The following is a 144179-nucleotide window of genomic DNA, read 5'->3' on the forward strand; positions in this document are numbered from 1 at the left end:
CCTTCAGAGTAGATGGGACTACAGGCTCATGCTATACCACACCTGGCTATCGTAAAAACAAAACAAAACAAAACAACACTTTTTTAGAGACGTTGTCATGTCATGTGGCTCAGGCTTGTCTCAAACTTCTGGACTCAAACAATCCTGCTGCCTTGACCTCCCAAGGTGCTGCTATTATAGGCCCCAGCCGCTGTGCCAGGTTTTATGGTATTTCTTTCTTACACATCAGCAGATTTTTCTACCCCTTCAAAACACAGCAACTAAATGTCTACAATTACTCAACAAATCAGTTACTACAAATTACTAAATTCTACAGTAAAACATGTATGTTTCAGGATCTGGTTCAATCTACTCTCCTGACTTTAGATGATCTATTCTGATTATTTTATTTTAGTAATCCAGATGCCCAGATTACGAATGCTTGTGTGGGTTTAGTAGTTCAATTGCAAAAGACCACCATTTGTCCATTTGTTACTCTCTTATTGGTTTTTGTTTTGTATCATTCTATAGAAGGAATTTGGCTTTCTTAAAATGTGTAGGAAATAAAATCAGACCCAATGTTCTGTGAGCCCCTCTGCTGTGTTTGAGTTGTGCAACCCTTTGCTGTTGGTTTCAGAGCTCCAGACTTTGCTGCGGGTGCCCCTGTAACATGGGCTAGAAGCAATGAGGCTTCTGGTGAACATGTCTGTTCGGGTTCTCTCTCTCAATTTCAGCCAACCCTTCTGGCCTCTAATCTGGGAATGATGTCCAATTTTCAGGATGGGGTTCTCTATAGGCCAGAAAATATTTTCTGTATGAGAAGGATAAGGGTATTGCATAATTCAAAAACATAGCTTGGAAATGAAAAACTTGTTTATTCTCTTAGTTATCCATATTCGGTTCAGATTAAGTTAATCAAGCAAAGCATCACTTGGTGCTAAGTCATCTCTCCTTCCTTTAGCTCCTGCCATATGCAGATTCCACTTTCCTCCATTTCTTCCCAAGCAGCCCTCATATTCCGTGATTTTCTGTTCCCTGCTTTCTCTAAGTCCTGTTCCCTCGGGTCAGCTAAACCAAACTTGACATAAATAAAGCAAAATTGCCCACTAGTAACTATGTCTCTTTTAAAATTACACTTTAGTTATGGATTAGCTGTCTCTTACACTTGATTATGAGCAACTCAGAGACAAGGGCTGTGTCTTACTCATCGCAGCATTCAGTACTTAGAGGACACTCCACTGTTAGCCAAGATGGGGTGAGGGTAAAGGCATCAGTTGCAAAGATAAGAACCTTTTCGTATGTCAGTATCCCCTATTGTCACTACTTAGCTGTTCCTGCTTGCTTTCCCACAGCTCCTGAAATGATATAATTAAAATAGGCAGGTATAGGCAGGTCATGATGCTTCATACCTGTAATCCCAGCACTTTGGGGGGCCAAGGTGGGTGGATCACTTGAGCTCAGGAATTCGAGACTACCCTGGGCAACATGGTGAAAACCCTGTCTCTATAAAAACAAACAAACAAACAAACAAACAAAATATGGCATGTATAATGGCTGAAATGGATTCTGTAGATGAATAGGTCTTCTAGGATCTGTTCAGATATCTCTGTTCTAACAGAAATACAAGTTGTCTTTGCATATTCTCGTCTGCCACATCTTCAGCTTTTCCTCCCTTCTTTTCTTGTTGGGAATTTAAATGGTATAAAATTTCCTATAAAAGTTTCTCTTAACTTTTATAATAGTCTTCCACAGAACATTATAAAATCACTCAATTTTACGGTGAAACCCCGTCTCTACTAAAAAATACCAAAAACTAGCCGGGCGAGGTGGCGGGCGCCTGTAGTCCCAGCTAGTCGGAGGCTGAGGCAGGAGAATGGCGTGAACCCGGGAGGCGGAGCTTGCAGTGAGCTGAGATCAGGCCACCGCACTCCAGCCTGGGCGACAGAGCGAGACTCCGTCTCAAAAAAAAAAAAAAAAAAAAAAGACTCAATTTTCTTTTTATAGGTTGAAAATCTAAAGATTTAATAAGTTGTATCAGATATTGAGGAGAGGCTCTAAAACTGATATGTGATCAATTACAAAAGAAACTGAAGGAGGAACTAAAGTCCACAGCAGCAGGAAATGACCACGAATATAGTCCATGAATACAGGGGAAGCATATTGTTCAAATGCATATACTGTTATGGGCAGGTGGTAGACTCGTTGATGGCCTCCACTGAATCATGGCTCCCAACATATATGACCTTTTGTGGTTCCCTCCCACATTGGCTCTGGGCTTGGCCATGTGATGCTTGGTCTAGCAGGGCATTAGCAAGTATGACACATGTATTTGGGGTTTGCTTGCTTGGAAGCAAGAGAGTGCAGGCTCCTGTTGCCTTGGGGGTGAGGTTCACAATGCTGATAGTAAAACTCTTAGAAGCATTTACATTGTTTTTGACTTTCATTAAATTCCTTTTTATACAATGAAATGAATCTCTCATTTCCTGTAGTATAGTGATGACAAAAAAAATAAAAAAAGATGCCTCAGGAATCAGCAGAAGACAAACTGGGGGGACTGCTTAAGGTAACGAAAAATAGAGATTTCTTTAATAGAAGTGTTACAATTTTGAAACTCAAACTGGGCAGAAAAGGAAAAATGAGGTTTTGAAAGCCACACTCAACATACAAAAAGGAAAATAGGATAAATTAGACGTGACTGCTCTTTGAGATTGAACTACATAAAAGGGAAATCACGGAGAGTGACTAGAATCTGAAGAAATCTCAGAGAGGAAACCAGAGTGATGTTCCCAGAGGGAGCCTGAATCCAGGAGATACCTGAGCTCATTCCCATGGGCAATGGGAATTACGAGGTTTGGGCTGTGCTCCAAGGTTTTATGGCATTCTGTTTAAAAACATGGACTTAAAGGCCAAGGTGTTCAAATCACAGATGTACCTCTTGCTATTTCTATGGCTTGAGGCAAGTTACGGAATCTCACTCTGTTGCAATTTCTCCAGCTATCAAACGGAGAAGAGAATACGTAGCTCATCAAGGTTATCAAGACCAGGTTATTTAAAATGTGAAGTTATTAAAAACATGTGAAATTAAATAAGGGCTATGTGTTTTTTAGGTGTCATTGTTTGAAATATTTTCAACATTAAGATTAAGGTGGGTTTTTTGTTTGTTTTATACCTTTATCAAGGTAAGGAAAATTTGCTACAATTTTTTTCTTTTAATCATGAATGAGTTAAATTTTATCAGACATCTGTGTGATACATTGGGAAGATAATATGATTTCCTCTCTCAATCTATGTATTTGGCAAATGGTGTTATTATGTTTTCTAACCTCGAAAGATGCTAGAAAACCCAGTATGTGAAAATACAATGTGGATTCAATTTACTAATAGTTCATATAGCATTTCTGCATCCCTGTTTATCGGTGAGATTGGCCTATAATTTTTTTTATTATTTAATGTGGGTAAGTAACAATGTTATTAAAAAGTTGGGTCACTTCTCCTTTTCTTTATTTTCCACAAGAGTTTTTATAAGATAAGGATAACCTGTTACTTGAAAGATTGCTTAATCTGTTCTGTGAAATTGTCAGGGTCTAGTGCCTTTAAGGAATGCAATTTTTTCAAATGCTCTAAAACCTGTCACTGTAAGGAATGGGAAATTTTAACAACCAATTCAATTTCTTTGATAGTATGGGGCAAGTCAGGTTTTTTATTTCTTTGTCAGCCAACTTTGGTAATTTATATTTTTCTAAAAATGCATTTATGTCATTTGTTTTCAAATTCATTAACATATTTTATTAAGATTAAAAATATGTTCTTTATCTGTACTTTGAGACCCTTTTTCTATTCTTAGTATGAATTTGTGTCTACTGTCTTCTTTCTCCAAGAAAGCTTTTGAAGCTTTTTATACTTACTACTTTTTTAAGAGAACCAGGTTTTAATTTTATAGTTTCACTCTATTTTAAAATTCTTTGATCTTTCTGTTTCTACTTTGCCTTTATTTTCTTCCTCCAATTTTTTGTGTTCTTTTTCTAACTTCTTATATCATCTGCTTTTTGTTTTATAATAAATGCATTTAAAACTGTAAATTTTCACTTATGTACCAGACGAACTTCATTCTACATGTTTTGATGTGTAGTGTCCTAAGGATGTTTCCAAAATTTAATAATTTTATTAGATGTTTCTTCTTTAATCCATGAGTTATTTTAAAGTAGAATGATTTCTAAAACTATTGAATTTTCTTGGTTATATTTTATTTATAATTTTATTATATTATTGTCAAAAATGGCTTATATGATGTCAGTTCTCTAGAATTTATGGAGGTGTATTTTCTGGTCTATAGATGTAAATCTCTATATGTGCTTGAAAATAATAATGATTCCTTTTGGTATAAGATTCATTTTTTTCCATAAATATGCTACACATTTCTATATATTTTATCTGCTTTTCCTACCAATTGCTGAGCAAGAGAGATGCAAAGTCCTTCCCTATAATTGTGAATTTGTTAATTTATCCGTGTAATACTATTTGTTTCGTTTATATTCCAGGTTATTTTGTTTATGATCTTCTTGGAAATTTCTCCTTTTATCAATATCACGTCTTTCTTTACCTCATTAAATGTTTGATTCTTTAAAATATCACTATGTTAGCATCATTTATTACTTTCTGGTATATCTTTTTCCAAGTCTTTATTTTTAAGCTTTTAATATTGTTTTATTTTGGGTATGTCTGTTAAAAACAACATATAGTAGGATTTTAAAAAAGAAAGAGACTTATCTTAGAGTTTGTCTCTTAATGGATGTTTTAAACCCATTTGAATTTTTTGAGACAGGGTTTCACTCTATCACTCAGACTGGAATGCAGTGGTGCTATTGTAGCTTACTGCAGCCTCGATCTCCCAGGCTCAGGTGATCCTCCCATCTGAGCCTCCCGAGTAGCTGGAACTACAGGTTTCTGCCACCACTCCAGGCTAATTCCTTTTTAATTTTTTTCTATTTTTTTGTAGAGGCATGGTCTCACTGTGTTGCCTTGGTTTGTGTTGAACTCTTGGGCTCCAGTGATTTCCCCCCGTCTCAGCTTCCAAAGTGCTGGGATTATAGGCATGAGCCACCATGCCTAACCTATAATTTATTTTTGGGTTTATTTCTGTTACCCTGTTTTGTATTGTCTACCATGCTTTTATCCTCACCTACTTTTAAAATTTTTATTCTTTGCTCTTTTTGTTAGATATTCTTTGCTCCTTTTGTTGGATAATTCTGTTATCTTCTAAAAAGAAGAAAAATATTTATAATATTTTATTCTTTGCTGAAACACACAACTTTTGGTTACTATTGTTTAGAATTTTAATTCCATTTTGATTTTTAAAAACATACATGAACATTATTGCGGTTATTTTTTTCACAGTTAATAATTCAGTTCAGCAATATGCTTTCAAATTGATTTGCTCACCATTGCATTTCCCTCCCTCCTCCTTGAATCAGTTTTGTGGCTGGTGCCTAGTCTTCTGTAGTTTCTTTGCAAATGTCATTGAGGCATAAAGTGTTGTTTAATATCTGGATATTCGTTTAATGATCTTCCTCCTTCAATGATAGTTTATTATATGTAGAAGTTTAGTTTCAGAGTTCTTTAGGTACATTGAAGATATTTCTCCATGATCTTTTAGCATTCATTTTTGCTTATTTTTTTGTATGTGCTTTACTACCCATGTGATGGCCATTTCTTTATAGTTAATCTGCCATTTTAATATTTTAATATATATTTTTTTGAGACAGAGTCTCTGTCATCCAGGCTGGAGTACAGTGGCATGATCTCAGCTTACTGCAACCTCTACCTCCCAGGTTCAAGCAATTCTCCTGCCTCAGCTTCCTGAGTAGCTGGGCTTACAAGCCCCATATGCTACCATGCCTGGCTAATTTTTGTATTTTTTTTTTTTTGAGACGGAGTCTCGCTCTGTCACCCAGGCTGGAGTGCAGTGGCCAGATCTCAGCTCACTGCGAGCTCCGCCTCCCGGGTTCACGCCATTCTCCTGCCTCAGCCTCCCGAGTAGCTGGAACTACAGGCGCCGCCACCTTGCCCGGCTATTTTTTTGTTTTTTTAGTAGAGACGGGGTTTCACCGTGTTAGCCAGGATGGTCTCGATCTCCTGACCTTGTGATCCACCTGTCTCGGCCTTCCAAAGTGCTGGAATTACAGGCTTGAGCCACCGCGCCCGGCCTACTTTTTGTATTTTTAATAGAGATGGGGTTTCATCAGGCTGGCTAGACTGGTCCTGAACCCCTGACCTCAGGTAATCCGCCTGCCTCGGTCTCCCAAAGTGCTGAAATTATAAGTGTGAGCCACCGCAGCCAGCCTTAATATTTTCATTTTTAATTTTTGTGGATACATAGTAGGTGTACATATTTATGGACTACATGAGATATCTTTATATAGGCATACAATGTGCAATAGTCATATTAGGGTAAATGGGGTATCCATCACCTCAAGCATTTATCCTTTCTTTGTGTTACAGACAATCCAGTTATACTCTTTTAGTTATTTTTAAATGTACAATAAATTATTGTTGACTGTGGGCACCCTGCTTTGCTGCCAAATACTAGATTTTATTTATTCTACCTAACTATATTTTTGTACCCACTAGCCATCCCCACTCCCACCCTGCCTCACTACTGTTTCTAGCCTCAGGTAATTACCATTTTGCCCTCTATCTCCATGAATTCAATTGTTTTAACTTTGAACTCTCACAAACAGGTGAGAATATGTGAAGTTTGTCTTTCTGTGCCTGGCTTATTTCATTTAATATCATGTCCTCCAGTTCCATCCATGTTGTTGTAAAATGGTAGGATCTTATTCTTTTTTATGGCTGAATAGTACTTCATTTTGTATATGTACCATGTTTTCTTTGTTCATTCATCTGTTGATGGACACAGGCTAATTCCAAATCTTGGCTATTGTGAATAGTGCTTCAATAAACATCAGAGTGCAGCTATCTCCTTACTGATTTCCTTTCTTTTGGGTATATACCCAGCAGTGGGATTAATCATATGGTAACTCTATTTTTAGTTTTTGGAGGAACCTCTAACTGTTTTGCATCGTGGTTGCACTAATTTACATTCCTGCCGACAGTGTACATGTGTTCCCCTTTCTCCACATCCTTCCCGCATTTGTTATTGCCTGCCTTTGAATATAAGTCATTTCATTTTATATTTATTTATTTATTTATTTATTTATTTTTTTGAGGCGGAGTCTCGCTCTGTCGCCCAGACTGGAGTGCAGTGGCGCAATCTCGGCTCACTGCAAGCTCCGCCTCCCGGGTTCACGCCATTCTCCTGCCTCAGCCTCCCGAGTAGCTGGGACTACAGGCGCCCGCCACCTCGCCCGGCTAGTTTTTTGTATTTTTAGTAGAGACGGGGTTTCACCATGTTAGCCAGGATGGTCTCGATCTCCTGACCTCGTGATCCGCCCGTCTCGGCCTCCCAAAGTGCTGGGATTACAGGCTTGAGCCACCACGCCCGGCCTATTTATTTATTTTTTTAAGATGAAGTCTCGTGGTGTTGCCCAGGCTGGAGTGCAGTGGTGTGACCTTGGCTCACTGCAACCTCTGCCTCCCAGATTCAAGCAATTCTCCTCCTCCAGTCTCCTGAGTAGCTGGGACCACAGGCACACACCACCATGCCCACCTAATTTTTTTTTTTTTGTATTTTTAGTAGAGACAGGGTTTTGCCATGTTGGCCAGGCTGGTCTCGAGCTCCTGACTTCAAGTGATCTGACCACCTCAGTCTCCCAAAGTGCTGGGATTACAGGCATGAGGCACCACATCCAGCTTTGGATATGAGCCATTTTAACTGAGGTGGGATGATAGATATCTCATTGTAGTTTTAATTTGCATTTCTGTAATGATCAATGATACTGAGCATCTTTTCATCTACTTGTTTGCCATTTGAATATCTTCTTTTAAGAAATGTCTATTGAGATCTTTTGCCCATTTTCTAATCAGATTATTAGATTTTTTCCTATTGAGTTGATTGATACATTCTTGTTATATATATTCTTATGTATATTCCTATATATTCTTGTTATTAATCCCTTGTCAGATGAATAGTTTGCAAATATTTTCTCCCATTTTTTTTGGGTTGTCTCTTCACATCACTGATTGTTTCCTTTGCTGTGCAGAAGCTTCTTAACTTGATGTGATCTCATTTGTCAAATTTTTGCTTTGGTTGCTTGTGACTGGGGGTATTCCTAGGAAATCTTTGCTGAGTCCAGCGTCCTGGAGAGTTTCTTGAAAGTTTCTTTTTAGTGTTTTTATAGTTTGAGGTCTTAGTTTTATGTCTTTAATCCATTTTGATTTGGGTTTTGTATATGGCAAGAGATAGGGTTCTATTTTCCTTCTTTTGCCTATGGATATCCAGTTTTCCCAGCACCATTTATTGAAGGGACTGTCCCTTCCCTAGTGTATGTTCTTGGCACCTTTGTCAAAAATGCATTCATTGTAGATGTGTGGGTTTGTTTCTGGGTTCTCTATTCTGTTCCATTGGTTTTTGTGCCAGTACTATGCTGTTTCAGCTACTAGAGCTCTGTAATACAATTTGATGTCAGGTAATATGATTCTACCAGTTTCATTTTGTTTTTTTCCTTCAGAATAGCTTTGGCTATTGTGAGTCTTTTGTGGTTCCATATAAGTTTTAGGATTGTTTTTTCTATTTCTGTGAAGAATGTCATTGATGTTTTAGGATTGCATTGTATATGTAGATTGACTGATGTAGATTGTAGGATGTCATTGATGTCAAGGCATTGCATTGTATCTGTAGATTGCTTTGGGTAATATGGACATTTTAACAATATTGATTCTTTCAGTCAATGAACATAGACTATCTTTCCATTTTTTGTGTCCTCTTCAATTTTTCTCATTAATGTTTTATAGTTTTCACTGTAGAGATCTTTCACTTTTTTGGTTAATTCGTGGCATTTTATTTTATCTATTATAAATAAGATTACTTAAAACACTGTTTTTCAGATTGTTGTTTGGCTGGGCATGGTGGCTCTTGCCTGTAATCCCAGCACTTTGGGAGTCTGAAGCAGGTGGATCACCTGAGGTCAGGAGTTGGAGAACAGCCTGGCCAACGTGGTGAAACCCCCTCTCTACTAAAAATACAAAAATTAGCTGGGCGTTGTGGCAGGCACGTGTAATCCCAGCTACTCGGGAGGCTGAGGCAGGAGAATCACTTGAGCCTTGGAGGTGGAGGTTGCAGTGAGCTGAGATCGTGCCATTGCACTCCAGCCTGGGTGACAAGAGCAACAGTCCATCTCAAAGAAAAAAAAAGCCATTAATTTTTGTATGTTGATTTTGTATCCTGCAACTTTACTGAATTTATTTATCAGTTCTAACAGTTTTTTTGGTAGAGTCTTTAGGTTTTTCCAAATATAAGATAATATCATCTGCAAACAAAGATAATTTGACTTCCTTCTTTCCAATTTGGATGCCCTTTCTTTCTCTTATTGCTCTACCTAGGACTCCTGGTAATCCATCATTTTAAGAATGAGGGCTTTTAAAATTCTTCTCTGTTCTGAATACTCTGATGTTTCACTGTGATTTTTTCATTTTTAATTTTTAACTAATGTATTAAGTTGAGCCTATGAGTTTGAGGCTGCAGTGGGCTATGATTGTGCTACTGCACCCCAGTCTGGGCAACAGAACAAGACTATGTCTCTTAAAAAAAAAAAGAACATGTATAGTCTTTGCCCATGGTTCCCTGAAAAGAGCTTCAAAACCCTTGGAATTTTCTGAGTGATGGAGTGGTGTTTTTATACTAATTAGATGACTCATGGTGGGCCCTTAGATAGCTTCAGGATGGGAACTGGCCTCCAAAAAGACCAGGAATATGATTAGAGGGCTCAAACTTTGAGCCACCTTACCTCTAGGGAGGGGAAGGAGTTTGGAGATTGAGTTCAGTTAAGTGATTAATGGTTTAATCAATTATGCCTAAGTAATGAAACTCCAATAAAAACTCTGGTCACTGAGGCTTGGGGGAGCTTCCTGGTTGTTGAACACATCAGTGTGCTGGGAGGGTGACATAGCCTGACTCTATGGGGATAGGGCATGGAAGCTCATGTCCTGGACTCTCCCAGACCTTGCCCTATGTGTATCCTTTAAAATAAAACTGTAATAATAAGTATAGCACTTTCTTGAGTTCTTTGAGTCATTCCAGTAAGTTGTCAAACCTGAGAAGGTTGTGAAAACTCAATTTGTAGCCAGTTGGTCAGAAATGTGAGTGACTGCAGACCCCACTTGTGACTGAATTTTAAAACCTGTTGAGTTTTATGCTAACTCTGGATTGTTTGTGTCAGAATGGAATTGTAATTTACTCCCGTCTTAACTCATTTTGTGATGTTATAGCAGAATACCACAGACAGGGTAATTATAATCAACAGCAATGTGTTGGTTCATGGGTCTGGAGGCTGGGAAGTCCAAGATTAAGGGGCCATCATCTTGCAAGGGCCTTCTTTCTGCACGCATGGTGGAAAGGCAATGAAAAAGTAAGAGAAAGAGAGGCAAAAGGGGGCTGACTTCATCCTTTTATAAATAACTCAGTCCCACCGTAATGGCATTAATTTGTGCTTGAGGGCATTGCCCTCATGGCCTAATCACCTCTTAACGTTCCCACCTCTTAATAGTGCTATAATGGCTATTGAATTTCAACAGGAGTTTGGGAGGGGACAAAAAGTCAAACCATAGCAGCTCCAATTGGGAGTGAAATAGAACATCTATGGTAAAGGGGTGCATTGTTACCAGTTGTTGACATTTCTTCATTCCCTTTACGCAGTGGCAAGAGCATGGAGATGGGAAAAACAATCCACTGAAAAGTTTTCAGTCTCCAAAGGCAAAAGAATGATTGGGTGCAAGCAAATTAGTATGAAGGAAGCATGGAGGTCTTTCTTAGAGTATGGAAAAATGAAGATGGTTTCTTTAGTCATCTCTAGACTCCTGGTATTAACCCCAAACAATACGCACTGAACTGTATTTCAGTAGGTAACACATGAAAAAAAAGTTGTTAAAAATGGCTAGTTTCAACCAGCCTAGTTATGTGAAAGACTAATTATTCTTTCTGTTGGGTAGGGGAGATTTATTCATTGGAAGGGCTAAAGATATTAAATTTGATGGTATTCATCAAACACATGAAAAAATACACAATATCACTGATCATCAAAGAGATGCAAATCAAAACCACAATGAGATACCATCTCACACGCTTCAGAATGGCCATTAGTAAAAAGTCAAAAGATAACAGATGTTAGTGAGGATGCAGAGAAAAGGGAATACTTACACGCTGTTGGTTGAAATGCAAATTAGTTAAACACCTGTGGAAAGCAGTTTGGAGATTTCTCAAAAAACTAAAAATAGAACTACCATTCAATGCTACAATCACATTACTGGGTATACACCCAAAGGAAAATAAATGATTTTGTAAAAAATACACATGCACTCATATGCTAATTGCAGCACTATTCACAGTAGCAAAGACACAGAATCAACCTAGGTGCCCATCAACAGTGGATTGGATAAAGAAAATGTGGTACATATCCACCATGGAGTACTACGCAGCCATAAAAAGAATGAAATCATGTCCTTTGCAGCAACGTGGATGCAGCTGGAGGCCATTATCCTAGGCTAATTAATGTGGAAACAAAGCCAAATATCACTAATTCTCACTTATAAGTGGGAACTGAGCTGAATCTTGGGTCCAAACAGACATAAAGATGGGAACAGTAGACACTGGGGACTCCAAAAGGAGAGAGGGAGGTGGCAAGGGCTAAAAAACTTCCTATTGGGTACTATGTGTACTCTCTAGGTGATGGGATCAATAGAAGCCTAAACCTCAGCATTGTGTGATATACCCTTGTAACAAACCAGCTCATGTACCTTCTGAGTCTAAAATGAAAACAAAAATTTAAAAAAGAGAAATAGGCCGGGTGTGGTGGCTCATGCCTGTAATCCCAGCACTATGGGAGGCTGAGGCGGGCGGATCACCTGAGGTCAGGTGTTTAAGACCAGCCTGGCCAACATGGTGAAACCCCATCTCTACTAAAAATGCAAACATTAGCCACACATAGTGGCAGGTGCCTGTAATCCCAGCTACTCAGGAAGCTGAGGCAAGAGAATCGCATGAACCTGGGAGGCAGAGATAGGAGAGAGCCAGGATCATGCCTTTGCACTCCAGCCTGGGTGACAGAGTGAGACTCTGTCTCAAAAAAAATTAATAAATATGAAAGAGAAATAAATGGAGCTCTGAATGAGCTCTAATTTGATGTTTCTATCTATGCCCTGATTAATTTCTACTGTTTTTCTTAGCCCCCTCCTGCCTTGCTTTTGTTTTACAGTCTAAGCAGAGAGAGTACACTTGAAGAAGCTTTTGGATGAAACCTGGTAAGAAACCAGTTGAAGTATATTGTCCGAATCCCAGAACACCCATATAAATCTAGAATGTAACCTTTGGAAAACCCTGACCTTGTAAATTAACCAGAAACATCAAAGGAGATTATACTGTGTACATTCAGAATGCAAAAGATAGAGCCATCTTCAGTTGTGAAACAATGACCTTTGTTCTGCATCTGTGTTATGGTGAATTCTCGAGTCTGATGAGGTGAGACTCTGTAGTTCTGAGTACAGCATGTTGGATCCTAATGAGCTGGATTTCTCATATTGTTTAATTCACTTTGTCTATAGCTAGGTGCTTAGGGAGGCCACTCGAAGTCTATTAGATTGGAATGCTAAAAAACAGGTCCCCTGTGACCTAAGAGAGATAATATATCTCACTCATTAGAGGTACGACTAGGTTCCTGGCTTACTGGAAAAAAAAAAAGATTCTTATTATTTATATATTTTTATTTAATTTTTAAACTGAACTTTAGGTGTCTTTATTAACACTGAAAAGAATATCTATATAAATAAAATGACAGCTCTGTAAAAAAAAATCAGTTGGCATTGAAATTGGTGGATTATATTCATTCTTTACCTACAGACATATTACTAATGTTTTTACATCATTGTAGATGACTTATAGGCTTGTTACTAATGTTTTTAATCTCATTATAAACCACTTGTTGGCAAGAGGTAGACATACATTTTTATAGATGCTAAAAATATAGTCTTGGGCACAGTGGCTTATGCCTATAATCCAAGTATTTTGGGAAGTCGAGGCTGGAGGATCACCTGAGGCCAGCAGTTACAGACTAGCCTGGGCAACATAGCAAGACCCTGTCTCTGTTAAAAAAAAATTAAAAGGTTTAACTGGGTATGGTGGTGTATGTCTGTAGTCCTAGGTACTTGGGAGGCTGAGGCTGGAGGATTGCCTGAGCCCAGGAGTTAGAGGCTGCAGTAAGCTATGATTGTGACACTGTAGTCCAACCTGGGTGAGATCCTGTCTCTTAAAAAAATACACATACACACACATACACACACAAACGCACAATTCATTATATGATCTAGTGGTAAAAAGGTTTAAAAATTGGAACTATAAAGAGCAGAAAATGAGTCTCCTCTTTGCCCTAGACCACTTCTCTTTTCCATTTTCACAGTGTTCCTGAACTTTCCTTTCCAGTTTTCACTCTGTTCCTGAACAGTAACCATTGTTAGCTATTTCATGTGAATCTTTCCCAAACTCTGTCTACACACACAGACACACACACAGACACTGCATCTGGATCATGATGCATATATATACATATGATTGTGATTGTCAGTTTTATGTGTCTACTTGGCTAAGGTACAGTTTCCACTTATTCAATCAACACTAACCTAGGTGTGTTGCTGTGAAGGCATTTTTGTAGATGTGATTAAAATCCATATTCTGTTGATTCTGAGTAAGGGAGATTGTCCTAGATAATCTGGATGGGCCTGTTTCAGTCATTTGAAAGTTCTTAAGAGCAGAGCTAAGTCTTCCCTGAAGAAAAAGGAATTCTTCCTGGGGATAGCAGTATCAGTTTGTGCCTGACAGTTCCAGACTTCTCTCCCTGATGGCCTGCCCTGTGGGTCTCAGACTGCCTAGCCAGCCTGACAACTGCATACACATATTCCTTGCAATAAATCTCTTAATATGTATTTCCTACTGATTTTGTTTCTTTAGTTGAACCATGACTGATATATATAAATATTTCTATAGCTTGTTTTTTCACTAACAATGTATCTTAGAGATGACTTGAACCATGTCTGGCATATTATATTTCTGAAGCTTGCTTTTTCACTAACAGTGTATTTCAGAGATGTCATATTTAACTGCTGCATAATGTCACAAAAAATGTGCCACAGTGAGGATATAGCATAGCTCATCTAATCATTCTGTTATGGTGGATATTTTAGTTGTTCACATTCAAATTTAAATTAGACTTAAATTTATTTTCACTTGCTACTTTGAAAATTTGCTCTAATATCTTTTTGCATCCAGCATTGTGATGGTAAAATCTAATATCAATCTGATTCCTCCTCTTTTGCAGATAATTATTTTCCTTCTTTGAAGGCTTTGAAGATATTGTTTTTACGCTTTCATATTTCACAAGAACATATCTATGGTTGTTTTCATCTGCATCAATTTTTAGTAGTCTTTACAGAAGGAGCAGGGTTGAAAAAAAACAATTCAGTATCCCTTTCAATCTGAAGACTCATGTCTTTTGATATTCTTGGGAATATTCTTCTATCATTACTTTTATTATTTTTTTCAATACTTTCTGTTCTCTCCTGGAACTCTAGTTAGATGGATGCAAGACGTTCTGGAACTTCCCTGAAGTCTTAGTTTTTATTTTGTGTTTACCACCCATTCTTTCCGTTGCACTGCATTTAGGGCAAGGTAATCAGTTCGATCTTTCAGCTTTGTGAACATGCTCTTCAGTCATGTCTATTCTATCATTCAACCCAGGTATTGAGTTTCACTTTAATAGTGAATGGTATTTTTATATTTCTAGGATCTCAAATTGTTTTGTAGTTGTATTTTTATAGTTATGATATCCTCCTGAGGATATTAATTTTACTTTTATTAAAGGCTCATTTTGTTTGCTCTATTAACCTTTTCCCCTAGGGAGTAACTTCTGTTGATTAAGTTGAGTATGTCTCTTTTATGACATTGGCTTTCCTCATCTGTGTGGTAATGATTGCCTTGGGTCTTGTATTTGTGTGAGGTCTGTCTCCGAGGATGTGGAGGAGGAACCAGATGTTTTACTGGATGAGGAATGCCAGGTTTGCATCCTTAGGGGTCGCTCCTTGGACTGCTTCGACAATGCCATTCACAAAGGCCCTGCCCTGCCTCTCCAGCTTAAAAATCCACACTTTTCTCCAACCTGAAGCAGCTGCCTCAGCTACCTGCTACTGACAAAATGGGGAGGTCTGTGGGGCAGGAGGAAGGGGATCAATCCATCTAGCTAATCGTTATAGATAACAATTTTGTGCCAGGGCTCCTCTTTTCTTTCTAATTTTTTTCCCAATTAAAAAATGGTGGTAAAATACACATACAATTTACAATCCTAATCATCTCTAAATGTACTGTCCAGTGGTGTAAGGTTGTGCAACCATCACCACCATCCATCTCCAGACCACTCATCTTGCAAAACGGAAACTCTGTATCTCTTAAGCCACTCTCTATTCCTTCCTGTCCCCAGCCCCAATCTAAGCATCGTTCTCCTGTCTATGATTTTGACTACTCTAAATAAATACCTCAGACAAGTGGAATAATACAGTATTTGTCTTTCTGTGATTGGCTTATTTCAGTTACCATGATATCCTCAAGTTTCATCCGTGTGTTAGCCTATGTGAGAATTTCCTTCTTATAAAGGCTGAATGATATTCTATTGTGTGTATATACCACATTTTGCATACCCCTCAAACATTGACAGACACTTGAGTTGCTTCCATGTTTTAGCTGTTGCAACTAAAGCTGTTATAAACATGAGCATACAAAACTCATGGCTCTTGAGCCCCTGTTTCCCATCCTTGACTTGAGGGTTTGGTCAGGGGAGAGCGGAGCAGATTCTTTGATGACTGTTTTGCTGATACTGTAAAAGGGAGAGCTATATGACATAAGCCCTATTTTTTCTTAAAATTTTCATTGTGTGGTATTTGCATGTAAAATAAGAATTGGAGGGTGTGTAAACTTTAATAGAACTAAAAGAATCTCAGGCCAAAAAGGCTGCTTAGTTACATCCTGATAATGTAGCCTAGGACAAGAACACAGGAAGTTAGGTTTGTATCGTTTGTACCAATAAATCAAGCCCTTTACTTTCGATCATTTCAGGAGTAGCATTGTGCACTGTCAGGGGCACAGGCTGTATAGTCAGGTATCTGTGTTCACATCCCGGGTTGACAGTGCGTTAGGTGTGTAACCTTGGACAAGTTAAATGGGATAGTAGAGTACTTGCCTCTGAGGAGCTTAGGTAGTGCTGGTACTTTGCAAGGAGTCAATAAATTATAAGTATTGTTTTCTAAACAGCAAAATAACTATATTCATATTTATAATATTTAGGACAATTGTTTTAGTTATAGGAAGGCTTTCTGATCTTTACTTTTATGCCAGGCCAGTGAAATGGATTCATCTAGAAAGAGTTTCTGAGGTTTTTGTGCTTTGTCCTGGCTGAGCTCTCTCCTCCCAGCACAATCCCTGGGAAGACTGGAATGGGGTGGGGCAGATGGCTTACGCTATGGCAGCCTCCTAGAATATGGACAATCTGCAGTGCTTTCCGAGCTTGAAGATTCGAGTTGTGAAGCATTCTGCATTTCCTTTCAGCAGTGTGTAGTCTGAATTTGAGGTCTTTAGATATATTTCTCCGTTTTGACTCTTTAGCACACATGTCTACCAAAGCAACAAAATACCTTGCCACGGCACCACTAGAGCTAATAAAAGAGACTTCAGAACTCTAAATTTAATTTCAAAAATTAGATATCTAGAAAAGTTTATTAGGCAAGGCAGTAGTTTTATTTTTTCCCTAGTGACAGTACATTGCACACAAATACATTGAAATAATTACAATTTTTAAAACTCTCCAGAGTGAAGCTCTGAAAGTGACAACATTCAGGCACTAACTTGGATAATGGGCAATTTAAACAACATATGGGAACATTTACAAAAATCTATAAGTCAGTGATCAAAATTAATTCATTAGACGTTTAGATTTCTGTCACGTACTTGCATAGGTATTGCCTTATTCTGTGGGGCCAGTGGTTCTTTTGGTGACATACCATGTAGCAGCTGGAAAACATTACTATTTTCTGTACTTGTCAAAAATGTTTTGTAATCATTACCCTAATTTTATATATGTGTGTGTGTGTGTATATATATATATATATATAGTACTGAATCACAGTCAAGAAAATATTCATAATAAAGTGAATTATTGGTGTGAAATGAACTGCATTTTAAAACAAAAATAAATATGAGTTGGATCTTGAGCTGAGTAGCAATTTTAAATTAAAAGCCATACAGAAATAAACGACAGCAATTTGATTTTGCTGTCTTGAATCGTCACATAACAGTTTTGTATATTTTTAGTATCTAAAAAGCATAGGCTATATCTTAGACTTCACAGTTCACTTCTAAGAGCTGGTAATAATTTATCATCAACACAAACTAATTAACCAATAAAAGTATTCTGAAGTGTTTAGTCTAATTATATTGTTGCAGCTAAGTCAGTTGTAAGATCTCCATTTTTGGCAATTGTGTTTAGTATGAAAATAATCTTTGTCATACTTTCAGGACTTTAAAAATTTTGTGAATAACTGTTGACATTTTTTAACATCAGAGCTAAAGAATTTTACAGATAGTAGGGAGCTAGTCAGTTATCTGGGCTACCTCTTTTATTTTACATAAAACTTTGGAGGTTACAGAAAAGAGCTTAAATGGTTTATTCTTGGTGATGGGGATCTGTTATTCCTACTTTACTTCTCTATATTTTTCCCTCTTTATTTTTAGCAAAGAAAATTCTGCAACACTGGTGGCTTTATTTTTGTCTATTTTTATGCCATGACTAATAGAGTATGCCTCTTGGTTTGCTAAATGTACTTTGTTTTGGCTGTTCAGTAGAAATACTTGTCTTGAGTCTATAACTTGTTGATGGAAAGCAACCTCAAACTCTGTAGAGTATTTTAAAGAGGTTTATTCCAAGCCAATATGAGTGGCCGTGGCCCAGGGAGCAGTCTTGAGAGCGTCTGAGAGAGAGTGCCCTAGGCAATTGGGTTATAGTTTGGTTTTAGACATTTTAGGGAGATGGGAATTGCAGGTAAAATACTAAATTAATACATGGAGGGTAAACATTTGCTCAGCCCAAAGAGGGGGGATATCCTGAAGAGGGCAGTGAGATGAGGGGTGGGGGTGGGGAAGATTACAGGTCATAGGTGGATTCAGAGATTTTTCTGGTTGGCAATTGGTTGAAAGAGTTAAGCATTGTCTAAAGACTTGAAATCAGTAGGAAAAAAATGTTTTGAGTTAAGATAAGGAGGCTTATGGAAACCAAAGTTCTTGTTAAGTAGATGAAGTCTCACAGGTAGCAGGCTTCAGAGAGAATAGATGGTTATCGTCTCTTTTCATATCTTTAGAGGTACCACATGCTTGGTTAATCTCTCCTAGATCCAGGAAAGGCCTGGAAAGGGAAGGCCTGTCTGCATTAATGGAGATTCTCTACAGATGCAAATTTCCCCCACAAAAGACAGCTTTGTGGGGCAATTTCATAATATGTCAAATAAATATATTTTGGGTTAAAATATTTTGATTTCTCTCAGGATCTGCTATGTGTCCTGCAATCGTATACCAGAGTCGGGTTGGAATTTGGTAGCTTATTGCTACAAAGAGTCTGTTTTTTCAGTCTTGTGATCTCTATTTGAATTTTATTTAATTTTACATTTATTTTAATTAATTAAATTTTATTTTATTAATTTAATTTTATTATTTTTATTAAAAGTTATCACTTTTATTTTGTTAATTTATTTTAAAATTTATTGTATGTTGGTCAGTTGTGTCTAAACTCCAAAAGGGAGGGGGTATAATAAGGTGTGTCCAACCTCCTTTCATGTCATGAACTCAGGTTTTCAGGTTTCTCTGGGGTCCCCTTGGCCAAGAAAGGATCCATTTAGTCAGTTGGGGGCATAGGAATTTATTTTGTTTACAAATGTATTAAATTTTCAATGGCTTTCAGAGAAATAGTCCTTATCCTGATGGCTGTCTTCTTATGTTTACAGTACCACCAGCTGATTAATTTACTTAATTAGAATTCTCTTGGGTAAAGTGAAGGAAAGTCTTTTTTTTAAATAAAATCACTTTAAAAAGTAGTTCTGGGAGGCTGAGGCGGGCAGATTATGAGGTCAGGAGATCCAGACCATCCTGGCTAAGACGGTGAAACCCTGTCTCTACTAAAAAATACAAAAAATTAGACGGGCGTGGTAGCAGGCGCCTGTGGGAGGCTGAGGCAGGAGAATGGCATGAACCCGGGAGGCGGAGCTTGCAGTGAGTCGAGATCACACCACTGCACTCCAGCCTGGGTGACAGAGTGAGACTCTGTCTCAAAAAAAAAAAAATAGTAATAATAATAATTCTATTAGTCCGTTCTCATGCTGCTGTAAAGAACTGCCCAAGACTGGGTAATTTATAAAGGAAAGCATTTTAGTTGACTCACAGTTCCTCATTGCTGGGGAGGCCTCAGCAAACTTACAATCATGGCAGAAGGCAAAGGAGAAGCAGGCATCACCTTTGCAGGGTGGCGGGACTGAGTGAGTGCAAGCAGGGGAAATGCTAGAAGATTATAAAACCATCAGATCTCATGAGACTCACCCATTATCATGAGAGCAGCATGGGGGAAATCACCCCCATGATCCAATTACCTCTACCTGGTGCTGCCCTTGACACTTGGGGATTATGGAGATTACAATTCAAGGTGAGATTTGGATGGGGACACAGAGCCAAACCATATCAGTAATTTGTTAAATATATACTGTGGACTCTTATAAAACAACTTAGCTTCTGGAAGATGTGGGGGATAGCTGTGCCTCAAGGACACCTGGAACCAAGCCTTATTTGTCCACAAGATTCTTATGGTTTATCTGTGTGTTTTTTTTTTTTGCCTGTCTTGGCTTCCTTCTTTTTGAAAACAGGTGAATTTTTCTCCAAAAGTCTGCTAGTAGACCCAAGTTTGAATCTTAAGAGTTTCACAAGTTCAGTTCTAAAATTCTAGGGAAAGGACACTGATTGGCTTAGCATGGGCCATGTGCCTGCTTATAGACCAGTCAACTGGTGCAAGGAAATGAATTACTACAGTAACAACATCTTGGCTCAGGGGACCACTCTTGGAGGTCAGTCAGTTGTATCCAGGAAGTGAGATCATAGTAGCTTCCATCGTAACCATGTGTGAGATTAGCCAAATTACTTCAAAATTTCTGTGCCCCCATTCCTTCATCTGTCAAATGGGATTGAATTGTTCCCCTCATAGAGTTCTTTCAGCAGTCTTTGTAATAGTGCAAGCCTGGAACCTGGAAACTATGTAATATAGACATTCATTACTGTATTAGGCTGGTTTGTGCATTGCTATAAAAAAATACCTGAGACTGGATAATTGATAAAGAAAAGTTTAATTGGCTTATGGTTCCACAGGCTGTACAGGAAGCATAACACAGCATGTGCTTCTGGGGTGTCCTCATAAAGCTTACAATTGTGGTAGAAGGTGAAGGGGGAGCAGGCATCTCACATGGTGGGAACAGGTGCGGGGGGGGTGCCATCCTTTTAAACAGTCAGATCTTGCAAGAAGTCACTCACTGTGGCAAGGCAGCACCAAGAGGATGATGCCAAGCCATTGACGAGAAATTCACCCCCCATGATCCCATCATCTCCCACCAGGCCCCACCTTCAATACTGGGGATTACAGTTCAACACAGGATTTGGACAGGGACACACATCCAGACCATATCAATTACCAAGGGACAAGTTAAAGAAGTTGGTAGACTAAAGCAGTTAACCGCTATGCAGCCAAAATATATGTTTCCAACAGAAAATGAGCTTCCTCCTACAACACATGTGACCATTTTTCTTGGTCCCTCTGGTTTGCAAAGGTGAGGGCAGAGCTCAACCTGGAGTGTAGAGCCTGAGACAGAGGGACCATGCTCCCTGTGTCCTAATGGGAAAGGGCTCTTCTTAAAGTTGGTTACTGAGTTTTGCTTTTTCCTATAGAGGAAAGATGAGCAAAAACAGGGAGATGGGGACCTGGAGAAGAGGGTACAGAAGTGGCCAGGTGGGGACAACTGTCATGGTAGTGGGGGGATTTGTTGGTGAACTACAGCCTAAGGGCTAAATCCAGCCCACTGCCTGGTTTTGCACAGCCTAGGAGTGAAGAATGGTTTTTACATGAAATGGTTGAGAAATTTTTGAAAAAGAATATTTCATGACTTGTGAACATTATACGAAATTCAAATGTTAGTGTCCATAAATAAAGCTTTATTGAAACATGCCAGACCCATGCACTTACATATTGTCTAGGGCTATTTTCCCCTGAGCAGAGTTGAAGAGTTTAACAGAGACCATATGGCTCCGAAAGCCTAAAATATTAACTGTGACCCTTTACTGAAAATGTTTGCTGACGCCAGCCTTATAGTATAATGCATGAATTTTTGGAAGAGTAAAACAAATTTAACATTTGCCAAGCACGCATTCCTGCCCAGCATGGCTATAAGCTCTTCTCATGTATGTAATAGAATTCTGTGAACAACCCTGTACAGCAGGTACTATTATTATCTTCATTTCACAAATAAGAAAATTGAGATACCTCGGTAATTTTCTCAAAGACAGGCCATTAGTGAGTAGAAAAGCTAGGATACAAACCTAGGCTGTCCAGTTCCAGAGCAATAATCTAGTTTCACTTTCTGGCCTGTTATGTGATGTAATTCCTGTCAGTTATCCCTCAAAAATGTCAGTATTACTATGCAAACCATCACTTACTTGATCACTCCTGCTGTGGAGAAAGGGATTGGGTTGTGCCTACAATTGGGGCACAATGCGAGAGGACGCAATGGGAGGGGACAGTAGCCTTGAGGAGTGGCACCAATTCACTCCTGGGCTTTACATTTGATGGCATCACAGAGTGGAGGAAATCATTTGGCGTGTGTGTGTGTGTGTGTGTGTGTGTGTGCCTGCACGTATACATAGAAACATGTCTAGAAGTTTTCACCCCAAATTGCAAATAGTATTTGCCCTTGAGGAGTGAAATGGATAATGTAGAATTAGGAGATGTCTACATTTTAATCCTACACTATTTGAAATTTAAAGTGAGGTTGTAGTCTTTGTAATGCTATTTTCAGAAACTTGTACAATGTGTTGAAAAGAACTCTCTGGCCTGGTTTTCCCTTTTGTGAGGTAAATTGACTTAACTCTCCTTTAAGTGTCTTAGGTATTGAGAAGAGATAGATTATTTAATAATCCATTTCCCCAGGATGGCACCTAGAGAAAAAGAAGATTATCCAGTCACCAAGAAATGCCCGGCTCCTCTATTTCAGATGAACCTGACTTAATCAGGAGTAGAAGACACCTTTCTTCTTTTCAGAGTTACACAGGGGCCCTGGGTTTCCTGTTGACATGAAGATATTCACACCCTTCACAAACAGCTTGTCATCTGTTCCACTTTCTGCTCTTAGAGGTGAAATAGGAAGTTTCTTTGTTCAAAAGGTTAAGGAAACCACTGTTTCCCTTTTGAGATGAGGAAAGATGTGCTATCCTGACATCTTCATGTCCTCAGAAGGATTATATCCATTTTCTCTTGTCTTCTCCTCAAGAAATTATGAAATTAATTTCATTAGAGGAAGGACATAATAAACATGAAATTTGCAAGAATGGTTTTAAGTCCTAAGGAGTTGACAGCGAACAAAACACAGAACATCTCTAAACATTTGGACCAAATTCTTTTTTCTTCCTCCAGAATAAAATGTAGCTTTATTATGACATGGGAAAACCTACAAGCCATTAGGGGAGGAGGAGGAGTCAAATACCTCCTCAAAACGACAGGGAAAAGGCAGATATTAACACCTTGGTAATGAAATCTTCAACCAGAACACAGTCATTGGAATTTTTTCTTACATTTTTGTTTTCAAAGCTACAGTAAGTGAAACAGTTACTTGAATTATCAAAAGAACAGAAATTTTACTCAATGAAAAGCATACACACCAAGCCAAAAATACAATAGTGCTTAGGCGTATAGTCCAGGGACCCTTCTAGTGCCGGATGGGGGAGCCCAGGCCCTCGGCGAGGGGTTGGTGGGGTTGAGGCTGGAGGGAGGCTGCTTATGTTCCCAGCATATGACTTAGCTCAAAGCCCAAGAGCAAATTCTAGAATACAGAAAAAGGCAGATATATAATGCCGTGCCAATAGTAGTAAGTGCTATGAAGAGACATGAAGCAGAACCAGGAGCTCAAGCAGTGGTACTCAACTGGGGCCCAACACTGTAAACACCTGAGAGCTTTAAAACATCCTGTTCTACTTGGAGGGATTCTATTCCAGTTGGTTTGGAGAACAGCTTGGGAATGTGGATTTTTAAGCACTTTGGGTGGTTCTAATGTATAGCCAGCATTGAGAACCACTAGGTTGGAGAGTGACAAAACACACTATTTTAGGTGGGAAGGTAGACTGACTGGGTAACATGAGGAGAGGTATGAATGAAGAGAGAGAATGAGCTAAGAGCATATCTCAAGTGCATTCAGCTAGGTGGACCACACAGACAAGTCCTAGAGTGACTGGATGCTTGGATTGCCCTGGGAAGAGGAGGGAGGTAAGTTTGGGTAGTGCAGAATGAGTGAGGGAAAGAATAATATAGCATTAGATTGGAGAGGTAGACAAGGGCCAGGTCATTTAGAACCCTGGAAGGCATGGAAATAACTCAGGTTTATTCTAATGTGAAAGAAGATATAGGGGGATTTTGAGCTGGGTGGTGAAATAATCTAATCTACATTTTGAAAAATTACTCTGACAGATGTATGGAATATAGACTAAATATCAGGTGCAAGAGCAGAAGTAGGGGATCAGTTAGGAACCTACTGCTGTAAATCAGACTAGAAAGATCAGTGGTTTAGACTACAAGTGTTAGCAGATCAAGGTGTGAAGTGGTTGGATTGGAGAGAATTGGAGGAGGCAGAGCTAAAGGCAGATAAATTGGATGTTGGATATGGGAGAAATAAAGGAGAGGGCTGACTTCTAAGGCTTTGTCTTGAGCAAATATTTTTTGGTAAATGGTGGGTGCCATTTATTAAGTTGGATGACATCAGTGAAAAGGTTTGTGTTGGCAGGAGGGGATCAAGGATTTAGTGTTTCTATGTGTTGATGTTTGAGGTGAAATGATACTCGGTAGTAAATTGTAGATTTTTGTTGTTGTTTTAAATATCCTCAATTAACAAACAGTTGGTAAGGTTGGTCTCTTAATTTTAAAAGTTTTAGTGTTCTGTAAATATTTTAAGACAGTAGCTTTGTGCTGTAGAGCATAATCAGGAAATGTATTCATGTTTATAGAAATCTCCTGGTAAAACTTTTCTAAAATACGTTGGAGCATTTCCAGCTTTAAGAAATTAATGATCTTTCTTTGACTACACAATTGAGGTCAAGTGTTCTTGGTTTCATTATTTCCCTGAAGTATCTACATTACAGCAAAATCAAAACACTAATATTAGATTTGGGGGATTTACGTAGAAATAAATTCATTAGCGTGGCTGGACCATTAGAGTGACTGGACCTTTTAGTTTCACGCCATTGTCTGTGTGTAAAATTAAGGTAACTATGACATTATGAGATAGCTGTGTCCAACGTAAGGTCTCAGAAGATGAAAATCAAGAATTTATGTAAACTAGGAAAAAAAAACCCTTCTCTTTCAGCACCGTGGGTGATACCAGAATATAATGAGCTATAAATACTCAAAGATGTTGTTAATATTTAGTAAAGTCATATTGAATGTCTGAAATTTCTCCTATTATTTGGCCAAAGGAAGAATAAAATAATTGCCTATGATGTCAGCGGGCATATTGTGAATTTGAAAGCTTGTGAGCTGGGTTCCCCTGTGGCTCTGAATGTCTGCACAAGGATCAGAATCCAAACTATGCATTACATCATCTTCCAAATGGCAGTGAAATGAAGACTCTTTTCATGTTTCTCTGGAGATAGAAGCAAGAAACTAATTACATTCTTCTTACAGAAGAAAAGAAAGCAGAAAAAGTAAAAATTAAAATTTCCAAGAATCTGGATCTCCTTCATTGAAGCTAATTTCTTAATATCCAATTATCTAGTTTACTGTCACTGGGTATACAGGTCTCTATCTTGAAAATGTACTTGGCAAAATTGTGAAAGCAATAAAAACCACCATTTGGGGACAGAAACCACATTTTGTAATTTCATTTATTGCTAATTTATTTGAAATGAAATTGTAGCTCGGTGTCATATGGACACCAATGAGATTAAAAGCATGCTCAAGTTGTGCCTATTTGAGTCAACATTTTGGGTTATTTCAAGGATCTCTTCATAAATATAAATACTGTGTAAGTAGACATGCATTAGTGAAGTCTCTATAATATTTTTTACATCCATAATTTGGTTTTTGATGGATTTCTTTTTGTGGATTTATGACATGTGTTCTCAAAGCAAAGCTCTGTATATTTGTTGAGGAACGTTAGAAAAACACAGAAAGCCTGCTCCAAAGAGGCCTCCCAAAGGTGCCTGGTCTGATAAAATCACCTTGAGTGGTGATAGGATCTGAAAAAGACATTGGGAGTGACAATTCCCAGGGATTTCGTTCTTCCTCTGCTGCTTTTTTTTTTTTTTTTTTTTGAGATGAAGTCTTGCTCTGTCACCCAAGCTAGAGTACAGTGATATGTTCTTGGCTCACTGCAACCCCTGCCTCCCGGGTTCAAGCAATTCTCCTGCAGCCTCCTGAGTAACTGGTACTACAGGTGTCCGCCACCATGCCCGGCTACTTTTTGTATTTTTAGTAGAGACGGAGTTTCACCATGTTGCCCAGGCTGGTCTCCAACTCCTGACTTCAAGTGATCTGCCTGCCTTGGCCTCCCACAGTGCTGGGATTACAAACGTGAGCCACTGTGCCTGGCCAGTTCGCTGCTTCTTTTTTTGTGATCTTTTCACAATCATGAGAGAAGTTTAAAAACATGATTTTCCTGACTCAAGCTGGCAATGAAATCCTGCTGGCAAAAGAAAAATAGGTCTTAATGGAGTTACATGAGTCATATACAGACACACAGACGTGCGCACACACGTCTGATAAAAATGGCTGACATATGTTTAGCATTTACTTTGCTCCCTTTATTTTTAGCATTTAATCCTAAAAATGGCTCTATGATATAGGCATTACTATTAGCCCCATTTTGCAGATGAGGAAATGGGCCTTAGAGATTAAGTAACTTGTCCCAATCTATCCAGCCACTAAGTGGGGCAGGTGGAAACTCTGTCATAGTTCTCCCAATAGTCACATCTATAAAACCTCCCAAGAGCAGCCAACATAGTCTCCCATGCTTCTGGGTTCATGAGTCAACCCAGAAAGGTGTACAACACCAACACGTCCTCTTCATCAACTTTAGGAGACCTACCACAGTGCTAGGCCCTTGGGTAGAGAATAATTAATATCTGTTCTTAATAAGCAGTATCCCAGAGGCTTGAGAGTTAAAGATAATTAAAGCTAGAAAGACTCAGCCAACTAACACCATTTACTTACTTGGCAAAATCTGGTCGATGGGAAAAAGGAAAGAACAATAATTGTCTAATAAAACTACTCTTCCTTTTACTGAAAATTAATTTGAAAAATGATTGAACCTACATTTGAAAGGGCTCTCTAGAATCAACAACAGATCAATTCTGGTTTCTTTTTGTTTTAAGTACATTCTTGAACCCGAGTCTATGTTTTAACATTTTACATATTGTCAAGTTTCATCATAGCAAAATCTGGCTTGCTTTCAGGTCTTAAGCTTCTCCAGTAGGAAAAGTGTTGTCTTGAAAGCATTTCTAGCTAAAAGACTTCAGCAAGCTTTGGCAACAGTTTGGAATCATGAGCAACCTTGTTCTTTCTCAAACTGTTCCAATCAAAAGTCATTTCTGCTCCTCCTTGCCAAATGGCTGGGCTACTCTAAACGCTGCTGCCTCCCAGAATTCATCTCCAGTCAAATTTGCCTTGTCACCTCTCCCGATTAATCTCGGTTCTCTACACCTGAGAAGGGGACAGATCCAGAGGCTGGTAATATGCTTAGGCAGTATTTTCCCTTTGGACTGCCAGCCTGAGGCAGGCCCAGGTGGGTGGTGATTCAAGTTGAAACTCACTTTGGCTTGGTCCAAGCTTTTGGTTTTGATTTGTAGGAAAACTTCTTTGTAATGCGTGCCAGGGAAATGCAATTAAAAAATAATAATAATAACAATATGCGGGGAATTGTCGTATAGAAGTAAGATTGCTTTGTGGTCCTTTGGCTGGGATGTTTCAAACGCTATTATAAGATAAATAATGTAAAGTTTAGGAACATTACATCCAAGGTTTTGCTAACACATACCCTTCTTAAGAAGGCCGGGAATTAAGCAGGCCTTTTAAAGAACTTTGAGGCCATCCTTGGGCTTCGCAAGAAGTAAGTCCATTTGCTGCTGCTACTGTTGTTTTCTCTCAGGTCATGAAAGGACTGGAAAATGACGAATCACAAACCAAGAAGAATCTTCTGATTGTTGTCTTCATCATCTGCCATGAGACTATGTGACTATATAGTATCCTTAAAAATTATCAGCCGGGTGCGGTGGTTCATGCCTATAATCCTAGCACTTTGGGAGGCCAAGACGGGTGGATTGCCTGAGCTCAGGAGTTTGAGACCAGCCTGGGCAACACGGTGAAACCCCATATCTACTAAAATTAAAAAAAAAAAAAATTAGCCAGGCATGGTGGTGTGCACCTATAATCCCAGTTACTTGGGAGGCTGAGACAGGAAAATCACTTGAACCTGGAAGGCAGAGGTTGCAGTGAGCCGAGATTGTGCCATTGCACTCCAGCCTGGGCAACAGGGTGAGACTCTGTCTGTAAAAAAAAAAAAAAAAAAATCTACAAAAGAAGATTCCGTGAATTTCAAGATTGATTTATATTTTACCTTTTTTTTTTCTTTTTTTTGTGATGGGGTCTTGCTCTGTCACCCAGGCTGGAGTGCAGTGGCATGATCACAGCTCATTGCAGCCTCGACCTCCTGGGATCAATCAATCCTTCCACCTCAGCCTCCTGAGAAGCTGGGATCACAGGTGCATGCCACCACGCCTGACTAATTTTTGTATTTTTTTTAGATACAAGGTTTCGCCATGTTGCCCAGGCTGGGCTGGTCTCAAACTCTTGGGCTCAAGCAGTCCTCTTGCCTTGGCCTCCCAAAGTGCTGGGATTACAGGTGTGAGCCACTAGAGCTGGTTGATTTTTAGGTGAATTTTTACATGAAACAATATGTGCCCAAATTGATATTGGAATCACTTTATTTCTCTTTTCAACTCTTATGACCAGTTTTTATCTATGGAACGAGGTGGGTAGTTGTAAAAAATTATTAAACTAACCATCACAAAAATTTTTTAAACAGAAGTTATTAAAATGATTGCTTCAACTCTCTACTTATTAATATAATGCAGACATACCATTTGTAGCGCAATGACATATACTCCAGTTCTTGTTTCTCTAGTTAATTTTTATAATTAATATTTTAAAGCCTATCTAAGGCTTATAAGTCCTGAGAATGTGCATGATGAGAATCTGCTTGAATTAAACTAAAATTTATTATAAAGCAGGTATACAAGTTAAAATTTATTGTTAATAAGTTAAAATAATACTTTAGGTAGAATTATTTGGTGGGTATATGGATGTTCCCTGTAAAATTCTTCCCACTTCCCTGTCTACATGAAAATTTAAATAATAAAAAGTTGTGAAGAAAACCAGGCTAGATGTGCCTGATGGGACCTCTCCAACTTTTGCATTAGCTTACCCAAGAAGATACACAAAAGGGCAAAAACTGGAAACTAAGGGAGAGAAAATTCTGCAAAATTGAAGAGAGTTCCCACATTTTCCACTATGCTATAATTGGAAGGGGGGAAAGGGACATGTTCTGGGACTATATGTGCTGTGAACTGTAAACTAGAGCAGCAGGAATAACAGGGATAAAGAAAGAAAAAGGCCTTGACTCACCTCAGCTGGCTGCACAGAACAAGGAGCTCTCTTGACCTATAGCCTCAAAGAGGCATTTGGCCATCTCCTTGCCATATATGGCTCTGTTATAAGCTGGCCAGAGTCATGCCGCCTCTCCACTGATCCAACCCTGGCCTTTCCATAACTGCTCTTCTCTGTGTCTATTCCAATTCTAAAACTCCTGATATGCCCAGGTGCCTGTAATCCCAGCACTTTGGGAGGCTGAAGGGGGCAGATAACTTGAGGTCAGGAGTTCAAGAACAGCCTGGCCATGTGTGAAACCCCATCTCTACTAAAAGTACAAGAATTAGCTGGACGTCGTGGCACATGCTTATAATCTCAGCTACTTGGGAGGCTGAGGCAGGAGAATTGCTTGAAACCAGGAGACAGAGGTTGCAGTGAGCTGAGATCACATCACTGCACTCCAGCCTGGGTGACAGAGTGAGACTCTGTCTCAAAAAAAAAAAAAGAAAAAAGAAAAAGAAAGAAATTTCTCAACCATTATTTCTTCCAATTTTTCCCATGTTCCACTCTCTCTCTTTTCCTCCTGGAACTCTAATGACATGTACAATGTTAGGCCACTATTGTTATTGTCCCACAGAACTCAGACTGTTTTTTTAAACCTTCTTTCCCCACCTCCACTCCTGTTTAGGTTAATCTGGATAATTTCAATTGACTTGTCTGCAAGCTCACCAACTTTTTTTTCTTCTGTTATGTCCAGTCTGCTAAGACCACTGAATGATTCGCATGTCTGTTGTTGTACTTATTATCTCTACATTTTAACTTTTTTTTTATCATTTCCAGCTCTCTTTGGATATTACTCACCTGTTTTATGTCTGTTGTCCATTTTTACTAACTAGATACTTTAATATATTTATTATAGTTATTTTAAAGTCCCTGTCTGATAAACTCAGTATCTGAGCCATCTCTAGGTTTGCTTTTATAGACTGTTTCTGTTCAACCATAGGCCACATTTCATTACTTTTTACCTTGCAATTAATAATTTCTAAATACATCATAAAATAAGTGAAAACATAGACTAAGTATTGGAGAAGACATCTTCAACTGTATAACCAACAGAGGAGTGGTATTCAGAACATTTAGAGAACATCTATGATAGAAAAAACATAGAGAATGCTAAAAATGGGCAAAAGACCCTGAACAGGCACTTGTCCCAAAAGGGGAAATCTAAATGACCACTAGACATGAAAGGGACTCATTAGCGATCTCATCAGTGATCAGAGAAATGCAAATTAAAATCACTATGAGATACTCCTACAACATCATCATATAGGTGACTTTTGAATTTCACTGCTTATTAGTTTGGCATCTTTTAAATATCTAGACATTTGGTATGTGGAGCTCCACTTGTTGAAAATGGTAGCAGAGATTGACCATCAAAGAGATTTTGATAAATAATTTTGTATTGACAGAAAAGTTGTAAGAATGCTACCTTTCTTTAAACTATTTGATTACAAAAAATTTAATATCTCACCATATCAAGAGTTGGCCAGAATGTGGAACTGCAAGAACTCACATGTAAAATGGATAAGAGTTTAAATTGGTACAATTACTTTGGGAGATGGTTTAACACTGTATGGTAATGTTCAAGATATGCATACCCTATGACTCAGAAGCTTCACTCCAAGGTGTACCCTAGATACATGTACAAGCATGTTCACAGTAGTGTTGATAAAATTGTCCCAAACTGGAAACAACCCACATGGTATATCAGCAGAAAGGACAACTTGTGGTATCTTTATAAAGTAGAATCTAATACAGCAGTGAACTTGGATGAATTAAATTTGCACACAATATGGATGCATCTTATTAAAAATTTTAGAAAACAGCTGGGTGTGGTGGCTCACACCTGTAATCCCAGCACTTTGGGAGGCCAAGGTGGGCAGATCATGAGGTCAGGAGATCGAGACCAGCTTGACCAATGTGGTGAAACCCCGCCTCTACTAAAAATACAAAAATTAGCTGGGTGTGGTGGTGCACACCTGTACTTCCAGCTACTCAGGAGGTTAAGGCAGGAGAATCGCTTGAACCCAGGAGGCGGAGGTTGCAGTGAGCCAAGATCGTGCCACTGCACTGCAGTGTGGTGACAGAGTGAGACTCTATCTCAAAAAAAAATTTTTAGAAAACAAAGTACATATGGTAAAACTATACTTTTAAAAATAGAAGCAGGAAATGATTAGTATAAGTTGGGATAGCAGTGATCTTGAATGGGTAGATGAGTTGGGAGTAGGAAGGATTGCACTGATCAGTTGCTGCAGTGCTGGAAAATTTCCAGTTTGTGACCTACATGGTGGTTGCACCAGTGTATGTTTCTTCAACTAATTGTTGAACTATACACATACCTTTTATATGTGAATAGTATTTGACAATAAAAAATGTATGTTTGTGCGTGATTGAGAGAGACTGATTTTTGGTTTGGCATATGTGGTCTCAGTAAATTTGTTCACTGAAGCAGGAATTGCTAACAACAATAAAGTTTTTACTGCTTAAAGAAAAGGAAGTAGGACTACAGGCACACACCACCACGACCAGCTAATTTTTTATATTTTTAATAGAGATGGGGTTTCACCATGTTGGCCAGGATGGTCTCGATTTATCGACCTCATGATCCACCCGCCTTAGCCTCCCAAAGTGCTGGGATTACAGCTTGGGAGGCTGAGGCAGGAGAATCGCTTGAACCCAGAAGGCGAAGGTTGCAGTGAGCCAAGATCACGCCACTGCACCACAGCCTGGGCGACAGAGTGAGACTCCGCCTCAAAAAAAAAGAAAAAAATTGAAGATGAGAAACTCAACATTCAGTTACAAGAAGAGAAGTCATGATGGTATAGTTCAAAGGTAGACAAGGATTGGCATAGCAAAGGGCTGGTGAGCTCAAGCACTGTCTGTCTCCTCCAGTGACATCCTCACCCTTCTTTATCTGTGCTGAATTTTCCTACGTTCATAGTGACTTCAAAATATAATTAAAAAGTTTTCTCCTAGAGGTAGAAGATACCAGAACAGAATATTTCTGTTTTCACAGCTGAAGCCTCCCTCGTTATGGAGAAGTGAATGAATCACATCTGTTCACTCATAGTTTTACTCTGCCTTTGAAGTTATGAATTTTCACAGTACAGTAGCAAAAAGGAATAACAGTATAATTTTGGATTATGTTTACAGAAGTTAGAAGGTATGTATTCTGAATTCAGGGCCCACACACTGCTAGAGGAATACTACATTCTTGGTTTTGTTCTTCACAGTTCTAGAGACAAGCTACAGTTTTGTAGCTATATATAAAAATTTCTAAGTTTTAATAATATTAAGAGCTGGTTGTGAAATTTTTAACTCCTCCAAGAATAAAAAGTAATAATAAAATTATCTCCCTACATACACACACCTAAAACCCTCATTAAAACTTCCTATAACTGGAACAGGGTGGCTGTACCTTCTCAGAAAGGAAAAAAAAACATCCTTATGTTCTGTATGAAAACAATTACAGTGAGTATTCAAATAAGAGGAAGTTGAGGGAACTGAAAGATCCTTTCAAGGAAGAATGAATAGCTAAGAGAGTTAATGAAGGGAATAAGTACATTCATTCAGGTCGTGACATTGCTAATTTGGAACAAGCTGTCTTCAAATGTTTTAAGTAATAATCCTGAAGAAAAGCACAGTAAGTCACAGTAATATGGTTTAAATTACAGTAACAGGTGAAATTAGGCAAGAACAAATAATGGCTAATTTTGAAAAATCTGTCCAGGATGATTAATTACGTTATGAAAATGAGTTTTTAGGAAATGAATGATTTCCCATAGGCATTTTTGCAGGGCAGATACTTTCTGATTTGGAGAATACCACCAGGCTAAGTCAAGGATTTCTGCACCTTTTCTGGAGTCTGCAGGCCAGGTTACAACGGGTCAGTGTCTCCGGTTTTCTTTTGCACTCCTACAACAGAGAAAAGGGAAGTAAATGCAGACAACTGGAAGGAAAGGAGCACAGACTTTATTTTTGTGTACTCTAAGTGTAAAGAACTCTTAGGAGTTGGATGGTGTATTAGTCAGGGTTCTCTAAGGGGACAGAACTAATAGGATATATGTATGTATGAAAGGGAGTTTATTCAGGAGAGTTGACTCACGTGATCACAAGGTAAAGTCCCACTATAGGCCGTCTGTAAGTTGAAGAGCAAGGAAGCCAGTGGTGTATCAGTCCACGTCCCAAAACCTCAAAAGTAGAGAAGCAGACAGTGCAGCCTTCAGTCTGTGGCCAAAACCCCGAGAGCCCCTGGCAAACCACTGGTGTAAGTCCAAGAGTCCGAAAGCTGAAGAACTTGGAGTCTGGTGTTTGAGGGCAGGAAGCATCCAGCATAGGAGAAAGATGAAGGCCAGAAGGCTCAGCAAGAAGTCTGCTCTTCCATCTTCTGTCTGCCTACTTTATTCTAGCCATGCTGGCAGCTGATTAGATGGTGCCCACCCAGATTGAGGGTAGGTTTGCCTCTCCTAGTCCTCTGACTCAAATGTTAGTCTCCTTTGGCAACACCCTCACAGATACACTGAGGAACAATACTTGGTATCATTCGTTCCAAACAAGTTGACACTCAATATTAACCATCGCAGAAGGCTTGGATCCTAGATGCTTTTTTTTTTTTTTGAGACAGAGTCTTGTTCTGTTGCCCAAGCTGGAGAGCAGTGGTGCAATTGTATAGCTCATGGCAGCCTCGAACTCCAGGGCTCAAGCCACATTTCCATCTCAGCCTCTGAGTAGCTGGAACCAGCTAATTAAATTTTTTTTTTTTTTTTTTTTTTTGTAAAGACAGGGTGTTGCTATGTTGCTCAGGCTGGTCTTGAACTCCTGGGCTCAAGTGATCCTCCCACCTCGGCCTCCCAAATTGCTGAGATTACAGGTATGAGCCACTATACATGGCTCTCTAGATACTTAATAGTTGCAGGATTTAAGATAAAACATTTAACCTTTATAGGGTTTTTTTTTCTTTTAATCTGTAAAGTAGGGTTAAAGATATTTATTTTATTTACATCATTGGGTTGTTGGAAAGATCAAATAAGTTATATTTTGGGCTGGATGCGTTGTCTCATGTCTATAATCCCAGCACTTTTGGAGGCCGAGGCAGGGGGATCACCTGAGGTCAGGCGTTCAAGAGCGATCAGCCTGGGCAACATGGTGAAACCCCGCCTCTACTAAAAATAGAAAAATTAGCCGTTTTGGTGGTGCATGCCTGTAGTCCCAGCTACTAGGGAGGCTGAGGCAGGAGAATTGCTGGAACACGGGAGGCAGAGGTTGCACTGAGCCTAGAACATGTCATTACACTCCAGTCTGGGCCACGGAGTGAGACTCTGTCTCAAAAACAAAAACAAACAAACAAAAAAAGTAATGTGTTGTGAAAATACAAAGTAAATTATAGAATAATTATTACTGCATTCTAGAACAACTCCACTGCATGTTGCACACAGCTTTCCCAGCATCCTTTGCCCCTGACCCAGCTCTGACTTCGTTGTAGGACCTCTGGCTGCTCTCATGGAGCCAGGGATAAGACATCAGCAGTAGTAGCAGGGAAGGTGGGAGAGGAAGAAGCTGAATAGCACAATATCATATAGCTCCATTGCCCCAGGTTACTAGCTCCACCCTCTGTTAGATTCATAGCCGGGAAGAACATTTACTTAGCAATAACAGAAGTGTTTCTGAACAATCTTTTCACTAGCTGTGAATTATCTCATTCTGATTTCTAAGATTAAGATTCAGGATTGCTATGAAGTCAGGTTCTTACTCTGAAGCAATCATCTTCGCTACCGGAAAGAGCTCCATCCTCATTGTTGAATCATGAAATGAGCTGAGTACCATGGAATTTGATTTACTAAGTATTGCTTGAGACAGGCAGGACTGTACAGGTTTTTTAAAGTGGTGACACTGTACAAAATATAATGCACCTTTTAATGGGATGTGGAGGAGAGTGTCTACTGAGAGAGTTCTCTAGACTTTTCTGGGGCAGAACACAAGCTTTGCATTGATATTACAGGCTCATGGTTTATATGCCTGAACGTCTAAGAACAGGATCACCTTAGAAGTGAATTTTCTCATTCCTTTTGAGGGTTCACAGGCCAAGAAGGGGATACTTTAAGGTTAAAAGATGTTGATGTGTGTGTGGGCACTCAATACAATTGACATGAAGACAAACCGGACTAACTTGCTTTACCACCAAAACTGTTTTTCAACAGTGGAGACATTCACATTTTGAGCTGGATAATTCTTTGTTGTGGGAGCCTGTCCTATGCATTGTAAGATATTTAACAGCGTCTCTGGCCTGTCCTCCTTAGATACCAGTAGCATTCCCCAAGCTGTGATGATCGAAAATGTCCTCAGACATTGCCAAATGATCCTCGGGAGACCAAATTGCTCCCAGTTGAAAATCACTGTATTAAAATCATTCATTGAATTTATGGTATGAAAATACTCTACTTCTTAAAATTAATTGTTAGGAAGGAATATCTTTGCAAATAATCAGTCAACAAATTTGAGTTATCACTAATGTTTTAAACAATTATTGTATGGCACTTTGTAATTTATAAAATATTTCTATATACCATATTATGGATGAGCAAAAAGGAAAGGAGTTAATATTTATTGAGTATTTACTATATGCTATCTGGTAAGGGATTTGCTTCAAATATATCCTTTCATTTAGGTCTCACAGAATCTCTGCGTGAGTTATTTTCTCCCATTTTATACAAGAGAAAACAAGCTTAGAAATGTTAAGCAACTGGCTGAGCACGGTGGCTCACGCCTGTCATCCCAACACATTGGGAGGCCGAGGTGGACTGATCACTTGAGGTCAGGAGTTCAAGACTAGCCTGGTCAACATGGCGAAACCCTGTCTCTACTAAAAATATTTTAAAAATTAGCCAGATATGGTGGTGAGTACCTGTAATCCCAGCTACTCGGGAGGTTGAGGCAGGAGAATCGCTTTGACCTGGGAGGCAGAGGTTTCAATGAGCCAAGGTTGAGCCACTGCACTCCAGTCTGGGCAAGAAAGCGAGACTCCATCTCAAATAATAATAATAATATAATAATAATAATAATAATAATAAAAATAAAGAAATGTTAAGTAGCTTTCTCAAAGAATACAACTTATCATCTGACTTCAAGTTTTACCACTCTTTAACCGATATCGCAGCTGGGGCAAGTAGCAATTATCATCTGTGTATCAGAATTAGCTATATCAGAAGGGCCGAGGTCCTTTTTTCATGGGGGTGTCACATATTTTCATTTTACAATTTAAAGGTCTGGCCCCAAATCAGTAAGTTTCAGGCATGTATCATCGTTAAAAGAAAATTGAGCTAAAATAACCAAATTAACTCAGTCTCTTTGGCTCACTAAGCTACAGTATCCTTCCATCTGCCTGGTTTGTACCTAGGAATATTATAAAGCATGTGGGGGCTGGGCACAGTGGCTCATGCTTGTAATCCCAGCACTTTGGGAGGCTGAGCGGATCACCTGAGGCAGGAGTTCGAGACCTGCCTAGGCAACACAGTGAAACCCTGTCTGTACTAAAAATGCAAAAATTAGCCTGGCGTGGTGATGTCCTCCTATAATCCCAGCTACTCGGGGGGCTGAGGCAGGAGTATCGCTTGAACCCAGGAGGCAGAGGCTTCAGTGAGCCAAGATCACACCACTGCACTCCAGCCTAGGAGACAGAGTGAGATCCTGTCTCTAAATAAACAAATAAATAAAACAAAACAGGTGGGTAGCAGGATGGCTAAGGTAGCAGATGTTACCAAGGGTCTGAATCAATGGATGGGGTTTTCATTGCAGCCACATAAACAAATTTGAAATTAAATAATAGATTTCTCTTTTCTTAAGAGTCCTTTAACCATTGCATCTTCAGAATGCATTCCCAGTCTGTATGGGCATCTTTTCCCAAGCTGCAATCTGCCATCACACAGCCTAAGCAATCCTGTCTCTCAGGTATCCCCTCTTATTCCCTGATTCCCCAGGTCCCTTCACCTTTAGCTCTCCCCTAAATTAGAATCTATTTAATAACAGGACAGAGCAATGGGCTCTCTGCTTCTTCCTCATGTTGAGGTCTGTTCACCTTCTGCATGTTTGAAAACACATTCATCACTTTGCTAAACAAAAGACCACCTGTTCACCCCTGGGTAGCACTGAAGAACCGGCAAACACTTTGCAATTTCCGTCTTTCTTCTGTAACCCTTTCCCTGTGTAACTCCTCCCAAGCTCTGTAAGTGGAAGAATTCAGTGTGGACATTTTTTTCCCCATTGATAAGAATTATCTAGCATACTCCATATGCATGCTGAAAGGAAGCAGTGGTTAGTCAGTTTTTAATATTTGCTATACACTGTACTGAAGTGTAAAATACACATTGAAAAGTACACAGTTCATAAGTGTACATACCTATTTTTATAAACTGAACATACCCGTGTCACCAGCATCCAGAACAAGAAACAGAACAGTACAAGCATTCCAGAACCCTCTGTTCCCTCTACCCATCAGTATAATATTTTCTAATGAAAAAGAGTTTGTATATGCCAGCCTTTGCTCTCTAAACAAGAGCTTCACAATGAGTGACTGGTTTTATTACTGTGTTGTATCCAATCAGAAGTGCCTACGTGAGGCACAGTTGCTTATATTAGTTTGTATACAAGTCATTGAAAATGCAACGATTGTGCTAATCTTGTGGTTTAAGTTTCACAAGGGAAAGAGAGAAACTTCGTAGGTCCTTGTCCTGGGGTTCCTCAGAGTCCATCAGTCATTCTTAGGTAGGGTTCTCTCCTTATCACCTGAGAACTCCTGATTTTCCTTGGGTTCCATGGATATGATTTATTCTAGTAAGTGATGACAGCTCTGCCAGCAGAGCTCACACTAACTGCATGTGATACTTATTGCTCCCAGAATCACCAACACCACCATTTTATACTGTAGTTGTTCCTGTACATATGGGACCCAAAGTCGTGGAATTCTCTACCCAATGGATCTCATCTCTGGCAGCATGTTGGAATTATCTAAATAATTTTTTTAAAGCTGATGCCACACCCTAACCTAAGGCATGCGACTTTCTTGAGGGATGGCATCCAACATCAATAGCTTTAACTTCCAGGTGTTTCTAAAGTGTGACTCAGGTTGAAAGGCAGTGCAACTTCTCACCCTCTCCGAGAAGCTGCCTTCTATCTCAATGTTAGACATATCAGCAACTCTGAGAGAACTACATTCTCAAGATCATCAAATTTAGCTCAAGCTTGATTCTCTACCTCTTAAACATTGGATAGGGCACCATTTTATTTTTTTCACATTAAGAGACTATCCTTAAGTTGTTAGAAACTGGCAGAACCCTTCTATTATATTCCAATTTACTTCTGTTGAGCACTGGGCAGGAATGATCAGGTCACCTTGGATGGAGATCTGATCATTAGAATCCACTCCCAGTCTTCTCCAGCACTAAATTGTGCCTTCTTTGGGTCACCTTTGGTAGAAGAAAAACTATATTTTCTGATCAATCTCTTACCTTTAAGCCCTGGCTTTGAACCCAGGTTCTCAAGTCAGCCCTTCATAGTACAACCCCTGGGGGAAATCACTGTCATTGATGTAACTATTATCGATGGGACTGGCTAAATTAATGATAATGATAATAACCATTATCTATTGAAGATGTGCTAGTTTCCAGACATTATGTATTCACTGTGTTAAATAATGCAATCAACCCTTAAAGGTAGGTATAATTCATTCCATTTTACACGTGAAGAAATCGAGGCTCAAAAACTGGAATGACTTGCCTCAAGATCATACAGACAGCAAATGACTGAATGAAGCTTTGAAATTAAGTCTGTCCGATTAGATGCTGCTACCTTTAATAAACAAAGCTGATATTTCATGTCTCGCCTCTAAGGCAAAACCATTAACTCTTCTTAAGCGTTTGGTGCTCTTATCTCAACCCTGGATTCCCCAAGTCTTCCCCAGTTACAACAAAGTTCAGGGCTGTCCTCCTCCTTCAAAGTCTGGTATGAAAGTAGCAGTGGCTCACGACTGTAATCCCAGCACTTTGGGAGGCTGAGGCAGGCGGATCACGAGGTCAGGAGTTTGAGACAAGCCTGATCAACATGGCGAAACATCGTCTCTACTAAAAATACAAAAATTAGCCAGATGTGGTGGCACGTGCCTGTAATCCCAACTACTCAGGAGGCTGAGGCAGGAGAATCGCTTGAACCTGGGAGGTGGAGGTTGCAGTGAGCCAAGATCGTGCCACTGCACTCCAGCCTGGGTGACAGAGTGAGACTCTGTCTCCAAAAAAAAAAAAAAAAGTAGTTATTTATTGTTCTTCACCCAGGGCCCTGTCTTCTTTTAGGAGATAGCTGCCTGGCTCCTAAATAGCAACAGTTCTATGCTCTGTGCAAAATTTGATGAGTTCATCTTTGGTTCTTCCTGGATCATACCTTCACCCTATGAGAGTTTTCCAAATACAGTGCCTCAGCCAGGATTGACTCTAATGTCAAGGATTTTAGGCTCCTTGAAGGGAGAGTAATATTGGGAGTTTTTAGGGATTTTCTGAATGGGCCCGGTCAGCACTCTTTGGTTGGCAAGTAAGGGGAACCCAAATGTAATCTGGCTTAAAAGATAAGAGAGTATACTGTCAAAACATTGGAAATGTAGGGGAGGAAGAAAACCTTAATTTTCTTTATCTTCCTACATTCTCTAACTGGGGACCTGTGAATTAGACTGATGAAAGACAGATGACCAAGAGGAAAACATAGTTTATTACCATATGCAGCATGCAAACATGCAAGAGAAACCCAGTGATAAGTAATTCAAAGGGGTGGTTAGAATCTGGGGTTATATAACATCTTAACAAAGGGCAATAAATTTATGGAGATAACAAACGAAGAGGCTTTAGGCTTTCAAGGTCTGAAAATTATGGAAAGGTAAATATATGGGGGAAGCAAATGGAACAGGATTTGTTTGTGAAGGTCCGTCTTGACACCCACTTTTGATCTTCTTCATGGCGATAAAACTTCTCCAGAAAAGGCAATCTTCATTTCTGAAAAGCTTCTGCTTTTAGCTCTGGGAAGGATTCTTTCTGCATCTGTTGCATCTCAAATACTTTCAGCTCAAAATAATCCATATGCCAAAGTGATATATTTTGGGGTTGCATATTTTGATCACCTACAGAAACACCAGAGAGTGAAAGAACTGATGAATACATAGCTTTATGGAATATAGAATACAGCACTTTATTTTTATTATTTTTATTTTTGTATTTTTAAATTTCCCATAGGTTATTGGGGAACAAGTGGTGTTTGGTTACATGAGTAAGTTCTTTAGTGGTGATTTGTGAGATTTTGGTGCGCTCATCACCTGAGCAGTATACGTTGCACCCTACTTGTAGTCTTTTATTCCTCAACCCCTTCCCACTCTTTCCCCCGAGTCCCCAAAGTCATTCTTAAGGCTTTACACCCTCATAGCTTAGCTCCCACTTATGAGTGAGAACATACGATGTTTGATTTTCCATTCCTGAGTTACTCCACTTGGAATAATGGTTTCCAATCTTATCCAGGTCACTGTGAATGCCATTAATTCATTCATTTTTATGACTGAGTAGTATTCCATAATATATATATATATATGCCACAGTTTTCTTATCCACTAGTTGATTGATGGGCACTTGGGTTGGTTCCACATTTTTGCAATTGCAAATTGTCCTGCTATAAACATGTGTGTGCAAGTATCTTTTTTGTATAATTTCTTTTCCTCTAGGTGGATACCCAGTAGTGAGATTGCTGGATCAAATGGTAGTTCTACTTTTAGTTCTTTAAGGAATCTCCACACTGATTTCCGTAGTGGTTGTACTAGTTTACATTCCCACCAGCAGTGTAGAAGTGTTCCCTGTTCACTGCATCCATGCCAACATCTACTATTTTTTTTAATTTTTTTTATTACGGCCATAGAATACAGCACTTTAAATGAACTACAGCTACATCTCTCAACATAGTTAAACCCCCAAAACATAGTTAAACCCCTGGATGAAAAAGACAAATTGCAGAAGTATTTGTATAATTTGATAAAACAATAAAATATTAAATTCTGTTAAGTTTGAGGATGCATAAATAAGTAGGTAAAAAATAACATCATGTATAGGCATGACAAACACTGAATTTATGACAATAATTATTGTATTAGTCCGTTTTCACGCTGAAGACATACCCAGGACTGAGAAGAAAAAGAGGTTTAATTGGACTTACAGCTCCACATGGCTGGGGAGACCTCAGAATCATGGCGAGAGGCTGCCATCGTGACAGCAAGAGAAAATGAGGGAGAAGCAAAAGTGGAAACCCCTGATAAACCCATCAGATCTTGTGAGACTTATTCACTGTCATGAGAATAACATGGGAAAGACTTGACCCCATGATTCAATTACCTCCCCCTGGGTCCCTCCCATGACACTTTGGAATTCTGGGAGATACAATTCAAGTTGAGATTTGAATGGGGACACAGCCAAACCATATCAATTTTCATATCATATCATATTTTCCTCTGGGTGAGAGGAAAATAATAGATTGTATCAGGGAGGAGCACACAAGGGGGGTCTTGAAATTGTCTTTAATGTTTAGTGCTTCATGTTGATGATACATAATGTTTGATGCTTAATACATTTGGTAAAACTGGTTATTCATATTATTCTCTATAGACATATATGTTTAAAATATTTCATAATTTTCTTTAAAAAGGGAATCCATTGGCTCCTGTCACAGAAAGATCTATGAGTATCTGGCTGTGAGTCTGACTCAATCCAGAGCATCCAGTGGTGGTACCAGGAGCTGTCTCCAGCTTTTGGAGTTACTTTCTTTTCTCTGGGTGCTATTCTTTTTTAGGTTTTTCATTCTCAGTAGCTAGAGGGCTCCTAATACCTCTGGGCCCTATCTTAACCTGTTGGCATCTCTTGCAAAATGGACTTCTCTTTTCTCAAAGTTTCTGCAAGAGTCCTAGAATTTCACCCCATTGAGTAATGTACCCATCCTTGAATTACATCATTTTCATGCGTGGACTGAGCTGATAAGCTGGACCTTTTTAATGGGCAGCCTCTGGAATTGGTGAGATAGGAGATCAGCTTCTTTCAAAGGACATTAAGTGAGAGGTTTCTCAAGGAAAATACGAGTGTGTTAACTGAACCAGGAGAAGCAGATCTGGGGTAATAAGAAACAGTAGATATCTAGTCTTCCATAAAGAATTGCATGTACACTATATCAATGATTATCTTAGAACAGTGCCTGCTGTGCTCTCCCATATCTAAGTGACAGTAAGTTAAAGGGAAACATGAACTGTTGTTACTTGGGAATATGCCTACATATGCAAACTCATAAATGAAATGTCAGAAAATGTAATTGAACAGTATATAAAGGAATAACTTACCAAGATGAATCAAGATGAATCTTAGGATAAAATAGTACAACAAAATCCATTACAAGATCCAACATAATACATTGCATTAATAAGTTATGAGAAATGACAAACCATAGGTGAAGCTCTACAGATATTCCCATTAAAATGAGAAATAAGAAAAAAAGTGATGCATGTTATTGTCACTATTATTTTATTTTTTCTAAAATGGTAGTCAATGCATTAAAATAAAAAGCAGATATAAAAAGTATAGTAAATAGAAAGTGGGAGAATTGTCCTATCAACAAAAGATCAAAACTAACAGACATGGACAGATTCAGTTCACTTTATCAGCAAGGAGAACCTACTCTAAAAGACAAACACACAAGCATGCTTTGGAACAGTAGCAGTGGGAGTATTAGACACAGAGCCAGGTTGTTCTAAGAATTATCCCAAAACTAGAGAAAAAGAACAGGACACAGCCCCCAGGCAATGGGGCTGGCAGGAATGAGGCCGGAAGCAGATTCTAGCCAGCTGGCCTGATTCATAGATCAGATTCCAGCCAGCTGGCACTGTCAGTAGAGAAGCTCTGACTCTCCAAGTGCTGTAGGTAGGAGAGTTAGGTAGGGGCCTAGACTTCCCATGGTGTGTATTTGCCAACACCTACTGGTGCACTGGAGCTATAGGCATACTTGCCATGAGTACTCTCACATGAGAACAGCAGGGCAAGAGATTTTGATATGGTGCTGGGCTGGCTCATTGTTCGTTTGGTGGAGGGAGAGGCAGTCTATTTCTAAATGGATACTCCTTTGACAATATAATTGGGTTGATGGCAGAGGGCAGAAGGCCACAGTATTACAGCCTTCTCTGTACCTGTATTTATTGGGTACTGAGTGCTTGTCCCATGTCCAAGAAGAATGAGGCTACTTGGACAATCAAAGGTGAGGAGGGTGGAGAAGAATTTTATTGAGCAATGAAACAGCTCTCAGCAGATGGGGGATGTGAGGGTGATCCTTCACCTGAAGTTTGGCAGTCTCTCAGTGTGACTGGATCTGGGGCTTTTATGGGCTCAGAATGGGGAATGCGTGCTGATTGGTTTGTGAGTATGCAAAAAATAAGGCTAAAACAAAGGCACCACTCAAAGGTGGGCACAACAGTTCAGAAAACCAATTAGGAAAGGGTTGGTATATGTAAAATAGGTGAAGGGTGGGAATCAATCAGAGGAAAGCATGCCAAATGGGAAGAGAGGTTCTCAATCTGGTGCAAGGATTTACACAGGACTGTCTTTGACTTGAAGGTAGAGTTTCACTGGGACCCGCCTCTGTCTGCCATGGATTTGTCTTCCTCCTGCCTCTATCATGACCATGGACATGGGCTCAGTTATGAACATTCATGGCATGGCAAGGGTAACTATCCTGGACTAATTACCAAGATCACAAAATTGGGTCTGATCCTATTCAGCATACCAAAGATGACTGCTCTTATGCCAAATTGGCCATTGGGTAGTGCATACATTGAACAGATCCAATAGCCGTGCAAAATTGTTGGAAATTGAAGAAGGTAGGTTGAAATTTGTTTCCTGAACCCAATCAGGTAGGCTCCTTGCTTAAACAAAATGTAAACATTCTACATAGGATTTAAATAAGATTCAAAGTTTCATAATATAACATGTAAACTGTTCAGAATATAATCCAAAATTATTCAGTTTACAAAGAATCAGGGACAACTCAAAAAGACAATAAGCAGATTCCAGTACTGAGATGATGCAGATTTTGAAATATCAAAGAACAAAAGTAGGACAAGTTTAAATATTTCAATTAGCTTCATTGCAATTATAGAATAGGGCAAAACTTCATTCCATAAAACAGAATAAATGCTCTGATGAGCTGAGCAGAAGAGGTTGACTTTATAGACAGAGAAGAGCTGCAGAAAGCAGAAACAAAGAACACAAAGCGTATTAGTCATTTCAAAGCTATATTTTTCTTGTAAGGCTGGGACAGGGAGAAAGAACAATAGAAAAATAACTGATTAGTTAATATCAGTTTACTTCAGGCTACTTTGTGTGCTTTAATTTTTTTATTGATATATAATATTCACATGTATTTATTGGGTATATGTAATATTTTGTTACATGCATAGAATGTGTGATAATCGAATCAGGATATTTCAGGTGTCCATCACTTTGAATAATTATCATTTCTATATTTTGAGAACATTTCAAATTGTCTCTTCTAGCTATTTTGAAATATATCATACGTTGTTAACTATACTCACCCTACTCCACTATCAATCATTAGACCTTATTCCTTCTATTTAAATGTATGTTTGTTCCACTAACCAATCTGTGTTCATTCCCTTACTCCCAGCACATAGCCTTCCCTGCCTCTGGTATCTATCATTCTACTCTCCCTCCTTGGGATCAACTTTTTTAGCTCCCACATATGGGTGAGAACATTTGATATTTGTCTTTCTGTGCCTGGTGTATTTCACTTAACATGATGACCTCCAGTTCCATCCATGCTGCTGAAAATGACAGGATTTCATTCTTTTTTATAGCTGGTAGTATTCTATTGTGTACATGTCCATGTTTCTTTATTCATTTATCTGTCAATGGACATTTAATTTGATTCTGTATCTTTGCTATTGTGAATAGTGCTGCAGTAAATACAAGAGTGAAAGCATCCCTTTGATATACTGATTTCTTTTCCTTTGAATAAATACCCAGTAGTGGGATTGCAGGAGCATAAAGAAGTTCGATTTTTAGTTTTTCCACTCAAAACTCTGATATCTGACAAAAAAAAATTCACTAAAGGTACAGGTTAAAAAATCAACATATACAAATCAGTAGCATTTCTACATACCAATTATGAACTAAGAAAGCAATCAAGAAAACAATCTCATTTCCAATAGCTACAGAATAAAATAAAACAAAATAAAACAAAATACTTAGGAATAAATTTAACCAAGGAAGTGAAAGAGCTCTAAAGACAAACTGCAAAACACTGATGACGGAAATTTGAGAGGACACAGACAAGACATCCCATGCTCATGGGATCCGTCTTGAGTTGATTTTTGTATATGGTGAGAGATGGGTCCAGTTTCATTCCTCTGCATATGGATATACAATTTTCCTAGCACCATTTACTGAAGAGGATGTCTTTTCCATAATGTATGTTTATTTTATTTTATTTTATTTTATTCTGTAGCAATCTACAGATTCAATGCATTCCCTATCAAAATACCAATATCATTTTTCACAGAAATAAAAAAAATCTTAAAGTTCATGTCAAGCCAAAAAAGAGCCTGAATAATCAAAACTTTCTTGAGCAAAAAGAACAAAGCTAAAAGCACACTACCTGACTTCAAAATATATTATAAGGTTATAGTAACCAAAACAGCATGGTATTGGTATAAAAACAGACAGACCAGTGGAACAAAATGGAGAACCCAGAAATAAATCCATGTATTTACAGCCAAACTGAATTTTAACATAAGTGCCAAGAACATACATTTATTGAAAAGACAACATTTTCAATAAATAGTGTTAGGAAAATTGTATATCCATAGCAGAGGAATGAAACTGGACCCATCTCTCACTATATACATAAATCAACTCAAGATGAATTAAAGACTAATGCAAGACCCAAAACTATGAAGCTACTAGAAGAAAACATGGGAGAAATAATGCAGGACACTGGTGTAGGGAAAGATATTATGGCTAAGACCTCAAAAGCACAGGCAAAAAACCAAAAATAAACAAATAGGATGATATTAAACTAAAAAGTTTCTGCACAGCAAAGGAAACAATCAACAGAGTGAAGAGACAACCTGTTGAATGAAAGAAAATATTCACAAACTACTCATCCCATGAGGGACTAATACCCAGAATGTACAAGGAACTCAGATAACTCAATAGTAAAAAATCAAATAAGCAAGTGAGAAAAAGACATGAATGGTATTTCTCAAAAGCAGGCATACAAATGACCAACAGGTACATGAAAAAATGCTCAACATCACAAATCATTAGGGAAATGTAAGTCAAAACCACAATGAGATATTATCTTACCCCAGTTAAATGGCTATTATTAAGACACACACACACACACAAAACAAAACAAAACAAACAAACAAATAAAAAACCAGCGACAACAAAACCCAGAGATACTGGCAAGGATGTGGAGGAAAGAGAAACTAGCAAGGATGTGGTGAAGAAAAGGGAACTCTTATTGTTGGTGGGAACATAAATTAGCACAGCCACTTTATGGACACAGATATTGTCCATGAAAACACTATCGAGATTTCTTAGGCTACTTCTTTTGTGTAAGGATTTAAGCAGAGGAAACTTCATTATCATATGGATTGAAGGTTGGACTGAAGGTTGCTGTTATGTCTCTCGCGATTTCTCTGAAGGTCAGGTAACAACTTAGTTTAGGTTTGGTGACATGAAACTGTAGCATGGATGACTCCATTTTGATTTTTAGTCTGGTCTTTTGGGGCCTAGAGCAAGAGCTTAGTTCAAAAAAGTGACCTCCTACAGTTTTTATTTAACAGAAATTATTGCTAGGCGTGGTGGCAGATGCCTGTAGTCTCAGCTACCCTGGAGGCTGAGGCAGGAGGATTGCTTGGACCCAGGAGTTTGAGGCTGTAGTGTGCGGTAATCATGCCTGTGAATAGCTACTGCATTCCAGCCATAAAAACTGAATAGAAATTTAGAACTGAAAAACACAGTAATTGAAACTAAAAAAACCAAAACCAAAAACAAAAACAACTCACTGTATGGGCTTAATGGCAAAATAGAGATGTCAGAGGAAAGACCCAGTATATGTGAACAAAGTTCAATAGAAATGACCTAATCTGAGTAACAGAGAAAAAGATATGAAAACACCCACATGGACTCAGGGACCTGTGGGACAATAACAAAAGACTTAACCTTTATGTCACCGGAAAGAGAGAAGAAAAAGTGGTGCCAAAAAAACTATTTAAAAAATTGGCTAAAAATCCTGAAATCTGGCAGACAACATAAACCTATGGATTTAAGAAAATCAGCAAACCTTGAGTAGGATAAAACCAAGGAAACCCATTCCAAGACACATATAACCATGAACTAAAGACAAATAAAAAGTCTTGAAAGCCATCAGACACAAATAGCTCATTACTTATATAGAGAGAATGATGCAAATGACTGTGGAGTTCTCCTCAGAAACCACAGGGGCCAGAAAAAAGTGAGACAGTTTTCAAGTGATGAAAGAAAATAACTGTTAATTCGTAATTGTATGTCTGGTAAAAAATAATATGTTTCAGGAATAAAAGTGGAAGACATTCTTAGATTAAGTATACTTGGAAAACTATTAATTAAGGACAACCAACAGAAATGATAGGTATATAGGCATATATAATGGGCTATTATTTTTTCTTTAGTCCTTTAGTTTGAAAGCAAAAATTTTAATAATGTTGAAACTGCCTTTGCAAAATTATGACTGAGACAGTGAAACAGAGCTAATCTAACCTACTCTATCTTGGTTCTAACCTTTAAACTGTCCTTGTTACTTTCTGGGCATAGGCTGAACTAACTTTGGGGGAACTTAGTTTACAGTTTATAGTTTAAAACAAAGTCGATAACAGCCCTTTCCCAAAACAAACCTTCTTCTTGCCTAGGGACTACACTGCCTTTGTAGGACTAACCAATTAACCACAAGATTAGAAATTATGGTTTAGGAGTCATGCAGCTGGAGGCTGCAAGACTCTGACCCTCCCTAAACTGCTCCTAAGATCAGTGCTTGAGATATTTTGCAGACCCTGCACTTGTTGGATCAGCTGGTACCACCCAGATTGATACACCAATCGGCACTCCTGGCTCACTGGCTTCCCCCCACCCACTAAGTTGTCCTTAAAAACTCTGATCCCTGAGTGCTGCTTGGGAAGACTGATTTGATTAATAATAAAACTCTGGTCTCCTGCACAGCTGGCTCTGTGTGAATTACTCTTTCTCTCTTGCAATTCCCCTGTCTTGATAAATTGGATCTGTCTAGGCAGCAGGCAAGGTGAACCCACTGGGTGGTTACAATGTCTGGTGAGGATTTCAATGAATGTAGATGTAATGTACAAGACAGCCATAACAGAAGAGGGGGAAGTTACAGGAATCTATGAAATAAATGAAAATATATCATATTTAAATTTGTAGGATGCAGCTAAATCTGTGCTTAGTGGAAATTTTCTGCCATTAATACTTTGTTAGAAGAAGGATCTCAAATCAATAACCAAACTTCCTTATATAAAACTGGAGAAACAAGAACAAAAATCAAGCAGTAAGAAGGAAATAAGAAAGATAAGAATATCAATGAAATTGAAAACAGAAAAATGAGAAAAGTCAATAAAACTAAAAGTTGGTTCTTTGAAAAGATCAATAAATTGGATAAATCTCTAGCAAGAGTGACACACAGAAAAAGTGTAAAGTCCAAATTACCAATATCAGGAAAGAAATAGGGGAAATCACTACATACCCTGCATACTTTAAAAAGATAATAAACAACTTCCCTCACATAAATTTGACAGCTTAGTTGAACCGGAGTAATTTCTAAAAAACACAAACTCCCCAAACTGACCAAAATAAAATAGATAATTTAATAGTCCTGTGACTATCGTAAATCATTAATTCTCCGTTGAAAATTTTCTGAAAAAGAAATCTCCAGGCTCAAATAGTTTTGCTGGTAAATTCTACCAAACATATAAAGAAGGAATAAAACCAATTCCATGCAACTTCTAAAGAAATTAAATCAATAACAAATAACCTTCCAAAAAATAAAGCACCAGACCCAGATGCTTTCACTGGTAAATTTTACAAACACTTAAGGAAGAGTTAAGTTTGAATTTAGGTCAATTTTCCAAAATCTCTTTTAGAAAATAGTGAAGAAAAGACTTCCCAACCAATTTTATGAGGTCAGCATAAAATACCAAAATTAGACAATAGACAGTAGGCCCGGAGCAGTGACTCACCTCTGTAATCCCAGCACTTTGGGAGGCTGAGGTAAGTGGACCACAAGGTCAGGAGATCGAGACCATCCTGGCTAACACGATGAAACCCCGTCTCTACTAAAAATACAAAAAAAAAAAAAAAATTAGCCAGGCGTGGTGGCGGGTACCTGCAGTCCCAGCTACTCAGGAAGCTGAGGTGGGAGAATGGCGTGAACCCAGGAGTCAGAGCTTGCAGTGAGCCGAGATGGTGCCACTGCACTCCAGCTTGGGCAATAGAGCGAGACTCTGTCTCAAAAAAAAAAAAAAAAAAAAATCCTTCCCGATCAGAGTGTTATATTTGTTATAATTTATGGAGCTACACTGACACATCATTATCACCCAAAGACCACAGTATATATTAGGGCTTACTCTTGCTGTTGTACATTTTATGGGTTGGAATAAATGTATATGGTATGTATCCACTATTATAGTATTATGGAAAGTAGTTTCACCGACCTAAAAAAATCCTTTATTCTACGCCTATTCATCCCTTCCTCCCTACTAACTTCTACCAACCACTGATCTTTTTACTGTGTCTATAGCTGTATCTTTTCCAGAATGTAATATAGTTGGGATTATATAATACGCAGACTTTTCAGATTGGCTTCTTTCACTGAGTAACATGTATTTAAGTTTCCTCCATGTCTTTTCATGACTTGTTAGTTCATTTCTTTTCCATGCTGAATAATATTCCATTCTCTGGCTCAAACACAGTTAATGTATCCATTTTCCTACTGAAGGATATCTTGGTTGCTTCCAAGTTTTGGCAATTGTGAATAAAACTGTTACAAACATATGAGGGCAGGTTTTTGTGTGGACATAAATTTTTAACTTCTTTGGGTAAATACCAAGGAGCACATTTGCTGAATTGCATGGTAAGAGTCTGTATATGTAGTAGTATAAGGAACCATCAAACTGACTTCCAAAGTTGCTGTGCCATTTTGCATTTCCACCAGCAATGAATCAGAGTTCCTGTTGCTCCATATCCTACTCAGCATGTGGCGTTGTTAGTGTTCTGGATGTTGGCCATCCTAATAGGTGTGTAGTGGTATCTCATTGTTTTCCTAATTTTTATTTCCCTGATGACATATGATTTAGAGCATCTTTTCATAAACGTATTTGCCATCTGTGCATCTTTTTTGGTGAGGTATCTCGTAAGGTCTTTGGTACAGTTTTTGGTTAGATTGTTAGTTTTCATATTATTGAGTTTTAAGGTTTCTTTGTACTTTTTGGATAGCAGTCTTTTGGCAGAGGCATCTTTTACAAATATTTTCTCCCAGTGTGTAGCTTGTCTTCTGATTCTTTTAACATTGTCTTTCTCAGAGAAAATTTTTAAAGTTTTAATTATGTCCAGCTTATCAGTTTCTTTCACGGATCATGAAACGTCTACAGTGTTGTATCTAAAAAGTCATTGCCATACTCAAGGTTATCTAGATATTCTCCTATGATATCTTCTAGGAGCTTTATAGTTCTGTGTCACACATTAGGTCCGTAATCCATTTTGAGTTAGTTTTTGTGAAAAGTGTAAGGTCTGTTTCTAGATGCATTTTTTCACATGTGACTCTCCAGTTTTTCCAGCACCATTTGTTGAGAAGATTATTTCCTATCCATTGTATCGCCTTTGCCCCCTTGTCAAAGATCAGTTAACTATTTATGTGGATCCCAGGCTTTTATCATATCGACTCTGCCATCTTTTCCTCCTGCTCATGCTATCATGGGTTGATGTCTCTTGCCCACAAAGCCTTTTAAAGTTGCATAATCATAGCTGGGCATGGTGGCATGCACCTACAGTCCCAGCTCCTGGGGAGGCTAAGGCGGGAGGATCCTTTGTGCCTAGGAATTCGAGGCTGCAGTGCTTTATGATCATACCTGTGAAGAGCCACTGCACCCCAGCCTGGGAACATAGCGAGAAACTGCCTCTTCAAAACGTTTCATCAGCCAGGCACAGTGGCTCATGCCTGTAATCCCAGCACTTTGGGAGGATGAGGTGGGCAGATCATGAGGTCAGGAGATCGAGACCATCCTGGCTAACGTGATGAAACCCCGTCTCTACTAAAAATACAAAAAATTAGCCGGGCGTGGTAGTGGATGCCCTTAGTCCCAGCTACTCGGGAGGCTGAGGCAGGGGAATGGCGTGAACCTGGGAGGCGGAGCTTGCAGTAAGCTGAGATCGCGCCACTGCACTCCAGCCTGGGCGACAGAGCGAGACTGTCTCAAAAAAAAAAAAAAGTTTCATCATCATTGTTGATGGTAACTTTCCTGAAAACACTGTTTGTGCCGAAGATACTGTCTCTTAATTCTTCCAAGGAAGTGAGCTTTGGGTGCTTAGGTCAATGAGTAAATGAATGAGAATGGTTAGTCAGGGTCCCAGCATGAAACAAAATCTAACTCAGATGTCTCAAGAGAGTATAGAGTAAAACCAAAAGACTGTTTACAGCAGCATGGTCAGGTTAGGGCCACCAGGAAGAGAGGAACCCAGAGATTAACTTCGGTAGGTAGCCTTTTCCACCCTAGATCTGAGGAAGCAAAGGCAGAAAATAGTGTTACCATAGCCCACTGAGTGCTGGGGTCAGGGTGGGGAGTAACATAAGAGGAACATGTAATATAGACCCAGGAGGTCAGAAACTCCTCATCGACTCTCAATTTTATTAGGAAAACAGCATCATTTGTAGGTTGCAAGTTTAAAGTTTTTACTACATCCTATAGAGCAGCAGTGTTACCTGACAGAATATTATCTCCCTGCTGGCACCTTAAGTGAGTGGGCATTGGACCATCCCATTGTCTATCATAGTAGCTGCTTCCTGAGGTGGGGTCTGGTGATAACACCAGTGAAATCCAAGGGCATGCCTGAACCCACAGCCATACTTCTGCTATAAAATAAGTTCCTTGGTAGAAGGTGATATTATACAGATTGTAACAGAGAAGGTTGGAAAAGGGTCTGGGGTCAAATGGAAAAAACAGTGCAATGACCTTCTTCTCAGCCCCAGCTATCCTATCCCATGGACCCTCAGACAGCACTGCTTGTGTCAGCCTGCAAGCCTAAAGCAGCTACTCCAGCTTTTGACCCTGACCCTTCTAATCATAGGGCTAAAACCCCACCCAAGTGGTCAAAATGACATTTCAGCTGCCTCTTCCACAGACTTTACTTCTAACCCCTCTCTCTAATCCCCAAGTCTTCACCCAAATAATTAAACAATGAAATGAACTCCTCTTTAAACCAGGTGTAGTGGAATGTGCCTGAAGTCCCAACCACTTGGGTGGCTAAGAAAAGAGGATCTTCTGAGCCCAGGAGTTTAGAGTCCAGCCTGGGAAACATAGTGAGACCCTATCTCTAACAACAACAACAACAACAAAAGGTAAACTCTTCCATGACTGCATACCAAAGCTCCTGTGCATACCAACCGAGGCAAGGAGAAGCAGTACCTGGAGAGGGTGAGGGTAGTTTTGGAACCTCAGCTCAGCCAGGGACAATGGAGCTGGGGGCGGAGGTGGCAATGCTGTATGACTTCTCTCACTAAACTCCTAAACTGCAGCCACAGACGCCTGTTACACTTGGACCCAAGCAGTCCTACATAAGCCATGAGTCACAGTGCTCACGTTGGTACCTGTTCACAGAATGTGAGTTCTCCAAGCAGCATTTCTCTTCTCTTCATTACTGATGCAATTACTGACTAAGGGTGGAGAAAAGTCAATGGCCTGAATCTGTTTTTACCTGTCATCTGTTGTCTATCTCTGGGGCTGCCCTCTGTAGGGATGTTACTGACAGCAACATGTGATGGACCTTCTCCATCACATCTCCAAGTGGTATCACCATTTCAATTTCTTCCTACGTACTAGGCTTGCTCATTGCTCATCCCAAACTTCAGGTCTTAAGAATATTGCCATAGACATTCCTTTATGAAGTGGTCATGTATTTGGAGTATGGTAAAAATAATTAATACTAGACGATGGATCCACAGGGGAAAGGGCAGTCAGGTATGTCTGAAACCTAAGAAAAGATTTGGCTGTGTTTTCCAGGGATATAAGGATAATACTATATAGAACAGAACACCTAGGCCAAATTGTTGGTTAGGAATGCCATCTCCTTGGTTCGTTTTTTAGTGTCTTGCTATCTGCCCTGAATCTTGGAACCACTGCTCTAAAAGAGTTCTGAAAAATTTTGCCTTCAAGGTTCACCTTTACATAAAATTCACTATGGCTGAAACGAAGCTCATATTCCTTCTTGTTTCTATCTTGGGTTTTCTCTTGGATTGGTAGTGCTGAGGCTTGAAACATTTGGAGAAAGGTTTGATGTTTTTCTTTCCCTTTTTTTTCCCTCTCCTTCACTAAGCATGGGACAATTATTCCTTGTGTCTTTTACATACATCTCTTTATTGCCAGCCCCCATGTAGGGATGTCTTGGCAGTTGTGTATGTTGGCCTGAACCTCAGGAGAAAAATCTCAGCCAGAGATATAAATTTGGGGATGAAGAAGCCAAGAAGGCAACCGGGGACAGTGTAAGTAGAGCAAGAAGATAAAACCAGGCTAAAATCCTAAAGACAAAATTGTTTAAAAAATGAGCAAGAAGATCACAGAAAGAAAAACAAACTGAATAATAGCCAAGAGGTGGTGCATGCCTGTAATTCCAGTAATTCAGGAGGCCGAGGCAGGGGGATTGCTTGAGCCCAGCAGTTTGAGACCCGCAACATAGCAAGATACCATAACTAAAAATCTTTTTAAAAAATTAGTTAGGCATGGTGATGCATGCCTGCCGTTCCAGCTACTCAAAGGCTGAGATAGGAGGATTACTTCTTGAGCCCAGAAGTTAGAGACCACCTGGGCAGCATAGCACTATCCCATCTCTTAAAAAAAAAAAGAAAAGTAAAAGAAAGAGAGAAAATAGCCAAGAGATAGAGGAAATCCAAGAGAAAATGATATTGCCAAAGTCTGTCAACAGTATTACAGGTTGCAAGAGATCGCCCTGGATTTATTGATGAAGTTTTTGTTTTTGTATTTATCTTGGTGTGAATAGTACCATGCAATGGTTCTCAAACTTTTTGGTTGTACAGATTATTGTATATCTTACAAACTATTGAGGACCTGAAAGAGCTTTTGATTATAAGAATCCCAAAGAGATTACATCTCTTATTTATCCTACTAGAAATTAAAACTGAGAAAATTTTAAACATGTTAATTTACATAAAAACAATAATAAACCTATTACCAGTTAATAGAAATATTTATGGAAATAACTAAAATAAAAAAATTGAGAACAGTGGCAATGTTTTACATTTTAGGAAATCCCTTTAATATCTGGCTTAGTATAATAGAAAACCATTAAGTTCACATATCTTGTTTTGCCTTCAATCTGTTTTGCTATTACATGTTATTAGTATATAGCCTCGGGAAAACTCCATTATATTATCATTAGAGAATGTGCATAAAAATATTAACTATGAAAATAGTTTGATCTTGCAACCCCCCTGAAAGGTTTTCAGGAATTTCTAGGGATCTGGGGACCCCACGGCAGGAGAGCTTGACAATACTGTGAACCTCATAAATAAGGTCTTTGTGTCGTAATGAAAAGTAAGCTAGATAGACTTGACTGAAGTTTCAAGGGCTATTTGATGAGAAGGGGAGGCTGTTTCATTGACATTATTCTCTAAGGTTAGGAATGGACTCTACAATATTCATTCGATTAATTCATTCAAGATACATTTATTTAGCACACATTATGTGCCAGGAAGTACTCTAGATACTGAAGACATACCAGTAGACAAAATAAAAAATCCTTGCCTTCATGAGACTTCTAATAAAGTAGTAAAATATATGGTGTATCAGAGAGTGGTTAAGTCCTATGCAGAAAAACAATGTAAAGAGGTCTAGAGAATGCTGGAGGGATTTGCATATTTCAGTAGAATGGACAGGGAAGGCCTCTTTAAGAATGCAACAGTTGAGCAAAGACCTGAGGGAGGTGAAGCCATTTGGATATCTTTGGAAAGGGCTTTTCCAGCTATTTAACAAATTACTTTCTTAACATTTGAAATTTTATTTATATGTAGTCTTTAATCAAATATCTATTGTATATGACATTAGCTGCAGGTACAAGGAAATCAGACAAGAGAACTGAGGTTTATTGAGCACCTGCCATGTACCAAGCACTGTGCTAAGTATTATGAATGAGGTTTGGTGTCTTCACTAAGATTTACAACTTAATGCAGGAGGCAAGGTGTAGACATACACTTCCTGCAGTGTGGGTGTAGCAGTTCTTATGAGGAGGAAGAGATGGCTTGAAGTTGCACCGCCAGAAGTAATGCCACTTGACCTACCTGAAGTCTAGGCCTCCATTTCAAGATGCATTAGGGTGTGGAGGGTGCTCTCCACTCTAACAGAGGGGAAGCCAGCAGGTTAATACCTGATCACACCTTTTATAGAGCGCTTTGGTTAACAATATGTCTTCACAAGTTAACTCATTTAACCTTAATAACAATAAGAAGCAGATGTTCTAAGAAGTGTTACTGTGTCTCTCAGAGATGGAGAAAGGCTCAGAATGCCGGGTAGTATGACAGGCAGTTATAAGGTAGAGGTGGACCTAAATTTAAGATAATCTGCTTCAAGCACAGTGCTTTACCCACCGCAGTGCAGCTGTTATGAGCAGCTGCTGAAATAAAATAGCTTGATATTCTCCTGACTCAGTCCTCCCACTGACTCGACAGGAGGGTTAGGTTGAGGCTGGGGCGGAGCTAGACCTCACGTAGAAGCCAACGAAGTCACACACAGCTCTCCTCACCTGCGCTTGCGCAGGGGAGGAACACGCAGTCCGGAAAAACGCCGGGGATTCTGGGTTGCGCAGCCGTGGAGCTACCTCAAGGCGGAACTGGGGCGTCCAGGGCTTCGGCAGCCTGAACACCCGGTGTGAAAGGAAGGTGGCAGCCGTGGAGCGATGCGCATGCGCAGCAGCTCACTCTGCTGAAGGGCTGAGAGGCGCACCGGGGCGGCCAGCTGGGGTCGGAGCGGAGCGGGGTCAGGATGGACGAGGACGTGCTAACCACCCTGAAGATCCTCATCATCGGCGAGAGTGGGGTGGGCAAGTCCAGGTGAGGCGGGCGTGCGGGTCGTGACGAGGGTGACTGGGCTCTTTTCTGTCCCGGTGGCTGCTGTCTCCTGGGCCGCGACGGGAACTGTAAACTGCGGCGGCGGGCTCGGGCCGGGTCCACTTGCGCCCTCCTCGGCCTCTGGGCCGCGCTGTCCCGCGGCTTCTGCTCCCCTCTCCCCACCCGCGCCTGCCAGGTTCCCGGCCTCTGCCAGGCCCAAGTTCTCTGGGTCGCTCTCCCTCCTGTGGCGCCGAGAAAACACCATTCCAAGGGCCGCCGCTCCGCCGGCCGGTTTGCTGCGCGGAGCTCAGGGCGTGGCGGGCTGGTTTGGGCCCGAATCTGGCCGAGGGGCGCCTTGCCTCGAGCTCTTCGGGGTTCAGGTTGCCTGTCACCCCGAGACCCGGGAGACATAACTTTCCCACTTGATGAGGGTTTCTGTGGGGCCTTCTCTAAATACATAATGTCCTCGGGAAGTTTCGTGACGCCTTAGGTCCCATTCCTGGCCTGTTCGGGCGCAGCTTAATGTCGCTTCTTTTACTTTTTTATTAGTCGGCTGTGAAAGTACTCCTGGATCTTGTGACTGCTGGAAAATTTCGCTTTAGTGTAAGGTCCGAGTGCTTCAGCCGTGGGTCACCTTTGAAAATAAAATGTAATTGTTATTTCTCATTTTGCCACATCCTATGGAGACAGAAGATAAGTGTTGTCTTTTCATTTTTGACTTTTTTCCTTGGGGAAAATAATATTGACAGTGGAGTTGAGTATAAGGTAAGACATGGATCTAAGTGGATGTTGCTAGAGGGTTGTGGTTTCATCCAGGTCTTGGAACAGAGTTTTCCAGGTGATGTCATTCTTGCCATCTGATGATGAGTAGGTTATGTTCAAGGCCGTCCTGATCCTTAAAGCACATTTACACTCCGGGGGCTGTAATCAGTTTCATATTTTAGCTATACTTTCTGATACACATATCTTTCAAATGATTTTTTATATTTCATAAATTGAAGTAGCCTTCATTCTACAAGCTAGAATGAAAGCTCTCCTCAAATAACTTGTAAAAGTCACTTCGTAAAGTCTTACTTTTTAAAAGCTTCTTCAGAATGTGAAAACTTATGTAATATATTCTGATATTATTATTTATTTATTTATTTATTTATTTATTTATTGAGACGGAGTCTCGCTCTATTGCCAGGCTGGAGTGCAGTGGCGCGATCTCGGGTCACTGCAGCCTCTGCCTCCCGGGTTCAAGCGATTCTCCTGCTTCAGCCTCCCGAGTAGCTGGGACTACAGGCGGGCACCATTATGCCTAGCTAACTTTTGTACTTTTCGTAGAGATGGATTTTCACCATGTTGGCCAGGCTATGGTCTCAATCTTGACCTCGTGATCCACCCACGTCGGCCTCCCAAAGTGCTGGGATTACCGGCGTGAGCCACCAGTTTGACAACACGTTTTCATAGTGTTCCTCATGTAATGTACTCTGTGTCTACCGGAATGAAGGATTTGCACATACCAAGGAATAGAATAATGAAATACTATGAATTAGCAAACCAGCATGATTTGTCGGTGTGTGTGTAAAAGGGATGAGTAAAATTATTTACATGATCATCTGTTATTGCACATACATATTTGAGGGTTAAAAAGTTAATGTAAACATTGTCTTAATAGAAATTTCATAGCCTTGTGATCTTTCTTTTTCTTTTCTTTTTTCCTTGAGACATGTTTCTCATTTAAGTTCAGTCATATAAAATTAGTTTTTGAAGTCAAGAATGGTTGATTGTCATTTCATGTAGTTCAACCCAATACATGGTCTGTTAGCACTTTTTCTAAATGTATTGCATGGATGACAAGTTAGGGTGTGTTAAAATTTTCTGGAAGGTTAACTGGAGTATATAAACAAAACGCCTCTGCTCTACCAGCTGTTTTTTTGAGACAGGGTCTTCTTCTGTCACCCAGACTGGAGTGCGGTGGCATGATCATAGCTCACTGCAGTCTCAATCTCCTGGGCTCAAGTGATCCTCCCACCTCAGCCTCTCAGCCTTCTGAGTAGCTGGACTATAGGCACAAGTCACCATGCCTGACTAGTGTTTTTTATTTTTTATAGAGAAGAGGACTCACTGTGTTGCCCAGGCTGGTCTCGAATTCCTGAGCTCAACAGATTCTCCTGCCTTGACCTCCCAAAGTGCTAGGAACATAGGCATGAGCCACCACAACCGGCCCTACTTCTAAAATTTTTTTCATAGATGGGATTTTCCTATGTTGCCCAGGCTGGTCTCAAGCACACGGGCTCAAGCCAATCTGCTGCCTCATACTCCTAAATTGCTGGGATTACAGACAAGAGCCGTGACACCCAACCAAGGTTCTCCTTGTAGAGTAAGGCCTGTTAAGTGGATTTATAAGTCTCCCTAGTTCATGTCACCGAAACACATTTACCATGGGCCTAATCTGTTTTAAACTTTTGCCTCAATATGTGGCAATGGATTATCAACTGCTGGCAGCAAGATTTTGACACTTTGTTTCTTTTGTGAAAGGATTACATATAGTGAGAAAGTTGTCTTATTTGTCTAGCTAGATATACATTATTTGCCTATGTGATATGCTATGGAAAGCAATCTTGAACACTTATGTTTCTGGATAAGATGAGAATAAATGACTCCACTAAAATAGAAGTCTATGCCTTTTAAAGTGAATTAGCACAAAAACGTTTGTCGTGGATATGATCTTAAAGGATTGTTTTAACCAAGTTGGTTTCTATTTCATTACAGAGCTGGAGCTAGTGGAAGTGAGATAGCACTTGTGTTGTTGGGGGAAAACAAAGGATATGTTTAATCCGAATTAGTGGATTACTTTCTAGTGTATTTCATAGTGTGAGAGGCTAAAGGGTATGTGATAGTAGTCAGGAGATCATGATTATGAAACTGGGGCTGCCACTTGTGTGACCTTGTGTGTGATACTTGAATGCTGTAGGCCTTCATTTCAAAAGTGAGGGGATTGGAATAGAAACCTCTCAGACCCTAAATGTATAAGACTAGGATTCTGTGGCTAGGCCTGGTGAGGTAAAGAGTAGCAGAATGTATCAAGAACTGAAAGGGATTAGAGAGACCTATTATCTAAATTGCTGTCCCTCCTATGCCCCTTGCCTTCACATTTTTTTTTTTTTTTTTTGGTGAATTTCATTTGTAAATTTAAAAAATGCAGATTAGTCGTAATCACACTGTTTATTATAAATTTGGTCGCATCTAAGTGCCGTGGTGATAGTTACTCCTTCCATCTCTACTTCTGCATGGAAAACATTTTGCTCCTTTAACTTTGAAAATATGAGGGTGTAACTATACAATACTATAAGAATGGTGCTTCTGCCAGGTGCAGTGGCTCATTCTGTAATCCTAGCTACTCAGGAGGCTGAGACAGGAGGATCTCTTGAGGCCAGGAGTTCGAGACCAGCTTGGGCAACATAACGAGACCATGCCTCTAAAAAAATAAAAATAAAAAAATTAGCCAGCCGTGGTGATGCACACCTGTCGTGCCAGTTACTTGGGGGTCTAAGGTGGGAGGATTAGTGAGCTGCAGTTGTGCTACTGCATTCCAGCCTGGGTGACAGAGTGAGACCCTATCTCTAAAAAAAAAAAAAAAAAAGGTGGTTCTTAATTATTTTGAGATTGTTAGTTCCTTTCAATATCTAATAGAGAAATGAACTCTCTTCCCCTTTCAAAGTCTGATAGAGAAATGGACTCTCTGCCTAGAAAAAGACATACATAGAATTTAGAATACTTTTTGGGCTACCAGGGTACCCCGTCTAAGATCTGATGTGTACCCAGAGCCTGTATTAAAATTTGTTGCTTCACACCGTGCCACCAATTCCCTGCCTCTCCTGATAAAGTACTGTTAATAACAAAGGCCTTTTAAGGATTAGCAATTATGAGAGAAAAACCTCTGACTTTGTGTCTGCACATTGCCATATGTTCAGTAAATAGTACCCAATATCATAATTATTGTATTATTATGATATTATTACAACTAGTCTACAAGGTAATGTTAACTTAAGTTTTTGTGGTAATATTTTGTGTGGTGACCACATGTAGATATTATGTATCTTTTCTTAAATTATGGTTAACTGAGTATGTTGGGAGAAAAGAAAAATTTTATAGGTAGTCTTTAAGAGTCTTACTAGTATTGTTACCTACGTTCCAAGTAAGTAAATATAGTCAAGATGTTAGGTGGATAAATCTAGAATTTGACTCTTCTGTTTTACTTTGATTTTGTGATGCTGGTTTTATGGTAAACAGAAGAAAACAAAACCAGTAAGGGAGACTTAACCCTTCAAATATAATTAATGACAGTGGGTTTGGAAACTACCAGGAGGCCATTATGTTTTGCAAAAACTCTATGGATAAAACATACCTCTACCAGCAATAATCACAACCTATAGAAAGAGTCATAAGATTTTTCTATAATTTAGATACCTGATGGCTGTTTCTTTGATTTTATTCATGCAAACAGGTCAATTAGGATAGTCTTATACTTCAGAAGTTAACATGAGGGAAGGTTGAATGACTTTAAAATCAAGGGCTTTAACAAAAGCTTAGATTTCATTTTTGAAGAGCTTCTAATAACTGGCACTTCTGCTTCATAGTAAGTAAAATAATTCTGGAAGATGTAAAATCTTAGAGTACCCTTCTAATCTGGCGTCCTTAGCTTTTTATCCCTTTTTATCCCTTGGCGTCTTTATCTTTTATCCCTCCTTTCTAGTTTCTTATCATTTCCTAGGTTTAGTCCTTCGTTCTCTCTTGCCATAACCTTGGCAGTTGTCTTCCGTTGATTTTCTTCTATTTTTTGTTAGTATTAACATTTTAAAACAAAGAGCAGTACTTGTCATAGCTTTCTTTAAAAGCCTCCAATAGCCTCCAGTTGCCTACTTGGTTTTATACACTCTTACCTAGTGTTTGCCCGAGTCTACCTACTCTGTCCTGTGATCTTTCTTTTCACCTCTCTTTTTACTATATCTTCTGTTAGGTAGTAGCCATACTGCGTGTTACAGAATGCTCGGCTTTGATATGTTTCTGGTTTTGCTGAATTCAGAGTGGATTACACAATCAGATTTTTAAAAGCTAGTTTGTTGCATTCTAAGGGACTTTAGTTTTTCCCTTTTCATCTATGTCAGTTAAAGCATGACATGCTGCTAGTATCATTTTCTCAGAAGGACATACCAGAACAGTTAAAAAACAACAACAACAACAAAAACCCCCACCTTTTGTACTTGGGAGATTGTGTAGGAGACCATGGGGAATATATTTAATAGTAAACTACTTTGCTCTTGGGATTTTTAAATTGCCTTTCTAGTAATTTAATTTTTCTGTGTATACCTGCTCTAGTTAATAATTTAATTTTTCTGTGTATACCTGCTCTAAGAGCAGGCCTACATCATTTATTATCTGCATCTAATAATGTGTGACCAAATAGTCATGAACACATTTATCATATGATGAGAAAATTCAAGTTCCCAACCTGTCTTTTTAATATCTCTTTCAGCCTGCTCTTGAGGTTCACAGATGATACATTTGATCCAGAACTTGCAGCAACAATAGGTAAGCCTGTGTTAAAAAATTCTATAGAAATGGCTAGTGTTTTCTTGCCTTTGGCCTGTTTAATCTAAATCTGTCTACTTTCCTCTCGCCACCCCACTGCCTCCATGTCTGTTGAAATCTTATTTGTCCTTCAAGACTTATTTTGGTATCATTAAATCTCTGAAGCCTTTCTAGATCTTACCAAGAGAAAATAACTTCCTTATGTGTTGTCTCATGGCACTTTATTAAAACTGCTAATGTGATTATCGGTACACACATTTCTTTCCTATACTATGGATTGTCTTTTATTTTGTAATATATAACAGTTATATTTGAATACTTATTGTATGCCAGGGACTGCTACTAAGAGGAGGGGTTATAATATTGAATAACAAACTTGGTTTCCATCATCATGGACCTAACAGAATGTGTTAATTTTGTATGTTCAGCATTTGCTACAGTGTTTGACATGTATTCTTATCTTCACATATGTATTGATACTAGTTATTAAGGATTGTTAGGAGCAATGATACTTAAATGCCTTTTAAGGATAAAATTTAGATCGCCTAAAAGTGGTTAGTCACACTAACTTATGAGAATATATGAGAAGATAGAGGTAAGTATTTTGGTATCATGTGTTTAGACTGGAGACAACGTAAAGGGATGAAGAGACCACTTGGAATAGTTGAAAGGTAGCTGAGGTGAGTCAGAGCTAATAGTCTTGGTTGGCTTTGCCTTGAATTATGTGTAATCTTGATGAAGTCACTTGACTTACTAACTTCATCTGTAAATTGGGAGGATTTGGGGAGAGAGAATACTTTTTTTTTCAGCTTTTAAAATTTCATGATCTGATGAGGAGAATATAGTAAAGATGATCCTAGCATTATTGTCAGGGAAAATAAAGAGTTTTTCTTAACTGCCTTTATTTGTTTTCATTTATTGTGTGTCTATTTTTAAAATTTTATTGTGAAACAATTTCAGACTCACAGATTTGTAAAAATAGCACAAATAATTCATGTGTATCCTATTAAATTACTCCAAATGTTAATGTTTGTCACATTTGCTTTATCATTCTCTCTCTACATACACACAGTATTCTTTTTTAAAAAAATGAATTGAGTAGTTTGTAGACATGATGTCTTCAATGTCTGCATACTTTAATGTGTATTTCTTAAATGAACATAGATACATTTTATTGTCTATTCACAGATTTTATCAGTTGTTCCATTAATGTCTCATATACCAAAAGACAAATAATTGTTTTGGGTCCAGGATCATACGTTGAATTTAGTTATTTCTCTTTAGCCTCTTTTATTTCATTTAATTAATGAATTAATTTATTTTTGAGACAGAGTCTTGCTCTGTCGCTCAGGCTGGAGTGCAGTGGCACCATCTCAGCTCAGTGCAACCTCCACTTTCCAGGTTCCAGTGATCCTCCTGCCTCAGCCACCCGAGTAGCTGGGACTAAGGCTCATGCCACCATGCCTGGCTAATTTTTTTTTGTATTTTTGGTAGAGACAGGGTTTGCCATGTTGGCCAGGCTGGTCTCGAGCTCCTGACCTCAAGTGATCTACCCATCTCAGCCTCCCAAAGTACTGTGATTACAGGTTTGAGCCACCGTGTTGAGCCTCTTTAGCCTCTTTTAATCAACAATTCATCAGTCTTTATTTGCCTTTTCAGGGCCTTGACATTTTTGAAGAGTAAATAATTATTTTGTAGAATGTCTCTCAATTTGTGTATGTCCAGTGTGTCCTTACAGTTAGATTCAGATTATGCAGTTTTGGCAGGAATTCCACAGAAGTGTTTTTCAGAGCATAGTGTCAGGAGGCACATTGTGTCTATTTATCCCATTTACTAGTGTTGGGACTTTGGTTACTTAAGGTGATATATGCCAGCTTACTCCTCTGTGAAGTTATTATTTTTCCCTTCATAACTAATATATATATTTATTGTAGAGAGATACATTGAGACTATATAGGTATCCTCCTTCTTACACTTTTTGCCCTCTTGTTGTAGCATCCATTGATAATTCTTACCTGTGACAAGTGATAAGGACAGTAGATGATCTTGTCATTCCAACTGTGATTGTTATCAAATTGGGATTTTTAAAAAAATGCCATCACTCTGTCTACATATCTTGTTTGGAATTCTGTAAGTAAGAGCTTTTTTTTTTTTTTTTTTCTTTTTTTATGAGGCAGTGTCTCGCTGTGTTGCCCAGGCTGGCCTCAGACTCCTGGGCTCAAGCGATCCTCCTGCCTCAGCCTTCCAAGTAGGTGGAACTACAGCCATGCACCACCATGCCCAACTCAGGAGGAGCTCATGTTTGTTTGTTTCTTTTTCTTCGTATGAACTCATGGTGCCTGTAAATTTTCAATAAATTAGGCATTACTTAGCTTTTGCATGATATTAACATTTACAGATTTACTGTTATTTGTGTCATAGGAAAGGGAATCATTTAAAACACTAATTCAAAATCCATTGTAATTTGGCTTTATTATTATTATTTAATTAATTATTATTATTTTTTTTTTTGAGACAGAGTCTTGCTCTGTTGCCCAGGCTGGAATGAAGTGGCACAACCTTGACTCACTGTAGCCTCTACCTCTCTCTTCAAGTGATTCTGGTGCCTCACCCTCCTAAGTAGCCGAGACTACAGGCATGCACCACCACACCTGGCTAATTTTTGTATTTTTAGTAGAGATGGGTTTTGCTATGTTGGCCAGGCTGGTCTTGAACTCCTGGCCTCAAGTGATCCACCCACCTTGGGCCTCCCAAAGTGTTGAGATTATAGGTGTGAGCCACTGTGCCCAGACTGGTGTATTATTTACTCCTATAAAAATTACTTAGTAGTAAAACCTTATTTTGGTCAAAACCTGTCTAAGTACATATTGGTAATGGCTAGCCAGGAGGAGAACAGTAGCAACTGGCAGAAAAATAAACTTGCCTAAAGTTAAAATTTTACTGAAGGAATGAACATACATATAATATTAACTGTCTACATTACAAACTCAAATGGAATTTGGGGACTTGTAGCATGCCAAATCGTGGGTTGTCTTTATTACTAAAAAGGCTTTGTCTTCTGCAAAGACATATATTAAGATTATAGTATGCTGGTGAAAATATATATAATTTGTTCCTCAAATAGGCCCTGGATCTTGAATATGTTGAACAAAGTATCTTTTACATTGAAGCATCAGATTACTTTCTGCCTTAGGTAATAACATGTATATATATATGTATATATATGTATTTTTTGTTTTTGTTTTTTTTTGAGACGAGAGTCTCTCTGTGTTGCCCAGGCCGGAGTGCAGTGGTGCATGATCTCAGCTCACTGCAGTCTCCACCTCCCAGGTTCAAGTGATGTTCCTGCTTCAGCCTCCCAAGAAGCTGGGATTGCAGGCGCGTGCCACCATGCCTTGCTAATTTTTATATTTTTAGTAGAGATGGGTTTCAGTATATTGGCCAGGCTGGTCTTGAACTCCTGACCTCAAATGATGCACCTGCCTCAGCCTCCCAAAGTGCTAGGATTACAGGCGTGAGCCACCACGCCCAGCCCACACATGAGTTTTAAAAATAAAAACAATTACTTAATGACCTTGTGAAAATTAGTGTTTTATGGAAAATTGGTGTTTTACCCCACAGTAAAATAGTAGTAAGGAAAGTGTATTGTTACCTTTTAGTAACTTAGTGAGACACTTAAATTTCCGTCTTGTATAAAATACTCTTTTAAGATAATTGTTGGATTTGCGATTTGCAGATGGTACTATAAAGTTAGCATTTTTCTTTGTTGGCAATTAGCTAAAAACAACAAAGAGAGGAAAAAACTGACACACAAACCCAGCATTCCACTAAACTAGAAGACAGTTAAAAACCCCAAGCCACAAAATAGGTGGAATTGTTGCCAGGAGCAGTGGCGATCAGGCTGGCTGCATGTGGGAAGAAGTAGATAGAATGCCATGGCTGTGGAGCTCAGAGACAACAAGAAACATGAAACTGCAAGGCCCCCCTGAGGTATAAAACCTAAACCCCTTGTTTACAAAAGTGAAATGGGTTTCTTCGGCTCAAGGCAGGAGCTTTCCTGCACCTAGTTTGATTCTAAGAAGTCGGGGAAATGAAGCCAAACAGGGAGTCACATAAACAAACCATTTTTGCAGGAAGTAATATGTGTCTATCTCTACAGCAGTTGGGGAGGAGTTGACTGCATTGTGAAAAACCTACAGACTGCCTGCACTGGTTGTTGAGAAGTAAAACGCTAAACTGTCTCTTAGGTAAATCTCTGAATCACGAAAAGGTTGTCAGTTCAGAACTGGAGGCACTCTGGCCTTCTGCATGAACCTCCTACAAATAGCAGGTTCCGTACAACCAGCACTTCTTCAAAGATGAATAATCAAAAGGAATTCATTAAGCTTGACTGCCACAAATGTTTGGAAATCAGAAAGGAAGAAAGAAACAGAAAAACAAAGGACAAATGAAGAACAGTAACCTAAAATATTGCCATAAAGAAGATGAACATTGTGACCAAACATTTTGCCATGAGTTTAGAAAGCTTAATGAAGTATTTACTTCATTAGCAGCTCAAAGCAGTTGATATAAGAGGCCAGGGAAGAAATAGAGTGATTGCATGAGAAAATGCAAGGTAAGCTGATTGAGTAGAAAGAAAAATAAATGAAATTAGAAAATAAAACCTTTACTGAAATGAAGATGAAATGGAAAGGATCACATAGATAATAGAGAACTGTGGAAGACACAACAAGAGACAGAGTCTAGAAATGGAAAAAGCAGGTAGAATTTACCAAAATTAATGAAAATGTTAAAATGAATTAGAAAATGATAGATATGGAAATCAGAGAAGGAAATCCAACATACGCATATTGAGACTCAGAAGGAAACATACCGAAACACAAATATTTAAAAATGTAGTACAAGATAACATTTCTGACGTAAAAATAAACAGTCATACAAAATTGCAGGTTTTTTTTTTTTTTTTTGAGGCAGGGTCTTGTTCTGTTGCCAGGCTGGAATGCAGTGGCACAAACAGCTCACTCCAGCCTTGACCACCTGGGCTCAAGTGATCCATCTGAGCCTCCTGAACTGGAACTACAGGCACGTGCCACCATGCCCGGATGATTTTTGTATTTTTTTGGAGATGGGATCTCACCATGTTGCTTAGGCTGGTCTTGAACTCCTGGGTTCAAGCAGTCCTCCTACCTTGGCCTCCCGAAGTGCTGGGATTGCAGGTGTGAGCCACTGCTCTCAGCCTGCAAAAGTATCTTGACCAGTTTTTTTGTTTGTTTGCTTATTACATAGGAGTGTTTGATAAAAGATAGTATTGGGTTTCTTTTTCTGCTATGACAGGGTCACATGATGGTCCTTAATCAGGTACTTATCTAAGTAATTGGTAGCATAGATGGCATTGGTAAGCATGGAAATTAGATCCTGTAGAAATTACTTATACTAATTTTATATAATCTGATTAGGCACAATTCGCTTTACGTTGTTTTTTATTTTTTATTTACCTCGTTTTATGTAACTTTTGAATATAAAAAGGGTGCCTTAAAAAACTGTTTTCAAATAAAAACCTAGAAAATGAATGTAAAACCATTTTTCTACTTCAGACTGGCTCACACATATTTCTTAATCTATTTTAAGACTTATAATTGTTAAAATATGTGAAAATGTCTTTTGAGGGTTGGCATATTTCAACTACACTTAGACAAATTGTGGTTGTTATGGGTTGATGTTATTTCCTTAGTGAGCTTTCAAAAATACCTATGACTTCTGCTGGGCGCAGTGGCTCATGCCGATAATCCCAGCACTTTGTGAGGCCAAGGCAGGAGGATCACTTGAGCCTGGGAGGTCAAGGCTGCAGTGAGCTGTCATCGTACCACTGTATTCTAGCCTGGGTGATAGAGCAAGACCTGTCTCAAAAAAGAAAAAAAAGAAAAAATTTCATGACAAGCTTAAATAATATTGGAATTATCTGTTCTTTAAGGGTTACATTTTACCTGTTGAATCAATCTGATCCTCCTTCCTTCTTTACCATTCCAACCTCTTTAAGTTTTCTATTCTTAGAATAGTCTGGGAGTGTAACTGGGAAAGTATTCATTTTCTCTTAAGTTAGTTGCACATAGTATTATTTTAAGCTTTTCATTATCTGTGATTGTGGCTCTTCATTTCTAAAATTGTCTATTTTTGTTCGTCTCCTAAGGAATGTATCTATTTTATTGTTTTGAGGATTGCTTTAATTTTTTTCCCTTGTTCTTCCTGCTTTTCTTTTGGCATTTTTTTGGCTTGTTAACATAAATATTAAGTGCCCTTATTTTTAATCCTTATTCTTTGTTAAAGATGTTCTCTAGGAACCAATTCTGTGTTCCATAGGTTTTGGTATGGAGTATTTCTTTGTCATTGCTCTGGATACTTCGAATTTTCAGTTTTGTTTTCCCCTTTGAACATTTGAAATCTTTGGGCCAGGCACAGTGGCTCACGCCTGTACTCTCAGCACTTTGGGAGGCCGAGGCAGGTGGATCACTGAAGGTTAGGAGTTCGAGACCAGCCTGGTCAACATGGTGAAACCTCAGTCTCCCCTAAAAATATAAAAATTAGCCAGCCATGGTGGCAGGTGTGTGTAATCCCAGGTACCTGGGAGGCTGAGGCAGGAGAATCACTTGAACCCAGGAGGTGGAGGTTGCAGTGAGCCAAGATCGCACCACTGCACTCCAGCCTGGGTGACAGAGACTCCATCTCAAAAAGAAAAGAAAGAAAGAAAGAAAGAAATCTTTGATTTCTATACCTTAGTCTATATTCCTTAGGCTATACCTTAGTCAGAAGGCTGGGGCTAACTCCAGCCTCCCAACTTCTAATTTGGAATTCTTTTAATTATTTCACAGGATATCAACCACATATTTGACCTGAATGTCAAAGAATGCTAAATATAATTAAGAGGGAAGCAGTAAAATTTGGATCCACTTCTCATACTAATTCAGATTATCAGCTAGAGTTGAAAAAGAAGTAAGAAAAGGTTGAAAATAGATGACCCAGGCAAATGCAAAAATGCAAAAGTGATGTGGTAAAATAAAGCCTAAGTTAGGTAGAATTTAAGGTTAATGCACTGGACAGAATCAAGTGGATAGTATGTAATGTTGGCCCAGTAAATTAAGCGGCTATAACAGTCATAAATAAGTAGGCACCAAACTTAGAAGCTCTCTATAAAAACTTCAAAACTCAAGAAAAGAATTCGATGAGGGCCAGGTGCGGTGACTCACGCCTGTAATCCCAGCACTTTGGGATGCTGAGGAGGGCAGATCATCTGATTTCAGGAGTTCGAGACCAGCCTGTCCAACCCAGTGAAACCCTGTCTCTACTAAAAATACAAAAATTAGCCACGCATGGTGGCTCACACCTGTAGTCCCAGCCACTCGGGAGGCTGAGGCAGGAGTATCACTTGAATCCGGGAGGCAGAGATTGCAGTGAGCCGAGGTTGCGCCACTGCACTGCAGCCTGGATGACAGAGCAAGACTCTGTCTCAAAGAAAAAAAAAGGAATTTGATGAAAACACAGTTGTATTAGATTTGCTGCATTTCTTTTGTAGATAGATAGACCCAAAAGATACAGATAAAGGCATAGGGAATTGGACTAACACAATCAGCAAATCTTTTGAATAAAGATCTCACTACTTTAAAAGCCTGTGGAACAGTTATACAGAATCAGTCTCAGACCTGACAACAACAAAGTAAATCCTAAATTGAAAAGAAGTAGGGGTTTTACAATACACATTCTTGATAATTTATTCTTTCAGAAAATATTTTTGATCTATTGTGTTTCTTACATATGAGTTCATAGCAGTATTTTTTAAAATTATACATTAAAGTTGATTTTTTTGATGTACAGTTTGATTTTTAACATACATATTAAAACAAATGTTTATGGTCATATAATTGCCACCACAGTTGGCATACCAAATAGTTCCATCATCCCCAAAACTACACGGTGCTATCGCTTTCTGTTCTATTCTAGTCTGGTCCTCCTGCCTCTAACCTCAGCAGCCACTTATCTGGTCTATAGTTTTATCTTTTTTGAGAATGTCACATAAGGGGAGTCATATGGTATGTTACTTTTGAGACTGCTTTCACTTAGCTTGATGCCTTTGAGCTTCATCCAAGTTCCTGTGAATTGTTTGTTCCTTTTTATTGCTGAGCTATATTCCATTGTGTGGATGTACCACAGTTTTAGTTGGTTTATCTGTTCATCTATTTTAAGACATTTGTGTTGTTTCTAGTTTTTAGTGATTATGAATAGTCCTGTTGTAAACATTCAGGTACAGGATTTTGTATGAATACTAATTTTTATTTCTTTAGAATACATACCCAATAATGGAATTCCTGGGTCATATGGTAAATGCATATTTAACTTTGGAAAACAGTTTGGCCATATTTTTATAAAGTGGTTGTATCATTTTTACATTCCCACTAGCTTCATATGAGAATTCTTATTCTTCTGTACCCCTCACCTTTTATATTTCTACGAGCAGCCTTTTAAATTTTCACCTTATTTTCAAATGGGTATGTTTTCACCTTATTTTCAAATGGGATCTCATTGTGGTTTAATTTGAATTTTGCTAATGACTAATGAGGTTGAGTATCTTTTTAATGTCTATATACACATTTATATAGACTGTAAATATGTATTTTTTTTGCAGTGTCTGTTCAAGTTTTTCATTAATTTTTAAGTGGGTTTTTTGCTTTTTGTTGGGCTTTGAGAGTTTTTAAAATATATTCTGCATTTAAGTCCCTTATTAGATGATATATGTTTGCAAATGTTTTCCTCCCAGTCTCTGGCTTGTCTTTTCATTCATGTAAAAGTATATTTCTAACAGCATATGTTTTTTATTTTGATGAAATCTAATTTCTTAATTTTTCCATTTGTGGATGATGATTTCAGTGTTGTATCTTTTGTCTGATAAAAGGATGCAGTGATTTTCCCCTGTATTTTCTTCCAGAAGTTTTATAAAGTGTTACATTAAGTATAATTTTTTGAATTAAGTTTTGAATACAATGTAAGGTATGAAGGTCTTTTTTTTCCCTGGCATATGAATATCCAGTTGTTCTAACACTATTAGTTGAAAAGACTGTCCTTTCTACACTGAATAGCTTTTGTGCTTTTGAAAAATTTTCAATTGATATGAAATATATGAAGAACAACACATAATAAACCAACAAAACGAAGTGGGATTTATCCCACAAAGGAAAAGTTGGTTTAACATTGAACAAAAAAATCAGTGCATACTTCACTGCTTTAAACTAAAAAAGAAATATCACATAATCATCTCAATAGATGCAGAAAATGCATTTGAAAAAAATCCAACATGTATTCTTGATAACATCTCTCAGTAAACTGTGAATAGAAACCTGATAAAAGGATATATATAAAAAACATACAGCTAACATCATACTTAATGATGAAAGAATGTTTTCCCCTTAATATAAGGAATAGAATAAGGATATAAGCTCTCACCACTTCTATTGTACTATAAATTTTTAGGCAGGGCAGTAAGACAAGAAATGCGTCCAGATTGGAAAAGAAGAATGTAAGAATCCACAGGAATACAAAATCCATATTTAAAGTGTCAATTGTATTTCTATATATTAGTAATGAATAAAAGGAAGATGAAAAATTTAAGTAAAATTTTAAATAAAAATCTATGGAATACCTAGGGCTAAATTTGCCAAAATTATCAAAGATGTGTAATACTGAAAATTACAAAATACTTTCAGATTAATTTTTAAAGGCCTAAATGAATGGAAAGATACAACTTTTTCAGTAGCCATAAGATTTAATATTGCTAAGAGGTCAGTTCTCCCCGAAATGATCTATAGATTCAACATAATCCCTATCAAAATCCCAGCAGGCTTTTATTTTTAAATCAACAAGCTGATTCTAAAATTCACTAGGAAATGCGAAGGAAGTAGACTAGCTGAAACAACTTGGAAAAAACCCAAAGCTTTATCACCATTGAGTGTGACTTAGCCATGGGTTTTTCATATGTGGTGTATATCATGTTGAGGAAATTCCCTTCTATTCCTAGTTTGTTGAGTGTCTTTATCATGAAAGGGAATTGAATTTTGTCAAATGCGTTTTCTGCATCAAGATGATCATCATGTGTTTAAAACCCTTCATTCTCTTAGTGTGATATATTACTTTGATTCATTTTTCTTGAAGTTCAACTGTTCTTGCGTTCTGGGAATAAACTTGATTGATTACTGATTCAGTCTTCTTACTGGTTATGGGTCTATTAAAGTTTTCTATTCATGAGTAAATTTTGGCAGATTGTATATTTGTTAAAATTTACCGATTTAATTTAGGTTATCCAATTCGTTGACATACAGTTGTTTATAGTATTCTCTTATGATCCTTTTTTTTTCTGTAAAATTGGTAGTAATGGCCCTATTTTCATATCTGAGTTTTGTAATTTGAATCTTTTCTCTCACTCTCTCTCTTTTTTTTTTTTTTAAGTTAACCTAGTTTAAAAGTTTGTCTATTTTGTTAATCTTTAAGAAAAAACAACTTTGGTTATCAGTTTTCCTTACTGTGTTTTATTCTCTAATTATCTTTGCTTATATTATTTATTACTTTTGCCCTGCTAGCTTTGCACAGAGTTTACTCTTCTCTTTTAGTTCCTTAAGGTATGAAGTTAGGTTATTGATTTGAAGTTTTATTTCCTTTATAATATATTCATTTACAGCTATAAATTTGTGTGCCGGGCGTGGTGGCTCATGCCTGTAATCCCAGCGCTTTGGGAGTCCAAGCAGGCAGATTACCTTAGGTCAGGAGGTCGAGGTCTGCCTGGCCAAATGGTGAAACCCTGTCTCTACTAAAAATACAAAAATTAGCCAGGCACAGTTTCGGGCCCCTGTAGTCCCAGCTACTAGGGAGGCTGGGATGGGTAAACCACTTGAACCCAAGAGGCAGAGGTTGCAGTGAGCCAGTATCGCACTACTGCATTCCAGCCTGGGTGACAGAGCAAGACTCAATCTCAAAAAAAAATGTGTGTTAACATTGCTTTCACTGCATTCCCTAAGTTTTAATATATTGTATTTTTATTAGTCTCAAGGCATTCTCTAATTTTTCTCTATGATTTTTATTGGTTGTTTAAAAGGGTATTGTTTCATTTTCATGTATTTGTGAATTTACCAGTATTCCTTCTGATATTAATTTCTAGGCTTATTCCATTGTAATCAGAAAAGTGGTTTGCATGATTTCATTGTTTTTATATGTATTAAGACTTGTTTTGTAGCCAACATAGGGCCTATCCTGGAGAATGTTTCATGTACACTTGAAAAAAATTTGTTGTTGTATGGAGTATTCTGTTGGCTCTAACTGGCCTTCAAACCCTTTATTTTCTGTTGATAATATATCTCAGTACCCTATTCATAATTGGAAGTGGTGTATTAAAATCTCCGACTGTTTATCATATGAAAGAGACACTTGCACGTGCATGTTTATAGCAACACAATTCACAATTGCAAAAATATGGAACCAGCCCAAATGCCCAGCAATCAACAAATAGATAAAATGTGGCATATGTATACCATGGAATACCACTTAGCCATAAAAAGGAATAAAATAATGACATTTGCAGCAAACTGGCTGGAGTTGGAGACCATTATTCTAAGTGAAGTAACTCAGGAATGGAAAACCAAATATTGTATGTTCTCATTTATAAGTGGGAGCTAAGCTATGAAGACACAGAGGCATAAGAATGATACAGTGGACCTTGGGGACTCAGGGAGAGGGATGAGGGATAAAATAACAGCACACTGGGTACAGTGCACACTGCCCGAGTGATGGGTGCACCAAAATCTCGGAAATTACCCTAAATAACTTATCCATGTAACCGCATACCACCTGTTCCTAAAAACCTATTGAAATAAAAAAAGTAAAATAAAGTATATGGGAGGATTAAAAAAAAAAAAAAAGAGGGTGATGTGCTCTGGTTCTGCGGGGAAAGGAGGAGGGAGGCATGAAAGCTCCATGTTTGGGACCCTCCCAGACCTCATCCTTATGTGTTTCTCTTTTTGGTTGGTCCTGATATTGTATCCTTTGTAATAAAACTGTAATTGTAAAAATCTAAATAAAATGTAATTTGTGAAAAAAAAAAGGAAAAAAGACGTTTTGGAATTCTGTCAGGCAATAAAAGTAATCAGTATTTTCAGTGGAGGTCTTGTGTTTGGGAAAATAAACAGAATCTCTGACTGTTGTAACACTGTTTTTCCACTTAATTCTATCAGTGTTTGCTTCACATATATAGGACTTCTGTTCAATGGTGTATATGTTTATAATTGTTGTATCTTCTTGAGAATTGGCCTTTTTATCAAAATATTTTGTCTTTGGTCTCCTAACAGTTTTTGACTTAAAAGTCTATTTTGTCTGATTTTAGTATAATTACCTTTGTTTTCTTTTGGTTACTATTTGTTTGGAATATCTTTTCCTGTCCTTTCACTCTCAACGTATTTCTAGACCAAAAGTGAATCTCTGATAGACAGCATGTAGTTGAATTTTTAAAAAGTATTCTGCCAATCTTTTGATAAGAGAGTTTATTCTATTTGCATTTAATATACCAATAAGGAAGGACTTCTGCCATTTTGCTATTTATTTCCTTAAAGAGTTTTTGTTTCTGAATTCTTCCATTACTGCCTTCTTTTATGTTTAGGATTTTTCATAATAATATGCTTTGACTCTCTTCACATTTCCTTTTTTATCTGTATTCTATAAATATTTTCTTTGTGATCTGTTTCAGTAAATTCTGGTAGCTTTTAATCTTTCAAGGAAATTGTCCCTTTTATCTGGGTTGTCAAATTTATTGGCATAAACTTGTTCATAACATTCTGTCATTCCTTTAACCTCTGTACAATCTATGAATGGTGTGATTTTTTTTTTCATCCTTTATAATGTTTTTTGGCTTCTTTTTCCTGATCAATTTCACTAGAAGTTTATCAGTTTTATTGGTTTTCTTATAGAACCAACTTTTGGATTCATGGATTTTTGTTGTTTTTCTGTTTTTAATTTCTGGTTTGAACTTTCTTTCTTCTACTTCTTTGGATTTAATTTGCTGCTTTTTCTGTTGTCTTAGTTTAGAAGCCTAGGTAGGTCATTGATTTTAGGTTACTTTTCTGATGTGGGCATTTAGTGCTATAAATGTTCCCAAAAGTATTGCTTTAGTGGCATCATACAAATTTTGGTGTTGTGTTTTTCTTTTCATTTAAAATATTTAATTTAAAATACTTAGAACAATTTCATTATGATGTCTCTGAGTTTTTCTTCTTTTTTTGTTTTTTGCCAGGGGCTTATTGAGCTTTTTTGATCTGTAGATTTATATTTTTCATCAAATTTGAAATTTTTCAGCCATTATTTCTTCAGATATATTTTTCCTCCCTTCTCTCTTGTTTTTCATCAACTCCATTGTTTGCATATTAGGCTGCTTGAAGTTGTCCTACAGATGATTGATGGTCTCTCATTTTCTTTGACTCTTTTCTTCTTCCTTTTGGGTAGTTTCTATTGCTGTGTCATCACATTCACTGATGTTTTCTTCTGCAGCATCTAATTTGCTGTTAATCCCATCCAGTGTATTTTTCATCTCAGACATTGCCATTTTTACCTTTTTTTTTTGAGACAGGGTGTTGCTCTGTTATCCAGGCTGGAGTGCAGTAGCACAACCATTGCTCATTTCAGCCTCGACCTTTCAGGCTCAAGCCATCCTCGTACCTCAGCCTCCTGAGAAGCTGGGACTACAGGCACAAGCCACCATGCCTGGCTAATTTTAAAATTTTATTTTTGGCCGGGTGTGGTGGCTTACGCCTGTAATCCACTTTGGGAGGCCTAGGTGGGTGGATCACAAGGTCAGGAGAGTGAGACCATCCTGGCTAACATGGTGAAACCTTGTCTCTACTAAAAATACAAAAAATTAGTCAGGCGTGGTGGCGGGCGCTTGTAGTCCCAGCAGTTGGGGAGGCTGAGGCAGGAGAATGGCGTGACCCTGGGAGGCAGAGCTTGCCGTGAACCGAGATCGCTGCCACTACACTCCAGCCTGGGCAACACAGCAAGACTCTGTCTCAAAAAAGAAAAAAAAATTTATTTTGTCAAGACAAAGTCTTGCTATTTTGCCAGGGTTGGTCTTGAACTCCTGGCCTCAAGAGATCCTCCCACCTCAGCCTCTCAAAGTGTTGGAATTATAGGCATGAGCCACTGTGCCCAGCCCATTTTCATCTTTAGAAAGTTCTATTTGATCTTTTTTTATGTCACTCATGTCTACTTAACTTTTTGAACATGTGGTGTACAGTTGTAACATCTGTGTCAGTTCTGAGGTAGTTTCTATTGATTGATTTTTCTCCTCTTGGACAAGACATATGCTTCTGCTTCCATTAATATCTTCTGGTCTCTCATTCACATATATCTACTGTTGAGTTCGTATTTTCTTTGTCCTTTTTCATGAAGGTTGTTTTAGTTAAAAGTAGATAATATAATTAATGGAACCTTTGAAATAAGCAGTAAGTGCCACATGAAAATTTACCAGTGTGCCCAAAAAAAGATTCTTGCAAAGAACTGAATTAAAGATCATATTAAAAATGCAAGCACAAATGGAGAAGAAAAAGCTGAGATGACAGTTCTTCTGTTTCTGTTGTGAGCTCCATGTTATCCACATGAAGAGATTGAAAAGACAGTTTAATCAAATTTGGTAAGAAACTGGCAAAATCAAATCTCTCAAAAAGACTCCCGCTGCTGCTACCAATTAAGGCAAATTATCATCCACTTACAAAAGAGAAGCATGGTGAAGAAGCAGTTTTAGCATGTGAGATCTGAACAGCTCAATTGCTGCATGTGAGATTCACTTGCTGCATGTGAGATTCACTTGCTGCATGTGAGATTCACCAGAGGAACCTAGGGAAGATGACTGGGGACTTTAGGGGTCTGGATTTAGATTAGGTGCCCCTTCAGGCTACCTGTGTCTGTTAGCTTTGATGGCAGGACGACAGTGGGCAGTGTCTCCTGTGGATAGTATTGGTAAGTTTCAGATATAATATGTCAAAAGCATAACTTAGACACATTGTTAGTTATTCACATGCAAATTATTCTTATGTCAGAAACAGTCATTAGACTGTTGACAACAAACATGCAAAACCAGGAAATAAGAAAAGAAAGAGGAGATGGGGTATGGGAAGAAAACACATACATTCTGGAAGTGGTGGGTTTCTTTTCTTGGGTAAACAAATTAGCTGATGGTTAGGAAAGATGTTTGTCTGCTCTTGAACATGTACCTGGGATTATTAAGAAAAAAAATTAGTTATTTATATACTTCCTGAAAAACTTTGAGAATTTAACTGTAGAGTGTGCATGACAGAGGCTATCTCTGTGTAATGTCTGCCAGTGGCTATCATTTAGTACCTGCACCAAGTCAGAACCATTTTCCTTTTTTGAATTTTCTCAGGCTTTGTGCTTTTTTTTTCTTTTTTCTTTTTAAAAACAATAGGAAGAAAATGTAGATAATTTCATGTTTATGTAGATGGTTCCACTTTTAAAATGGCACAGTAACTTCTTTATGTAGACCTGGTAAATAAAAGATTATTTAGCGTGTGGGATTTTTTGTTTGTTTGGCTGTGAATAAATTTTATATTTAGGTTTTTCTTGTGCTGTGTAATCAGCACTGTCCTTTTACTAATGGTTGCCCGTCATTCTAGGCTTTATCAACTCCTTTATCACCCCAGCTCAAAACACCAAACTTAAAAAAATACATATTTGGTATACAGAAAGACCTGGCATAATGCACATTTTGAATGTGCATTTTTATTACCGAATTTGTATTTGTAATGGATCACCACAAGTCTTCCAAGAATTACGAATATATTTCCATATTGGTGACAGGTGTTCTATTAAGCATTTAGTATGTGAGGGTGCTGTTCATCTTAGTTGGGGCTGTTCTGAATTAATTGTGACAAGCTAATAAGATCTTTTGAAAGTTTCTTTCCAAGCTTCTTGAGCTAATGTTTTCCCTCTGGCCAGTGGGGTAGACTGAACTCTTTAAAGACCTGTGGGCAGTTGCTGTTCATTTAAGCCAGATGGCATGTGTCAACTCCTTTTCCTGGAAAGGGCGAGGTTTCTTTTTTGGCTGCTGTAGTAAAGCCTTGTGTGACTTCTTATGAAACTCTTTTCTTTACATAAATTAGTACTTATAGAAGCTTTTCATAGAACTTTGGGCACTCCTCTTTCACTTGTGAAGATTCTTAGATGGTTGTATATAAATGTTTTCATGTATAAATTCTTTTATTGAAGTTGTGCTTGTAGCAGGTTATCATTGATTAGGTTATCACATAAAAATAGTGTTTTTTAAGGATAAAAACAAAATAAATAAATTATATGACAGAGAGTGAGGGACCCTTTTATATTTTTACCGGTTCCCCAAGCTGCTTACAGTCAAGATCTGAGTTAGTGGTCGGCTGACAGTGGACAGCACTCTTAACGGTAGCATGTGGATGCTTAGGGAGCCCCTGGAAGCTGCCATGATCCACGGTCAGCCATGCATAGTCTTCTTTATGTGAGCACTGTAATTGCAGCTCTTGACTTTTAACACGCATAGTGAGTTATCACCTTAAACTGAATTTTGTTTTTCCTTTTTGGAAGAATGGAAGGTAGGTGAGTGAGTGAATTCTACAAGCATTTGATTTTTATTTATCCTGATTAAATCCTAAGATCCTGGATTTTATCTCCACATCCAGAATTCTAAGAATTTGGGGTGTGAACTGGGCATGTGATAAAGGTGACTCTTCTGTTTTCTGGTTTTCTTGGTAATGGATTTTAAAAGTCTGTTTTACTGGGAGACTTATCAAAATTTTCATTTCTTTAAGGTGTTGACTTTAAGGTGAAAACAATTTCAGTGGATGGAAATAAGGCTAAACTTGCAATATGGGTAAGAGTTTTTAAAATGTATTTTGAAAATATTAAACTTTACTTTTTAAGGATGCAGAAATTGATTTGTGTAGTGTTCTAGAGGTGGTGATTGAACAATTTGTATTAAATAACTTTTGGGAGATTTGATACTGATTAAAGGATAAACAGAATAATATAATTGGTTAATTAGGCAGCTATGTTTTGTTTAAATTTTTACAATGCATAATTCTTTATGAATACTTCAAAACAGAACAGAATATCAAAAAATCATCTCATCTGCCAAAGAGAATCATAATTGGATATATTTCTTTAAGTTTTAAAAAGACTGTCCAGACTGAACTAACACTAAAGGTAATTGTTAAGGGGAGGAGGAATGACGTGATGTTTAGGAAAAATTTTATTTTTCTTGTTTGTTAGTATAGATATTTATAAAATTTGAGGTTTCAAACTTTGGGCTTATTTTTAATGCCTCATTTTTCCTTACTGACTTCTTTTCATTTTCCTGTGAATCCAACCATTCCGATCCCCATTGCTGTACTAGCTAGACCTCCTCATGCTAGTGTCAAATAAGGTAGCATTAACTCAAAAATATTCAAGATGCTTAGTGTCTATGTTTGTCTCTCTGTGTGTATCCCTTTTATCGGTCTATTTACCCATCTACATACCGATCTATCTATATCTGTCTCTCTAAATATGATCGGTACTATATATACATATATTAATTCTAAATATATACTGTTTTATATATCTAATTTCCACATATGCTGTGATAATTATTATTTTTTATTTTTTTATTTTTTTATTTTTTATTATACTTTAAGTTCTAGGGTACATGTGCATGACGTTTATATCATGTATAACTCCCCAATGCAATCCCTCCCTCCTCCCCCCTCCCCATGATAGGCCCCAGTGTGTGATGTTCCCCTTCCCGAGTCCAAGTGATAATTATACATATATGTTTGTAACATAAGAAATCATATTAGAACTGATCAGCAGTCATCAAATCGAGACATATTTCCCCATGGTGGTTAAATGCTGTTTGTACATCAGTCACAGATTGAAAACAGCAAGTGTTCATGCATTGTATGATGTCATATTTCTTGGCATTCTCTGAATGGCACACTGTTTCTAATACACATTTATCCCCAAATAACAAATAACTGTGTAAGTATGTTTAATGTTTTTATGTCAGTTTTTCCTAACATACACTGCTTTAAATTTGTTAACCTGTTTGCCCCTTTCCCGCAAATATATTTAATATCAATCAGAACAGTAATGTCTAACAGAGAACAATTTGGAAAATGTTGGACTAGAGTATGGTAAAATGTGTTGAACGATGTAAGAATGCTGGCTTTTTCCATACTAAAGTGGGGGCCTGATTTCCATATGCTTTTCGTGGTTGATTTATGATCCCTTTCCGTCCTTGCTGCTGCTTTGTGAAATATATAGATTAGAGTAGTATCTGAGGCTTGCTGGTTGCAGTGAGATTTTTCTCTCATAGTTTTGTTTTGTTTTAAATTTACTTTCTAGTTCCTGCCTAATAAAAAGGCTGGCAGGTATTATTTAAGAGACATTTTTACCATAGGCCTATAAAGATTCTTTAAAGAAGAGAGATTTTTCCCCCTGGCTGTAAGAATAATACAGGGTCATTCTAAAAAGGATAATTGAGACAGTAAGACAGTAGTAGAGAAGAATGTCCATAAAAGTATACCACCGAGTACGTTTTAGTGAGCATTCTTTAAAATATCTAGGGATATGTATACATACCACTATACATACGAGTATGTGAGTTTTCCAAAACAAAGGGATTATATCTTACATTTTTAAACCTGTTTGTCCTCCTTTCCTACCACCTCACCCCCACACACAGTATGTGCTGTATCCATTCAGATGGCCACCTAGTATTCCATTTCATAGCTGTACTTTAGTCAACCTTCAGTGAGAGATACTTACATTTTTGCCAGCTTTTCACAAAGATTAGAGCTCTTTGAGCATTCTGATTTATACGTCTGTGTGTACTTGTCCAGTAACTTTAAAATGTGTAGCTGGAAGTAGAAATAAATATGAAGTCTTAACATTAATGTACACCAAAAAGCCTTTTTTTCAGTTTATACTCCCACCAATTATATTCATATTCATTCTGCCACATCCTTATCTGTACTGTTACTATTCTTTGTTTTTGCCCCTGGGCGTTGCTGTTTTACTTATATTTGCATTTCTTTTGATAAGAGATTTTTGCCTGTTTATTGATCATTTTAAAAAACAAGTTTTCTTTTACATATTTTACCCATTTTATATGTTAGCATTCATCTTTTTTGTCATTAAAATCTTTATATAATAAAAATATTAGCTCTTTGTCATGTGGTACAATTTTCTAATCTATCATTTGCCTTTAAAATCGTGTTTCAGTTGAATATATGTTTGTGTTCTTGTGTGTGTGTAATATTAACTGCCGTGTGCTACAGATTTTTTTTTTCCAGTTTGTCATTTACCTTCCAATATTGTTAAGGATGAATATGGGGATGGGGAGGTGAAGAGGAGGTAAAGGATGTTCTTGTCATACCAAGGTTTTAATATTTATATGGTTAGATCAGCTATTTTCATCATGGCATTTGGGTGTAATATATTTAGGAAGGCCTTTCCTCTCCATTAGAAATATATGAATCCATATTGCCTAATTCTTCTATAGTTTTATTTATAAAATAAAATTAGTTTCTTTCCTACTTGGAAGCTTTTTCTAGGATGAAATAGAATAGTTAAGCATAGCCCTGCCCCTCCTGCCTCCTGAAAGTGCATACGCATCATGACCTTGTTTTCTTCTACTGCCTTTTTCTATGTCCTTACTTCACTTTTACTCCCTCCATCTATTATTAAGCCTTTCTAGATCTTTCCTAGCCCTGAATTTCCTAGCCCTGATCTATATATCTTTCAGTAATTTCTTCTCTTCTTCCCCCATCAGAAAATAAAACCACAGGATAGAGACAAAAAGCTGTACTTCATTTATCTTACAGATGTTATTTTACCTACCACATATTCCTGTTTTGAAAACAAACACAAGCAACAATCTAACTTCTATTTAAGCATATACACTTTATAGTTACTATAAATCCTGATCCAATGCTGTTGCACATGGTTCCCTCCACCCTCTAAATTATAACACCTATTTAAACATTTTTATAAGTGAATCCAAAAATGGCAAGACTCTAAACATCTGGCCTAATTATTAATAAATATTCACAAGCAAAGTTTCAAAGTCAAGTGTAGTATTTCAACATTAAAACTTTCTTGCTATGGTTTTTACTTTTAAAACATCGGGATTTATGGATATTTTAACTGGAATTGCAGTTCTGATTTTTATGTTGTGTTTCATTAAGGCAGTTTTTGAAGTTGATCTCAATGAAGACCAGAGAGAACAAAGTTCATGTTCACTTGTTTTTCTGCCAGCTCTGGAAGTTATGGACACAGTTTCCTTATGCAAATAGAATAAACTTTTTTCCTGTTATCACAAAGCCTTGGGGCTAAAATATTTCATACTTGGTCTTTGCCCCAAACTATTTGTTATGAATATAGAACAGTGTTCCATGTATGGAAAAATAGCTGCTTCTTAAATTTCCAAATTCACTAATTCACTGTTCCAAACCCAAGGCTTGTCTTTTCAATAATGGCTTTTCTTTCCTTTTTTTTTCTTTCTCTCTAAAAAAGATAGTCTGTACTACTAAAAGTTAAATGCTTAACGTGGTGCAATTCTCGAAGTTATAATGTATCTGGATACTGAATAATTTGAATATTGCTAATTTGTCATTTTTTGCATGTAAGCAAATCGCTAGGATGCGTTCTCATAATGATTTGTCATTTTAAAATATACATTTTTTGTTGAGTTTTTATGAATCAGATTGTGTGAAATAGGTACTAGTACAAGGCTATAAAGAGCATTTCTAGTTTCTTATTGTATATATTACCAATTGCTTCCTAAAAGCGGTGACACTTTTACTGATATACATAGTAATCATTTTACTATGATATGCATAGTAGTTATATCTTTTGGCTTCTAGTTGATTACTTTTTTTTCCCCTGCAAATTTGGGTTTTGATTACTTGAGCATAGTGATCAAAAAAGATCACTGGGCACCCATGTGCCATTTCATTAATGATTATAGACTACAATATTGACTTGTCTCATGTTACCAAAGTTATAATCTGTTTTAGATAGCAAGTTCACTTTGCTTTAAGCAGCTTTTAATTCATATTATTGTTCTTGAAAAGTTGAGTAAATATGCAAATTGAATAATTTTAAAATCCAAAGCAGGTTTTGTAAGAAACTTAAGAGGCAGCAAGAATTTTTGTAAAGAGAAAAATAGTTTATTTTATAAATTTATCTGTTTAGAACATTTACTTTAAATCTGTTACTTCTTCACTTAAGCATGGCAGGGTGGGGATTAGTTTCTGTGGTGGTGAGAATCTGGAAGGAAAGGCATTCAAATTTATGTAAGTATATCTGTGAAAGAGTGGTGAATGTTCAAAGTGGTTTACATTGAAAAGTTACTTTCCTCTTAAGTTTCTCTTCTGGGGTTATAAATGACCGCAGATCCTCCCTACTGTGTTGCTGAAGCCCCTCAAGGCCCTGGTTGGAATTCCTCTCCAATCTTATAAACCTCTTACAGTTTATTCTAACGCTTTTTATATCTAGAGGAGCTTCTGCTTGTCCCATAGAAAACCCTCATTTACAACAGTGGGACTGGTAGCTAAGTTGAGGTTTGATACATGTGTTTACTTTTACTTTTCTTTAGGTTACTTTGCATCAGCAGACTGCAAACTTTTTCTTAAAGAGCCAGATAGGAAATAGTCCAATCCTGAAGTGGGCCATGTGGCAATACGTAAGCAAATAGGCCTGCTGTGTTTCAATAAAACTTTATTTAATAAAACAGGTGGTGGGCTGAGCTGCTTTGTATAATCTTAGGTACTTTGAATCCATAGTCCAAGGATAGTGGAAAGACAACAGAGAGAAGGAATTGGGCCCGGAAGTAAAGGCGTATTAAATAGGTTCATTCTTTTTCTTTTTCTTTTTCTTTTTTTCCTCAACAAATTCTGAGCAACTGTCTTTTTTCAAGGATTGCTCTCAGCACAACAGTTAAACTGGTGATTAAACAGATGAGTCCCTGCTTTATGAAATTTACATTTTCTACCTAGTATACATTGTTCATTAACCCTAACATGAGTCAGAAACAACATGTAATAAAGAATGGCTTGGTTATATGCATTCTCTCAAATGGAAATACATAGAAAACACTTAAAAGAGCCCAGCCTAAAAATCTGTTACCTAAAGTAAGACATCCCCATAATTTTCTTCAAATCAGTGGTTCTCAGCCTTGATTCTACATTAAAAGCACCTGGTAAGATTTTTTGAAAAATTCGTGTCATTACCTTAGACCAATTAAGCAGAAGTTTTTTGGAGGTTAGACTCAAGATTCCCAGAAAATTTCATTGTGCAGCTGGAGTTTAGAACCATGGGTTTCATTTCATATATGATAAAAATTTAAATTCAAAACAGCAGAAAACCTTTACATAGTTTCATTTTTCTAGAGAGCAGTAATTATAAGTAATTTTATTTTGTGACATTTGTCAGTAAGTGAACACATCTTATTTAAGTTCCAGTTTTTTAATGAGCTCATGCATTAATACTATTTTTAATAATGCTGTTTGACTTTCTACTCTTAAACTAGTATATTGAAGGTCTATTTATACTTTGTTTAATTTAATACTAATCATTTTTAGGATACTGCTGGTCAAGAGAGGTTTAGAACATTAACTCCCAGCTATTATAGAGGTGCACAGGGTGTTATATTAGGTAAGTGTTTACTTTAATGTACTATTTAAAAATATTTATTGGAGTTTCTGATTTTCCTAGTCTGTGAAAGTTAGTTTTTGTTTTACTTCTCATTAGAGCTACTTTTATGTAACTTGTAGTTGTATTAACTTCATGTAATATTAATGAATATTAAAACTTTTGATTTTAGTCTTTTGTCTAGCACTTAAAAAATAAAGACAAGACTATTTGGTTTGAAAACACATGTCAGGCCGGGCGCGGTGGCTCAAGCCTGTAATCCCAGCACTTTGGGAGGCCGAGACGGGCGGATCACGAGGTCAGGAGATCGAGACCATCCCGGCTAACACGGTGAAACCCCGTCTCTACTAAAAATACAAAAACTAGCCGGGCGAGGTGGCCGGCGCCTGTAGTCCCAGCTACTCGGGAGGCTGAGGCAGGAGAATGGCGTAAACCGGGAGGCGGAGCTTGCAGTGAGCTGAGATCTGGCCACTGCACTCCAGTCCGGGCGACAGAGCGAGACTCTGCCTCAAAAAAAAAAAAAAAAAAAAAAAAAAGAAAACACATGTCAATGAGAACGTAATTGATGATTAATCAGCATATGTTGGAATGTCTTGGAGTTTTGCGGAAACTGGGCTTCAGTCATCAGCATATTAATATTTGCTGCAGTTTATAAAGGGCGAAAAGCATTTGTTGATTAGTAGAATCTGCTTTATTAGTCCTAAAAATATCACAAAGCACTTAACACTATTGATTTATAATCAAACAAATTTAGAAACCAAATGTGGCTTCTCAGTGTAATTTGTTGAAAAGTGCTTGTTCTTGATATTCCTGGGAAACAGTTTAAAATGAATATTGATCAGTTGTATTAATAGGTAGAATTCTCTTTTTTTAAATATGATGACTTGGTAGTGACAGCCTTTTGGTTCAGCATCTCTTGAGTTTGTAAAACACTTTAATAAGCTTTTTGTAATGCAGAATGACATAAGATGAAAGTGATAACAGGAAGACCATTAGGAACCCATCCACTAACTGTACTACTATTTTTTCAAAGCTGTAAATTTTGGTTCTTATAAGAAACAAATTAATGGGGTCATAGATGTTTACATTCATGTGTTTTTTGTTTTGTTTTGTTTTGTTTTGTTTTTTGATATTTTGCCACAGATTCGAATCTAAACACTCTGGTTTTTGGATAGACCTCATTCATCATTATGAATGGGAACAGCTGTTATTTTGCTTTAATGGGTATTAAATGAGTTTTCACTTATTACACAGGATATAATTTCATTTCTGTGACAGTATATGTTAATAGGATTGAAATGTGTGTGTATGCTTTAAAACAAAACACTTGTTTCTTCCATTTGGATCAGTAGACACTCATTATTAATTGTTGGAGACAATAAAAAACAGACTTGCCTATATTGCTTAGTAATGCTAACTCCTGGCTACGTATCAGAAATATACCATTGCGTCTTTCTTTAATGCTTATTTAACAAATGACTCCTTTTATTTCAGTTTATGATGTCACAAGAAGAGACACATTTGTTAAACTGGATAATTGGTTAAATGAATTGGAAACATACTGTACAAGAAATGACATAGTAAACATGCTAGTTGGAAATAAAATCGATAAGGTAAGAAGGTAGACACTTGGCATTTTGGTTCTGTATTTTGGTAGCCTTTCTTAATCATTGCATTTATGTTTTAGGAAAATCGTGAAGTCGATAGAAATGAAGGCCTGAAATTTGCACGAAAGCATTCCATGTTATTTATAGGTAGGTGTGTGAATGAATATCTATCCTTTCATTATTAATGAGGAATTTTTAAATGGAATTTTTGCTAAGTTTATTCCTTTATGAACCATAAAATGTATTTAGAGTATTGTTCCTAGTTGCCCTGTGTTACAAATTCTAACTATATAACAAGGTTCTTTATTCTTCTTTCTGTAAAAATGTATGATCATATTATGTGAAATCATATTTTAAAAAAGTCAAATCATTCCTCACAGGATATAATGGCATTCAGTAAAGTTTGGCACCCAGTGCTAAAGTTGTGCCTTGCTGATCCATATGCTGATACCATCAGCACCACTTGGGAGCTTGTTAGCAGTGCTTCAGCTCAGGCCTTACCCCAGATTTTCTGAATTGGAATCTGCATTTTAACAAGCTCTTCATATGGTTTATATGCACATTACTTTTTGAGAAACATGGTCCAGCAAGGGTTGCCAAACTACAGCCTGGTCCAAATCTGGCCCCACCATTTGTGTTGGTACACAGCCATGTCCATGTGTTTACATGTTGTCTGTGGCTGCTTTTGTGCCATATGGCAGATTTTAATAGTTACAACAGAGGCCATATGGCCCACGAAGCCTAAATATTTACTATCTGGCCCTTTACAGAAAGAGTTTGCCAACCCCTCATCTAGAATATTGGATGAGCCATATCAGAATCACCTGGGCCCTGTGCCTTATTACAGATTTGAAAGGCAGTTTATTAAAAAGCACTCTAGTTGATTCTGATGTGAAGCCAGCTTTAGGAATTACTGATTTAACCATTCTATGGTGTTAGAAACTACTAGGAATCTGCAAATGAAGTTGAGAGGACTTCATATATAGATAGAAGAAGAGTGGAATTAGTGGAAAGTATTGAGATTTTCAGAAAGGAATTGAGTACTTTTACTTGCTGTATATCCCTGATTTCCATACATTAGTTTACCCAATATTTATTGAACACTTGAGATGTAACAGTGGAAAAAACAGACAAACTTTCTGCCCACATGGAGCTTACATTCTAGTAAGGGAGACAGACTTAAATAAGTAAGTAGTGCTATGAAGGAAATAAAACATTATAAGGGGAGAGAGAATGACTGGAGTGGGGACTGATTAGGGAAAGTTCTTAGAGACTGTCCCATTTGAGCAGAAATCCCTCAGGTGAGGATCTAGAGCAAGCTTGTCCAGCCCATGGGCTGCATGTGGCCCAGGATGGCTTTGAATGTGACCCAACACAAATTTGTAAACTTTCTTTTTTTTTTTTTTTTTTTTTTTTTTTGAGGCGGAGTCTCGCTCTGTCGCCCGGACTGGAGTGCAGTGGCCGGATCTCAGCTCACTGCAAGCTCCGCCTCCCGGGTTCACGCCATTCTTCTGCCTCAGCCTCCCGAGTAGCTGGGACTACAGGCGCCCGCCACTTCGCCCGGCTAGTTTTTGTATTTTTAGTAGAGATGGGGTTTCACCGTGTTAGCCAGGATGGTCTCGATCTCCTGACCTCGTGATCCGCCCGTCTCGGCCTCCCAAAGTGCTGGGATTACAGGCTTGAGCCACCGCGCCCGGCCCTGTAAACTTTCTTAAAACATGAGATTTTGTGAGTTATTTTTTTAAGTTCCAGCTATCATTAGTGTTAGTATATGTTATGTGTGGCCTAAGACTATTCTTCTAATGTGGCCCAGGGAAACCAAAAGACTGGACACCCCTAGTCTAGAGGGAGATCATCTCAGGCTGAGAGAAGAGCGAATATTTCCTGAGGTAGGAACCAGGCTAGTGTGTTAAAGGAACAGGAAGAAAGCGTGTGTACTGGCGCATAGTGTGTGTTAAGAAGGCAGATGGTGAGAGATGCCATTCAAATGGTAAAGAGATGAATTGTGTTCCAGTTGTGGTGGAAAGCAGGGAAGCAGCGTGTGACCTGATACTCTAAAAAGATCCTGTTGTGTAGAAAATGGACTAGGGGAAACAGAAGCAAGAGACTAGTTCTTCTCTTGCAGTGGCCCAGATGAAGGAAGCAGTGGTTTGACTATGTAGCAGTAGAGGGTGGTGGAAAACTGGCAGTTCTGGGAGGTACAGTGAAGTTACAGCTGGCAGGATTTGTGGGTGGATTGGGTATGGAGGGTAAGAAAAGAGAGCAATCAGGCGGGCGCGGTGGCTCATGCCTGTAATCCCAGTACTTTGGGAGGCCGAGGCAGGTGGATTACGAGGTCAGGAGATCGAGACCATCCTGGCTAACATGGTGAAACCCAGTCTCTCCTAAAAATACAAAAAATTCACCGGGAGTGGTGGCGGGCGCCTGTAGTCCCAGCTACTGGGGAGGCTGAGGCAGGAGAATCGCTTGAACCTGGGAGGCATAGCTTGCAGTGAGCAAGATCGGGCCACTGCAGTCCAGCCTGGGCAACAGAGCGAGACTTCGTCTCAAAAAAGAAAACAAAAAAAAAAAAGAAAAGAAAAAGAAAAGAGAGCAATCAGAGATAACTCCGGGTTTTAGGCGTGAGCAGTGAGGTAGATTGTGCTGCCAATGATTGGGATGTGAAAGATTGAGATAAGAGCAAGTTTAGGGTAGGGAAGTGAGAAATCAAGAATTTCACTTTGACATAAGAATGAGACATTTTTCTGATAACCGGTGGACGTGGTGGTCATTGGCATTTAGGTGGCATTTAAGATCATGTGATTAGATTGGTGACTTCAGGAAAGAATGTGGATAGAAAAAGGCTGAAGAAGCCTGGGCGACATAATGAGACCTCATCTCCAAATAAAATCAGCTGTGTGTGGTGGCATGTGCCTGTGATTCCAGTTGCTCTGGAGGCTGAGGTGGGAGGATCACTTGAGCCTGGGAGTCCAGGGCTATAGTGGAGCTCCCACTGCACACCAGCCTAGGTGACAGAGTGAGACCCTGTCTCAAAAACGAAACAAAACGAAACAAAGAAAATGGCAGAAGATTGAACCCTGGGGGACTCCAGCAATTAGAGGTCAGCAGAAAGAGGAGGTGCCAGCAAGTAAGTCTGCACATGACATGCCAGTGAGATAGAGGATTTTCAGGATGTTCAGTGTCCTGGAAGTCAAGGGAACAACTTGTTTAAAAGAAGAGGAAGTGATTAGCAGTATCAAATACGAAAGATGTCAAATAAAATTAGGATGTTGGATTTGACAAGATAAAGGGTGTTGGTGGTCTTGGAAAAGAATGATTTCAGTGGAGTGGTGGGAATGAAAGCCTAATTAGAGTAGTTTGAAGAAAGAATGTGAGATACGATGGTAGAAACAGCTTATGTGGATAACTCTTTAGAAGAGGTTTCAAAGAGAGTAGAGAAATGGGTGGCTACAAGAAGGGCATGTGGCGTAGAGAGCAAGTTTGTTTTTTAATAGGATGGAAAATAATTTGGCAGACTTTTAGGCTGATTGGTATGATTCAATAGAGAGAGTGTTTGATCCTTCAGTGAATGAGAAGAGGTGGGACTCCAGGAACAAGAGAAGGCGATGGCTTGGATAGCAGCAGGGACAGTTCATCTGTTCTCACAGAAGGGAAGGCAGAGCATGAGGATACATATGCAGGTAACTTGGTAAATTTATTAGTGGGATGATCAGGTAGTTCTTGCCAGATTGCTTCTGATTTTCTCAGCATAATGCAGCTAGATTATTAGCTGTGATAGAGTTTTGAGAGGCAGGAATAAAGTCGTCATCTCAGACAGTGAGAAAGATCACCACTAAGGAAACGTAGGGTTGGAAGCAGTGCTGAGTGTCCACTTAAGTTTCATGAGCAAACATTTGCTGTGGGACCAGTTTTCATGGTGGTTTGTCATTTTGTCCAGCTACCTGGAGCTGCCTGATTATTAACAGAATAATCAGGTTAATTGTTTAACTTGTATGAATTTCCTTATTTTAAAATAGGAATAATATCTGCCTTGGGAGCAAGTTGTAAGAAGTAACTGAAAGCTTAAGGAAAAAACTTTCACATGCTAGTTAAGTAGGGCTTTACAAGTTACACTTCTATCAGTTTTAAGATTATAAACCAGTATTTTTTTGGTATAAATTTATACACTAGTATTCTTATGGATAGAATTTAAGTAACTCGGTTTTGAGATTTGGAAATTCAGTAGTTATTGACTGTGGGGAAAAATTGCTGATTTGGATCTTAATATATTGTAGGCTGATATTTATGCCCTGATTGTTTCCCAGAAAAACATGAGAATATGGCCAGAAAGGAATATACTATGAATGACCTTTTTCCTTGAATTTCAGAGGCAAGTGCAAAAACCTGTGATGGTGTACAATGTGCCTTTGAAGAACTTGTTGAAAAGATCATTCAGACCCCTGGACTGTGGGAAAGTGAGAACCAGAATAAAGGAGTCAAACTGTCACACAGGGAAGAAGGCCAAGGAGGAGGAGCCTGTGGTGGTTATTGTTCTGTGTTATAAACTCTGGGAAATTCCATCTCTTGCATATTTGATCAGATAGTGACATCTTTCTGTATATAAACTCTTTAACTGCTATTTTAGGGACCTTGCAGTTTGCACATAATTGTTTTATATCATAGCAGTAAATATTTGCAAGAAATCCCACTCATCGACCCCGGGTAAAATGTTATGGTAAGCATGCACAGTTTGCAGTCTACAGTTTTTTTATGTAGCACAAAATAGGTGTACCTTTATAAGTACATTCAATTTTATGATTTACATTCATCATGTAATTTTTAAAAAATCCAGCTATCTAGTATATGTTGGTACAAAGTCTGCTTTTGCTATTCTTTTTGCTTAAATACTCCTATCATTTTCTGAATTACTTGGTATGTAGAACTCCTAGACCCACGGGGAAGAATAGAGGTATCATCAAATGTGGCAAATTTTCTTTCAGGAATAATAAAGAGCATGATTCCACAGCTTTTCTAGGATGTTTGAGATTCTTTTTTAGTACGAAGCAAAATTCTCATTACAGAATGTAGCCCAGGCCAACTTATAACTAAATCTCTATTTGTTCTGATGATGCTTCTAAAACAGCATTGATAGGTTAAAGAAGCTTGGTACTTTTAATTTACTTCAATGATTAGCTCAGTTGCTTAACTGGAGTTTTAATCCTGTGATTTGTACATTGGATTCATGACTCTGTGCAGCATTTTTAGTTATGTGGTGTTTGGCAGAATGACAGTAAGGTTTTTCCCCATTTTGGTTTCAGGAGGACATGAATAGTGTGTTTATTGTGACTCCTCGTACTAACCACTTTAAAAACCAACATCTTTTTTCATAAATGTTGGTAGTATTTGTCCAGGTACTTCAATTGTAGCTTGTGTAATGTTGATGAATAACTGTATCTTATGGCTTCCATAATGGCTAGTTGACATTCAAAAACCTATTTCTGTGTTTTGAGGAGTGGGGAAGAAAAATACCAAATGAAAATTTGAGAAAGGCATATTACTTTCAGATTCTGATGTGTGAGGGAAAATACTGTCACAATGAAAATCTTGACAATTTACCTAACAAGTAACCAATAGTTCATCAAAACCAACTTGTACAGACTAATAAATCTTTTTCATAGTATTCAGTTTTCTCACCTCTTGCTATTGTATATTGTAGACTTTTTTCACTTATGTGTTATTTAATTTACACTGATCTCTGCTATTTTAACCCCCCATGTAAGTTATTTGTCCTTTAAGGTTGGATACCCCTTAGTAAGATTCCAGTATTAATTTCTGGGCAGTTTGTTCTCTGTATACAATTGCAAATGATAAGCATTTTTGTGAGTGACCACCTTTGCAATATGTTTGTTAATTTACTTCATGTTGGGTTCTTTCTGAAATGTACATCTTTACACATAAAAACCTCACGTTCTATTTGATTTACACTTCCTAGTCTACATTACATGTGGTTGAAGGTTTTATACATTCTATATGCTTTTACTAAATATACAAGATTTACTACTAGAAATTTGGAGAAAGAACACTAACACAGGTCCTTGTGATTTGTTCATGTTATATTAAAACTTGAGATTTGTGTATTTATGTAGAGTCTGTATTGACAAGACTGTTGTTTTTTGCTCCTTGAGCTATATAATCATCTGTGTATTGGATTGTTGTCTTGATTTGGTCTAAATTTGAATATATACAAGTTACTTGAATATAACAAAAATGAATTTTGTTTGATAGATTTATATTGTAACCTTTTTCTAGTTCTTGAATAAATATAGCCTGCCTTCCCTAGATGCATTTGTGCAGGAAGTATGTACATTTCCCTATTACTCTCATCAGCTGAGGAATATGTACTATGGTGTTACTGAAATTATATTATGTGGCTTTCATTTTATTATTTTGTTGCAAGCTTAGTGTTTTGTAGTGGAGGTTTTGTAAGTGAAACAGTTGTAATATCTAAAGTCAGGCACCTAGTAGCAGGGTTTTGTTAATTCTTTTCAGAATCATTGCAGCAGTCTTAAAGGGTCTTTTGCAGATGGTACAAATTAGAACAATTAGAATGTAGTATTTTGAGTTCTAGGAGTAGTGAGATTGACCCAAACAAATAAAGAACTATTCAATTTCTGAGTAGCAGTTAACATTTATTGAAAGCTTCCTTGGTGCCAGGTGCCATTCTAAGTGCTGAATTATCTCATTAAACCTCACAGCAACCTTAAGAGATTGTCCTATTATGCCCATTTTAAAGGTGAGGACAACACTATGTAGGTATGTTGGGTAATCCCCAAAGATCACATAGCTACTCAGTCATTGAGCTGGATTCCAGTCATGGCATTTTTACTCCTGAGCCCATACTCTTCACCATCACTCCTTTTACAGTGGGTGGTTACCAGCTTTTTGTAACACAACTGAGTTAAGGCAGGTCCACTATTTCTTTATCACTCTTTTGTTATATGTAATAGAAATATTTCAGACTTTTTAGTTATAGAATAAATCCCATGATGTAAACCTACCTCATAAGTCATGTGACATAAAAGTTAAGGTAGTGGAGTAGGTGGTCTTATTTCTTTCATCTGCTCAGAGTGGAATGAAAATCCTGACTTAGAAAAGGTATAAAATTAGGGGACTTATGGTACATTCACTTTCTATGTGAGAACAGAAAGTATGGAAACAGTAATTTGCTCAAAACTGAAATCTGGGGGTGATTGTTTTCATTTCATGTATTTGATGGCCATCCACAAACTCATACTTGGTGTTGACATTCTAGTTGAGTGTTGTGGAAATAGACTTGATTTTGATTCATCGTAGTTTGCATAGTCAAGAAATAGACATGATTCTCACTAAGGGTGGGACTAGCACCATAGCTCATGAAAGAATCCTTCTTACACCAGTACTTGTTCTGCCTGTGAGTTGGCACAGACTTATGTAATATTCATAGTCTATCTTTAAGTACAACTTAATACATATTTTTTCTATGTATTTTTTTCAAATGAACTCAACAATTCTTCCGGTATTACAGATCAGAGATCCTCTCCATATTCAAGCATTATGCTTCTATTTCTTGGAGGCACATTTCACCAGTAATACTTAGGAAGTTATTTTGTCTTTCCTGTATTTCCCTAGTTAGGTATAGGAGTAAAACCGTTATTCAGTTTTCAGAAGACATTGTTCTGACTCCGACCCTGCCTTGTATACTGGACTATGTAGACTTCACCCTGGGTTTTGCCTAAACTATTGAAAGATGAGAATAAATAGAGAGAGGCTAGCTAAGTCAAGACTAGGGGCTAAGGAATATAGGATCATCCAGGTCTTTTAAAAAATTTTTAAATTTTTCTCTCCCCAAATGGGAACATCTATCATGTTGGAGGACTGCTGTGATGGGGCTTTACATTTTACTGTTTTGTTGCTAGCTTATTGTTTCATATTTAGGAATCAGTCATGTTTCTGATTGTGATGTAAAGTGTGCTTAAGTGCCCCTTAGTTAAAGCTATTCCATGTACGCAAACACACACACACACATATTTTGAATAGTCGTGTGAGTGCCTGTTCTCAGTCTTGCCCCCTTTACCATTTCTCATACATATACAAGTTATTTCTTGTTTATTTTTTTCCTCTTTTTTAACCGGAGAAGCAACAAATTACGTAGTTTTATTTGTGTTTCTTTGATTACTAGTGAGCTTGAGTACTTTTAATATTTTATTGGATATGTTTGTGACTGACTTTAATTTCTTGTTCGTGTGTGCTGTGGCTGCCCAATCCACCACCTACTTCTTTCTCTCACCATACCGCCCCCACCCCCACCCCTGCAAAGAATCATGCATGTGGTTTGGGTGGCATTGTCACACCCTTGGCTTTCTAGATTAACTCAGTTACCTTTAAGCAGTGCCCCACTTCCCCAGTAGCAATGGTTCAGGGGTAGGCACCTGACCCAGACCAGACTACTGAGATAAAGATGTTTGCCTAGGCTTTTTCAGGAGCTATTGAAGACATCTCCTTGGAGATAGTGTGCTGGGAGGAGTCACATTCTGAACTTGCTGCAGCTCATTTTTCTAATATAAAGGAACCAGCCTGAGGCAGTACCAAGAGAATGAGAGGAAGTCTGTTGGAGCCCTTGGGGACCTGAATGGAGATCTGTTTCTCAACTTTCACTTATGTGAGCCAATAAATTCCTTTTTTGTTGAAGGCAATTTGACTTGGATTTTCTTTTTTCTTGCAACCAAATATATGTTGTGTGAGAATGTGTATGTTTTTCTTATTTACAGAGGTGCTTGTACATCAAGTTAGTTACATCAATAATAGATTGATTATTTGCATAAGGAAGAAAAAAGTAAACCACTTGAAAAGCCACTACTCTTAAATAACTATTAACATTTTAGTGAGATTACTTTTACATATTTCTTTATGGATATATACATAGAAAACTGTAAATGAATTAACTTTATACATGCTATTTTAAGGACCTCTTGATTTATATGATGTGGTTTCTTTTCATTTCCTCTGTCACCTGAGCACGCCCTCTCATTCCTCTCCTCCCTGAAGTATCTGTTGCATCCTAGCACGTGTGCTCTTTCTGCATTTCTCGATGTTTATATTCATATGCAAATACATACAGATACATATATATTTATATATAGTTACAATTTTCATTTAAATATATATTATAAATTGGAACCATCTGTATATTCATCTCTGCATGTTGTTTTTCTTTGTTTTTTTCTTTATTTTTTAGAGATAGGTGTTCGCTCTGTCTCCCAGGCAGGAGTGCAGTGGCATCATCACAGCTCACTGCAGCCTCGACCTTCCAGACCCAAATGATCTTCTCACCTCAGCTTCCCAAGTAGCTGGACTACAGGTGTGTACCACCATGCCTGGATAATTTTTTTAAACATCTTTTTGTACAGACAAGGTCTCCCTGTGTTGCCCAGGCTGGTCTCGAGCTCCTGGGCTTAAGCTATCCTGCCTTGGCCTCCTAAAGTGCTGGGATTACAGGCATGAGTCACTGCACCTGGCTGCCTTTCTTTCCTAACAGTAGATTGTGAAAATCCCTCCAAGCCAATTTCTGTACATCTAAGATCCATTTCAGTGATGGTATAGTATTAAAATTCTAATGTGTCAGATACCACAATTTGTTCAACTATTCCTCTAGTAATGGGCAATTATCTTGTTTCTATTTTTTTTGCTACTGTAGATAGTGCCACGATAAATATCCTTGTACACATTTCCTTTTGTTAGATATCTATGAGTTGGATCCATAGATCAGACAATGCATTTTTTAAGTGTTGACATATTTTGTCAATAGCTTCCCAAACTCTATAATCTTTTACATTTCCACTAGTGTAATACATATGAACATAACACTTTCCCTCTTTCCTGCATTCCCCATCAGCCCTGAGGTGTTACCACATTTTAGTTACTTTGATACTTATAAGGTGTAATTTTTTTTCAACTTTTATTTTAGAGTCAGGAGTACATATACATGTTTGTTATAAAGGTATATTGTGTGATGCTGAGGTTTGGAATACATATGAATCTTTCCCAAATAGTGAGTATATATATATTTTTTGAGATAGAGTCTGATTCTGTCACCCAGGCTGGAGTGCAGTGGCATGATCTCAGCTTACTGCAACCTCTGCATCCCGGGTTCAAACGATTCTTCTGTCTCAGCCTCCCGAGTAGCTGGGATTACAGGCATGTGCCACCATGCCTGACTAATTTTTACATTTTTAGTAGAGATGGGGTTTCACCATGTTGGCCAGGCTGGTCTCGAACTCCTGACCTCAAGTGATCCACCCCCCCTCGGCCTCCCAAAGTGCTGGGATTATAGGCAGGTGTAACTTTTGAGGTGTAACTTAGTTTGCATTTTCTGCAGTCGTTTTCATGTTTGTGGGCTCTTTTTTGAAATGATTATTTATATCCTTTGCCAGTTTTTCTGTTCAGTTTTTTTGTGGTTTTATTATATGAGTTCTTTGTATACTACAGATGTTAATCTAAATGTGTATGTTATAAGCATTTTTTTCTAACAGCCTTTTTAAATTTTGTTTATGCTATATTTTCCTTACAATTTTTTAAAAAATGTTTTATCGCTTCTGGGCTCCTCAACTCTTAGATTTGACATAGTTTCCTTAACCTCCTCTGAGATTTTTATTTTATTTTTTCTTTTAAAATCTTGAATAATTTGAAATTCACTTGTTTATGGCACAAGAGAAGGAGCCATCTCATTCTTCTTCATACATGTAGCCTGTTGTTCTGCACAAAACATGAAATAAACCTGCCTTTTCCTACTGAGCCGAAGTACCACTATTGCCCTAGATGAAATTCCCATAAGTACTGTAATCTACTTTGACCTTCTATTTTAGGGGCTCTTAACCTTGAAAAGTAATATATTTTAGTATAATTGGTTTTTCTTTAATCCTGTGTATTTTGTTTTAAAAAACATTCTTAAAATAGCTCTGCAGGTTTCATCAGACTGCCACAGGGGTTTGGTAAAGCAAAAGTCTTGATGGTGGCTTTAGATAACAAAAAACATAGTATATGGCTTGTAAGGCACATTCTTCTACATGCTTATATTTTTTTCTTCACATGTGAATCTTCAAATGATCCCTTACCCATTTTTCCTTTTGGTAGGTCCTTTAAAAAAATATTCATATGAAGGAGGTTTATTTCTCTTAATGGAATATGGTTACTAATCTTTTGTCATTAATATTTATTGCTAGTGAGCTGAGATCCGGCCACTGCACTCCAGCCTGGGCGACAGAGCCAGACTCCGTCTCAAAAAAAAAAAAAAAAATAGTATATATATATATATATATAATTATTGCTGACATCTTCACCCAGTGACTTGTCTTTTGAATTTGCTTGAAGTTTTACATCCTTAAAAGTTTTAAAAACCAAAAATTTAATTCTTAATTAGTTTTTAGGATTTTAATTGGGATCACATGATATTCCTGCATTAATTGTGAGAAAACTGATAATTTAGTTACAAGACTTGCCATGAGGATACATGGGGTATCTTTCTGTATTCAGATTCTATAATGTTTTTAGTAGTTTATGGTTTTCTTCACATAGGACCTATACCTTCATTATTAAAGTTATTCCTGTGAATTTCATTTTGTCAGTGTGAATAGAACATAGGTTTTCTTTGTTTCAGAATTCTGTGTAGTTGTCACTAATAAAAGCTATAGACTTTTCTAAGTTTATCGAGACACCTAATTAATTTCTTTCATTTGGTACTTTGGTTTAACTAGGGTTTCTTTCATTTTCTAGGCAAAATTAGAAAAAATGTAATTTGTAATTTTTCAGTGTTTATTGCCTTAGATGAAATTCCCATAAGTATTGTAATCTACTTTGATTATACAAGGCTATGTCTTGATGAGTTTTAATAAATATATGCATTTGTATAAATACTATCACAATCAAGGCCGGGTGTGGCTCATGGCTGTAATCCCAGCACTTTGGGAGACTGAGGCAGGAAGATTGCTTGAGCCCAAGAGTTCAAGACAAGCTTGGGCAACATAATGGGATCTCTTCTCTACAAAAAACTAAAAAAAAAAAAAAAAAAAAAAAAATAGCCAGGCATATTGTGGTACAGCTATGGTTTCCACTACTCCAGAAGCTGAGGTGGGAGGATCGTTTGAGCAATCCAGGTCAAGGCTGCAGTGAGCCGTGATTGTGCCACTGCACTCCAGCCTGGCAAGAGTGAGACCCTTTCCTCCCCACTCCCAAAAGAACCACTGTCAGTTAAGATACAGAATATTCACATTACCAGAAAGTTTCCTTGTGATTATGTTTGGACTCCTTCCTCCCACCTCTACTATACCTGACACTGATCAGGGCTTTCCTGGCCACCCCAAGGCAGGTTGGCTCTCATCACTCGGCAGTCTCTACTTACGTGTTCTAGACTTCTTTTTTCTCTTCCTTTATCTATTAAAGGCCTCTATGTTGCATAAATCTGTAGAAATTCGCTGCCTTCACTATTTTATTTTTAGTTAGGATCTCACCCTGTTGCCCAGGCTGGAGTGCGGTGCAGCCATCATAGCTCACTACAGCTTCCTGGGCTCATGCAATCATCCCATCTCAACCTCCCAAGTAGTGGGGACTACAGGTAGGCACTACCATGCCCTGCAAATTTTTCTACTTTTGGGAGAGATAGAGTCTCTATGTTGCCCGGGCTGGTCTTGACCTCCTGGGCGCAGGTGATCCTTCTACCTCAGCCCTTTACTATTAAGATTTGTTCTTGGCCGGGTGCAATGGTTCATGCCTGTAATTCCAGCACTTTGTAGGGCCGAGGTGGGCAGTTCACTTGAGGTCAAGAGTCCGAGAGCATTCTGACCAACGCGATGAAACCCCGTCTCTACTAAAAATGCAAATATTAGCCAAGCATGCTGGTGGTCGCCTGTAGACCCAGCTACTCAGGAGGCAGGAGAATCACTTGAACCAGGAGGCAGAGGTTGTAGTGAGCCGAGATTGTGCCACTGCACTCCAGCCTGGGCGACAGAGCAAGACTGCATCACAAAAACAACAACAACTAAGATTTGTTAATTTTTTTCTTTTCTTTTCTTTTTTTTTGAGATAGAGTCTCCTTAAAAAAAAAAACTACAGGCGCCCCCCACCAATCCTGGCTAATTTTTTGTATTTTTAGTAGAGACAGGGTTTCACCATGTTAGCCAGGATGGTCTCGATCTCCTGACCTCGTGATCCGCCCGCCTTGGCCTCCCAAAGTTCTTTAATGTTTAAAAAATATTTTTACCATGTTCTCAGGGAGGGCATAAGAACCAACTCCTGTCCTTGTCCGAGACAGAGCATTTGTTCTTGGCCGGGTGCAATGGTTCAGAGCAGTCATTTGGCTTTTTTGTTTTTGTTTTGTAGAGATGAGGATTTCACTGTGTTGCCCAGGTTGGTCTTGAACTCCTGAGCTCAAGTCATCCACTGCCTTGGGCTCCCAAAGTGCTAGGATTACAGGTGTCAGCCACTGCACCTGGCCAATCATTTGTTTTTTAACTCCTAATTATTTCACTTTTGTGCAGACGACGTTGTTAATCCTTTATGGCTTCTGTATTTCCCTTTTAGTTAAGAAGGCATCCCCATCCCAAGGTTACACAGCCATTCTCAAACATTTTTTTCCTACTATTTTCATAGTTTTGTTGTTTGCTTATTTGTCTTTATATTTTATTATGTAATCCATCTGGAATTTATTTGTGTTTATGGTGTTTTTATGATGTTTATTTTATTCCAGCCAGATAGTAAACTTTGCCAACAAAATTTAGTAAATCTTTTCTCCCCTGAATAGAAATTCCATAACTTGTTGATTTATTCAGTAAAGATTTATTTCAGACTTGCTATTTGCCAGGCACGGTTCTAAGTCCTAGGGATAGAGTGGTGAATAAATCAGAGTCAATGTCCTCATGTTAGTTTATGTAGTAGGGTGGAAAAGAGAGTAAACATGAATTACATGATTTTGAAATAAGAGTGGGAAGAAAATAGACCACACTAACTGGACAAAAAGTGTATCGGTCTCAAGCAAGTCCTCTCTGGGCAAGTGACATTTGAGCAGAGACTCTAGTCAACAAGAAAAAATATGTTGCTACGCATACGCATATGTGTGGGAGAGGAACTAGCAAGTGTGAAAGGGCCTGAGCAGATCCTGCCTGGTGAGTTCAGGGAATAACAAGGCCAGTGTTGATATAGCACAGAAAGTGAGCAGGGAGGTGTTAGAAGAAGGAAGCAGGAGTCAAACCATGGAGTCAAACCATCTCCACTTTGTAGATCCTGGTGGAGTTTGGATGTTATGCTGAGTGTGATGGGAAACCACTGAAGAGCTTTAAATACAGAAGTTACAAGCAACAGCAAAACAAATGATCCCATTAAAAAGTGGGCAAAGGATCTGAGTAAACTTTTCTCAAAAGAAGACATGCAAATGGCCAATAGGTATAAGAAAAGGAAATGCTCAACATCACTAATCATCAGGGAAATGCAAATCAAAGCCATAATGAGATACTATTTCACACCTTTTAGAATGGCAATTATCAAAAAGACAAAAATAAATGCTGGTGTGGATGCAGAGAAAAGGGAACTCTTACACACTGTTGGTGGCAATGTAAATTAGCACAGCCACCATGGAATGGAGGTTTCTCAGAAAAACTAAAAATAGAACTACCATTTGATCCAGCAATTCCACCACTGGGTATTTCTTCAAAGGAAAAGAAATCAGTCTGTGAAAGGAATATCTGCATTCCAATGTTTATTGCAGCACTATTCACAATAGCCAAACTATGGAATCAACCAAAGTGTCTTATCAGTGGATGAATGGACAAAGAAAGAGGAATACTATTAGACCATGAAAAACAATGAAATCATTTGCAGCAACATGGTTGGAACTGGAGGTTATTATGTTAAGTGAAATAAGCCAGGCACAGAAAGACAAATATTGAATGTTCTCACTCATATGTGGGAGCTAAAAAAGTTGATCTAACAGAGGTAGAGAGTAGAATGATAGTTACCAGAGGCAGGAAAGGGAAGATGGGCAGGAGGATGAAGAGAAGTTGGTTAAGGGTTACAAAAATACAGATAGAAGAAATAATTTCTAATGTTCAATAGCACAGTAGGGTGACTGTAGTTAACACTATATTGTGTATTTCAAGATAGCTAGAAGAGGGGATTTTGAATGTTCTCACCATAAAGAAATGATAAATGCTTGAGGTGATGGAGAGCCTGAATAATCAAATAACTTGATTATTGCACATTTTATACATGTATGAAAATATCACTTGTATTCCATAAATACAAGCAAAAATTATGTACCAATAAAAAAGTTCTCACCACAGAAAAATAAGTACATGAAGTGGTGGATATGTTAACTAGCTTGACTAAGAAAAAATAGAGGAGTTGTATTATTTAGGATTAGGTTTGGATGTATATTAACTGAAAATTCAGAATAATAATTGCTTAAATGTGCAATGGTTTGTTTTCTTATACCAGAGAAGTCCAAAAATGATCATTCAGGACTGTTGAGAGTGACTCTATTGGCCATTTCTGTTCATCCTCAAGACTACCTCATGGTTCAAAGTGGCTGCTGGGTGGGAGAGCTCTGTTTGTCACATCCATATTCCAGGCAGCAAGAAAGAGAGGAAGACAAAAGGGCACACTCCCTACTGAGTCAGTTGTCTTTTGGGGGAACTTCCTGAAGATATACATAATACTGTTCCAATTTATTTCACTGGCTGGATGTAATCTCCTGGCCACACCTAACAAGCTAGAAAATATAGTCTAGGTTAGGCACATTGCTGTCTCCAATGGCAGTAAGGAAGTAAGGAAGAAGTGTTAGGTGGTTATTGGGAAGATAATTAGCCAACTTTGCCATAGAAGTAATGTGATCTGATACTTGTTTCAAAAAATTTGCTAAACTGGTATTTGGGAGCAAGAGTGAAAGCAGATCCATGAGGAGAGTGTTGCTTAAATCTAATGAAGGGATGATGGTGGATTGGACTAAGGGCTGTAGTGAGAAGTGGTCAGATCCAAGATGTATTCTGAAGGTAAATACAATAAGACCTGCTAATAGATTGGATGAGGAAAAGAGAGGAATCAAAGGATGATTCCTGGGTGTTTAGCATTAGCAACTGGGTAACGGTGCTCCATTATAAGATGGGAAATATGGAGGGAGAAACAGACATGGGGAAAAATTATTTTGCACTTATTAAATTTGAGTTGCCTGTTGGATATCCAAGTGGAAATTTTGAATAGAGGTTTTTTGGTTTTTTATGTATTTATTTGTTTATTTATTTATTTTTGAGATGGAGTTTTCACTCTTCTTGCCCAGGCTGGAGTGCAATGGCACAATCTCGATTCACCACAACCTCCACCTCCCAGGTTCAAGCGATTCTCCTGCCTCAGTCTCCTGAGTGGGATTACAGGCATGCACCACCACGCCTGGCTAATTTTTGTATTTTTAGTAGAGACAGGGTTTCTCTGTGTTGGTCGGGCTGGTCTCGAACTCCTGACCTCAGATGATCCGCCTACCTCGGCCTCCCAAAGTGCTGGGATTACAGGCAGGAGCCGCTGCGCCCCGCCTTGAGTAGATGTTTGAATATAAGAGTGTAAGAGTCTGGGGCTTAGGAGAGAATAGAGATCTGGAAATATATATTTGAGGATTACATAGATGAAATTTAAAGCCATAGACACATGAGATATATAGGAGATCACCAAGGGAAGAATATATCTATAAAATAGATAGATAATAAGAAAGTGCTAAGTAATCCTAGAACCCTTTGCTGTTTAGACAGTAGAAGAAAGAGTCAGCAAAGGAGACTGGGAAGTTGCCAGAAAAATCCAGGGTGTGTGGTATCCTAGAAGTCAGTCTAAAAAAAGGTTTCGAGAAGAAGTGAACAATCAATACTGATAATAGCCAACATTTATGGAATTTTTATGGTGTGCCAGACAATGTCCAAGTGCTTTATACATATGAAATCACAGAATCCTTCCACAACCCTATAATACAGTGTTAGAGTAGTATGATCATCATCCTTTACAAATGAGGAAACCTTGGCACAGGGAGGTAAGTAACTTGCCCATATTTTCACAGTTGGTTGAAGACCAGATTCTTGTCCTCTGGTGTAAAGTGCTGTTAGACACTATCCCCTGCTGCTGAGCTGAGACATACAGGAAAAGGGAATTCACATTTGTATTTGGTAATATGGAGGTCACTGGTGACTTTGACAGATTTCAGAGGTGGATGAGATGAAAGCCTAGAAAGAGTGGGTAAAGGAAGACAGGGAAAGAAGCAAGTGGAGGCAGAGAGAATAGACATTTTGCTGGAAGAGAGTCCTAGCTGGAAGTGAGGAGAGGGTAAGTGGGCCTAGAAAGAGAAAATGGGAGATGTTACAGAATACTTTTGTGTTGATGGGAATGAGACAGTGAGGTAGGCGGCAGGACTTTACTCTGGACCAGATGGAAGACTGGCTGTATGGAAGAGGTGAAAGCACCTCTCCATAAGACACATCCACCAGTGCCATGTCAGTTCACCATTGCCATGGCAACACTCAGAAGTTACCACTGATTTTCTAGAAATTTCTAAATAACCTGTCCATTAATTTGCATGTGATTTAAAGTTGGTATAAATATGACTGCAGCCCCTGGGCTGCTGCTCTGGGTACACTGCTGATGGGTAGCCCCGTTCCACAAGGAGCAGTCCCTCTGCTGCTGCCGTGTACTGCTGTTTCAATAAAAGTTACTGTCCAACATCACTGGCTTGCTGTTAAATTCTTTCTGGGCAAAGTCAAGAGGTCCCCTGGGCTAACCCCCAGTTTGGGTGGTCACCTGCCCTGCATCAGAAATGATCTACTAGAAAGAACAGTCATGAAAAGGGAAACTGGTAGGAACAACGCTCTTGAGTAGGTAAGAAGGAAAGGGATCTACTTCTTGAGTGGAGACAGTGACCTCAGACAGGAGCAGAGGTAGTGCAGTCCTCATATCAGATGGCAAGACCGCGGGGAAGCACAGATATGGACAGACTTGTAGGTTTGGGGTAGGAGGATGTGAGAGTTCTCTTCTGATTGCTTCTGTGTTATTCATGTAAAAAGCAAGATCACCACTAGGGTAAATGGAAGAGAGGATTTGAGAAAAGAGAAAATGGGAAATAATTATCTAGGACAATAGGAAGGAAGCTCTATTAGGGTAATACAATAGAACTTACCAGTAGTGCAAAGTGATTATTTAAAAGGTGTGGTCAAAAATAGAGGCCAGTCAGTTTAATTCTGTGTGTTTTTCTAGGCATGTTCATCTAAGGACACAGAGTGGGTGAAAAGTTGAATTTAAGCAGGGCTGGGATTTTCCTAAGGTAGTGAAATGGGGATAGGTCCACCCCACAAGTTATCTAAAAGTAAACACAGGGGACAAATGATAATGATGCGTTATGGAATCTGAACTGGATAAAGAGAGAAATGAGGTCAGTGAGAAGTTGATGATGGAGGGGGAAAAAAAGTAGATAGAACCAAAGGGTGGGTGTTCCTAATGTGGCCAAATATTTCAGCCTAGATATACTCAGGCAAGGGACCTGGAAAGAAATGTCAGAGAGAAGTTTGACATTCAGACATTGAGGGTAGGTCCAGGTTATAACCTGCGAGAAAGTTGAAAGGGAGGAGGCCCTGGTGCTGGATGAATCATTGCTGTTTCTTCAAAGAGTAAGTTCTCATATACAGTCGAGTCTGTTTCTAGATTCTGTTCTGTTCCACTGACATAGTCCTATGCCAAAATCACAACCATTTTGATTTACAGTATATTTGTAAATTAAGCTCTCCTCTCACCATTTTTTTTTTTTTCAGTAACTACTATTTTGGCAAGCATTTTACCCAGTTACAAAATAAAGTTCTTTGGAATCCTGACAGGAGCTACATTAAATTTATGTATTAATTTATAAAAGTGACATTTTAAAAAGTCTTCCCATCCAGAAACATGACATACCTTTCCATTTATTCAGTTCTTGTTTTATGTCTGTTAATAAAATTTTAGAGTTTCCTTCATATAGACTGTCTAGCTACATTTGTTAATGTATTTCTAGGTATTTTATCATATGTTGTTACTATCGTGTGTCCAGGTTTTTTTCCATTTCCATTTCTCATTTGTTTTTCTCCATAAAAAGAAAAAATTACTGTTTATGTATTTCTTATGAAAAGCATCTTACCAAATTTGCTACTAATGCTAATCTCTTTTTAGTGTTTCTTGTTTTTTAGATTCATCACAATATGTGTGAGTAAAGATAATTTTGTGTGTTCTTGTTTTATAACAATAGTTTTAGTACTTTGTCTTTTAAGGTACCATTTGCTTTTTTTTTCTTTTATTTCAAGAAATAGTCTTTACTATTTTAGAATATTGAGTTAACTGTATTATTTTAATATTTTACTTTAATCTTTTTTGGAATAGCAGCTAAATTTTTTCAGATTCTTTTTTTTTTTTTTTGCCACCTATTGATACAATCAAATGGTTTTGTTACTAGTTTATGTAATGAATTATGTTGAAGATTTTCTATTTCAAAACCATCTTTACATTCTTAGAATGTATCTTGTCCATGTTGTATTTTTTTCAATGCATTGCTGGATTCGACTTACTCATGTGTGTATTTATAGCTTTTGCATCTATATGCTGCAGCAAGGCATAAATGGGGTCTTGTAAATTGACCTACATTAAGCTCCTATAATGAGGGCAGCTCATAGACACAGTTGTATTCCCCCTGTAGATTTCTAGGGAGTTCCATTGTGTTCTATGGGAATGGTGCCTCCTGGGGATTCCATGAGCAAAAATTATGTGATTATCCAGGGAGACTGCCTAAAAACGTGTCTGGCCCATAGTAGATCAGTTTACCCTAAGTTTCCAAATGTATTGCCACTGAATTGTGTATATCATGTTTCTTACTTTTAATATCACCTGTAGTTGGGGTTATATCTTATTTCTTCTTCCTATTTGTATATTTTCTATCATCTCTCTTTTTCCCCCTTGTTCAGCCTTGTTGGAGGTTTAATCTGTGTTTGAGATTTCATTTGTGTTTTCAAAAACCAAGATTTTATTTTAAAACTTTAAAATAAATTTTAAATACTTTTTATTTTAAAATTTCATCTTTTTTTTTTAAATCACCTTTTTTTGAGCTAATTATAGATCCATGAGAAGTTATAAAGATAGTACAGAACATTCCCACGTACCCTTGATTCAGTCTTCCCAATAGTTATGGCTTACATATCAAAACCAGGAGATCAGCCTTGGTACAAGGCATGTATGTACTTCTGGGCCATTTGATCACATGTGTGGATGAGTGTAGTCACCACCACAATCAAGATACAGAACAGGCCCATCCCCACAAAGGTCTCTCTTGTTCTGTCCCTTTACAGTCATGCTTCCTCCTTCTCCTACTTTTCCTACCTTTGGAAACTACTAATTTGTTCCCCATATAGATAATTTTGTCACTTCAAAAGTATCATATAAATGGAATCATATAGTACATGATTTTTAAAATTAATTTTTTCTTTTTAGAGACAGGGTCTTGCTCTGTCACCCAGGCTGGCGTGCAGTGGTATGATCATAGCTCACTGCAGCCTTGAATTTCTGGGCTCAAGCGAGCCTCCCTCCTCAGCCTCCTGAGTATCTATGACTACAGGTGCATGCCATCATGCCCAACAAATTAAAAAAAATTTTTTGGAGACAGGGTCTTGCTATTTTGCCTAGGCTGGTCTCAAACTCCTGGCCTTAAGTGATTGGCCTCTCGAAGTGTTAGGATTACAGATGTGAGCCAGTGCACCCAGCCAGCATGCGATCTTTTAAGATTAGCTTTTTCCACTTGGCATAATGCCTATGCTATTAATGCAAGTTGTTGGGCATATCAACAACTTGTTTTCATTGCTCAGTAGTATTTCAAGGCATGTATGTTCCACAGACAGATTTAATCATTCACTGGTTATAGGACATTTTGATTGTTTTCTGTTCTTGGCTATTACAAATAAAGCTGCTATGAACAATTGTGTACAGATATTGTGTGGCCAGAAGTGTGATTGGTTGGTCAATATCCTTGATTTTTCATTCTCTATGACTTTCTTTTGATTTATCACAATTTTTAGAAAGTTCATTAGTTGGCTTACTTGGTTTAATGTTAGTTTTTCTTTTTAGTAATAGAAGCATTTAAGATATTTCCTACTGTAGTATAAAGTTTAGCTATGCCTAGACTATTCTTTTTATTTGTAATATCAGTGTTTTTTGTTTTTGTTTTTGTTTTTGAGACAGGGTCTCACTCTGTTGCTTAGGCTGAATGCAGTGGCACAATCATGGCTCACTACAGCCTCTACCTCCCGGGCTCAAGTGATCTCCCACCTCAGCCTCCCGAATCGCTGCGATTACAGTCTTGTGCCACCACACCTGGCTGATTTTTAATTTTTTGTAGAGATGAGGTTTCACCATATTGTCCAGGCTGGTTTCAAACTCCTGCTCCTAAGCAATCCTGCTGCCTTGACCGCCCAAAGTGCTGGGATTCCAAACATGAGCCATCTTGCCCAGACTGTAATATCAGTTTTAAGTACCTCTTCAGATAGGAACTATTTTGAAGTGTGCCTTAATTTCATATTGTTCTGCCTTTAGGGTATTTTTTTCCTTCTTGTCGTAAACTTCTAGTTTATAATTCAAGTATGGTTAGAGAATGTGAGACATAAAATCTTTCTATTTTTTGGAATTGATTAAGGTTTTCTTCGTGGCCAAGAATTCAGTTATTTTTTTTTTTCTGGCTGGTTTGTTTCTATTTTATGATTACTTATTTTAGACTTACAGTTGGATAATACAGGGAGGCTAAGGGCAAGACAAGTTCATTGGACATGCTGGTCTATAAAACTGCCTGACTCTGATTCGAAGCTGCAATGATGTTGGAGTATGTTGGGTAGCCCAGTTTGTGGCATCTAAAATTTTTCCAAGTAATAGAAAGGTGTGATATGAAGATGGAGTGAAAAGTACTTAACATTCAAGTTGCAGAAGATGAAGACCAGGAAGAAATATGATAACAGAAAGAAAAAACACTGTTACACTGTTTCATAAGTGCCAGGTCCCATGCTTGGCTTTTACTCCTATTCATCATTTAAACCTTCACAAGAGTCAAGTGAGTGACAGTTTTTATTTTACAGAGAAGGAAACAGGAGTTTAGAAGGATTAAATAACTTTTCCAAGGTCACAAAGCTAACAAGCAGAGTTGGAATTTTGACTGATTTTTTTTTTTTTTTTTTGAGACGGAGTCTCACTCTGTCACCCAGGCTGGAGTGCAGTGACGCGATCTGGGCTCATTGCAAGCTCTGCCTCTCAGGTTCACGCCATTTTCCTGCCTAAGCCTCCCGAGTAGCTGGGACTACGGGCGCCCGCCACCTCGCCTGGCTAATTTTTTGTATTTTTAGTAGAGATGGGGTTTCACCGTGTTAGCCAGGATGGCCTCGATCTGCCTCGTGATCCACCCGCCTCGGCTTCCCAAAGTGCGGGGATTACAGGCGTGAGTCACTGCACCTGGCAGGCCTTGACTGATTTTTAAAGCTACTTCATACATATAAGAAGTTTAATGTGTAGGATTTGTGGAATACAATGTAAGTTTGTTAAGTAAAACACTATTAATCACATCTTCTATAACATTGTAACGTTGTGTACTTTGTCAAATTCTGAAAGAGTTGTATTAAGGATATTATCATGACAGATGATTTTATCACATTCCTATAGTTTTGGAATTTTTAGCTTTATGTTATTTAGTTCATGAAGAAATGCAGTGTGTATATTCTTTATCATCACATCTTTTGCCATTACATGATATTCCCTTTTTCTTGTTTAGTTTTAGCCTTGAATTTTATCTATTCCGATAATATTACAATCATGTCTTTTTATTTCATTTTTAATAAAATTTTCATCTTTATACAAGAATATAGATAACATAGATACATTGTAAAGAGTAATACAAACACCCATTGAAGTCCTACTGTGTGTGTGTGTGTGTGTGTATGTGCATCTATACACATTTATGTGGTATAACTTATTATTTTATAACTTATTTTTGGAGGTTCCTTAAGTTTCTATGTACACTCACCGTGGTGAAGAAATTGAAAGCAGACATTTTACTTTTAGATTTTCTCTTCCAACTTTCTAAATATTTGAAGGACATGTGAAATACAAATATGGAAATTCAGATTTGTTTTTAAACTTTACTAGGATTTGTTGAAGTGTGAGCCCAGAGTACAGAGCTGGGGTGGGATCAAAAGTAGGTGAACAAATTTGTAAATAACTTGCTTTTATCTACAAATTTCCTGGGGGACAGTACCTGCTTAAAGCATTAAAAATAAGCAGACAAACAAAAACCATGGAAATGCCAAAATTCACTGAGTTTCAAATGATGAAGATGCAATGATTAGAAATCCCATTCTGTCTCCAGTGAAGAATATCATTCATAAAAATTACATCTTACACTTTGAGGTAATTTGTTCTAGATCAAAATCCACACGATGGCACTTCCACAAAAACACCCAACACTGTTTGTTTCTGCGAGTAAGATATAAAAGCTCCTTGGAAATTAATTTATAATTTTATTTTAGTTCTTAGGCTTGCCTATTTCTTCTTCTTCATTTTCTTAAAGAATTGAGACAAGGTCTCACTTTGTCGCCCAGGCTGATGTGCAATGGCACAATCACAGCTCACTGCAGCCTTGACCTCCCGAATTATTATTATTATTATTATTATTTTTGTAGAGGCGGGGTCTTGCTATGTTGCCCAGAATGATCTTGAACTCCCAGCCTTAAGGGATTCTCCCACCTTGGACTTCTCAAGTGTTGGGATTACAGGCATGAAACACCGCACCAAGCTAGAAAGATTTGCCCATTTCTGTTGCTCGGATCACGTGGTTTAAGACAGAACTTGAAAGTTGAGAGATGGCCGAGCGCGGTGGCTCATCCCTGTAATCCCAGCACTTTGGGAGGCTGATGTGGGCAGATCACTTGAGGTCAGGAGTTTGAGACCAGCCTGGTCAACATGGCGAAACCCCGTCTGTACCAAAAATACAAAAATTAGCCGGGCGTGGTGGCGGGCGCCTGTAGTCCCAGCTACTCGGGAGGCTGAGGCAGCAGAATCGCTTGAACTCAGGAAGCGGAAGTTACTGTGACCCGAGATCGCGCCACTGCACTCCAGCCTGGCGACAGAGCGAGACACCATCTCAAACAAAGGAACAAACAAAACCAAACAGAAAAAAGTTGAGAGACAATAATACAAAAAACAAGAAGGAAAGATATTTTGATTTTCAGTGAGGATGTTGCAGGGAAGGTGGAAAAGGAGCATCAAGACCCTTTTTAAATTTTGCTATTCTCTAAGTTTTGCAATTCAGCTATTAGCTTTGTAAATGTATATTCAGAATTGTAGCCTGTCGATGTTAGGCTATTTCTCTGCAGTTTGGGGAACATAATTTGACTGATGATATGTCTAAATCCACGCAGTAATCACTCAAAATGAGATGATATATTATTTATTTCATATGCATGTGCTGTATAATACTATGGCTATAAAAAATTGAATTAGGAGAATTACATCCAATGAGAAAGGGCTTTTTAACGTGAGATTCATGTGGTTGTTATGCTTTCAATAAAGAGAAAAGGCAAGATATAAATGGGTGATTGCGGAATCCATGCACCTAGAAAATGATTGTTATGTCTAACTAGATTGGTTTTCTTTTGCATGTGGATTTCCAATTGTTCCAGCAACATTTCTTGAAAAGACTTTCTTTGCTTCATTGCATTGCCTTTATTCTTTTTCCAAAGATCATTTGGCTACTAGAAACCCATGCGTTTGGAAAATGAGATCTCTCAGTTCTCCATGAGGTGGCAGTAGCTCCTCAGTAACATGATAGACCCTGTGGTGAAGGTCAAGTTCAAAGACGCCTTAGGCACTGTCCAGCTGAGAATTTTCACAGGCTCTACTTTCTACTTTCTCTGGTCAGGTTTCTTCTGTGACTTTGTTTCTTTTCATCTCTTTTTGAGAAAACTCAGCAACAAATCATCTTTTTATTATATCTGGGCCTTCCCGTTGTAAGATGGAATGCTTATACTGGTCAACAGACACATTTCACAGTAGTCCGGGGGCCAAATTATAGTTCAGCATTCACAGATACTGACTTAGTTGAAAGTGGAGGAAATGGAATCATAACCGATCTTGCGTTTTGGAGGAGAGAATTGTTTCCTTTCTATTGCATACATTTATCTTTTTAAAGAGAAGTTTTAGGGGGTTGAATAGAGACATTACAGATAAAATGAGGATGTACTAGTATTTTATAAAACTGAGCCAATTTAGGACTTTAAAATTACTTATTTATATATATTTATATTTTTCCTTTAAAACCATTTTAGAATTTATACTGTGTTTCTTTTTGTGAGAGAGAAAACTGTTTTCTGGAAACACTCAGTTAAAATAAAGAATTTAAAATTGCGCTTCATTTTCCACCAGACTTTTAAAACTAAATTGTTTGATGATTTTGACTCTAATATATTGAATACATTTAATTCTAATAGGCTTCCTTCTCCAAATGTTTCAAATTATAAGACAATCCTTTCATTGTATTCTTCATCAGAACCTGGCACTGTCCCTCTTTCACTGCCTTTCTTTGCTTAAATTACGCTATTTCTGGATGAGTAATGATAGACATGCTTGATCTAAGTATATGTCTGTAATGTTAAAGTCATTTTTAGAATGTTCAGAAGCCTTTTTCTGCTAACATTCTTTTTTTTTTTTTTTTTTTGAGACGGAGTCTTGCTCTTTAGCCAAGCTGCAGTGCAGTGGCGCGATCTCTGCTCACTACCACCTCCACCTCCTGGGTTCAAGCGATTCTCCTGCCTCAGCCTCCCGAGTAGCTGGGACTACAGGCACCTGCCACTACTCCCAGCTAATTTTTGTATTTTTAGTAGAGACAGGGTTTCACCATGTCGGCCAAGATGGTCTCAATCTCTTGACCTGGTGATCCCCCCGCCTCGCCTCCCAAAGTGCTGGGATTACAGGCATGAGCCACTGTGCCCGGCCTCTGCTAACATTGTTGATCACATTTACCACTTCAAAAATCTTGGTTCTAGTGATAGTCTACATTTTTATTGTTGCTATTTCTATTTTCTTAATTTTTCTTCTTGAGTGATTAATTCAATTCTGTACTTTTTCACAAATAGACTTTTAGAGTAGTTTTTGGTTTACAGCAAAATTGATCAGGAAGAACAGAATTCCAGAATTCCCACATATCCTCTACCATCACACATGCACAGCCTCTCTGTTACCAACAACCTACACCTAAGAAGTGCCTTTGTTACCATCAATGAACCTATAGAGATGCATGATTATCACCAAAGTCCATGGTTTACATTAGAGTTCACTCTCAGTGTTGTACATTCTGTGAGTTTTGACAAGTGTTCAATGACATATATCTACCATTGTGGTATCATACAGAGTAGTTTTACTGCCCTAAAATTCTCTGTGGGCTGGGCGTGGTGGCTCATGCCTGTAACCCCAGAACTTTGGGAGGCTGAGGTGGGCAGATCACCTGAGGCCAGGAGTTTGAAACCAGCCTGATCAACAAAGTGAAATCCCATCTCTACCAAAGATACACAGTTAGCTGGGCATGGTGGTGGGGCTCTGTAATCCCAGCTACTCAGGAGGCTGAGGCAGGAGAATTGCTTGAACCCTGGAGGCAGATGTTGCAGTGAGCTGAGATGGTACCATTGCATTCCAGGCCGGGCAACAAGAGTGAAACTCCATTTCAAAAAAAAAAAAAAAGTATCTGTGTCTATTCATCCCACCCTCTCCTTTAAGACCTGGCAATCACATACACACACACACACACACACACACACACATATATATATATATATATATATATTTTGAGACAGAGTCTTGCTCTGTCACCAGGCTGAAGTGCAGTGGCGAGATCTCGGCTCACTACAACCTCCGCCTCTTGGGATCAAGCCTTTCTCCTACCTCAGTCTCCTGAGTAGCTGGGACTACAGGCATACCTCACCGTGCCTGGCTAACTTTTGTATTTTTTTTAGTAGAGACGGGGTTTCACCATGTTGGCCAGGATGCCCTTGATCTCCTGACCTCATGATCCACCCACCTTGGCCTCCCAAAGTGCTGGGATTACAGGCATGAGCCACCACGCCTGGCCAATCACTGATATTTTTATCGTATCCATAGTTTTGCCTTTTCCTGAATGTTGTATAATTGAAATTATTACAATATGTAGGATTTTCAGATTGGCTTATTTCACTTAGTAATATGCACTAAGTTTTCCCCATGTCTGTTAGTGACTTAAATCATTCATTTCTATTTTAGCACTAAATAACATTTTATTCTTTGTCTATACCTGTTTATATTTCTGCTCACCTACTGAAGGACATCTTGTTTGCTTCCAAGTTTTGACAATCATAAATAAAGCTGCCATGAACTTGTGCATACAGGTTTTTGCATGGATGTAAGTTCTCAGTTCATTTGGGAGAATACCTGAGACTGCCAAGCTTTTACAAAGTGGCTTTTGCATGCCCACTAGCAATGAATGGTAGTTCCAGTTGCTTCACATCCTCACCAGCATATAATGTTGTCAGTGTTTTGGGTTTTGGCAATTCAAATAGGTGTGTAGTGTTCACTTGTTGTTATTTTAATTTGCAATTTTCTAATGACACATGTTGTTGAGCATCTTTTTATATGCTTATTTACCATTCTTGTGTCTTCTTTGGTGAGTCGTTTGTTAACGTCCTTTTTAGTTGAGTTATTTGCCTTCTTATTGTTGAGTTTTAAGAGTTCTTTGTGTATTTTGAATAACAGTACTTTAATCTGATATTGTCTTTTGCAAATATTGTTTGCCAATCTGTAGCTTTTCTTTTTATTCTATCAACTTGTCTTTTGCAGAGAAGAAAATTTAATTTTGATGAAGTCCAACTTATCTATTATTTCTTTCGTGGATCATGCCTTAGGTGTTGAATCTATAAAGTCGTTGCCATAGCCAAGGTCATCTAGGTTTTCTCCTGTATTATCTTCTAGAAGTTTTATAGTTTTCCATTTTCCATTTTAGGTTTATAATCCATTTTCAGTTAATTTAGTTAAGGGTGTTATATCTATCTAGATTGACTTTTTTTGCATGTGGATTTCCAATTGTTCCAGCAACATTTCTTGAAAAGACTTTCTTGGCTTCATTGTATTGCCTTTATTCTTTTATCAAAGATCAAAGTCTTCAAGTCAGATAGTGGCCATCCTCTGACTTTGTTCTTCAATACTGAGAAGGCTCTTCTGGGTCTTTTGCCTTTGGGATTTTGGAATTGTATTAGATCTATAGATCAAGTTAGAAAAACTGACATTTTGAAACCATTAATTTTCTGTATCCATGAACATGGACTATCTCTCCATTTATTTAGTTCTTTGATTTCTTTCATCAGAATTTTGTAGTTTCTCTCATATAGATATTATACAGATTTTGTTAGATTTACAGCTAAGTATTTCATTTTTGGTGGTGCTAATGTGAGTAATAATGTGTTTTTCATTTTGAATTCCACGTGTTCATTGCTGTTATATAGGAAAATGGTTGATATTTGGAAGGCAGCTCTGCTCACCACTATACCACTAAGACATGATTGACATTTGTATGTTAGCCTGTATCCTGCAACCTTGCTATAATTTCTTATTAGTTCTAGGAGGTTTATTTTTTTGTCCATTCAGATTTTCTACATATACAATCATGTCATCTGAAAACAAACACAATTTTATTTCTTCTTTCTCAATCCATATACATTTTTTTTCCTTTTCTGGTCTCATTGTATTAACTAGGACTACCAGTATGATGTTGAAAAGGAGTCGTTAGAGGAGAGCCTTACCTTTTTCTTGATTTTAGTGGGAAAACTTCTAGTTTCTTGCCATTAACTATGATGTTGGCTGTAAGTTTTTGGAGATTTCTTCTTATCAAGTTGAGAAGTTTCCTTCTATTACTAGTTTTCTGAATGGTTTATCATGAATGCATGTAGGATTTTATTAAATGCTTTTTCTGCATCTATTTGTGTGATCATGTAATTTTTCTTCAGCCTATTGATATGATGGAATTACACTAATTAATTTTTGAATGTTGAAACTACCTTGCACACCATAGATAAATCTCACTTGGTCATGGTGTGTAATCTTTTTATACATTGTTGCATTCTTTTTGTTAATATTTTATTGGGAATTTTTGTTCATGGAGAAATATTGATCTGTAGTCTTCTTTCTTAATAATGTCTTTGTCTAGTTTTCGTATTAAGGTAATGCTGGCCTCATAGAATGAGTTAGGAAATATTCCCTCTGCTTCTGTCTTTTGGAAGAGATTGTAGAAAATTGCCATAATTTCTTCCTCAATATTTGGTAGAATTCACCAGTGAACCCATCTGGGTCTGGTGCTTTCTGTTTTGGAAGGTTATTAATTATTGATTCACTTTCTTTAATAGATATAGGCCTAGTCAAAGTATTTCTTCTTTTGTGATTTTTGTTAGAGTGTGAAACTTCAAAGAAATTGGCCCACTTTTTTAAAGTTATCACTTATACGTAAACTTACATAAACATACACATATGTATATATAAGCATAGATAATAAAAGACATTGTTTCTATTACTATTATTCTTATTTTGATACAGGATCTCACTCTATTGCCTAGGCTGAAGTACAGTGGTGTGATCATGGCTCACTGCAGCCTCAACCTCCTGGGCTTAAGTGACACTCTTAGCTTCCCAAGTAGCTGAGGCCACAGACATATACCACCATACCCATAATTATTATTGTCATTTTGAGGCAGGGTCTTGCTCTGTTGCCCAGGCTGGAGTGCAATATTGTGATAATGGCTCACTGCAGCCTTGACCTCTGGGCTCAAACAGTCCTCCTGCCTCAACCTCCCAAGTAGCGCTACAGGTGCATTCCACCATGCCAGGCTAATTTTTTGTTGTTGTTGTAGAGACAGGGTCTCATGTTGCCCAGACTGGTCCCAAACTCTTGGGTTCAAGAGATCCTCCCACCTCAGCCTTCCAAAGTGCTGGAATTACAGGTGTGAGTCACTGCACCCAGCCTCTATTATTATTTTGAATATTTATTGGTTAGAAAAATGAGTAATAAAAGTAAAAGTTTTTGTTAAACTGTATCTTATTCATTTTCCATTGCTAATCTTTTCTTTATGTAGATCTGAGTTTCTGACCTGTATCAATTTCCTCCTCATTGAAGAACATACTTCAACATTTCTTGAAGGCAGGTCTACTGGCAACAAATTCGATTTTTGTTTGTTTGAGAAAGTCCATTTCTCCTTCATTTTTGAATAATTTCTTAGGGTACAGTATTCTAGGTTTGTGGCCTTTTATCTCAACACTTTAAACACTTCACTCTATTCTTACTTGCCTACTTGCTGAGGAGACATCACATGTAATTCTTATCTTTGCTCCTCTAGAAGTAAAGTGTTTTTTTTTCTCTTTTGCCTTCTTGAAACACTTTTTCTTTACCTTTGATTTTTCTTCAGTATGAGTATGATATGCCTATATGTAGGGTGTGTGTGTGTCTGTGTGTGTGTGTGTGTGTGTGTGTGTGAGAGAGAGAGAGAGAGAGAGAGAGAGAAAGAGAGATTTATTCTGCTTGGTGCTCTCTGCGCTTCCTGGATTTGTGGTTTGATGTCTGACATGTAATTGGGCAAAATTCTCAATGATTATGGCTTCAGTTAATCTCTTCTGTTCCTTGCTCACTTCTCCTTCTGGTATTCCCATACACGTACATGATACATTTTGTAGTTTTCTCATAGTTCCTGGACATTCTTTTTTTCCAGTCGTTTCCTGTTTTTCCAATTTGAATATTTCTATTGACATTTCCTCAAACTTAGTGATTCTATCTTCAGTCATATTCAGTCAACTAAAGAGGTCATCAAAGGCTCTTCATTTCTCTTATAGTGTTTTTGATTTCTAGCATTTCTCTTTTAAAATTGTAGTAATAACATTTAACATGAGACCTATTCTTTCAACAAACTTTTAAGTGACAATACAGTATTAACTATAAACATTTAATTGTACGGCAGAGCTCTAGAACTTATTCATCTTGTATAACTAAATCTTTATACCCATTGAATATCAACTCCCCATTTCCCCCTGCCCCTGCCAGCCTCTGGCAACCACCCTTCTTACTCTGTGTATGGGTTTGGCTTGGGCTATTTTTAGATGTTTCATATAATTTCACTTATATGAAGCATCTAAAAAAGTATTTGTTACTTGTAAGTATTTGTTGTCCTGTGACTGCCTTATTTCACGTAGTGCAATGTCCCCCACGTTCGTCCATGTTGTCTCATACTGTAGGATTTCTTTCTTCTCTAAGGCTGAATAATACTTCATTGTTTGTATATATTTTCTTTATCCATTCATCTGTCAATGGACATTTAGATTATTTTCCACATCTTGGCATACATAAATAGAGTTCCTTATCCTTAGTTCCGGTCTTCGTTAAAACCTGAACTTCTCTATTACCACTGTAATCTGTAACATTAACATTCTCTAATGGATGTCTCTGAATCTGACCTTCCATCATTCAGTCTATTACCTTGATAGTAGAGTATTTTTCTAAAAGACAAAAATAATAATTCTTGGTGATAGAGGAGTAGCTCATAATAGGCTTAGTCCATTTTGTGCTGCTAAAACAGAATACCACAGACTGGGTAATTTATAATAAACAGACATTTATGGGCTTATAGTTCTGGAGGCCAAGAAGTCCACTATAAAGTACTAGCATCTGGTAATGGCCTTCTTATGCATCATAACATGGTGGAATACATCATATGGGCGAGAGGGACAGCAAGAGGGAACAAAACTCATTCTTTTATGAGAAACCAACTCCTAGGCTGGGCACGATGGCTCACACCTGTAATCCCAGCACTTTGGGAGGCCGAGGCGGGCGGATCACCTGAGGTCAGGAGTTCAAGACCAGACTGGCCAACATGGTGAAACCCTGTAAAAATACAAACATTAGCCAGCCGTGGTGGCATGCACCTGTAATTCCAGCTACTCAGGAGGCTGAGGCAGGAGAATCGCTTGAACCCAGGAGGCGGAGGTTGCAGTGAACTGAGATCATGCCACTGCACTCCAGCCTGGTCAACAGAGTGAGACTCCATCAGAAAAAAAAAAAAAAAAAAAAAGAAACCCACTCCTGTGATAAGAAACCCACTCTCACAATAACGGCATTAATCCGTTTATGAGGGCAGAGCTTCCCATCTCCCACCACCTCCACATTGGGGATCAAGTTGCCAATACATGAACTTTAGGGGATACATTCAAACCACGGCATAGGTTAATCTTTTATGCAATTGAAATTCACTAGAAAGGTGAACAAGCAAAAACATGGAATCCATAGTCAAGAGAAACAAACCCTGCGATATTTGAATTGGCAGACAAAACCTTGGAAGGATCTATTATGGTTATCTTCAAAGACTAAAAGGGAAATGACCACAATGACTAAACAGACCTATAATTTTATCGGAGAAATGGATAAAAGAAATCAAATGGAAATTCCAGAAATGAAAAGTACGATATCTGAAATGAAAGGTTCTCTGGGTGGGTTTAACCAGTAGACTAGAGATGGCAAAAGAAACTAGCATGACCTAAAGATAAATGAACTGAAGATAAAATCAAAAGCTAGAGAGAAAATTTGGAAAACAGCCAAAGGAACAAGGATACAGATGATGTTTTATATCTCATCAGAACAGTGCTGCCCAGAGATAATGGAACAACATATTAAATGTGTTGAGAGGAAAAAAAAATTGTTAACCCAAAATGTCATATCTATCTAGAATATCATTCAAGACAGAAGTTAAAATGAAGAAATTTTGTGATAAATGAAAGCTGAGAGAATTTTTTTTTTTTTTTTTTTGCCAGCCCATCAACACTACAAATCTAAAGTTGAAACTTCTTCAGGGTAGGGTAATGACAGATGGAAACTTGAAATTACAGAAAGAATGAAGAACACCCGAGTGGTAAATATGCAGGTAAATATGGAATATCAGATATCTATTATTTATCTTACTTAAAAAAAACTTTTTCAATAGCAAAATAACAGCTCGTGTTTGAGATATTTCAATGTTATTATGTCATTTCACATACATTAATCCCACTTAATTCTCACTATAAACCTCTTTTATAGAACATTATCTCAACAGCTGCAAAATATGCATTCTTCTTTTTGTTTTTTTTTTTAAAGACAGGGTCTTGCTCTGTTGCCTAGGCTAGATTGCAGTGGCATGATGATCGCTCATTGCAGCCTCAAACTCCTGGGCTCAAGTAATCCTCCTGCCTCAGCCTCCCAAGTAGCTAGGACTATAGGTGCGTACCACTATGCTAGGCAATTTTTATTTTTTGTAGAGATGAGGTCTCACCATGTTGCCCACATTCTTCTTAAAAGTATATAGAATGTTCACCAAAATGTATCATAAGCTGAGCCACGAAACAGGTCTTGATACATTTCTAGTAATAAAATCTTACAGAGTATTTTTTCAGGCTTTAAGAGAATCAAAATAGAAATCAGTAACAAGAAAACTTCTTTATTCTTTTTATTTTATTTTAAGTTCTGGGATACATGTGCAGGACGTGCAAGCACACATAGGTAAATGTGTGCTATGGTGGTTTGCTGCACCTATGAACCCATCATCTAGGTATTAAGCCCAGCATTCATTAACTATTTTTCCTGGTGCTCTCTCTGGCCCTGCAACACCCTGCAGGTCCCAGTGTGTTTTGCTCCCCTCCCTGTGTCCATGTGTTCTCATTGTTCAGCTCCCACTTATAAGTGAGAACATGCAGTGAAAAATTCTTTATTCTCATCAAAAATTTCAGTCAGGCGTATCTGCTATGAGTTTCTCCTCACAACTTCTGCTAGGCTTTCAGTGGACTCGTGTATCTATTTTCTTTGTCTCTTAACCTTTTCCCCATCACTTTATTGCTTCTTATTTGGCACTGTATCCTGGAGAATCCCTCAGCTTGCATTCCAGGTCGCCAATTTAATCTTCACATATTTCCTTTCTGTATCTTAGCCCACAGATTGAGATTTATTTGTGGAGTTGGGGGATGACAATCATTTCTATTTTTCAACCACTCTGATCACTTTTTTTTTTTTTTTTTTGAGAGGGAGTCTCGCTCTGCCGCCCAGGCTGAAGTGCAGTGGCCGGATCTCAGCTCACTGCAAGCTCCGCCTCCTGGGTTTACGCCATTCTCCTGCCTCAGCCTCCCCAGTAGCTGGGACTACAGGCGCCCGCCAACTCGCCCGGCTAGTTTTTTGTATTTTTTAGTAGAGACGGGGTTTCACCGTGTTAGCCAGGATGGTCTCGATCTCCTGACCTCGTGATCCACCCGTCTCGGCCTCCCAAAGTGCTGGGATTACAGGCTTGAGCCACCGCGCCCGGCCATTTTTTTTTTTTTTTTTTGAGACGGAGTCTCACTCTGTCGCCCAGGCTGGAGTGCAGTGGCCGGATCTCAGCTCACTGCAAGCTCCGCCTCCCGGGTTTACGCCATTCTCCTGCCTCAGCCTCCCGAGTAGCTGGGATTACAGGCGCCCGCCACCTCGCCCGGCTAGCTTTTTGTATTTTTTAGTAGAGACGGGGTTTCACTGTGTTAGCCAGGATGGTCTCAAACTCCTGACCTCGTGATCCGCCCGTCTCGGCCTCCCAACGTGCTGGGATTACAGGCTTGAGCCACCGCGCCCGGCCCTGATCACTTTTTTTTTAAAGAAACTTTTCTTGTTGTGATAGCTTCTCCTCTCTCTGAGGATGCAAATGATTATTTTGTAGTCTTCTCTTGTTTGCTTTGTAAGTTCTGTTTCCTCATGTGTTAGTTCTTTTTCACATTGTTATTTTCTCAGCTATCTGGTGATTCTTAGAAGTGTGTTTATGTTGATGAGGGGAGATTTCACCATTTCAGTACTTTTAAGTGAAAGATATTCCCTCAGTAGGTTGAAAGTGCTTGGATTCCTGAAAGTGAATGTGGATTCCAAGGTTATACAAGGAGGGATGCAGAGGATGTGCATGAAACTGAGCTTCCCGCTAGGGAAGTGGTACCTTGTCTTGTGGGTGCAGGTCAGCTATTTTTTTTTTTTTTCATCAGCTGCAATTCATGTGTAAAGTTACCACATTTCTGTGGCCCCAGTGTTCTTGTCTCTGAATCTTTCAAATCAGGACTCATAATTTGTTTAGAGGAATGTACTGTCAATATATTAAAAAAAAAAGAAGAACAAGGTTTCCACATGGTCCCAAGTTAGTAATCACAGAAACATGAACTTTGAGAACTGGAAGGGCTATCAAGATTTGACGGAATGGAGTCATAAGTCAGCAACTTTTCACCAGGGATGGAGACATGTGTTAGTTTCCTATTGTTACCATACAAGTTACCACAGATTTGGTGGCTTGAAACAATACAGATGTATTATCTTAGAGTTCAGAAAGTTAGAAGTTCTAAAATCGAGGTGTTGACAGAGCTGCATTCTTTCTGGAAGCTCTAGGGGAAGGTCTACTTCCTTGCTGTTTTGGGCTTCTGGAAGCCTCCCACATTCCTTGGCTAGGGCCTCTTCCTCCACCTTCAAAGCCAGCAGCACAGTCTTCAGATCTCTCTCTTCCTCTGACCTCTGCTTCTGTCATCACATCCCCTTCTCTGAGTAAGATCCTCCTGCCCCTCTCTTGCAAGGACCCTTGTGAATACATTGGCCCTATCCAGATAATCCAGGGTCCAGGGTAATGACTCCATCTTGAGGTCCTTAACTGTAATAGTCTGTTCTCACGATGCTAATAAAGACATACCTGAGACTGGGTAATTTATAAAGAAAAAGAGGTTTAATGGACTCACAGTTCCACGTGGCTGGGGAGGCCTCACAATCATGGCAGAAGGTTAAAGGTATGTCTTACATGGCAGCAGACTAGAGAATGAGAGAGAGCCAAGTGAAAAGGGAAACCCCTTGTAAAATCATCAGATCTCGTGAGACTTGTTCAGTATCACGAGAACAGTATGGGGGAACCGCCCCCATGATTCAATTATCTCCCACAGGGTCCCTCCCACAACACGTGGAAATTATAGGAGCTACAATTCAAGATGAGATTTGGGTGGGGACACAGCCAAACCATATCCTTAACTAAATAGATTTTGCAAAATCCCTTTTGCCACGTGAGATTCACTGGTTCTGGGGATACGGATGTGGCCATTTGGGAGAGACCATGATTCTGAGGTGTGTGTCTCTTTTTGGGCTGGTGGGGCACAGCAGTGGGTGGTCTCAGGAGCACTGAGGATGAGGTATCTTAGGTTTGGGGTAGAGTCTCTAGTTTTTCCTCTACCTTTCCCTGTTGGTCTTCCTACTTTCCCCTATCTCCATACTCTCACGATGATGAGCATCCTTACTGAGCCTGTACGTTTTCTTTTCCAGTTGGTCTTGGCTCATTCCTGCTCCTCCCTGCTAGTATCTCAAAGCCACCTTACAGGAATGTAGAAGCCACACCACCCAATTACCACAGCTCAAGGGATAAATGTCAACATCTATACAAGCATTGTCAGAGTATGAAAAAAGGTAAGGTTCTTTGTGGAGTCTGTACAGGCCTGTAAAAATCCAATTTATGTACCAGAAATGACTACATATGTCATGCAATAGAAATACCTCCCCCAAATCCTGACATGTATATGTGTTGGGCCTGTATTTAATCGAGGGTCGTCTCTTTAGATTATGATGTGAAATGCCCATTTGAGGTCTTTGATGGGAACCACATGGCAGAGCTTTGCTGCTTAACTGTAGAGTGGATCAGCCCTGCTGCTGCACAATGCATCCCGTGTAGCTTTCATGTGCCTCCCTCTCAAGCTGTAAAATCTGATGATAGAGCCCAAATTTAATATATTCAACCTGAGCTGTTGATAGAATTAAAAACTCATCAGCCAAGGATGTCATGTTTACTCAACATCAGAAACAGAGTACTTTTTAATGTTGTTTTGTTGATCTGGCCAATATACTCTCCAAAACGTTGTGCTCTGAAGAAAGGGCAGAGAAGCAAAAGAACAGATAAAGGAGCAGTGGGAGGTGGTGTCAAGTCCTAGCAAGGTCATTCCATTGTGGAGGGAGGCCAGCTGACCTTTCATTTTGTAATACTTAACAAGATAGAGGGCTGGGTGTGGTGGCTCATGCCTGTAATCCCAGCATTCTGGGAGGCCGAGGAGGGAGGATCACTTGAGCCCAGGAGTTCGAGACCAGCCTGAACAACATAGGGAGACCCCATCTCTACAAAAATCAAAAAATTAGCCAGTGTGGTGGCATGCACCTGTAGTCCCAGCTACTTGAGAGGCTGAGGCAGAAGGATCACTTGACCCCAAGGGTTCAAGACCAGCCTAAGTAACACGGCAAGACCCCATCTCTACAAAAAGTACAAAAATTAGCCAGCTGCAGTGGAGTGTGCCTTTAGTCCCAGCTACTTGGGAGGCTGAGGTGGGAGGATCACTTGAGCCTCAGAGGTTGAGGTTGTAGAGAGTTGTGATTGTGCCACTGCACTCTAGCCTGGGGGATGGAGTGAGACCCTGACTCAGAGGAAGAAAGAGGAAAAAGAACAAGAGGAAGAAGAAGGAGGAGGAGGAAGAGGAAGAGGAGGAGGAGACAATATACGATAAATAATTTCACAGAATAAACATTATTTCATGTATGCTCCTGATTGAAACACAATTTTTCTTTTAAAAATTTTTTTAAAATTATGAAATAATTCAGACATATAGAAAATAGCAAAACGCTTACGTGCTTAAGATCCAGATTTAACACATCTTAACACTTGCCTTGTTTACTTCAGATATTATTAAAAATAGGACAAATATAGTTAAAGTCTCCTTTGTGTCTTTCCGTGACAGGAACATTCTCTTCCCATTCTATGGGTCTGGCTATTCTTCTCAAGTTGACATCTTTCTCATTTAGACTTTTGAATCTTAGGAAGTTTCTGTGCAGTCATAAAAGTAAACATTATTGGCCGGATGCGGTGGCTCACGCCTGTAATCCCAGCACTTTGGGAGGCCAAGGTGGGTGGATCACTTGAGGTTAGGAGTTCGAGACCAGCCTCACTAACATGGTGAAACCCCATCTCTACTAAAAATACAAAAACTAGCCGGGCATCGTGATGGGTGCCTGTAATCCCAGCTCCTCGGGTGGCTGAGGTAGGAGAATCACTTGAACCCTGGAAGGGGAGGTTGCAGTTAGCCAAGATTGTGCCACTGCATTCCAGCCTGGGTAAGAGTGAGAATCCATTGAGGAAAAAAAAAAAAGAAAAAGTAAACATTATTGTTTGGTGTGCTTAAAGCTTTACATAAATGGTATTATACTGCACCTATCATTTTGCAACTTGATTTTGTTACTCCACATTGCTTTTGAGATTTTTTCATAAGGATACATGAAGCTTCAGTTTAATGAATAAATTGAATGAAACGGTATCATTCTGTTTCATTGTAGTAACATGCTATATTTTATTTATCTATTCTCTTAACTGATAGGTACTGAAATTGTTTCCAGTGTTTGCTATTTTTTAAAAAAGCTGCAAAGAATCTAGTTATTGCTTTTCTTGTTTTTGTTTGTGTGTGTATTTGCTTTCTAGTTTGTTAATTTCTGCAAAGGTTTTCACTTTCAACTTTTTAAAAAAGATTTACTCCATTAATCTTTTTCTAACCCCTCCTCCCCCTCTTTTAGAGGCAGGGTGCTGTTCCAGGCTGGAGTGCAGTGGTGCAATTATAGCTCACTGCAGCCTGGAATTCTTGGACTCAATTGATCCTTCAGCTCCAGCCTCCCAAGTAGCTAGGACCACAGGTGTGCACCAGCATGCCCAGCTGATTTTTAATTTTTTTTTTTTGTAAAGATGGAGTCGCCCTATATTTCCCAGTCTGGTCTTGAATTCCTGGCCTCAAGCTATACTCCTGCCCCGGGCTCCCAAAGTACTTAGATTATAGGCGTGAGCCACTATGCCCAGCCTCCTAGCCCTTTGAATTAAATGACTAATTCTTCAGACAAAAAATTTTATCATAAATAAAGCCTTAGAACATTTTCATAGGTTTTAAGTGCTATATATTCCCTGGCACTTAATTCCAAAATTTCAAAATTGCTATTGTGAGTTTATCTTACAATTATCAGTTATTTGTCACTTTGACTTTTAGTTTTCAAATTGTGCTGTTAGTTTTTTTGGAGGGGATGGTTCTATTTATTTTTGTTATTAATTTTTAACATTGTTGTAGGAATGTGCCATAAGACGTGGGATGTATGCATTGCAGCTCTTTGCTCCAGTTTATACCTGCTGCCTCATCATAATAATTATGTCCCCTTTTACCTCAAATGTGTCCCAGTGGGCGCAATATATTATATGGCTATGGTTTGTGTGCATGTGTGTGTGTCTGTGTGCATGTCATTGTCTCATTAAAATCTCCTCTATCAAACATAACTTTTTGTCTACTTGACTTATCAGTTTAAGATGGAAGTGTGCTAAAATCTCCCACTCTGATTTTAATTCAATTTACTATCTCCAGTTTTGCCCTCTTACCTTGAACTCCAGACTCTTGTACCCTTCTTGTACCCTCTTGTACCTCTACATCACACCTTCAAGGGCCTGTCTGGTAAATCTAAAATGTAACATATGCAAACAGAGTTCTTGATTTTCCTTGCAAATAGCTCTTTGCTCAGGGATCAACCTCTCAGGAAGTAACACCTTCTTTTGTCCGGTCATTCAGGCCCCAAATCTTGTAACCATCTTGTCTTTCTCTTGATTTGTTCATCAAATCAACAAACACATCTTCGGGGGTTGGGGGTTTTAGGAGAGGTTGATTAATGGATACAAATATACAGTTTGATAGAAGAAATAAGACCCCGTGTTTGATAGAACCATAGGATGACTAGTTTATAACAATCAATTGTATATTTCAAAATAGCTAGGAAAGAATAATTCAAATGTTTCTAGCTTAAAGAAAAATGTTTAAGGAGACAGATATCTCAATTACACTGATTTGATCTTACAAATTATAGGAATGTATTAAATGATCACATGTACCCCAAAAATATATACATCCAGGAGTATGAGACCCACCTGGCCAACATGGTAAAATCCTGCCTCTAATAAAAATTCAAAAACTTAGCCGGGCGTGGTGGCGCATGCCTGTAATCCCGGCTAATTGGGAGGCTGAGACAGGAGAATCACTTGAACCCAGGAGGTGGAGGTTGCAGTCAGCCAAGATCGCGCCATTGCACTCCAGCCTGAGTGACAGAGTGAGAGTTCGTCTCAAAAAAAAAAAAAATATATATATATATTTATATATATACACACACACACATATATAAAATAAACAAATGCATTCTGAGGATGATAACCCAAATTATATCACTTCTTTTTACGGTCACCCCAGCCTAATCACCCTTACTTTGCTGGAATAACCTTCTGACTCACTTGCTGTCTCCTCTTTTTCCCTAATCCCTACCATGTATTCATTATGCTTTGATAATACAGGTAGTCTGTGATAATTTTACTGTAAGGCCAGACCAGGTAACTCATACCTGCAATTCCAGCCCTGAGGCCAAGACGGGAGAATCGTTTGAGCTCAGGAGTTTAAGGCTGCGGTGAGCTACTATTGCACCACTGCACTCCAGCCTGGGTGACAGAGTGAGGCTGTATCTCTTAAGAAAAAAAATTTTTAACTCTAAGTCAAAATTCTCAATGACCTTCTATCATGTTTATAATAAAATGCAAAATCATTTCCATACCTCTACTATTTAGGGTATACAATGAACGATGATAGCAAAAATCCTAAAGAATTTACTTCTCACATCATAGCCTTCTCAAATTCCATGCTATTTTAGTCACTATTTTCATATTTATCGTGTGTACGTGTGTTGAGGAGGGTTGGCCCCTGAAACCGACATTATTATTGTTTTATAGAATCACTGTTAGATACCCATGTAAACAATTTCTTTGTTCTACATTCTTTCTCGTACGTCAAACTTTTCCTTTGGAATTAGTCTACATTCTTTCTTTAGAAGATCTTTTAGTGAGGATCTGTTGAGGGTAACTCTTGGTTTAATTTTTGTCCAGAAAAAGTCTTGATTTCACATTTATTCTTGATAGGTTTTTTTAGGGTATGACACATATTTTCTATTGTATGGAATGATATATGAAGATATGATTCCACAGGATTCTGCCATCTAATTGTTACTGCTGAGAAGGCAGTTTTCAGTCCAATTGTCCCTTTGATGCTGTTTTCTTTCTTTCTGGCTGCATTTAACATCTTCTCTTTGTCTTCTACAGACTCATTATAATGCGTCTAAATATGAATTTGTATTTATTCCACTTGAAGTATATTATAGAACACTACCAGGATTAAACCTTAATATTAGTTGTTGGTTCTAGATTTTTTGGGTCATTTAGGGAGCTTGTATTTAGTCACAACTGACATGACTACCAGTTAGTGGTTAATTTTCTTTTCTTTTCTTTTCTTTTTTTTTTTTTAATACAGAGTCTCACTCTGTCTCCCAGGCTTTGGGAGGCCGAGGCAGGTGGACCACTTGAGGTCAGCAGTGATCTCCACTCACTATAACCTCCACCTCCCTGGTTCAAGTGATTCTTCTGCCTCAGCCTCCCGAGTAGCTGGGATTACAGGCGTGTGCCTGCATGCCCGGCCAATTTTTGTATTTTCATATTTTTAGTAGAGACAAGGTTTCACCATGTTGCCCAGGTTGGGTGTGAACTCCTGGCCTCATGTAATCCTTGCCGCTCGGCCTCCCAAAGTGCTGGGATTACAGGTGTGAGCCACTGTGCCTGATCCCCAGCTAATGGTTAATTTTCAAATACTTTTTTCATTCTCTGCTTAGTGTCAAATTTAAGACAGGCAAGTTTCCTTGCTGTCTGCCTCTACAGTGTGGGATTTTTCACTCTGGAAATGTCATTTAGAATCTCCATCACGAGAAGACCCTAAGTTTTGTCTCTTTTCCCCTGATCACTATATGGCCATTATAGCAAAAATGTGAGGTTATTGGCAGATGCCTTCAGGAGAACTTCTAATTTTTTTTGCAGGAACTGAATTATTTTCCTTTCCAGAGTTCTATATGGACTTAACTAAAGAAGCAACTAAGAAAAACATAATGTTTAACCAAGAAATGCCTGTGGATAATGATAAGATGTTCTTGAAGGTACCTACTATTTTCTTTTCTTTTCATTTTTTGTAAGATGGAGTTTCGCTCTCGTTGCCCAGGCTGGAGTACAATGGCGTGATCTTGGCTCACTGCAACCTCCATCTCCCAGGTGCAGGCGATTCTCCTGCCTCAGCCTCCCAACTAGCTGGGATTACAGGCTAGCGCTACCATGCCCAGCTAATTTTGTGTTGTGTTTTTTTTTTAGTAGAGATCAGGTTTCATCATGTTGTTCAGGCTGGTCTCAAACTCCTGACCTCAGGTTATCCACCTCCCTCGGCCTCCCAAAGTGCTGGGATTACAGGTGTGAGCCACCATGCCCAGTCTTACTCTTTTTATCATGACTTTATACTCCATATTGTATCTTCAACAATTTTTTTGTATTTGCACATGTCAGGAAAATTTAGATTGCTCATGGATTCTTAACCTGAGAGTATTTCAGATATATATATACACACACACACTCGCACACACATATATACACATATATATATGCATTCCTGTTACCTAGCATATATATATATATGAGAGAGATTTTTTAGGTTATTAGATATATATGTTTTATATATATATAAAATATATAAAACATGAATGCATTATACATTATAAGGGATAAAGCATAGGAAATCAGTAATATCAATGATTTAACTGCAAAGAAATGCCAATTTCTTATTTTTCAAGAGCACATTTACTTTCAAGATTATTGGAGGTTTGAAAGGCAATTACATGGTATCCTAATGTACCTTTCAAAAATAACTGACTACTGAGTACACTAGGATTGCTTTCAGTAGTAAAGGACAGCCTTCCATCTTAAACTAATAGGTCGAGGAGACAAAAAGTTATTCAAGATAGAGGAGAGTTTAATGAGACAACTACATACATGCACACACACATGTGCACATCTCCTTTGGGATCAAACTGAGCAGTGTTTTTATACCAAGGATTTGTATATATAAGGATTAAAATTTTATATATTAATATCTGACTTTTGTTGACAGAATATTCCTGTAGAGAGGAGTATAGTATTTCAAAAACAAGAGCAAGACAACAGGTCCTGTTCTTTTCACCCCATCTGTGATGAAGGCTGAATTGAGTTAAGGATTTTCTGCACAAGCTAAATGGGTACATTAATAAAAGTAGATATGTACCTATAATTACCGTGCTAAGGGGTTGATTATCCTGGGTTTGCAGGAAGAACTGCAGAGTTTATTCCCAAACTAAATGGCAGAAGCAGGGTTGGTGCCACATCTGGAGATAAGAATCTCGAGCTGAGAGACCCATGTGTTCCCAAATCCCAGTGTTATCACATGCCAGAGAACTGCATTTGGGTCCTTTTGCACAGGCTGAATGGGTAGTGGTGTCCGATGCTAGAAAGTCTAATTTGTGGGCTGATTGCTCATGTCCACCCAGTTCATCACCCTGCTCCTAATAAGATTTTAAGACTCCTTACTGTGATGCTCTTCCAGGAGTATACATATTGGTAAAGAGAGCTCTATGTGCTTGCGTGTGTTGCTTGTAGTACAAATTGGTGCAATTTTAGAGAAGATGATTTAGAATTTTCAATCAGATTTTGAAATAAATACATCTTTTCGTCCCAGCCATTCTACCAGTAGATAGTAGCAAAACATTGAAAATGACCTAAATGACCTTCAATAGGTAATTGGTTATATAAAATATGGTTCAGCTATACATTATAACAAATGAGGCATCTCTAAATATACTAATCATAAAAAGACTTTCAAGTGATTTGTTCACTGAAAGAAGTGGGCTGCAGTATAGTGTGTGCTGGCATTTGTATAACAAAGTATATATACATATATGTACATATATGTATATTTCAAAATGCATTTGTGAAATTGACCAACAGTGATTGTCTCATTAAAAGAAAATTCTTGGAGGCCGAGACGGGCAGATCACGAGGTCAGGAGTTCGAGATCATCCTGGCTAACACGGTGAAACCCCGTCTCTACTAAAAAATACAAAAAGCTAGCCAGGCGAGGTGGCTGGCTGACGCCTGTAGTCCCAGCTACTCGGGAGGCTGAGGCAGGAGAATGGCGTAAACCCGGGAGGCGGAGCTTGCAGTGAGCTGAGATCCGGCCACTGCACTCCAGCCTGGGTGACAGAGCGAGACTCCGTCTCAAAAAAAAAAAAAAAAAAAGAAAATTCTTTATGACTGCAAGACAGAGGAAGAAGGGAGCCATTCATCTTTGACCCACCTGAATACAAATTATGCAGATGTATATTAATTCCAAAGTACTTGGAGAAATTTTAGATATATATTTGTTATTAATTTCGAATTTAATTCTGTTTTAGTAAGAGAGTATGTTGTGTAAGATTTCAATATTTTGAAATTTATTGAACTTTGTTTTATGTCCCAGCATGTATGATCTATTTTAGTGAACATCCATGTACTAGAGGCTGCGATCTCTAAATACCAATTTAGGTAAAGATGATTAATAGTGTCATTCAGATATCTTCTGTATACTTACCTTTTTTTGTCAATTAAATAACTAGATAATTAAATAACTAGATAAGTTTGGGGTTAAAATTTCTTTTTTTTTTTGGAAGTGGGTGGCTTTTTTTTTTTTCATAGGTTATTGGGGTACAAGTGGTATTTGATTACATGAATAAGTTCTGTAGTGGTGACTTGTGAGATTTTGGTGCACCCATCACCTGAGCAGTGTACACTGTACCCTATTTGTAGTCTTTTATCCCTCACCCCCCTCTTCTGTCTCCCCAAGTCCCCAAAGTTCATTGCATCATTCTTATGCCTTTGCATCCTCATAGTTTAGCTCTCACTTATCAGTGAGAACATATGATGTTTGGTTTTCCATTCCTGAGTTACTTCACTTGGAATAATATTTTCCAGTCTCATCCAGGTCACTGCAAATGTCATTAATTCATTCCTTTTAATGGTTGAGTAGTATTCCATTGTGTGTGTGTGTGTGTGTATGTTTGTGTACATATATATATACACCACAGTTGCTTTACCCTCTCATTGATTGATGGGTATTTGAGGTTCCATGATTTCACAATTGTGAATTGTGCTGCTATAAACATGCGTGTGCAAGTATCTTTTTCATGTAATGACTTACTTTCTTCCAGTTAGATACTCAGTAGTTGGACTGCCAGATCAAATGGTAGTTCTACTTTTAGTTCTTTAAGGAATCTCCACACTGTTTTCCATAGTGGTTGTTCTAGTTTACATTCCCACCAGCAGTGTAGAAATGTTCTTTCATCACTGCATCCATGCCAACATCTACTGTTTTTTGATTTTTTGATTACGGCCATTCTTGCAGGAGTAAGGTGGTATCTCATTGTGGTTTTGATTTGCGTTTCCCTGATCATTAGTAATGTTGAGCATGTTTTTCATATGTTTCCTTTTCTCAAGTGTTTGTTGGCCATTTATCTATCTTCTTTTGAGAATCGTCAATGTCCTTAGCCCACTTTTTGATGGGATTATTTGTTTTTTTCTTACTGATATTTTGAATTCATTGTAGATTCTGGATATTAGCCCTTTGTCAGATGTATAGATTGTGAAGATTTTCTCCCACTCTGTGGGTTGTCTGTTTACTCTGCTGACTGTTCCTTTTGCCGTGCAAAAGCTCTTTAGTTTAATTAAGTCCCAACTATTTATATTTGTTTTTATTGCATTTGCTTTTGGGTTCTTGGTCATGAAATCCTTGTCTAAGCCAATGTCTAGAAGGGTTTCTTCAATGTTATCTTCTAGAATTTTTATAGTTTTAGGTCTTAGATTTAAGTCTTTAATCCAGCTTGAGTTGATTTTTGTATAACTTAAGAGATGAGGATCCGGTTTCATTCTCCTACATGTGGCTAACCAATTATCCCAGCACTATTTGTTGAAAAATGTGTCCTTTACTCACTTTATGTTTTTGTTTGCTTTGTTGAAAATCAGTTGGCTGTAACTATTTGGGTTTATTTCTGGATTCTCTATTCTGTTCCCTTGGTCTATGTGCCTATTTTTATACCAGGACCATGTTGTTTTGGTGACTATGGCCTTATAGCATAGTTTGAAATCAGGTAGTGTGATGCCTCTCAGGTTTGTTCTTTTTGCTTAGTCTTGAGTTGGCTATGCGGGTTCTCTTTGGATTCCATATGAATTTTAGAATTGTTTTTTCTAACTCTGTAAAGAATGATGATGGTATTTTGATGGGGATTACACTGAATTTGTAGACTGCTTTTGGCAGTATGGTCATTTTCACAATGTTGATTCTATCCATCCATGAGCATGGGATGTGTTTTCATTTGTTTGTGTCTTCTGTGATTTCTTTCAGCAGTGTTTTGTAGTTTTCCTTGTAGAGGTCTTTTGCCTCCTTGGTTAGGTATATTCCTAAGTCCTTTTTTTTTTTTTTTTTTTTTTGCAGCTATTGTAAAAGGGGTTGAATTCTTGATTTGATTCTCTGCTTGGTCACTGGTTGGTATATAGAAGAGCTACTGATTTGTGTACATTAATCTTGTATCTGGAAACTTTGCTGAATTCTTTTATCAGTTCTAGGAGTTTTCTAGAGGAGTTTTTAGGGTTTTTGAGGTAAATGATCATATCATTAGCAAAGAGTGACAGTCTGATTTCCTCTTTACCAATTTGGATGCCCTTTATTTCTTTGTCTTGCCCGATTGCTCTGGCTAGGACTTCCAGTACCATGTTGAAAAGGAGTGGTGAGAGTGGACATCTTGTCTTGTTCCAGTTCTCAGAGGGAATGCTTTCAACATTTCCCCATTCAGTATTATGTTGTCTGTGCGTTTGTCATAGATGGCTTTTCTTACATTGAGGTCTGTCCCTTGTGTGCTGATTTTGCTGAGAGTTTTATCATAAAGGGATACTGGATTTTTTCTAATGCTTTTTAGATGATCATGTGATTTTTGTTTTTAATTCTGTTTATGTGGTGTATCACATTTATTGGCTTGCGTATGTTAAACCATTCCTGCATCCCTGGTGTGAAACTCACTTGATTATGGTGGGTTGTCTTTTTGATATGTTGTTGGATTCAGTTAGCTAGTATTTTGTTAAGGATTTTAGCATCTGTGTTCATCAGGGATATTGGTCTGTAGTTTTCTTTTTTTGTTATGTCCTTTCCTGATTTTGGTATTAGGGTGATGCTGGCTTCATGGAATGAATTAGGGAGGGTTCCTTCTTTCTCTATCTTGTGGAATAGTGTCAAAAGGATTGGTACCAATTCTTCTTTGAATGTCTGGTAGAATTCTACTGTGATTCCAGCTGGTCCTGGACTCGTTTTTGTTGGTAATTTCAAAGTTACCATTTCAATCACGCTGGTTGTTATTGGTCTGTTCAGTGTGTCTAATTCTTCCTGATTTAAGCTAGGAAGGTTGTATTTTTTCCAGGTATTTATCTATCTCTTCTAGGTTTTCTAGTTTATGTGTGTAAAGGTGTTCATAGTAGTTTTGAATGATCTTTTGTATTTCAGTGGTGCCAGTTGTAATATCTCCCATTTGTTTCTTAATGAGGTTATTTGGATTTTCTCTCTTCGTTTCTTGGTTAATCTCATTAGCAGTCTATCCATTTTATTTATCTTTTCAAAGAAGTAGTGTTTTGTTTCATTTATCTTTTGTATTTTTTTCGTTTCAATTTCATTTAGTTCTGCTCTGATCTTGGTTATTTCCTTTCTTCTGCTGAGTTTGGGTTTGGTTTGTTCTTGTTTCTCTAGTTTCTTGACAAGTGACCTCAGAATGTCAGTTTGTGATCTTTCAATCTTTTTCATTTGTTTGTTTTGTTTTGTTTTGAGACGGAGTCTCGCGGTCACCCAGATTGGAGTGCAGTGGCGCAATCTCGGCTCCCAGCAAAGTCCACATCCCAGGTTCAAATGATTCTCCTGCCTCAGCCTCCTGAGTAGCTGGGATTACAGGTGCCCACCACCTCTTTCAGTCTTTTTGATGTAGGCATTTAGGGCAACAACTTTCCTGTTAGCACTGCCTTTGCTGTATCCCAGAAGTTTCGATAGGTTATGTCATTATTGTCATTCAGTTCAAATAATTTTTTAATTTCCATCTTGATTTCATTTTTGACCCAATGCTCATTTAGGAGCAGGTTATTTAATTTTCATGTATTTGTATGATTTTAAATCTTCCTTTTGGAGTTGATTTCCAGTTTTATTCCACTGTAGGTCGAAAGAGTGCTTGATATAATTTCATTTTTAAAAAATTTACTGAAGTTCGTTTTATGGCCTATCATATGGTCTATCTTGGAGAAAGTTCCATGCACTGTTGAATTGAATGTGTATTCAATTGAACTGCATTCTGCAGTTGTTGGATGAAATGTTCTGTATATCTCTGTTAAGTCCATTTGTTCCAAGCTATAGTTTAAATCCACTGTTTCTGTGTTGACTTTCTGTCTTGATGACCTGTCTAGTACTGTCAGTGGAGTATTGAAGTCCCTCACTATTATTATGTTGCTATCTCATTTCTTAGGTCTATTAGTAATTGTTTTATAAATTTGGGAGCTCCAGTGTTAGGTGCATATATGTTTAGGATTGAGATATTTTCCTACTGGACAAGGCCTTTTACCATTATATAATGTCTCCCTTTGTCTCTTTTAACTGCTGTTACTTTAAATTTTGTTTTGTCTGATATAAGAATAGCTACCCCTGCTTGCTTTTGGGGTCTGTTTGCATAAAATGCCTTTTCCCACCCCTTTACTTTAAGTTTATGTGAGTCCTCGTGTGTTAGGTGAGTCTCCTAAAGGCTGCAGATGGTTGGTGAGTTCTTATCCATTCTGCAGTTCTGTATCTTCCAAGGGGAGCATTTAGGACATTTACATTCAATGCTAGTATTGAGATGTGAGTACCATTGCATTCATCATGCTATTTGTTGCCTGTATACCTTCCTGTTTTTTGTTGTTGTTGTTTTGTTTTTGTTTTTTGCTTTTTAAATGATATATTTGTTTTATTGGCCCTGTGTGATTTATGCTTTAAAGAGTTTCTGTTTTGATGTGTTTCAAGGATTTGTTTCAAGATTTAGAGCTGCTTTCAGCAGTTCTTGTAGTGGTGGCTTGATAGTGGCGAATTTTCTCAGCATTTGGATGTCTGAAAAAGACTGAATCTTTCCTTCATATATGATGCTTAGTTAATTCTTGGCTGATAATTGTTTTGTTTGAGGAGACTGAAGATAGGGCTCAAATCCCTTCTAGTTTGTAGGGTTTCCGCTGATAAATCTGCTGTTAATCTGATAGGTTTTCTTTTATAGGTTACACGGTGCTTTTGTCTCATAGCTCTTAAGATTCTTTCCTTCGTCTTAACTAAGAAAACCTGATGACAATGTGTCTAGGCGATGATCTTCTTGCAATGAATTTCCCAGGTGTTCTTTGTGCTTCTTGTATTTGGATGTCTAGGTCTCTAGCGAAGCCAGGGAAGTTTTCCTCAATTATTCCCCCAAATATGTTTTCCAAGCTTTTAGATTTCTCTTCTTCCTCAGGAACACTGATTATTCTTAGGTTTGGTTGTTTAACATGATCCCAGACTTCCTGGAGGCTTCGTTCATATTTTCTTACTCTTCTTTCTTTACCTTTGTTGGATTAGGTCAATTCAAAGACCTTCTCTTTGAGCTCTGAGTTTCTTCTTCTACTTGTTCAATTCTATTGCTGAGGCTTTCCAGGGCATTTTGCATTTCTATAAGTGTGTCCAGCGTTTCCTGAAGTTTTGATTGTTTTCTCTTTATGCTATCTATTTCCTTGACTATTTCTCCCTTTATTTCTTGTACCGTTTTTTGGATTTCCTTGCACTGGGCTTTGCCTTTCTCTGATGCCTCCCTGATTAGCTTAATAACTAACCTCCTGAATTCTTTTTCAGGTAAATCAGGGATTTCTTCTTGGTTTGGATCCATTGCTGGTGAGCTAGTGTGATATTTTGTGGGGGCTGTTAAAGAGCCTTGTTTTGTCATATTACCAGTGTTGGTTTTCTGGTACCTTCTCATTTGGGTAGGTTCTGTCAGAGGGAAGGTCTAGGGCTGAAGGCTGTTATTCAGATTCTTTTGTCCCACAGGGTGTTCCCTTGATGTAGTTCTCTTCCCCTTTTCTTGTGGATGTGGCTTCCTGTGAGCTGAACTGCAGTGATTGTTATCTCTCTTCTGGGTCTAGCCACCCAGCAAGTCTATCCAGTTCCAGGCTGGTACTGGGGGTTGTCTGCGCAGAGTCCTGTGATGTGAACTGTATGGGTCTCTCAGTCGTGGATACCACCACCTGTTCCAGTGGAGGTGGCAGGGGGTGAAATGGACTCTGTGAGGATTCTTAGCTTTGGTGGTTTAATGTTCTATTTTTGTGTTGGTTGGCCTCCTGCCAGGAGGTGGTGCTTTCCAGAGAGCATCAGCTGTAGTAATATGGAGAGAAACTGGTGGTGGGTGGGGCCCTAGAGCTCCCAAGGGCTTATGCCCATTGTCTTCAGCTACCAGGGTGGATAGAGAAGGCCCATCAAGTGGGGGCAGCGTCAGGCGTGTCTGAGTTCAGACTCTTCTTGGGCAGGTCTTGCTGTGGCTGCTGTGGGGAATGGGAGTAAAGTTTCCAGGTCAATGGAGTTGCGTACCTAGGAGGATTATGGCTGCCTCTGCTGAGTCATGGAGGTTGTCAGGGAAGTGGGGAAAGCCAGCAGTCACAGGCCTCACCCAGCTCCCGTGCAATCTGAAGGGCCAGTCTCACTCCCACTGTGCACCTCCAACAGCCTGGAGTCCGTTTCCAGGCAGTGGGTGAGCCAGGCTTGAGAACTTGCCCCCAGCTACCCACCTCCAAGCTGCAAAAGAACAGGGCTTTGGTTCGTCTCCCACCTGTGGAATCTGCACACTGGATTCGCACCCTCCCCCGAGTTCTGGCCAGGAGGCTTCTTGTCTGGTTCAAATTGTTACAAAGTTCAGCTGGAGACTTCCTTCTCGCTGTGGCATTTTCCCCTGCATCTCTGACCACCCTCCCGAAGGGTCCCTGTGGTGCCAGGCAGGAATGGCCTGCTTGAGGACCCAGTGAGCTCCCAGGGCCTTTCCTGCTGCTTCCTCTGCACCTGTATTTTGCTCAGCTCTCTAAATGGACTCAGCTCCAAGTAGGTTGGAAACTTCTCCCACAGACTAGACCCTTTTCCAAGTGAGGATGTGTGCTCAGGAGAGGAGGGTCTCCCTTTCCCACTTCTGCGGTTTGGGCACTCACAGTATTTGGGGGGTCTCTCGGGTCCTTCAGGAGCAATCCGGTGCTAAATGTGTGGCATTGTGCTAAAATCAAAATCGGTCTCTGTTGAAATGGTGAAGCTCCACCTTGGATCCCCGAGAGTTATTGCGATGCTGGGTCTAACTGCACTTTGTCGCCAGTCTCCCAAAATGGAGAAAAGTGAGAAAAACCAGAATCCTGAGTTCATGTAACTTGTATGCTGCTAAAGTCTTTCTAAGTTTCAGGAGGAAGTAAACACCCAAGCATATTTACTTGCTTTTTGTGACATTTCCCCAAGATTCATTAGGTTCCTTCCAGTTTTGGGAACTTCTATTTCTACATGATTTGGTGAGATTTGATATGTTTTTCAGGACTGACCCCTAAAGCGAATTATTGCTTGGGTGCAAAATTTGAAATAGCCAAGTAAGAAGACAAACTTTCCAGAGCAATTGCCACCACATTTTTCAGCTCTGTATTCCAGAAACACAAGATTGTCATATAAGAAACACAAGTAAGAGATTTTCTCCAATAACAATAACATCAAAAATCCCTTAGACTGCAAAAAATTAAATAGATTATAATTAAGAAAATATTTTAAACAAAATCCAGCTGTTAATCTAAATGCTGATGTTTTTCCTGTTTATAATAGTCTGGATTGAAAAGACTCAAGGAGAATACCTTAGGATAGAATAAAAACGTATTAATTTTATCGTTTTCACCTAAATTTTCCTGAGCAGAGGTGCATTCTGCTTAGCTGATATAGTCATCATAATAACAGTAAAAGGAACAAAGGAGGCTCTATTTAAACCGATAATTAGAGCTTAGCTAATATCATCTGGATTATTTTATAAGTTCAAATATTTACTGTAGGAATTAATTGATTGGAAAGTACTATTAAATGAAATTTAATAATATTTATTTTTAAGTAAATTTGAGTAAAATTTATTTTAAAATTATACAAATAATATAGATCCATTTAAGAAAAGTTAGAGAGTTTAGATAACTAAGGAATATGAAAGTATAAGAGTAAGCTTACATAATACTAATTCCTGGTTTGTCACCCCAAAATGCCCTCAAAAGAAAGATCAAATAAATACTATCTGGGGGACAAAATTAGGTAAGTCTTTAAATTAGGAACAATGCCAACTGTACTGTACACATGTTACAGAATTCCTGCTGCATACATTACAGTTTGGACGAAGTGAAGGAAGACGGGAGAGTCATGGGTCTTTTCTTTTCTTTTCTTTTTCTAAGAAAGCAGGGCAGTATTTTTGGAAGTAAGAAAAGGGCATTCTGGTGATGAGGGAGGGGAACAACACTGCAAAGGATGCATCTGGAAGCAGCCATGCATCACTGGGGAGTCTCACATACTGTGGTCCTGTCTTCCTGCTGGAGATCATGGAGAAGCTAAAGTGTATAAGAGGCAGCGGTAGAAGGAAAAACAAAGGCTTCTTTTCTACCATCTTTCTATTTTCTGGTGACTTCTTCGAAGCATGGTCTCTTTAGTACTAGGGCATGTCCCCAGTCTTCAGGGGCTGAGTTGTATAAGATAAGAAATAGACCAGGAAAGAAACTAGATGAGATTTACTTGGGGCTGTTTCTAGACCTTTGAACTAGCAGCAGCAAAGGGAAAAACTAGAAGGAAAGCTGTGAATACCCTTATCAAATGAAAGCCTATGTTAGCTACAATTTTTTTTATTTTTTTAAATCTGAAACTTTTCATTATTTTTATTTTTTATGAACAAGGTCTTGCTCTATTGCTTATGCCGGAGTGTAGTGGCACAATCATAGCTCATGCAGCCTGGAACACCTGAGCTCAAGCAATCTTCCCACCTCGGCCTCCTGAGTATCTAGGACCACAGGCATGCACCCCCAGGCCCAGTTAATTTAAAACATTTTTAAAGAGACAAGGTCTTGCTACGTTGCCCAGGCTGGTCTTAAACTCCTGGCCTCAACTGATCCTCCTGCCTCAGCCTCCCAAAGTGCTGGAATTATAGGCATGAGCCACCATGCCTGGCCCTGGTTTTAAAAAGTCATTGAAATTCTTGGTGGCTGGTTAATACAGAGAAACAACTGAAATCACAGTCCTCTCTTCTTAGTAGACCATCATACACCACCAGCATGCTATAATGGCACCAGGAACATCATTACAGGAAACCAAACAAGTGAAAAACATACACTAACATCAAAAACAGACATAAAACTGCCAAAGGCAAAATTCCAGGGCTGGTTGGCCCCCATGATACTCACATCCCCCTGTACAATTCAGACTATGGAATGATCAAGAGACAACAATGTAAATCTGCATCTTTCAGGTCATTTTAAAATTATTTTTGGACATGTAATACACATGTTTAAAAAATTCACAAGGTAAAAAAATCATTTTAATGATGTGAAATTATCATTTTTCCTCTTTATTACTTTTTAATTATAAAAATCATATATACTTGTTATTAAAAAACTCAAACATTTAGGAGGGATCAAGGTAAAAAGTTAAACTATATTAGTTCCCTATTAATGGAGATCATGGAGAAGCTAAAGTCCATAAGAGGCAGCAATAGAAGGAAAAAACGTGCTTATTTTCTACCATTTTTTTATTATCTGGTGACTTCTTTAGTCACCGTATAAATTACCACAAACTTGGTGGCCTAAAGCAACTTGGATTCATTCTTTTACAGGTCTGAAGACCATTAGTCTTTAATGCATGTCCCTGGGCCAAAATCAAAGTCAATCGGGCAGCACTCACTGGGGGCTTTGGGGAGAATCCATTTCCTTATCTTTTTCATCTTTTGGGGGATATCCTCATTCCTTGGCTTGTAGTCACATCACATCACATCACCTCTCTTACCTGTGATCTCAGTGTCACCACCTCACTTTCTCTTCCATGTAAAATCTCCCTCTGCCTACCTCTTATGAGGATCCTTGTGATTACATTTAGGGCCCACTCGAAGAGTCTCCCCAGCTCAAGATCCTTAGCTTAATCATATCTATAAAGTCACTTTTGCCACATAAGATAATATATTCACAGGTTCTGGGAATTGGAATGTGGACATTCTTGTGGGGGGCATTATTTAGCCTTCCACATGAGACCGTCTCCACTTATTCCAGTTCTGCCCCAGCCCTCTACTCAGAGCAAACCACTATCAACTTTTAGGGTTATATCTCAATACCTTTGTTATGTTACACGTCTATATTCCCATATGACTTTAGGGCTCCTCTGCAGGTGCATAGAGAAACCAAGAATCAAGCGTTCAGGAATTTGTAATTATGTCACCTGGAGAACCAGACAAATGTAACATGTGTCCAAAATGCACTCAAATGATAAGCACTACAAAAAAATTAAGATGAAATTCTCGCCCAATCACTGCTAAGTGGACCACAAAAGCATTTCAATTCATAATATTATTTTATTTTGCTTCTCAAAACAGGTCCCAGTCCTATTCTCTGTAGGTCACAGAATAACCAAAGAGAAGTAAATCCCTATTTCCAATTAAAGCGCAATGGAGGGGAGAGACATGGGAAGGGCAGGTCCTAATTCTGAAGCCAAAAGGATATGGGAAAACCCGAAATATTAAACTGTGATCAGCACCGTGGCACACAGTTTACTTTTTCCTTTGACTCTCTTGTCCAATAAATGAATGCCTTTAAAATTTTTATCTTAAAATAAAATATTTTATTTTGTTATTAAAATACTTCATTTTAGGGAGCACAATTTGATTGGACCATGTAGTAGGTCTGGGGATATTTCAATAAAAGGATTTCTTTTAGCTAACTGAGGGGAAAACTGGGAGAAAAATGATTCCTAAGTGGAGTTAAGATTCACATTAGGGCCGGGCACGGTGGCTCACTTCTATAATCCCAGCACTACGGGAGGAGAGGCCTGCAGATTATGTGATGTCAGGAGTTCGAGACCAGCCTGGCCAACATGGTGAAACTCCGCCTCTACTGAAAATACAAAATTAGCTGGGCATGTTGGCACATGCCTGTAATCCCAGCTACTTGGGAGTTTGAAGTAAGAGAATCGCTTGAACCTGGGAGGTAGAGGTTGCAGTGAGGCGAGATCGTGCCATTGCGCGCTAGCCTGGGCAACAAGAGCAAAACTCTGTCTCAAAAAAAAAAAAAAAGATTCACATCAAGCAGAATGTGGTGGCTGCCACCTGGAATCCCAGCACTTTGGGAGGCCAAGGCAGGAAGATTACTTCAGGCCAAGAATTCAAGACCAGCCTGGCAACAGTGAGACCCCATCTGTACAAAATAAATAAATAAATAAATAAAATAAAAAATAATCACTTTCTTGGAGTTCACTAATCCTGGTTGTCTTCTGGTTTCTATTTCTCCTGATTTATTTTCCCTTGGTGAGAGAATCTCTGATTTTTTGGCCAAAGACGTGACTACTCAGAATAAAGTCTACATGGTTTAGTCTCCCTTGGTAGGTACTTCTGCATAAGTGATTTTTGTCAAAAAGATTCAAGGGGAAGTAGTGCACAAAATTTCCAGTATGTACCTTCTTCCCTTCCTGTATCTTACTAAAATATGAACCTGACAGCAAGCCGTCTGGGACCACGTCATGAGGACAATGCTGTATGGATAGCAGAACAAGATAGAAACAGCCACGGTCCTTGGTAACTCCGAGGAATAGAGCCCCTTGAACGGCTTAATTCTGGACTCTTCTGCAAGAAAGGAATTAAACTCGGTTTGGTGTAAGTCGGTTTATTTCATGTCTCCATTGCATGCATCCAAACTTAAATCCTAATAATCCCTGGACATTTAATTTTTGGCGAATTATAATTAAAGTAGAAAGCAGTCGCTCCTTGCCAGTTATTGAATGAAAATCCCCATATGTTTCTAGCCTGCTGAGAGCTACTTCTACCAAACATCAGCAGGTCCGGGAGGCAGGTCCATTGGCTTGGGGGAGATGAAATTTTATGAGATTGACGTAGTAGTGGTGTGGCAGATAAACTTTAAGGTGGTCGCACGACCCCTTCCTCTTGGTATTCAGGCCTTTGTGTAATTGTTTTCTTCTTAGGTATATACCAGACCCATGACTTGCTCCTAAACAACAGAATATGGCAAATGGAATGGCACGTCATTTCCATGATTATGTGACGTTATATGACTATGTATTGCTAGCTGACTGGCTCCACAGACGTTCTCTCTCCCTTGCTGGTTGTGAAGGAGCAAGCTGCCAGAACTCCTAAAGCCACATGGAACTCATTGCTGCCAAAAGGAATTGGGAAGCAAATCCTTCCCTAGCTGAGCCTCCAGTTGAGAGCCAGTCCTGGCCAAACCTTCAATGTAGCCTTGTAAGACCTTCTGAGGAGGACAGAGCTATGCCGTGGCCAGATGTGTGACCTGCAGAAACTCTGAGGTAATAATTGTGTGCTGATTCAAGCTCCCTTGTTTGTAGTAATTTCTTATGCCGCATAGAAACATAGACTACAAATGTCTGGAAAAGAATAGCATATGGCTTTTTAGTCAACCCATGCATGATTTCAAAGGAGCAGGAGATTTTAGAGGCAATTAGTTTTATAAAGGACATATGAGTCCACTTTGCACTGCTATAAAGAGATAGCAGAGACTGGGTAATTTTATAAGGAAAATAGGCTTATTTGGCTCATGGTTCTGCAGGCTGTGCAAGAAGCATGGTGCCTGTATCAGTTTCTAATGCGGGCCTCAGGACACTTACAGTCATGATGGAAGGCAAGAGGAGCCGGGTGTGGCACACCATGCGAGAGGAGGCAAGACAGAGGGTGCAAGAGGTTCCAGAACCTTTAACAACCATATCTCACGTGAACTTACGACTGTGGGGAGGGCACCAAGTCATTTATGAGGGATCTGCCCTCATGACCTCCCACTAAGCCCCACCTCCAACATTTGGGATCACATTTCAACATAAGATTTGGAGGGGAAAAACAGTAATATTAGTAATATCTGAATTCTATTAGAGAGAAAAGGGAAATTTTCCCACATGCTAAACATTCTAAGTTGACTAGAGAAAGATAAGGACTATATAGAGTAAATTTCTAAGACCTATGCTATTTTTAAAACCTCGTGGGATTTGGGACAATGGTGAAGAATGAAGCATATCAATGGCAAAGACATCCTCTTTTCACTTCTATCAAAAAGGATGATGATGAGAGATACTGGGACCCAGAGTAGGATAGAAATATACTTGATGAGAGTAAAAAATTTCTTAGAGATGTCAAGAATGAGAGATATTGGTCAGTTTAAATTTTGTTTTAATTATAGGTATTTTGACT

The 144179-nt window shown here is 38.4% G+C and overlaps 1 protein-coding gene across 2 annotated transcripts; it reads left to right on the top strand.

The window, feature by feature from the left end:
• Positions 1 to 56290: 56290 nt before the first annotated feature.
• RAB18 (RAB18, member RAS oncogene family) lies at positions 56291 to 93208 on the top strand. 2 transcript variants are annotated; one of them, XM_033209709.1, is made up of 8 exons: positions 56398 to 56618; positions 62137 to 62192; positions 79064 to 79125; positions 83893 to 83979; positions 84878 to 84950; positions 86442 to 86560; positions 86635 to 86701; positions 90922 to 92874. In XM_033209709.1, the coding sequence occupies exons 1-8, from the start codon at positions 56551 to 56553 to the stop codon at positions 91095 to 91097; spliced, it is 708 nt and encodes a 235-aa protein (XP_033065600.1). In that variant the 5' UTR covers positions 56398 to 56550; the 3' UTR covers positions 91098 to 92874. The 2 variants fall into 2 exon arrangements, with proteins under 2 accessions (XP_033065599.1, XP_033065600.1); XM_033209708.1 differs by lacking the exon at positions 83893 to 83979 and having other exon boundaries at positions 56291 to 56618; positions 90922 to 93208.
• The last annotated feature ends 50971 nt before the right edge of the window (positions 93209 to 144179 follow it).

Source organism: Trachypithecus francoisi, unplaced genomic scaffold, assembly GCF_009764315.1.
Source record: "Trachypithecus francoisi isolate TF-2019V2 unplaced genomic scaffold, Tfra_2.0 Lachesis_group9, whole genome shotgun sequence".
In the NCBI taxonomy this organism is placed as follows: Eukaryota; Metazoa; Chordata; class Mammalia; order Primates; family Cercopithecidae; genus Trachypithecus; species Trachypithecus francoisi.

Excerpts from the sequence above, each read along its gene's own strand:
- RAB18 (XM_033209709.1), top strand. The coding sequence starts at position 56,551 with ATGGACGAGGACGTGCTAACCACCCTGAAGATCCTCATCATCGGCGAG. Across the intron at positions 56,619-62,136 it reads AGTGGGGTGGGCAAGTCCAG|CCTGCTCTTGAGGTTCACAG; the intron begins GTGAGGCGGGCG and ends TATCTCTTTCAG. Across the intron at positions 79,126-83,892 it reads AGGCTAAACTTGCAATATGG|GTTACTTTGCATCAGCAGAC; the intron begins GTAAGAGTTTTT and ends ACTTTTCTTTAG.